Source organism: Condylostylus longicornis, unplaced genomic scaffold, assembly GCF_029603195.1.
Source record: "Condylostylus longicornis isolate FDR11 unplaced genomic scaffold, ASM2960319v2 ptg000080l, whole genome shotgun sequence".
NCBI lineage: Eukaryota > Metazoa > Arthropoda > Insecta > Diptera > Dolichopodidae > Condylostylus > Condylostylus longicornis.
In genome coordinates, this window is record NW_026578048.1 from 3,480,321 (window position 1) to 3,613,313 (window position 132,993).

Below are 132,993 nucleotides of genomic sequence, written 5' to 3' on the forward strand. Positions count from 1 at the left end.
ATAAAGAGTTGTTTATAAGTTCTTAAACGATATGTGGTACATACTAATAATAATAATAAAGAATTTCTAGACTTTCCTAGCAATAAACTTAAAAAAAAAAATATTTAAAGCATTGCTATATGGGCATAACATGAAAAGATTCTTAAACTTGTAGTGTACTTTGTATGTGCACCATTTATGTACACATACAAATAAGAAAACTACCGAGATTTTTATTGATTTTGATGTAGGTCATTTAGTTAAGACGAAAAATATTTTCCTGATTGATTAAATACTCAAGAGATTTCCCAAACCATAGAAGAAGAAATAAAATTTCTTTGTAAACAGACCAGGGTTTAAAACTCAATTTATAACCTCCTGTAGACGCATTAAAAATTCATAAATATTTTGATTTTCTTACAAAAAAAAAGATGTAATTTCTTCAAGAATTTGTGAATCAAATTTTAAAGAATGGCTTTGCAGCTTCACAATGGTTCATTGATTATCAGACGAATTCCTGAAACCAAATTTTTCTTTCTAGTTTTCAGTGAAAAAAAACATACAATTTTCTTTGCATAAAATTAGGCGAAAGTTAAAACTAAAATTTCTTATAAAACCCATAAACTAAAATAATAATTTTAGAATACGTTCTTTAAGTATTTTTTAGGGTTCATACAAAAATATAATTAAAATTATTCCCAAATTGTATGAAACTAATATGAAGCGAATGATACATCCAATTTTTACATTGAATCAAACATTTTTTACTAAGTCTACTATAATTACTTTTACTAATATTAATTCTAATTCACAGATGGCAAATATAAGAATAATTCAAAACATTTTTTTTCTATTCCCTCCTAGATGGCAATTTTTTGAGTACTAATTCCCAATCAGTTATGTGTCAAGAAATTCATTTCCAACAGATAGCGCTGCAATGAGAAAAAAATATTCACAACTATCGATTATACTTGTTTATTCTGCCACACAACCCTTTTGACAATTCAAAAATTACTTCATAAACGTCAAATTTTATTCATCTCGTCCTCGTGAAAATTAAAATTTTCCAAAAAAGTAAACTTCTGTGTCTTATTTAATATATTATTAAATTAAAATAATTTTTTATAGAAAAACATCAATAAAAAATGGTAAGTGAAGATGTTAAATTTCTCATACACTCAAAATTTAATAATTTAATTCGAAATTATTGAAAATATGGCAATAAACGAGAAATCTGTGAATCATTGGTTAAGTTTTAAAATAAAAGTCCATAAATTAATTGGAAATATATTTTGCATTTGATTTTGTAAACTTTAAAATTATTTTAATCAATTTCAACAAATACAAATTAGAATTCGGTTAGCAAAAAAAAATATGATTTATTCTGAAGTCGGCGATCAATTCTAACCTAAAATATTCCAAACAATTATTTTTTTCTCCCCCCAAATGGAATTTTCTCGTTTTGTCTAGTAGCAAATGAGTCAGCTGGATTTCTCTTGCAAAACTATATAATTTTTAGCTGATAGTAAAAATTATTTATTTAAAAAAAATTACTTTACAGCAACCTCAAATAGTATTATTAAAAGAAGGCACTGATGTTTCTCAAGGAACTCCACAATTATTGTCTAATATTACAGCATGTCAAGCTGTAGTTGATGCTGTTCGCACAACTTTAGGTCCTCGTGGTATGGACAAATTAATTGTTGATGGTCATGGTAAAGCCACTATTTCAAATGATGGAGCAACTATTCTAAAATTATTAGATATTGTTCATCCTGCTGCAAAAACATTAGTAGACATTGCAAGATCACAAGATGCAGAAGTAATTTTATAGCAATTATTTCTTTGTTATTTTATATCGGATAATATTTCTTACAATAATTTTAAGGTTGGAGATGGTACAACTTCCGTAGTTTTATTAGCTGGGGAATTTTTGAAGCAAGTTAAACCATTTATTGAAGAAGGAGTTCATCCAAGAATTGTTATTAAAGCAATTCGAAAATCATTAACATTGTGTATACAAGAAATTAATCAACTTAAGAAAACATCAATTAATCAGCTTAATAAACTAGATAAAGATCCAAATCAACGTAATTTATTGGAAAAATGTGCAGCAACAGCTATGAATTCAAAATTGATTCATCAACAAAAAGATTTCTTTTCAAAAATGGTTGTTGAGGCTGTTCTTTCATTAGATGATTTACTACCACTTAATATGATCGGTATCAAAAAAGTAAGTGGTGGTGCATTAGAAGATTCAATTCTTGTATCGGGAGTAGCATTCAAAAAAACATTTTCTTATGCTGGTTTTGAAATGGCACCTAAAAGCTATAAAAATTGTAAAATTGCTTTACTCAATATTGAATTAGAATTAAAAGCTGAAAGAGATAATGCAGAAATTCGCGTTGATAATGTTAAAGAATATCAAAAAGTTGTTGATGCCGAATGGAAAATTTTATATGATAAATTACAAAAAATTCATGAATCTGGAGCAAATGTTGTTTTATCAAAATTACCAATTGGTGATGTTGCTACACAATATTTTGCTGATCGTAATATGTTTTGTGCTGGTCGGGTACCAGAAGAAGATATGAAACGTACAATGAAAGCGTGTGGCGGTGCGGTAATAACAACAGTACATGGTATTAATGAAAGTGTCCTTGGAAATAGTGAAATATTTGAAGAGAAACAAATTGGTGGAGAACGTTTTAATATATTCCAAGGTTGCCCAAATGCTAGAACATGTACAATTGTTTTACGTGGTGGTGCCGAACAATTTTTAGAAGAAACTGAACGTTCTCTTCATGATGCAATTATGATTGTAAGAAGAACTATTAAAAATGATGCAGTTGTTGCTGGTAAGTTATTTAATTTTCTTGATTATTAGGAACAACAAAATAAATTTTGCAAAATTGTTTCATCTTCGTTATTTACATTGGAAAAAAATTATATACATACTTGTAAAGCACTGATTAGAGAACTTGTTTTGTCTGCTAAAAAACAATATTTTTAATATATAATTATTTCTTTGTTTTTACAAATTTCATACATATAATATGAATGTCGCAGAATTGCAATCATAGCAACATTTAAGAAAGCAATGCTCTATATTTTTATTAAAATACCAATTTTTTTGTGTTTTATAAAATTACATCATTTTTATAACAAAATTTAATTGAATACCCACATTTCAAAATGTAGAATTTTTTTGGTGGACATTGTTACAATCCTTAGAAAAAAACTTGTAGGAATATTATATTAATTCAGTCAATAACACTTTCAATCATATAAACACTTTCACAAATATCTTAAATTATGCAAAAATATTTTCATGATATTTCGATATTGAACTAAAAAAATAAATATTAATTTTATAATTAAAGCGTTTGGAAAAGAAATTGCATCATTCATGTTCATTTGAAAAAGTTCAAGGAATTACGTACATAATCTAGTATTCAAATAAGAGTGCAATAAATAATTTTTGGTTAAAAAGTATGTTAAACCATTTCAATTTTTTAAATAGGAGTTTTTAGGACGATAAAATAAGTTTGTGATTTTTTAGAAAGCAGAGACCTTATTATCTTTACAACGTACCTGTATACATAATTAGCGGTAATTCAATGATGATTACTGGTATTGCAATAGTTTGCAATTGCGATTGATGTATATAGAAAGGGATCCCCGATAATATGTACATATTTCCTTAGGTTAGTTAATAGAACGCAATCCTAAAAAGACATGAAGTCACATATTTGGGTCCAGTTTAAAGAAACATTAGGAAAATTGTCCTTTTTCTGCCTTATTCACACTTTTTATTGATTTTATGATTGCATGAAATTCATAAATTATTTGTTTCAAACAAATTTTTTTCGATTTACTTAAAAATATTGAGTAATATAAATTATTTTAGGTTTCTAAATCAAATATTTTTATTGTTATTCAGTATTTGTTATCGATTCTAAAGAGTATTCATTAAATTTTATAATAGAATTAGAAAATTACCAAGCTTTAACGGTAAATTCCGTTCTTTTCTTATGTCTACGAATGTCTACGAACTAAAATTTCTTTTACCATTTTTGAAATCCTAAATCATGGTATTCCCCAAAATTATATTTATTATTTGAGCTTGCTTATTCTATTTTCTATTGAAAAATCTAAACAAAATTTTAAATATACGCACACACACTATTATCAAAAGATGTTATAGGCAGATCATACATATATGTACACACCCACAATTTACTTGTATAAATAGTTTCATTTCTTTAGCTTCAGTGAAGAAACACAAAAAATTTATTAACTCTTACAATCGATTTTCATAGATTTACTATACGCTCATTCCTCACTTAACGGAACCGCGATATACGGGATTTCGGTTTTACGGAATTCAAAAATAAGTCTCTTTTTACGGAAAAAATCTTCGATTTACGGAAAATTTTTAAAATGCAAAAATGATTTTTGTTGTCTAATGTTGTAATAATAATAAAATTCTACTATATTTTTTGCAAATTAACAAGAAACATATGTACCTGTAATAAGTTTAGCTAAAAAATTATGCGGCTGTAACGTAATGTAAGGAAAATGATTCAATTTACGGACAACATTCGCGGAACATAATAATTTACATGATACAATTTTATGAAGAAATTATTTTTTTTTTTTGAATACTCTGCTCGAAATTCCAAATTCAACTTAAATTTTCGAAATTTTGGAATAGTCAAACATAAGAAAGTCTGATGATTTTGAAACTTTATAAATTTAATTATTTACAATAATAATTCTTTATAAGAAGCTAGTCTTGATAGAAGCAGTCAGCGTTTCATTTGTGTTAATTTTGTACTGATAATTGCTACTTAAACACAGCAATTACTGTCGTCATTCACGAAATAGAAATAAGAGCCTTTATAGAAGGAAAATCCCTTTATTAATTTCATTCTGTTACGACAATTTTATTTTTATTTATTTTTTAATAATTAAGTAAATCCAACCATTGCTTTTTTATTTTTATTTCTTGTTAGCGGTCTTTTTTATAAGATCTTCTTAATGCATTTATAATGTGACTATTATTTTCATTTTTTTAATTAATTCCATAATTCATTATTAACTGGAAAATTTATGATGATTCGTTTATAAACTAATCATTTACAAAAAAAAATTTAATTCCATTTTAATAATCTTTGATATTATAAAGATCTACATGAAATAAAATATCGAATAATTTAACATTTTTACCTTTTTTAATAAGTAAATGATTTTTTTTTTTTCATGTTTTTACTTTTTTATATTCTCTCTTTTAAATTATAATAGTAAATTCAACAAAACTTTAGTAATAATAACTAAAATTTGTTTTACTTCCGAGAAATATTATACATTTTTAATAGAAAATAAATATAAATGTACTTAAGTGTGTATATTATATAAGATTCATCATTTCCTCATGCCAATTATCTATTTCCTCATTTTCTATATGTCTTGATTGCATATTATAAATATTTTGATAGAATTTATTATTAAATATTTTAAATAATTATACAAAATATTGTTTTAATATTTGTTAACACAAAATATTATGCAAAAATTAATTTTGTATTGAAAGAAAAAAATCAATTATTTGAAACCAAAAATAAGAAAAAAACAAAAATTACATTTTTAATTGAAATTATTGAGATTAATTTGATTGAATAATTTGAAATATAAATTCTTTGTATTTTGACCACCCCAAAGAATTTTCAGAATTATTATTCTCTAGCTTCCCCCCTCCCCGCTTCCTCCTCCTTTTATTCTATGCTTATATTAACAAAAAGTAAATGAAAATCAAAAAACACACCGTTTTTGTTTGCTATTATTAGACACCTTTTTAACGATTCACATAAAAATTGATAAATATTTCATTAATTCACCTCTTTCACTTCTCTTCTACTCCCTCCTTATTCGACAATTATTCATTTATTTATTATATTAATATAATAAAGGGGGAGCTTTTTTTTGTAGCTTTCCTGTTTGCGTCATAAAAAAGCATTAGAAATAAAACGTTTTTTGTTGTGTTTTTTTGCTTTTTGAATCAATAACAGCATAAATTTCGTCATTCTCAAGCGTTTTCAATGAAAATAAAAGTACAAAAACAAAAATTTCATTATACAATAAGAAAGGGTCGTACTAGTAGTGGTGGTGGGGGACAAAAAAACGTGAATATCATGATTCATTAATTTTTAAGCATTTATTTGCGCACAGCAACAACGATTATTTCGACGGGTTGCGTTTTTTTTTTAAATAAATAAAAATCAGCAACAAAAAATAAAGCCAAATGAAAGAAAACTTTTTTAAACAAAAAAAAAAAAATCACGTTTGCTTTTTAACGCTAGCTTTTGCTTATTTATTTAATTGTTAGCTAACTAGCAATGGAAATAGTTGCTTTGTTTTCTATTAGAAAATTTTATTTAATTTAATTAAATTTTTATTAATTTCACTAATTGTTCTCCTAATATTTACCGACATAAAAACACAACACATTTATAAATAAATCAATTTTTAATGAAAATATTAATTTTATTAATTAAATTAAAATATTTTTCTATAATAAATTTATTTTAATTTGAATGTAAATTTAAAATAATAAAAAAATTTAATAAATTTGAAATTTTTTAAATTAATTTTTAATTGAAAATTTTATTTTTAAATACAAGTATGTTTGTAAATAAATGTTAATTAATCTGTTCCTTTGATATAAACAATTTGAAGTTATTTGATGAGTCTTCAAATTTAGATTAATTGACAAAATTGATCGATTCATTAATTACTTCAATATTTAGATTAATATTTAAAGATTTATTACGTGTGTAAAAAACAATTCTTCTCATTTGTGTGATACTGTTTAAATTTTCACTGACAAAAGTAGTTTATTTCATAGACTTCTGGCCAATATTTTTAATTAATTAAATTTTGATCGGTTTAGAAAACATGTTATCAAATTTTATTTAACAGTTTTTAAATGATCTTATCTGTATATCAAAATTCTATAATATGTTTTCACAAATTCAATTAAATTTGTTAAGGAAAATTCTCATTTTAATTGAAGCTCCATAATTTGGAAACACCTAATTCAGCCAAATTTTTACATAGCCTCGAATACAATGAATATGAAATATTTCATTTTCTTTAAAATTGATTGAGATCTTTGTAGTTAATTTCCACAATTTTATCAAAGATTAAGCGCGATTAAGCGTAAATTAAGAATTTTTTCATTTAGGACCTTATTTTTGCTATTCATTATTGATAATATTAATTAATATTTAAATTAAACATGAATAAAATAAAGTTTTCTTACAACTTGTAATGACAATATTTTATTTCATACATAGAAATTTTAATTAAAATTTAGAATTATGCAATTTATAAAGATTATTGCAAAACGATTTTCATTTTTTCTATTCATCTGACTTAAAAACAACTAAAATTCAAAAATAAGACAAAGTGTTCATGTAAATTTTAGACAAAAATTTAAGCCAGCCAATGTAATTCCAAAACAATTGGTTTTCTAATCATTTTAAATTTTAATAAAATGTAGGTATGTACATATGTTATTTAATTGCACATTATTTAGTATTAAATTGCCTTATTCCTCTAACAATCAGCAAAAAAATTATCAGAATTATTGAAAGAGGAAACAATTTAAAATTAATTTATTTTTTATTTCTGCAGCTGTTACTTCATTTAAAAATTAATTTCAATTGATTTTATTTTTTTAATTCGAAATTTCATTTAATTCTTATTAAAATAAAAGAGCGTTTTAAAATTATTTTTAAATTACATTAAATGGAAATTAATATTCCCTCATATTTCAAATTTCAATTTACTTGTATTTTTTGCGTACACGTAAGTACGCACGTACGTATTGTACAAATTGTGGAATGACTCAGCTTTTTCAACCAAAATTTTCATAATATTAACAAAATACTACCATTAATTTAGTTGATTGGTGAGGTTGACTATTTTTTTTTTTTTTTCTTTATAAAAATTCAAGCATTTTTTTTTTGTTTTTCTATATTTTTCTATTTATTTCTTTATTATACTATTGTTTAGGAATTTCCTTATTCTACGTAATTAATAAAATGTTGATATAAAAAAAAAAACAAAATTAGCTGAATAATTCGAAGGAAGGGGAAGTTTTTATGTCTCTTTTTGTATATATATAAATAAAAAATAAAAAACCACGTGTTCTACTGTAGCACATGTCGTCGATGACAACATAAATTTAATATACATATGTATGTATGTAGGTATGTAGGTTTATTAAAAATGAAGAAAATGAGTTCGACTTTTTGTTCCTTGTATTTTGTTGTTTTAAAAAATATTTAATTATAATTTTTGAATAATTAATTATTTTAAATTATTTTTTTTTTTAATAGTACAGAAAAAATATGAATTGCATTCGGCTTTGCTTTAAAATTATTCAAAAATTGTTAAAATTAATGAATTTTTTTATTCAACTTTGTTTAAACTTTACTTTGTAGGTTTTTAAGAAATTCAATGCTTGTTTGGCTATTTATTATTTTTTTTATATAAATATCCAAGGTTTATTTTCGAATTTATTAATATACCTATTTAATCTTAATTTATTAATTTAAAATTTTCTGTTAAGAATAAAAGATTTTTTTTTCATTTTCTATGTTTTTATTAAGTATATTTTTTTTTAATAATTTAAAAATTCCTGGTAAATGAAATGTTTATTTTATTACTTAAAAATAAATTTTTTTTCTGTTTAATAGGAAAATTATATTCAATGAAAAAAATATTATTAAATTTTAGAAATTTTTTATTGTATAAAAAAAAATTATTTTCAACTTTTTGGCATGTTAAAACTATTAATATAGAAAATTCTATAATTTTCTTGAAAATTTAAAAAAAAAAAAATAGAATTAAAATTTTTATATTTGGAAATTTTTTAAATTAATTTTTAATTTAAAATATTTTTTACTAACACAATTTTCATACCGTAATTCATAGGAGTCTAAACATTTCTCGTCTTTATTAACTATTGTTTATTGTTTATACTAAGTTGCGTTTTAGCATTACGAAATTAAATTCGACATTTGTAAGATCTGAATCAATGCATTTAAATTTAATTGAAGTTGAAATGGTTAAATATGGTAATTCGGCAGTGTAAAAAGTTTGAAATCGTATATATTTTTTCAAAAATTTGAATTAATTACTTCTGAAGCTATTCTGATAAATTTATTTAATTCATAATTTAAAAGCAAAGATTAAATTTGTCAATTAAATTATTTGTATTTTATAGATAGTTTTATTGGTAACATAAATCTACGACTGCAGGGAAAAAGTACTTAAGTAATTTTTAGTAGGTTTTCAGGAAACAATTTTTTCTTTATAGTTTTTATATTATTGATTTTACACCCATAATTTCTTTTAGAGAATGTTGTTTTAAATTGTTTACTACTTTAGTGTATTAATAATAATTGTATAAATGCACCTAAGTCAAATGTAACTGTTATTTTTGAAAATAAAGCTTGAGTGTTGTTTAAAGGAAATCAAAAACATAAGTATGTATGTAAGGAAATCTAAATTTTCATAGAAAAAATCTATTTTCTAAATATTCTCAATAATGCTAATATGGATTAGATAAATTTCTAATTAAAAATATATTGGATAATAAAGTCCTAAAATTGTAATAGATTTTGAGTTTTGAATAGAAGTTAAGTATAACCATTTTGAATTCAAGATAATTGCACCTTATACGTACGAACATAAATATACTTTATTTTTTAGTGCAATTAAAATATATTTATCATAATATTGTTTTATTAATAATTAATAATTAATGTTAATTTTAATATTTTCTATAATCCTTTTACAAACATACGTTACATACGTATTTTGAGCTCGCTTATCATATGGATTTAATTTTTTTTCTAAATCTTTAGTACTCAATTAAACTCAAAAAAATTTTGTTATCAAATGTGATTATTTTTGTTCAATAATAAATTAAAAAATTTGAGGAATAGACGTACCTACCTACATTTAGAGCACATACATACAATGTAAATACGTACATATGTGTGTATGTTCATACATATTTAAATATGTTATCAAAATTAATTTGAAAATCAAATTTTAAAAAATTTTGATTATTTTTAATTTTTTCTTTGTTACTTCTTATATCATTAATGTCTGTGCATATGTACGTACATATGTGCCTAATTTTCTGTCCTAGTTATTCTAATAAAATTATTGCAAAATTTTTAAAAATTATTTTGAAATTTTGAACAAAGAATTTTTTTTTCTTCGTTTTAATATTTTGTTGTTTTTTTGGAATTTCGGAAATTCTTTCCTTAATAATATTTTTAGTTATTTTATTTTATTATTAAAAGAAATCCTTTATTTTTAATAGCACTTAATTATTTATGAATTTTTTTTCTTGCTAAACACGCTCTTTTTACATTATGTTCAAAATTTATTTTCGATTTCTTTTTAGATAGAAAACATAATCAAAGAACAAACATTAGCAACAAAAAAAAAAGTTCATGCTTTATTATCGAAAACAAAAATCAAAAATGTGTAAACAAACCTCTAAAAAAAAATTAGCACGTCTTCTCCATATTAAAATATTTGTTTGTTTTTTCTTTCTACATGAATCTCTTGCCCCTATACAATTATTTATTTATATATACTACTTACATACATTCATAATTTATTTATATTCATACATATATACATGCATTTGTAGAAATCACTATAGAATTGTAGATTTTAAAATATTAAAATGGAATATTTATAAACACAACGTGACTCGGGTCATACGTAAGTTCTACAAAACGCAAAAAAAAAAAATTGTATAAAAAAGCAAAAATAAAATGTAAAGGAAACTTGAAATTCTATTGGATCCATAGATCAGGGGAACAAGAAGAGGAATGAAAATGAAAATTAATTTTAAGCGTTTTTTTATTATTTTTTTGTTTCTTTTTGTTTTATTCCAAACAAAACAAAATATTGTGTAAAAAAGGAAATGAAACAAAAACAAAGAAAAGCAGAACACAATTAAAATTTTTATATAAAATACATAAAAGATATATGTATGGATGTACTTTGTTATGTACATAACTACTCTCATATGTACATACATGTATATGTATGTATGTACACGAAAACAAACTATAAAGTTTTATATTTTATTTTTTGAATTAATCTTTTTTTAATTGTTCGTATTAATTTCAAAATTTCTACATTTTTGCAATAATTACAATTTAAATTATTTTAAGTAGGTGTGTATGTATGTACATATGTACTTACATATGTATGTAATTATTATTTTACCAATTTATAAGCTTCTATTAAATATTAGATTTCATTATATTAAAAACATATTTTTTTTACATAATTTTGCTAATTAAGAAAGTTATAACATTTTTTGGACATTTACAAATTACTCTTAATTATTTACATAATGTATATCCTCTTAAATATTCATGTAATTATAATTAAAATTAAAGTACATACCTACTTAATTGGTGTTTATTTGTCAGCATCTAAACGGTATTGGTTACAGTTTAAAATTTTACATCTTAACTAACCTGCCTTATAAATGTGTCCTCCTTATATATTTTTCCCGAAATATTTTCAAAATTTTGCTATGTACATATGTATGTAATTATTTTAAATAACTTTACATTTTGTCAAAATAATCTTCAAAATTTTTGCCTTTGTTCTACAACGAATTTATTCCACAAAATTGTGCATCAGTTTAAATTTTTTATGAATATTTTGCTTGTCGTTTTTTGTTATAAATGCATGGGTGTATGTACAATGTAGTTACTTGTCGCTATGAAAAAGTAAATTTTATTAATGAAATAAAGTAGAATAAATAAATGACCTTAATCTGCATTATTTTAAATTTTATTTGACAATATTGAATAGAGAAATAAAAATTAACGCCACCCAAAACCAAAAAAAAAAAAACAACAAAAGGACACCAAGATCAAACCAATGCCCATTAAATTAATGCTGAACAATTTTTTATTCGATTTCTTCTTATTCTTTTTTTTTTATAAATTAAATTGCAATGGTTATTCTTTATTTATTTTATCACTTAGTAACTAACATTCAAATTGAATAAAGAGAATTTGCCATAATAGAAAACTAGCTATTAATAAAACAAAACAAAAAAAAATTAAAAAAGAAACACAAAGAAATCCCGAACGACGATAACAACAAAAGCGTAAAAGCAGAGCAACATTGTGAACGTCATTTTTGTTTAATCAAAAAAAAAAAAAGAAAAACAATAATAACACACAATACAATAAAAGCAAAATGTATAAATTAAAAAGCTAGTTTTTGTTTTTGTTTTTACTTATTTGATAATAGAATGATGTTTACGAGTGCATTGAACGGCATGATAAGAGAATAATAATGCCACATAAACTCGCCACATAACATGTCGTGTCTATCTCCACATATATGTATGTATATACATATGTACGTACGTAAGTACATTTGTGTTAGGTACATAAGTATGTACAAATTAAGCAACAAGAGTACTTATATAAACAAATAGACCTCTAAAAGAGAACAATAAAAACAAAAACAAAATATAAAAATAGTGTTTGTTGTTCAGCACAATACTTTTTTATTTTATAACAAAATTTATAAATTGAATTCGTTATATTAATTTTGTTATTCTGAATTTCTTTTTTCGCTTATATTAATTGATAATAAATAAAAACTAATTTCAATTAACTGATAATTACATAAATGAGAATTAGAAATAAAAATACAAAATTATACCCTTATTATGATCGGCGAAGCGAATGGGTAGGCGAGTCGAATTGACTAGGCGAATTGAATGATATTTTAAATTATGATCAGCGAATGCTTTCATTCGCCAGTTCCAAAATGTTCCTACCACAAGACATCAGAAAACCTATCGTAAATAATGATGTTAACACTACACATAAATATATAGCAATTAAGGGGTCATTTTTTTCACGCTTAAATTAATATTAAACAATCAATATTTTTTACAATAATATTTGTAGAATTTTACAGTTAGTTTAGGTTTTTCCATTATTATATCACTATATATGCTATAATATCCAATAAAAAAAAACGCTTACGTATTAAATCGATTTTTGGTTTAAGTCGCCAAGCTTGTCACACTGAATTTTCATTCGACAGATTTTATAGTTTATTCCCTAAAATTTAGACCAATTCGCCGATCATAATACCAAAAATTCATATTCAACAAAAATTTCATTCGCTTCACCGATTATAATAAGAGCTTTAATCTTAAATATTCTTTCATAATTGTTTTGATTTTTAATAAATTATTTATATTGTAAAATATCTGCATACATACATACGAATTACCTTCAACAAATTCGATATAGGAAAATTCGATACACATAGGTCGTTAATATATTTAAAACTTTTTTCACACTTAATCTTCTAGACCTTGCTAAAAGTCGCATTTTTTTTTAAATGACCCTTAAAATTCGACCCTTAAATTTCTTATATAAAAATGACGTATGAACTTATTTTCAACCCCCCATTTTAGAGCAAGCTATAAGTTTTATATCTCCGTTCAGTCCCTTTCCACCAGGGTTTGATTGCTTTTTCTTAAATCATTCAATTGATTCCTCATTTTTATTATACGACTCGACAAAAGTCATATGTAATAAACAGATTCAGTTTAATCCTATTCGTTTGCTCATTTCCCCTTATGCCAAGCTGACTAGAAACCTACATCAAAACTCACTTTGAGTTTATCAAAAGTGATTAAGTAATTTGAAATTGACTTCAGTGTACCTCAAAGTTTACTGGAATTACAATTTTTTTTTCTATTCGGCTTTTTTGTTAATGTACGTTACTCTTTTCTTTTTTTTTTGTCTTTTGTTTGACTTTTATATTGTAATTATTTACAATTGCGAAAAATAAAATTTTTATTTTTGATATGAGTTGATTACATTTTGCTGTTAGTGAATTTTTTTTTTGTGCCTTGTTTTCAACTGCTTATTAATTTGATGTAATTTCAAAAGAAAGATACACGTAATACTAGCATACAGCAGCAATTTATCGACCCCAATTGAGTTTAGTTTTTAAATTTTTTTTTTCTAGCTAACAATATTCTATTCTGTTGATTTGTTTAATTAAACGAATAAATTTAATTATTGTTAAGCTTTAATTACTTCCAAATTATTTTGTTTAATTAAGAATATTGTTGTTATACTTTTTTTTATCTTATACAATGTATGTTTGTATGTATATGTGTACATAGAAGCAAATTGAACAGAACAATTTAATTTTGATTATACTGTAAATCAAAAAAAGTAGGTCGAATCGGATGGCTTAAAAAAAGAAAAAATAGAAGATAAAAACTTTGTACAATATAATGTTGATTATATTAAAAATAATATTATAGTTGATGCAATATAGTTGAAATAATTCTAGAAAGTATTCTTTGTTATTTTAGTTTAAGCTTAATTAAATATTTGCACAAAATAAATAAATTTAGTGAAATCTTTTAATAGCCGAGTTCTGTCTTCACTGTACTAATTTGGAGATAATTTATTTTATAAAATTTTTGTTAATTTTCTTGCTTTAATACATTGATACTCAATAATAAGACAAATTTTTTTAAAGAAATTTTAAAATTTTTTAAATAAAAAATAAACAAATTAAAGTAAAATTAACGATAGTCGCTGCCGATAGATAGTAAAGTAACTTAAGAGAAAAAGTCTTGTTAATTTTTACTATATCTTATCCAAAAATCTTATTTAACAATTCCTTATCATCTAAAGAGACTCAAAATAATGAAAAGGTAACCTGTTTAAATTGTTTTATGTTGTTTTTTTATTAAACACTTTACTTATAGTTGAAACTCTTGAAATGTTGTTTTGTTTTTTTGAAAAATGCTTATCAAAACTAGTTATGATTAGAGTTTAATCGTAACAAAAAAGAAAAATAAAGAAATTGTCAAGTACCTATGTCTAGATACTCTTACTAAATTGATATATTTTTAATAATGATAATTTAAATTATTTTAATGGGATCACTACAATTATTAAAAACAAAAGTAAAGTTCATTAAACTTATGAGTGAGTGTTTCGCCAAAATATCTATTATTTTAAAAATAAAAACTTAAATAAACAATATACATACATACTTCATTATTAGAGTAATAAAAGTTTAGTTGAGCCTCTAATTTAAATAACAAATACACTAGCTTTGTTGAATGTATTATAATACATTCCAATATGGAGCAAATGATACTAAAGAGATATGTATGTATATTTGTATGTAAATTGTTTGTTGTAACAAGTTAAATTTCAGAATTGAAACATACCCTGACATCGCAATTGTAATAATACCGTATCGATACACAATTCAGCAAATGGCATTTATAAACTGAATTTCGCATTAATACAGTATTATTACAATTCCGATCTGAGGGATAACGTAAATTCTATTATGCTACACAATGTAATTATTTACATATATGTACATACATATGTATACAATTAGTAAAATTGTATTTTTGTTATATTTGCTTCTAGATCTATAAATCTATATTAATTGATACTAGCATATTATTTAATTATCTACACACATGTTAACTCTTAGATAAGTTTTATTAATTTTGAAGATATTATTAATTTGTTTCTTTTGCAATAACAAAATACTCTACTATTTTAATGAATACATACTTATTACTGAAATCTAAAAAAATACTTTTCAATTTGTTTATAACACTATAATAATGGGAAATAATCAATACCCTTTTTGTATTATCATTCAAAATAAATAACAATAATATGATTTGCAAATAAAATTATTGTTCAAGAGTTAAACATTGTTAAATTACAAATATACAATATGTACTAGAATATTCTAAAAAAGAAAAACATTTATACACAAAGTATAAAATTCCAAACAAAAGTTATAAATACATAGAATAATATGTATGTATAACAAATTCATAATGCTAATGAAATCAATTGAACTGTAAATTGAAACAAGTTTTAACTGAAAAGACAATAAATTATTATATAATTGTGCTTTGATTCAAAATTATGGCATGTACATACATATATATATGTACATAAAATTGTGATGTGAACTGCTTTTCTATTATGCAAAATATTTCATATAGAAAACTAGAGAACACAACTCATCTAACATAAATTTTCAATATTAATTGTTTTGTTATATCAATTTTGTATTACAGTTTACAGTACATTAAAAAAGCAGTAGATAAACAAACAAGGGATATATTATACACATCCTCTATGAAATATTTAGGATTGTTTATTTCATCTAAGATTTGTAAATTATTGATGCATTTCATTTAAATAGAAATTCCCAAAGAACATGTCTGACTTCAAGCTTCAAAAAGTATAATAATATCAGCTACACCAGCATAGTTCATAGGATTTATTATATGGAATTTTTAGAATAAGTAATTGGAGTTATGTACATATGTACATAAGTATATAAAAAATAAATATAAATTCCCTAGTTTAGTTTTCGCTCTTGTATAACAGAATTTGCATTTGAAACAGTGTTCCTTTTGCAAACTGCTTTCACTTACCCTGGAAGCATTGAATTTGATATACTTACTACTCTAGAAAAAACGCATGTATGTATATAGTTGATTTTTGATTGCAAAAAAGGTTGGAGTCACAGAAAAAAAATTTTTATACGATTAATCCCTTAATATCCTCAATATATTACTTATTTTGAATTGTGCCCACTGTCAAAATATTATTTATTTTAAAAATGTTTATATATCAATTTTTACATCATCAATTTTGAAAATTTCCAAAACAAAAAAAAAGAAAAAAACATTTTTAGTTTAAAATATCAAAAAATTTTGGAAGCAAAACAATATTTTTTTTTTCTTCATAAATTTTTATTTTGTTTATTTGTTTATAAAAACATTAAATATTTTTATTCTTGCCTTCGCACCAAAATTGTATGACGAAACCTAGGATAAAAGAAAACGAAAGCAAAAAAATTAAAATAATATTGGCTTGGAATTATTTACTTTTTTTTTTGTTTAAATATTTTTACGAAAATATTTACAAAATTTAAAAGCTGTCATATAAAATGAATTTACACTGTCCTTAATTGAAGAACACGGTTAATATTACACGTAAAAAATTAAAAAGAATACAAAGCTATGTATAAGTTATAGATACAGTGCTTACGCCGTCCTAATCTGTTAATCTTCAATTAAAATTTCTCCGTCGTTTCAATTCTGTCGTCCATGCCGTCAATTTTCAAAAAAAATTCTTGCAAAATAAAAAATAGAGAAGTGTCTGCTAATAATTTTAAGGTTTAAACATAATTAAGAGTTAATTTTCAAATTTGAAAGCGAAACTGATATTGTTAATTAAAGTTTAATATGTAGTGCATTTACTTTTAGAAAATTTCCATTTAAAATTACAAATGTATCGATAGTATTAACTCTCCTGACATTGTTCAGTAAATTATGAATTATTGAACACATTTAATTTTCAATATAAATGATCAATATTTATTTTGGAATAGCATCTTTTTCCAATCCAATATGAGATCTACGAGTACATAATTATAAATGAGTTAATTTTCAAAACTCAAACGCAATGATAAAACGGTTCTTAATATTACTATGAGCGAATATTGTACTTAAAAATTAAAAGTCCTGAAGAAACTACAATTAATGTTTAAATTTTAATAAATTGTAATTTTATTAATTACAGCTGCTTAATAAAGGCAAATTTTCAACATTATAAATATAATTTCTACACACTCTTTAAAATAGTTTTTGCATCGAAAATCAATTTTTCATAATACACACATACATATGTATGTATATATATAAAATTGCATGCAAAACTCTTCAAAACAAAAATGGAAGATGAACACGCAATAAGAAAGCATCTTGAAGAAATTAAAAAAATTTAAACACATTTTAATTATAAATTGAATACAAACTCTAATAGCAAGCACGTACTGCTTAAACATTTCGTAATCGTTTAAGTGAAATTTTTTTTTATTGCTCACTTTTAGCTTATTTTATTTTTATTTTTTTAATAAATATTATTTTTTCTTCTCATATAACAAATGAATATTCTCAAGTTAACGCGTCATAAACTGCTCATAATAATCATTATTTAACCAAAAAAAAAAATAAAAAAGAAATTTGTATTAAATCGCAATTTAGATAAAAAAAATTATTTGTTTGGTTTATGCCAAATATTAAGGAGAGTAATAAACTAAAATATAAAACGTTACCATTTATAGTCTTTGAAATAGAAGTAAATTTTTGAATATCAAAATACTGTGTGCACCAAACCACTATGGTTATTATTAAAATCAAAAGAATCTTTTGCTTAGAGCCTGATCTTAGAGCTTTTGCTAACTATCATATGTTTGTATAATGTAATTTTCGAGTGAGAAGAATTGTTTCGTTTTCGTATCTCGTTTTTTTTCTAAAATGTATACAAAATTTATTCTGTTTTAGAAAGTCAGTTTAGAAGTTCAGTCGATAATTTGAAAAAAAAGGTCAAAATCTGAAGATCTTATTGGAAAAATGAAATATCTATTAGAAAAACGGAGAATTCTGATTTGATAGTGTATAAAATATGTATAAAGTTAAAATAAGTATAAAACAAGCTCGTCTAGAAGCTTGTTTGAGTTTTTCTGTTAAATTCGAACGAAGTTCGAAAAAAGAAATTTATTTGTTACTAATTATTTTAAAATAAGTATGTATGTATATTAAAGCCTATCTTTTATAATATGTAAATTCATATTTCAACTTAAAATTCCTAAATTCTTAATTCTATAGCTACGTTAACAATATTACAGCTATTTCGAAATCATTAATATTTGCAGTACAATACAATAATAGCTGTGTTCCATCAACATTTTCAAACTAGTCAGGAGCAGCCGAAATTGAAGTTATTGTTGAGCTATAACCAAGTTATTTTAACTACTCATCATTTTATTTTTTTAATTTGCCAAATTGTTTCGAAACATAATTTAATTATTCCAATTTAAAATGCAGACTTACGAGTACATTATTTTTAAATCTATTATGTAAGATTACCGAATACCTAAAATTTTCGAAACAAATTTTTAATTTCAATATGTTTATTTTCTTAAAATCTCAGCAAATTTTTAAAACAGAAAAAAAAGTTCAATAAGAATTAACAAAATAAAAAAATATAATTTTATTTTTTTTCATTCGTCTGATTATTTTTTTTAAATTGATTAATTTCCTCAATATAAAATAATGATTATTGCGCAAAATAATTATTTCGAAATCATTATTACTTAAGTTTTCAAATAAACAAATGATGTGATGTTTATGTAGTTTAAAGAAGTAGCAAAGAGAGGGCAAAAAAAGTGATGCTTCATTAAAAATTTTAAAAATTGAAAATGAAGACGTTTAAAAGCAAAGCGGTCCTAGCCCCAAAATTGTTCATTTCGAGTCAATTGCACAAAATAATTAAGAGTTGAAATTAATTTATATGCTTCTTAAAACCAATAACCTTTTTCTGTACAAAACTTTTTAAATATTTCCAATCCGTAAGTCGTTAGAGTGGCCTCAATTTCATTTTTTATTCTAATTCTAATTTGTAAAAATTTAATTATTTAAATAGAAAAAATTAAAAGACTTACATTTACAATATTTCTGTCAAATACGGGTGGCTTCACATAAAAGACCCACTATTTAAATCTAAAATTTTCTGAAAATTAAAAATGCATCTATGCGTCGTCAGATGTGGTTTTTTGGGTTTGAACCATTTTGCTTTTAAATGTCTAATTCAGTATTTGTGCAGAAATGTTTACAGTATACAATTATTTTATATACATACATATATGCATATATTTGATATTGTAATATGAAGAGGAAAATAACATTCGATGTGATCAAACTAAACATACACGTCTGTATGTAACATAAATTTTGTTTTGTTTATTTCACAGCTGAATTTCAGTTATTGAATTTCGTTTTGTCACTTCTTACTATTGCAAAATACGGTAAAATCAAGACGCATTTATGGTTATGTAACAAAACTTATAATTCAAAATTTATTGCTATAGAACTTTAGCATAACAAAACTTATAATTCAAAATTTATTGCTATAGAACTTTAGCAGAGAACACAAAATTAGTTCTCAAATAAGTTATTTCAAGTAAAATAGTTGCTATGTTCGAAAATGAATATTGACTATATTCACTTATTTTCAAATTTGTGTAGATCATTTCATACATCAAAATAATTAAATTTAATTCAAATAATTGAAAACTAGAACTTGTGTGAACGAATCCAAAGTGGGAGATTACTCCTTAAATCAATTAATAAAAATAAATATTTACTTTTATTAGAACATGTTGACTAATGTTTCTAGGTATTGTAGGGCTATTTTTGTAGCATTAATCAAGTTCGATAACCATTAGACTTCATTGTACACAAGCACGAAATTTAATACTTTCGTAATAATTTTAGCTGTAATCGGAAATTACGCCAACCTTTTTGCTAAAAAATTTAGATTACATTGATTACGCATTAAAACTTTAATAATCCCACTATGCGCAATCTAATTAAATATTAATATTAAATTTAGTAAGTTAAGACTGTAATTAACTAGTTTCAGATAGTAAGTAAAAATATAATAAGAACTTAATTTTATATAAAAACTTATTTATTCACGCAATTATTTTTATTTGAGAATAACGTATGTACATACATATACTTATATACATAGTTAAGCATACAAAAACAAATTTTTTTATAATTTATGGGAATAAATTTTTATGATTTATTTAGTTGAAATTTAATTACCATGTATAACTATTAACCTGGTTTATGATTCATAAAAATAAAAATAAATGCTTTTATTTGTTAGCCATATTTTTTATTTTGTTAATAACCATATAGAAAATAGAAAATAGGAAGCGTTCTAGAAAGCTTTTTTATACAAGTATATAAGTATATTATGTGTATATGTACATATATATAATATTTCTGTCCAATATTATATTTTACATACATTATGTGAAAACATACATGCTTATATTCATACTTAATTTGCAACATTTTTCCATTTATTTATACATACATACATACTTCTGCAAGCTTATTTCTTAAAACTTAAACGAGTTCGCCAATAATTTTTATAATACAATATTGTTAACTGTAATTTTCATTTAAATCTTAATTATTTGAACACTAAAATATTTTGTTTTAAAATTTGAGTTTAGCAACAATCCGTTCATACTAATTTTAGTTTCGTGTTTCAGAGCTCGTTACATATTGAGGCTATTTTATTTTGTGGATAATATTTAGATATTTACTCGTAATATCATTGTCAGTCTATATTTTATTTATTTCCTTTAGTGTCCCTAAAACTGTCTTCATTCCGTTATGATAATTAGGTACATTATACGAAAATTTTCTCATATCCTCTACTAGAATCGATTCCAGCGTAGATACAGAGTGAGTTAGCTTATTTGAAATTGTACTTTTGCTTCCGATTTGTACCAACTTTTCTTGTAATAATTCAACTTTTTTAATATTCGTATTCGAGTTTTCGAAAAAAGAGTTCTACTGAAACCAGCAAATTGCTATAAATTAGTTAATATTAAAACCAAAACTGTTTCCACACGAAGAGCATATAACAATTTAAATTTAATAAAAACGCAATACAACTCAAGCGTTCGAATTTTTATTGTAAATTGCTGTAATAACTTCTATTCCATAACTTCCAATCATATGCAATTTTGTTAGTTTACATTCCAAAACAAATTTTTTGTATGAAAAATGAATTACATAAGTATTCCAAAGGTTGTTTGGGAAAATGTCGATAAAACAATTAAGTAAATATTGAAAATAAAGTAACAAAAATCAATTCTTCTTTGCCAATCTTACTTTTAAATTACTTTTTACACTTTCCATTCTAAACTATTCTAATAAATCGGTACTAACGCAATAAAATCTCTATTAAATTTTAAAACATCAAAAGAGCTACATAAATATTCTAGAATTATTTCCTATTTTGATAAACTTAAATAAGGAAAGAAAACTCATAAGTACAGTAAATCAAATCAAATGATTCACCCTATTTTCATCTTCCTTCTATTTTTGTGAATGTATGTATGTATGTATTTTATTGTGAACGTCATTCCACCTTTGAAGAATTTATGTATGTAAATATGGTTATAATTATATATCTACATATTAATAAATATCTACTGACAGTACCAGAAATATTAAGATGAAAAATAACAATGATGGTAAATCTTTAAGAGCAAAAAAAGTAAAGAAAACTGCGTTACAAATTACAAGCTTTCTATTCAACTTTCAATACAGTAATTTAAAAAATTATGAGATTTTTTTTTTATTAATATTGTTTTACCTACAGTTGCATTTCCTGCTTAATCTAGAAACATCTTTTTCATTATTTTTATTATTATTTGTAATATAAACGGTTAACTTTTGTTATTTTCCAATATTTATAGCATACCTATACAAATTCCAAATTAAAGGCAGCAGCGTCCAACGACGACATTAATTAGAGGAATTGATAACAAAAAAAAAAAAAGGAAATTTGCATTATTAATGAATTTGTTTTGTTATAAACATATACATACCTACATACATTACACAAATTATATACATACATATGTATATTATTTAAGTAACTAAATACAATCATATACCTACATACCGAAACATTTAATATTTTAGTTAAATATCATATATACATGAATGTGTAGTACATTTACTATAATAGATATACATACGTTAGCACTTATAGTTATACATACAATAATATTAATTAAAAATCGTAGTTATTATTTTATTCAAAAACTGAAAATATATACATATATACATACATATATAAGAACATATATATTTATATAAACTGCATTAATTTTTCAACAACCACCGTATCGTAAGTTGGTAGCCTCTGTCTGACGTTGACTTGTGATTATCTAAATAATAAAACAAGTTTTTTAGCTTGTTTTTTTTTTACTTCTCGATTGAATTACTAATGAAATGGTAAATATTAATAAATATGGAGATATGTACGTATATACACTGCGTCATTATACATATATGTATACACAGGTACATGAAAACAAAGAAATAAACATTAATAATATGAATATGATTCCTTAACGTCTATCAAAAAAGTAAAGTATAGACCAAAAACAGAAAATTATAATTTAAGCGATTTTATTTTATAAAAAACATTTTTATAGCGTAACCGAATATTTTTTACAAAAAAATTTATTCTTCTGTATGATTTTTTAAACCGGTTTTTATCTTTCACAAGGACTTTTTTTTTATATAAATTTTCAGATATTTACAAAAGGGAGCACAAAATAATCAAATTTATTATAATGAAAACTAAAGAAAATTTCTTCATACAACAGCAGATTACATGCATTGTAATGATCATCAAGTTCTGTTTACATAAGATACCACATGCAATCTTCTGTTTGAAACATACAATCAGGAGAACACATAAATAGGTATTGCGCCTATTGCACTAATGTAGCTCAGTTAGTATAGCGTCCATCTAGAAAGCGGTAGGGTCATTGATTCGAGTCCAGTTCGAGGAAAATTTTTTTTTTTAATTGTCCTGTCTGAACTTATTCCTTTGTATACGTTGTATGAGGAAATTGACATTAGTTATTCTTATTAGAATTAATAATCAATTATAAACAACTGCACGTTGTGGTAATTTGCAAAATCAAATTTATCTTACCCCTTTAATCTAATATTGTAAACTAAATATTTATTCAATAATAAAAAAATTAATATTTTCCTCATTTTATGTTTTGAATAAGAAAGAAATTATTCAGAAACACAAAATATGTATATTAATCACAATATAATTACTGCATATATAAATTTATTATATGGCCCGCAGAAAAAAATGTTATCGATTACTGTGTGTGGTAGCAGGGTAATAAATCCCACGTAATATCGTATGTTAATCTTGTTTTTTTTTTTCATCGTTTGTAAGAAATTTTATTTTGTCATGATATTTTTTTTTTATCATTCGCATAAATAAATAAATTGTCCATTAAAAAGTTAAGTACAGAGTGAGTTATAGAAAAAATGGTATTATAGTAATTTTAAAAGATACTAATTTTGTTGGGGCTAATTATTATGGGATCTTGATTTTTTGTTTTAATGTTTTTTGGAATATTTTAATGCAAGCGTTATGAAAAGTTTGCATATTATTATTAACTGGTTTAGTTGTGGAAATTTATTAAAAACTTAATTTTTAATTTTCATTATCGGAGCAATAAATCATTATGCTAAAACAGTTCCAGTTCATTTTCAAAACCCTAAAATTTTTTTTTAAACTTATTAAACAATTGAAACAAATCTGAAATATGTCAAAATTCTCTATCTGCTTGGACAACTGAAATTTAATTTTTGTGCTTTTGTACTAATTTTTTTTTACATTTTACTACTCTCAAAAGTCTTCTAATAATTAAGCCATTTTGCGGTACAGTGAGATTGTTTTCTTAAAATTTCCAGCTTTAATTGGAATTTAAAAAACTGTGCTACAATTTTCTTTTAATGGGATTGCCAAATTAAACTTTAAAATAATTTAAGAAATTTTATAAATTCCAATTTTTTAAATTAATTCACCACGCTATAACAATTCACACAGTCCAATATAATTTTTGTGGCAAGTATAAATGTACCATAGCACATTCATATACATATGTGTGTATGTCACTACATATTTTATATTAAAAAATTTTGTCATAAAATAAAACAAAACCAAAAACAAACACAATATAAAAATTAAACAGAAATGCATACAAAATATTTTTATTTTTGTGTTTTTGTCTTTTTAAAATAAAAAAAAACGTGTGCTGTAATATCGAATGATGTCGCTGGTCGCTTCATTTTTATTTTGCTCAAAATTATAATAAAAACATTTATATATGAACATACACATGATTACGAATAAGTGTATAAATTGCATATGTATGCACGTACTTATATATGTACATCTCTAAGTATGTTACGTAGATGTTATTTTGAATTTTTATACATACATACATATGTATAAGCTCATATGCATAATATTTTTTCCTCAAATAGAAATCCGGCTGTATTTTATTAATATTATTGTTTTTGGGTGTAAATATTATATTTTTACTTTAATAAATTTATTTTAAAACAAAATTTCAATTCAACAACAAAAACAAAACGGTAACTTTTCTTATAGCCTAGCCCGTAAGAAATTACAAGAAAAAAAAACCAAATCAAATTATCTGTTAATAATCTTCATTCCGCTCCACCTCTTTTCCACATTTAAAATGACCATATATCTTTTATTGTTAAGTGCTAACTTTGTAGTGGAAGCTTTATAATAAAATTACCATAATTAATTAAAAATAAGTATAAGAAAAAAAAACTTTTGGATGACAATTTTTTTTTTTTTTGATTTTGTTACTTTTTTATTTCTCGAACAGTAATTTTATTATTCATCAACTTTATCTTTTTTTTTTTTATAACTATAGTCAAAATTTTTACCTTGACTGATTTAACTAATTTTAGATAGATTTAAAAACAAGAATATAATCTTGTGTTGTTTTTTTTGCTTTCGGTTTAAATTTCCTAAAAAAATTCAAAAAACATTAGGGAATGGAATATTTAAAAAGACCGTAATAATTTTTCTACTAATAAAAATACATATATAAAATTAATTTGTTTTTCATATTGTTCGTTTTTAGCAATTTTCCAAAAAGAAAAATTTGAAATATGTGCTTATTAGTTTCACTCTGTTCGTCTATCTATGCTTTTGTCCATCTGTCCATGTGTCTGTTTACCAAAATTCTAATCTTTAAGATATAAAGCTGAAATTGTGCGTTAATAGATTTTTATCAGAGACTTATTTTAGTAAAAGAAAATTTTTGCCTATCCTTTGCTATCTGTTTGCTTTTCTGTTACCCCTAAAGTCCTAAAAATGACATTTTTCGACTATATTGCGCAAGGAAACCACAAGCATTTTTCAGATTCTACAAATTCAAAAAAGGAGTGATTGACCTCTTCAACCGTGATATAGAATAGTTTCTTTTTCAAATTTTTGATATCATTTTTCTTTGAGATGGTAAGCTGCAGGAGCTTATTTCGTTAGAAGAAAAAATTTTTTTCAACCTCGATTTCCTATCAAATTTTTTGCTCCCAAAATTTGTAAAATTGAATTTACGAGAAACTTTTCCAAATTACTATAAATACAGAGAAGTGATGGTAAATGCCATGCCATAAAATATATATTTATTTTTCTTAACTCACTTAATTAACCCTTGAATTCGAGCACCATGTTCCTGCTTCTTTCAATTTTTCTCTTCTGTTTGCTTCATCCTAGATATTTGTAATCTTTGAAATATTTTTGAAATAATTTTAATAATGTTGTAGAATTGTAGATCGTTTTTAAAAGTTGTATTTTCACTTGTTAAAGGAAAAAATGCTACTTTACAAACCATTGATTTGACCCAACTTAATTGTTTTTCTATTTTTCATATAAAATTTATGTTTATTTTTAGAATTAAGTGTTTATATTGAAATTCGTTTATAAATTAATAAAATTTTAAAATTAGAGAAAGGGAATAGGAAGAATAGTTTGTTTTTTATTTTCTTGTTTCTTTTATACTTACATATATAAAAATATTTTTTTAATACCTACCCATCATTCATCATAGTAATTAGTATAAATTAAAAATAACGATTTCGATATGTAGAACTAACTCTTTGTTATGTTATCATATAACAGACAACAATTTTTTTATTGTTATACAAAATATTTATTATACAAAAAAACATTACTATACGAAACATAAATTTTGATTAATTGATTATAGAATTTTAGGAAAAATTGATTAGAGTTACTTATGTTTGAATATAAATTTAATTTTTATAATAGTACAATGACATAAAAAGTCATTGACGTTCGTTTAATTTTATTGTATTGTAACTTAAAATTATTCGAAATTTTCAAATACAGCAGCTTTGAAAACGCAAAATTTATCATATCGATGGGACCATGATAATACATGAATCAAGAATATTATGTTTTCTCCAAGCATATGCATTCTAAAAGTTGTCATAATATAAGTATGCATAGATCGATATAATTGTGACCTTTGGACTACCATCTTTTTCGAAATACATACATATGTAGTTTTATTTATAAATTTTGAATTTTTATTTCAATATTTTTTTTAACATGTCATCAAAATATTAAACACGTATCACTGTAATCGTTAATTATTAAATAAATTTATAAAACCACATATGTACATATGAATGTGCATTTAAGAAAATACCTTAAGCATAGTGCTTTTGATGCATCGAAGGTTATGATGTTGCAAAAATTTCAAATTTAGCGACACTTGAAAACTTTATTGAATTTTTACATATAGGCAGACACAATTCGACTTTTTATACCAACGATTGTACATACTCACATACATATGTATGTCAAAATTTTATTTCAAATACATACTTATGAAATGAATCATTATTTCTTAATCAACATAAATAAATTTTTTTAAATTTATTACTTCTTTATACCTAACAAAAGTTAATCTAAATGGATGAAAAACAAAATTGTTTTTTAATCAATTTTTTAATGAAAATATTTCTTAAGAAAATTTATTAAATTTTCATGAGATTAAAAATAAAAACTGTTACAGTATGAAAATTTATCTGAAATAAACCCAAATTATTCAATGTGGGAGTCTTATACATACATATACAAACATACATACATTTATCTAATAGAATTTTATTCTTCTTTTATACTCATTTAATGTTATACAAAAATAAAATTAAATAATAATATATGTGTATTAAAAATGTGTGCATACATTTTATAAACAAAATAATAAAAATAATTTTGTGGATCTCTTAAATCAAATTTATTTAAAAATTAAGTGAAATATTCAATTAATTGTAAATACTTATTTAATATAAAATTATAATTCTTGATGTTGAATTTTATAAAAAAATAGTTTGAAATAATTCAAGATCCATGGTTTTTTTGAATTAGCTTATAATATTCATTAGACATTCCCGTTTCCCATTTTATAATAAAATTAAATAAAATTTTGAAAATTTCTTATCTTTTTTGTCGAAGACGAATTTTGTTTAACATTTCTCGAGAGTTTTTGCAATTAAGTATATAGCCGCACTTATTAATTGAAATGCTTGTCTTATACTCAAATTTTAACTTACAAAAATTTCTCGACAAAAGAGCCATGAAATACTATGCAAAAGTATTTAACTACTAAAAGTAAAAATATTGTTCTCGAAATAAGCTGCATGTATACATATATACATACATATGTATGTATTACAAATTTAAATTTTTAAAAATTTATCAAAAATTTTGATTTAAAAATAACACCATGCGCGGTACAAAACATTTATAAAAAAAAATTACAAAAAAAAAATAAAAATAAAAGTTAAAAAATATTTTACATATTATTTGTTTTGTCGTCTACGAAATTTTCACGTGTCATAAATTTCAAAAGATAATTTTACTTTACAAACATACTCACGTAAATAATACATACATAATGTATACGTATATGTAAATACCATATTCAATGTACATACTTAATATTACTGTCAGTTTCTTTATTTATTTTTAAGAATACGAAAATAAAAAATTAAAAAATTAATTAAATAATGTTTACAATAATTTTGTTTTCAATTTTTTAAAAATAAAAATTTTATAATAAAAAAAAATTTATTTTCTACATATACATATGTACATGTATGTATATATTTATACTTATTTTTATCAAAATTTTAAATTCCAGGTGGTGGTGCTATTGAAATGGAATTATCAAAAATGTTACGTGACTATTCTCGTACAATTGCTGGTAAAGAACAACTTTTAATAGGTGCTATTGCAAAAGCCCTAGAAGTTATACCAAGACAATTGTGTGATAATGCTGGTTTTGATGCTACAAATATTTTGAACAAATTAAGACAAAAACATGCTCAAGGTAAGTCATATACATATATTGTATATATTTAAATATATAAAAAAAATAATCGAGTTTAAGTTGACAAAACTGAAACAAATTCAAAAGAATAACGAAAACAAAATTGAACTTTCTTAAATAAATATTTATTAAAAAATTTTTTTCCCTTCAAACTATTAGAGAGTAGAAAAATTGAAAACGAGGTTAAAAAAGTTATAAGACATTTTAAAATAAATAACAAACAGTTAATAAAAACAATAAAAAATAAAACTAAGTTATACAAGACAATTATTAACGAAAATATTTTTTTTTTATGTTTTCCAAATTATTAAAAAACTACATAGTTTTTTTTTTTTTAATATTTTTTAAAAAAGTTACAAAAAATTTTAAAATTATTTATTATAAATTTGTTTGTCTTCTTATATTTATTGAAGTAGAACAAATATAAATAAATTGAAATAGAAAAATATTTAATGAAATATTTAGTTGTTAGTTTGACTGAGCGAAAAACATGACAATATAATGGAAATTTCAAATTAAATTAAGCGTAGGAGCTAATGATAATGCAAAGGATAAATTTATTGAAAAAAAATATTAGTTGTTATAAAGAATTGCCAATTATTAAGAAAACCTATAAAGTAAAATATTTATTCACTAAACTAAAAATTAAATATGTAAATAATTTGAAATCCGTACCATGAAAATGTTTTTGATAATTTGATTCTTATTTAGTATAGGTACTTACTTTGCAAAGGCCGCCCATTTGTCTATCAAATAGTGTACGAACTATTAAAAAGTATGTTTGAAATATCATTCAGTTTGTTTATAAACTATAGTTTTAAAACTGAAATTTGAAAGAACCGTGACTTCAAAAAAGCGCTTTACAAATATCACATTTAAAAATATGTTCCAGTAACCAGTCTAAAATTTTTTATAAAACATTTTAGAAGGCACCCGAAGTTCAACTCATTTTTTGGAGTTTTAATTTTACCTTATTTTTGTACAATTGTTGACTTTAAAGTGATTTACAGGGGCACAGTTATGTTCTTTAAATTATTTAAACTCAAGTTAAAAATTCAAACGTAAACTACTTTACCAAAGATAACCCATATTTACTATTTTAAAATCACACTGGCAATTCTTAATGTCACCAAATTTAAATCCAAAATTGAAAAATAATATTTGTTTTTTTTTTTGTATTAACGATTGTTGTTTATTTCATTGAAAATATTTATATTTAAAGGCCAAATTTTTTGCTTATATGAAATATTATTAAGCTAATATTTTAATTTCTTTTTAACACTTATTCAGACAAGTGTTTTTAAAATGAATGTGTTAAATCGTAAAGTAATAGTTAGTATTAGAAAATTTTGTATGAAAGTTTTTTATTGTTTTTTTTTTCTCTCAACTCCAAATTTTGAAAATCTGATTCAAAAAAGTAATCAATTATGTATGTAAATATTTTCGAAACACTTCATTTACAAATTTAAATATTTTTTGAGTGAAATTTTCTTGGTAAATTTTGATACATTTTGATGTATGTATATTTGACTTTTCTTATTTTTCATGTTTTTAAGTAAAAATCAAATTAAAACTCACTAAATATGTAAATACAAAATATGTATTAAGAGATTTGGATTGATAATTTAGTGGAATATTTTCTACTATTTTAATGTTCAAAAATTTAAGGTACACGATTGGAAATACATATTAAAATGCACTAAAATATCCAAATGGTTAGAAGAAAAATTTTATTAGTGTTTGACCGACCAAAACCAGGACAATAAAGAAATTGGTGAAATGGAATCAAAAGCTCTGAATTAATATTTTGAACGAATATCGAAATTTCGATATTTCGATAAAAATCGAACGATTTTTGCAATTTAAATAATTGTAAACATAAACCTTTTTTCCCTCTTCACTGTTTGCCTGTTAAATGTATACATAGTACAATTTGGAAATAATATTAAAAATTTTTGAATAGAATTTTTTAAATTTATTTAAAAAAAAACTTGAAACTACCCCATGATTTCACAAAATTTTATCCTTAATAATCATGAATTTATTTAAAAATTTTAAATTTGTAGCTATATTAAAAAAATAATATTAAAAATAAAACGACAATTTCTATATTTAGACTTATAATGAATGCATAATAAAGTGTTTACACTTATGATATAAAAATTTTATAATTATACAGCAAATTTGAATAGCAAAATATAAGTTTATATTTATATTTATTCTTATTTTAAAAACATGTTTCTTTTTTAATTTTATAATCAATTTTAGTTCTTACATATTAACTTATAAATACTTTTTTGTTTATAGTATCACTTAATTTAACATTTAGTAAATTTATCGGTTACCAGAAAAATTACTACTTGTATTTGGTGTAAAAAGTGAAACACCATTCTTAACATTTCTTTCAATAATTTTCAATTCTTCAATATAATTTTTAAATATATCAAATTTATAACTTGATAATGTATAAGCTATATTTTTAGTAAAATCTAATGCCAAACTAAATTTATCTACATCAGATATATTTTGTAAATTTTTAGCACTTATGTTTTTAACAACAGCGGATTTCTGTTTTTTATTAGCAACTGAATTATTTTGAAGTACTGTTGGCGGCTGAATGATACGAGTATTAGGATTATTTTCAACACCTGTTCTATTTGATATACTAACTGGCTCTACATTATACCTATTTTGTATTATATTAGGATCAACAGTATGAGTTCTATTAACTTGAGATTTAAGTTCAGTAATGGTTTTTTGTGGAGCAATAAAGTCTGTTACTACATCATATTGCATGTTTGATTGTGGTGATATTAGTTTATTTTGTAGATTTGTATTTAATCTTCCATTTTGAAAATTGTTTTGTGAAACAATATTACCATGTTGAGATCGGGAATCAATAACTGTTTGGTTTTGTTGAATACCATAATCATAATTTTGTTCATTAAAGTTATTATTCAATTTATTTTGAATGTTTGTAGAATCAACAATAATTCCATTTTGATTAATTGAATGTATTGTTGACGTTGCATTTTCAAGTTTGATTTCGGAAGACTCCGCGGAATGATGTGCTGCTAATCCACCTACGTATTGAGAGTTTGTTGCAGAAATGCTTACATATCGACCACTTTCATCTTGAATCATTACATTTTGAGAATCAGTCTCGTTATATGTTAAATTTTCTCCATTGGATGTAAGATAGGGATTGGTTTTTGTTTCGAAATTATTTTCATAGTATTTTTTAACTCTACTATTTTCATGAAATTCTTCTTCACTAATTGTATGATTGTGATCAAGAAATGTTTTAGTTACTTTCCATATATTATTTTTGCCTTTATAAAGACTTATTTGAGCTAAACAACCTTTAAATTGATGTCGTTGATTTGGTCGTTTACTTTGACATTTAGTATTTCTTTTAACACCATGACAGCATTTATATACAATTTGTTTGTCTGATCTTGTCCTTATTATAAATGGATGATAATTTTCAGTACAAAATGCATTAAAAGTTTTTGTTAACTCTTCATAACTATTAAAAACTGCTCCAACTTTAAAAGTATTACGATCATCTGTTTTATCTACATCCATTTTGACCCATAATAAATCAGTAACAGGATCATTATCAGCATCAAATTGTTTAACTCGACCATACGAACTGTATTCTTCCTCCCCGATCGTATGATTATGATCAAGTGACATTTTTGTAATTCTCCAACTCGAATCTTTTCCTTTATAAACGCTTATTTTTGCATCGCAACCTTTATAATAATAACGCTGATTTGGACGTATACCTTGGGATTTAGAACTTTGTTTGATTCCGTGACAACATCTATAAATGACTTGCTTTTCAGAACGTGATCTAATCACAAAAGGATGATAATATTCTTTACAAAAAGATTTAAATTCCTTTTTTAATTCTTCATAACTTGTAAATGTTTTTCCAATTTCGAAATTGTGTTCACTTTTTCGAAATATTTCCATTGTTATTATTTCTTTTTCGAATTTATTTTAAATGATTTTATATGTATATTTATAGGGTGTTCAAAATTGTAAATTTATTTGGTATTATTATAGAGTAATTTGTTTAATATTTACAGTAAAACAAATATGTATAAAAAATAATCAAAATGAATGCCAAATTTCATTACAACACCTCAGTATAAACTTTGTTAACCAAATGTTAAACGCTTCGCTTTAAATTATTTGTTCTCCTCTCATTCTCAAAGAACAGCACACCAATACCGAACCTTGCGCATGTACATACCGTAAGTATAAATAATCTTCTTTAACATATACATACATCATGTATAAATAAACATTCTTTTTATACATAAAAACAATGTATAAAGCATTCATTCTGGGTAACATATACATAAAAGGTGAATAAACATAAAAAAAAAATACTTTACTTTTATGCATACATTCAAGATGTATAAATACTCGAATACATAAAAATGTATAAATATTCGTATACATACATGAAAACGTACATACATGCATATAAAAGCGTTGAAAAGAAATAATCTTTTGTTTTCGTACCAAAATAGCTATATACATACATACATAAAATATACTACTTATAACAAGGTTGGAACGTACAAGTTAAAAGGTAGCAAAATTACTGTTTAAAAATAGTGAAAAATATTGGTTAGAATTTCGTTTTGGTTTTTAATTAAATTGAGTAAAAACTTAAGCAAATATAAAATATTTTTTAGTCATTTGGGAAATTCATGTGAAATTTATATACATATGTATGTAACTCTTCTGATATTTGTTTTCAATTGTTTACCTCATTTACTTAAATTTTTTAAACTGAAATCTATGTATGCAAGAACATGTACTTCAACCGCAATGCAATTACATACATATGTTTGCTAAATAATATTTTTCTTTAATAAAGTTTCTATTCGATGAAGTATACGAAAATGCCCTCTAAAAATACTCCACAAGAATAACATAATACATAAAACTTGTAATGAAATATAAAAATCTTTGTAATTAATTATTAAAATGATTTACATATATTGGCATAATTATACCTAAATCAGAATTTAATTTTGAAATTATTCAGATATTAAAGTTATATTGCTGTATGAGTAGTTCTAGATTCTGGTTAACGTCAATAATGTTGGTCTTTTTTTTAACAATTTCAACATGCAATTTTAGGTAGTCACCATCCCTAGCATATTACATATACAATATGTAGCCATACATAAATGTATACCTTTGCGCATAAACAATCATATTACACGAATACATAGTAACTATACATACATATGTACATCCATCCGCATACATATATGTATATTATTATAGAACATTTACATACTGTATGTGTAAATGGTCACATTACATCCTAAAGAGAAAAACTGAAATCTGCCACCTCGAATTGTTCATAAAAAAAATATTGTACTTATACAAAATACGTAATATCTATACATACGTATAGATACTATACATACATATGCATAGACGCACATACTTAAATACATACATTCGTACATTCAAATACACATACGAATTAGCATTTTTTTATATACATACATACATATGTATGGATGTATGATTATAAAAAATGCTAATAAAATATTTAAAAAAAAACATGTGAAACGCAAACGTTGCATTAAGGTTAAATTTAAATTAAAGGAAAGAACCTTTATTTTCCTTTTCATAATGTGCTACAAGAAAATACATACATAAAAAAATATGTAAGCATATACATACATATGTATGCATAGGTATGTTTACGAACATTTATTTGCACAATATCATGTGCCTCTACCTACATACATACATGCAGAAGTATATAATTATTTTTAATTCCGTTAAAACTTTTTTGTACAATGTAGATTATGCATGAAGTATACAATTATACTATGTATATGCAAACGTACATACACATGTACATATGTGAATTTCATAAAATTTGTCAGCAGAATCAAATATTGGTAAATTCAAATTACCCAGTCAAACAAAATGTACCTAACAATGTAAGTACTGTACGTTCACACTCATGTACATTATGTACATAAAAGTGCATGTATGTATGTATGAATTATATACATACAATGTAATATACCGAAAGTGGAATTTTTATTTTCGAATGTATAGTGATGATCCTTATTCTATTATGTTACCTAAAATCTTAGATTTAGCTAGAAAGAAACTAAAATTGACATTGAAGTTAAAATATACACTACAACTGAATTCAACACTATATTAATCATTCCGTAATTAGCATTCCTAAGTTAAATATTGTATGTTGTAATACCGTATTACTAAAGCTTCGAATCAAGATACGATAACAAGATAATAGAAGATCGTGATTTTAAGACAGTAAATTTCTTTAATATTTGATTGTTCAGTGGCATAAAATAATCTTTTTAATTAAATACGGCATTTTGAATGTGTGTGCATTCTTAAATATATGTTTTTATATGTATGTATTTGCCTACTAAATCCTGTTCATAAAAATTTTATTCCAGTCATAAAAGGTAGGAGAAGAGTAACAAAAATTATTATTCCGGGTATACATACTCGTATGTACATACATACTTATTTACATGTTTAAGTACCTAGGAACTTAATTGGACGCATGTTGAACTACATTAAGTGTGTATTTATGTAAATAATCGCCATATGCAGCAAAATATTTTAGGATATTATTTAACTACATACATATATGTACATACATATGTTGTATATGAAAATGAACTCAAATAATATGCGTATTCAAAATAACTTTCAGAAGACCCAAAAAAAAAAAAAAAAAAAAATTATGTTATCAGAAAAAACACCTGGATTATTTTGAAGTTTTAAAATACATGCATACACACATCTACATTATACATAAAACTGATACTTTAATACATATGTATGTATTTATATGTGTAAAATTATGCATACTTATGTATATAAGTATGAATACATTTCGAGTAAAGAAGTACTTACATATGTATGTACGTTTAACAATTTATAATTTTGGTTTAATAGCAATTTTGTAAGTATTCAACTATGATAACCGAAATTTACTGTGAATTAATATTAAAATTTGTACAAATCTATTGCGAATAAATATTAGATACGTTTTCATACCAAAAATAATTTTTATATGTATGTGTGTATACACATATGCACATAATTGATTGCTTATTTATGTTATCTATGATCATACTTTTATCGTACATACATACATACATATCCATATATGCATGATAAACATTATTAACGTAATAAAAGTTGTTGCATCAACGAATGAACTAAATTCTTTTACACAAATTGCTTAATAACAAGAATTTCAGCTTACATATCAAAACTAAACATAATGTACATTTGTACATACTTACATACATGGAAATATTGCTTTTATTGCATTTGTTTTTTATTGTAACGATTTTGTTTCTCAATTTGTTCTACAATCCTACATAATTATTCTACAATCCTAACTTTATTTTAGGCTTAACTTTAAGCGCAATACTTTTTTCGGCTGCATCATTAATAATTAAATGTAAAATACAAAATTTGATGAATTTAAAGTTGTTTTAATAATTTACAATATTCAAATAAATAATTTTAATAACTTTTACCAACAATTTTTAATATGAAATGCTTTTTATTATTATACATACATATGCTTGTATGTATCTACTTTAAAGCCCAAAATCAAGCTAAGCTCCGGGGACATAATCTAATCTACAATGTTCATAATTATATAAATATGTAAATATGTAAGCATGTATGTACAAAATGATCATCCATAATTGGGTACATTTGACTAATGTATGTAATGAATGTAAACGTGCTGTGAAAATAATTTTTATACATATTTATTTATTTCATATTCTTTGTTTTTTACAACTACATACATCTTAATTTAATTATGAAAATCAGTTAGAAAAACCATCAAAGCCTCTACTATTCCGTTGATAACAATACTCGTAATTTATTTAACGTTTGTTTTTTTTTTGTTATGTTTTGTTGCTACGTTTTGCACCCCAACAAAAATTGAAAGGGCGATTTATGAATTCGAAAATTCCTCATATTATATAAGTAATCTAATATAATTTGCATTACTCTATGATAACATGATATTTCATATTCTCATTTTGTATATTATACGTAAATTTTTATAACTGATACAGTTACTTTTTCAATTTTACTTTTCCAAATCGGTTTCTGCATCTAAGTTTTCATTTAAAATGTAAACAAGTTAATTATGTATAACATCTTTTGATGAATTTGACATAAATTCAAAATTTTTAACAATCAATATTAAATGTAATGTTAGCCGCAAAACTGTTATACTAAAGTCAATTTATGCATGCATTCAATAATGCCGTTATAAATCCGTTATAAATTCAATAAATTTAGCTATTGTGTCATAGATGCCCGACATATTTCGAATATTATTTTTTAATTTCAGTCTTCTCTTTGGGGTACGAATTTATTTATATAAACACAGTAATCCCTCACATAAAATTGTTTTTGGAAGCGAGAATTTAAAATTTTAAGAAAAATGGTTTAAAACGGACGCTTACACCTAACTTTTGTATAAGAAAATTAAAGTTGACATTAAAAATTTTGGGTTATTTATAAAGAAAAGAACAAAAAAATAACATAGTTAAGGGAAAAGTATTGAAAATTTTAGAGACTTACACCAAATTTTTTCCATATTCAAGTTATTTTATACGAGGGATTACTGTATTGTATAATTTTAAATAGGTACTTAAAAAAATATTTAAGTTTTGAAATTTATTATTTTCAAGTTCAATTTTAATAGCTTGAAGGTTAGAAGATCAAAAATCTAGTTTTTAAGTTCAAATTAAATTTTGTTGTTATATATTCTATTTTTACTTCGTTTTGTTTTTTTTTTCGAATAATAGCTATTTTACATTTAATTGTGGTCATACGAGTATAAAAAAAACTAACAGTCGTAAATGCTTTTATAAAAGATTCTTATACTAAAAAAAATATCACATTTCAAAACAGTTTTATTTTTTTCCGCCAGATTTCGTAAAATTTATTAGCATTAATATTTTCCATATTTAAATTGATGGTTACATCTTAGATCATTTAGAATACATACAATATTGCTTATTTTATAAAAATTGTTAATGGTAAAGTGGTTATTTAAAATACTTTGTTATTTTCAATTGCTTGTTAGGAAATTCTAAGTGCATTAACTAATAAATATATACATACATATGTACATATATTCTTATAACAAAATCAAGGAACGTGGTGACGTAATATCGAAGAGTAGGGAAATTCGCGTACAATTTTTTTTTTTCAAAATTCAGCTTATCAGTTGTTATTCTGAATTATCTGAATTATGTAGCAATGCAATATTACTACAATTCTGAAGTCACGGGTAGTTTTTCCAGTTTTTAATTTTATCAAAACGAAAGGGAACAGAAAGTACTTTTTACTATGTATGCATTTCCATCTTCCGTTCTTTGGCTGATTTCGAAAATATTTTAATGCAATTATGATTTTCTTCATTCAATTCGCGAAAACACAAAAAAATTTTATCAATCTTAAAATAAAAAATTGTAAACAGCTTGAATAACCAAGCTCTTATAACAGATCGTTCTCTAAATACATACTTATTTGTATAATAAATAATCATTGCACCAAATTTTGAGAATCATCGTTAACAAACTAATGACTCAAAGCTTGTTATATTGAAAACTACACAAAAAATAATTTAAAACCAAATTTCATCATATATATTTTATATATGTATGTACACGTAATGCTGCTTAAGATTGTTGAAATAATTACAACCATATTATAATTATAACAATGTTACTATTATAGATTTAACATTGTAACTATACTTACAATCTATTATAATAAAAATTTTAATCGATAATCATTTTATATATAGAAAGAAAAAAAATATCGTAATTCAAATAAATTGTAGTTCAACCTAAATTTCTTACGACATTAAAAATATTCATTTAAATTTATAATACACGTAACATAGAAACTTATATGGTTATACATTGATATTAAAACGATATTACAATTTTCTACGAGTAATAGCAAATTTTCGTAATAAAAATTTTTTATTTCACTACTTATCCACATATTGTAAGTATCTATTAATTTTTTTTTTCATAACAATTGTAATTTAAGACTATTAATTATTTACAAAATATTCAATTGCACTTTTTCTTTTAAAATTTTTTATAACAAATATTTAGTGTATAAAAAAATAATGAGTGTTCCACTAATCAAGTGGGAATTGGAATATTTTTAATATTATTTATAGAGTTTTATATAGAGCTCATTTTAATAGTTTGTAGTAAGTATGTATGGGATCCCTTCAATATGATTATTATTATGCTATTAATCATTAATAAGGTATTATGACATAATTTCGTTTATACTAGAAATTTCTGAATGGTAAAATAAAAATAATGCTGTTACGTTTTTGATTTCAAATTTTATCTGTAGCGCGCTTCAATTTAAAATTGAACTACTAAAACACAATTCCGTACTAATTGTAATACCGTACTTTTGCCAAATTGAAGTCAGGGTAATCAAAACAAGATTTGAACAAATTTCCATGCAATCCAATCCGTATATTGTACACCCTGTAGAAAGCACTTAATAATATCATGTTATACACAATCAATGTTAAAAAAAAATTTATTTTTTTTTTGTGCTTTATTTTTCATTTTCAATCTGTTGCAAAACACCCGCTGAATTTACCTACCCAACTATTTATATCTACTTTATGTACTTAGTTTATATATTGTGTGTAACTAATGGTCATTTAATTATAGCCTATGAGTGCTTTTGTTTTCATTTCAATGTTTTGATGTTCCTTTTGCCTTTGTTTTCTACTTTTCTTTATTTATCTGCATTGTTCAAAAGCAAATTTTCAGTTTCTTTTTTTTTTTTTTGCTGATTTTTTTGTTTTTTGTTTATAATATGTTTTAATATCATTATTTCAGACCTTTCAAATTGTACTTTTAAAAAAAAAATTGTACAATTTTTTTTTTCTATTTTTTATTTTAAACAATTTTGGATCATCAAAAAGGTAAATGAAAATTAGATTTATTTAAAGATCACGACTTGGGGTAATTTAAAAATTATTTTTACCTACTTAAATAATATTCACGTGAAGTTATAAAATTTTATTCAGACAATTAAATTAAAATATTCTCCGTTATTTATAGGTGCCTATAACAAATTAGATTTTTCATAAGTACAATTTAGCCTTATCGAGGATTACATAAATAAAATCGATTTTTCTGTCAATTTCTGCAAATTTATTGAATATCGAAGTTGAACTTGTTAAAAATATACACAGTAGACATGATTTCAGCTCAAATTATTCATATTTCATATACACATATTTAAAAAATTTGTCAGAAACATGTTTGCGATTGCTGTACGACTTCATATATCTTAAAAATTTCTCAAAAAAGCAAGCGCTTAATTGTAATACAAAATAAAATTATCGGAACTTAAAAACTTCGTTCTGAAAATCAGAGTGAAATAGAAAGGGTGTAGACCAAGTCGCAATTCACTTCATATTCGGTAATACATATAACTTTAATTGTTGTATAGAGTAACTTCCGCATTGTTTGCATAATGCTAAAATTTTTGAATGGGTTTAATCTGAATTTAGTTGTGTTCGTCACAGTTAAATTGGATTTCAAAACCAATTGTTATTGTTGCAATGTCAAACTCAAAGCGTTAAATCATGCAAAAATTCGATTTTTCAATTGAATTCTGAAAACTATGATTACCCTTCATTGCATATAAAATATACTGACTTACATATGCATGTATGTATGTATGTATATAGATATATACATAAGTATATCGTGTTTGTTGTTTAATTTAAAGCACAAAGGGAAAATAGTTTCGAAATAAGTAATTGCTTAATTTTTTTTATTTAAAAATAAAGTTAAGAAATAAACTTTGATTCTTATAAAAATAAGTACATATATAGTGTACTACAAATATACTAGTATGTAAACAATAATTATTTTATACTTAAGATATTGTAAAACACTAAATTAAATGTGCACATGCCCTAAAAAATACACACATAACCTAAAATTTTAAACATTTCGTTGAATGTATCCACATTCAACAAAACAAAATTTGTAGTGACATTTCAAAGAGGAAACAATTTTTCATGCTTGGATTGTACAACATTGTCGTTATTTTTTTAATATAAATGGTATGCAGGAAACCCAGTTGAATGAATTAATGTGCTTACAACATACATTTAGACACATGCATACATTGAAATCCAGAAAAAATTTTATTTTGTTGTAAAGTAATTCAGCTTAGAAACAAAAAAAAATACGAAAAGGTTTTTCAAAAAAAAAAAAAATTTTTTTCAACATTTCCCCTCTACTTTATTTCTGTGTTACGAACAAATATACACAGGCATACAATATTATTTTCTAACGGTTTTTTTTCTCTGTATACATATATACAAACACATTTATGAATTTCTTTTATTGTACGAACCGCTTTGCCTGTGTATTCACAATAGTCGTATTAAAATTATAATAAATCCATTTGCGTCAACGAAGTGTACAAAATTTCATATCAGTGTATGAGTGTACAAAGTTTATGTAAAAGGACTAAAATAGGGAATCATTATAAAAATAATAAACAAAGAACAATATTTTAAAGTTAACAAAATATGAATTGTAATTATGGGAAAGGCTAAAAGAGGAATTTCAAATGAAATTATTTACAAAGTAAATATTAAAGAAGTCCTGTGTAATTTGTTATTTTGTAAAGAACAAAAAAATTAAATTAAATTTAACTTGGTGTTTAAACTTATGGAGAACAAAGGTTTGTAAAAAGTACTTTTCCCATATTATTATATAATTATACATATGTACATACATATTAACATAAATATGCATAATTATGTACAAAATGTTAATTTTCTTATTTTATAATAAATTTTTCATTATTGTATGAGAATTTTATTAAAGAAAGCCATTCACTCTTTCAATAAAAAAATTAGTCTATAATACTCTATTGAATGTATTTTTAAAATAATTAAATAATAGAAATTAATTACCTAATATTTTGAATATTATACAAAAAAATAGCATGTCATAGCACACATGCCTCATAGGTATGTATGTAGGTACATATATATTTTTTTTTACAAAAATCCCATTTACAATATACAATTCAATAATTAGAGCCAGTAATGGAAGTTTCTAGTGTAACATAAGGAGAAGGAAAAATTTAGAAGTTAGTAGGCGTTTATCTGAATCCAGGTCTAGCAGCAATAGATTTCAAATCATTTTTATTGATTTCCTAAAATGTGCACATTTAAGTATTTAAAATGTTTACATACAATATACATATGTACATATATAAAATGCATATATTTCGTGCCAAAGCGAGCTTACTATAATTTGACAGCTAACTTTCGAATGAACATTGTTATATTCTATGACAATTCAGTTATATTAATTGCAAGACGACAGACTGTAAGCACAAAATATAAATAAAATCTTATTTTTTTCTTGTCCTTTTCTTGTTCTTTAAATGTACAACTAGAAATTGTAACGGAAAACAACGCCTATTACTTTTTATTTCTTGAAACTAGAGTTATTTTGTCACTTTTTGTTTGATTGCTTACGTGTGGTTAAAATAAAAGACTAGAAATAAAATTTCTTTACTACATTCAATTTTATGTTCTTAACGTTGAAATAGCAGAGTACCCTAATACTTTATTTGTATTTATTGTAACAATAGTTCCCATTGTTTAGGGAATAAAAAAAGGAATGAAAACGTTTAAGGAATTTATATTAATAAGGAATGTTGAGGGAATCCGAAGAGTATATGTACTTAAACCTGATTATTATATTTTTCTTTTAACGTTTAATCCTAACATAACTATAAAATTATAAATAATATTTATTATTCTTAGGATTTTAAAACTTCAAAGAATTTTAAATACTAAGATTTCAAAGAATTTATAAATGCCAAGTCTAGACAGGAAAATTGTATTTAGTACGGTTAATAACTATGCTATGCGTCTAAAAAATAATTTCTACGTTAAACAGTAAGCTGCAAAATGAGAAACAAAATTACATTTTTTTTTAAGTTGGTAAAAACATAAGAAGAGTTTGAAATATTGTTATTTTTTTTAATCCGCGACCTACTTACATTAGAGTACTCGTATGTATTATAAATTCAACTTTATTACAGTTTTTTATTTACTTACTTAAAATTTTAATTTAGTTACTGCCGTTAATAAAGTAATCAAAGAATTCGAGTTTTGCCATACCTTACGCTTACATATACCCAATTCGAATTTGAAAAAGTGTACGAAAATCTAGTTTCAAGGTTTTATCAATATGTATAAGTACACAAAACAATTCGTATGTATATGCGTGTTTTCTATAGCCAAAAATATAAAAACAGTGACACTGTTTGCGAAATAAACAAAAACTATACAATAATATATTTAGCAACATGTTTCTAATCGGTAGGGATTTTCAATTTGTTTACCATTTATTATTGAAAATGTAGCTGTGTACGTGCGTCAGCTTGATATACATATGTTGTATACATACGTTAATTGAGATTTGAGAATATAGGGTGTAATTGAATATCTAAAAAAAAAAAATTCACTGAAATTTGAGTACCAAATTTTCATTTTATAGAAGTGTTTGGGTCCAATTTGCTTTTTTTTTTTTAATGTAAAATATGCTCATACATACTTACTTAAAATTTTATCAAAATCATGCGATATTCTAGAAAAAAAAAACTTAATTTATTATAGGGGTTATAGGGGTAATATACAGTATGTGAATTATTTACTGTACCATAAAAATTTAAATAAAATTATAAAAAATTCATTATTCCGAAGAAACCAGCATTTTCCACCAAATTTGTTAAAACAATCAAAATGTCAATTTGCTGAACAAAATTTGCATTACTGAATATGTATAACGAATTTTTGAAATAAATAATATTTTTGAATAAGAGAATATCCTGCCGCTCTTGTATAATAAATTACTAGAGTATGTAATGCTAATATAACTAGATTTATTCAGCTATGTATGTTTTGTAATTAGTTTAGCTGAAATTTTCCCGTGTTCTAGTAAATGTTATTCTAATATACATACATAAAATTCAAATGATTTAAAAGTTTTATACTGGCATATTACATTGACTTCATCCTATTTACAATCAATTGATATAACAATCTAGTAGGTACTATTAGAAACGAGCTTTAATGAAGTATTATTATTAAAAAATTTAAATGATAACACTATCTTCAAATTGTCTAATGAGTGCTATTGGATTACAAAATTATTATTTTTAGCTACATAAATAATTTTGAGTAGATAAACAGTAAATAAATAGTTTAAGTATTAATTTTGCGAGTAGTTTTTTTTTTAACAAAAAACATAGAAAAAAAACTCAATGTTTTTATGCATTTATTGTAAACAATTTTTATTACTTTTTTTATCAGAGACTTTGACCTATATTATTTTTACTTTTTTTTTGTTTTTTATATTTTTGTCTGTACATAAGTATGTATATTTTAGCGAAATTCTGATAGTAAGCCGTATGAAGTACATACATATTTACTGAAATTAACGAAAACGGGCTTTTGTAAAAAATCAGACTTATTGATTCCTCTTCACATAATAACAAAAGAAACTATTTAACATATAAAAAAAAAAATGAATTAAATTTTTTATTATAGCTTTTGATCTAATTTGTTTTTATAGATAATAAATTTCCATATCTAAGTATGTAGATTTTATAGATTTATTTTATTATCACTTAAACACTATTTGAATTTATTTGATACAAGGATATTTAGATTGCATGATAATTTGTTGTCGGTCGGTCGATCCAAATAATTTCTATAACAATTGAATAATAATAAAATTCTGAAATAATTTTAAAATTATAAAAATATATCTGAAACAGCTACTTAATATATGTACGTATTATTTGTATCTATGCAAGGTGTGTTTCTCGATAAGGTGGCAAATAATTTTATAAAAATGTATGAAATATGCATTTTTCGCATGTTTTTAAGCATATTTAATACGTTTCACTGGCAAAACTATACGAGATAGAGAAAAATTTTATGTAGGTTAACTTTTAAATCTCATTGTAGCGCATCGAAAAAAAAAATAATAATACAAATTTAATTTATTTAACACAATGACTTTGACGAGCTTTTTTTGGAAAACTCTGACACAGATCAAATTTTTTTGTGAAACCAAAAATAAAGAGCAATCATTGCCTGTAAGATAAGCCACCGATAGTTACTCTATGTTGTATGGTTCCGAAGTTATAAGCATTAATTCATTTGCAAGAAAAATCTTGTAGCATTTTTTTCAACAGGTTGTAGCTCGAAAACGAGTATATAACGTAATTAGGTTTGCATTTATGTATGTGTCGGAAATTTACTTAAAATATTTCAATTTATAGGCAAAAATATTTTAGATTTACATAATTCAATTAAGTTCGAATCCGAATTAAAATTATACAAGAAATTTTAAGTACCCGTGACTCCAGAATTAAGTATCCTTAATACTACATTGCTACATAAATCAAGATTTACAAGTGATAAGCTGAATTTCGTATTAATGCCATGTTACTGTAACTTTGAAGTCAAGGGGTATAGTTAAAATGAATTTTCGTAATTATTCTTTAAAATGAATTTTCGTAATTTTAATTATTCTTTATATTTAACTCAAAATTACATACATAATATTAAAATTATTTTGAACAATTTTTATTAGTCTGACTAATATTTTAATTACTAATTAATTATATTTCTTTGTTGTTCAGTCATTTGCAATATAAATTTTTTTTGCAAAAAAAAAGTAAAAAAAATTATTAATAAAATTGAGTAATTGAATTTGACATTCAATGTCAAATTTCGATAAGCTCCATTTAAAGTGCAATTTTTATCGCACAGAAATATTTTATTAATTTATAAATTTTTTATTCTAATAAAACATGTTTTTTTATTAATTTTATCATTTATTTACAAAATACATATTTTAAGTTTATTGAAATTATTGTGGTAGTTTTATAATTTTATCATTTCTTTTGTAATTTCCAAGTTTAATTAATCACAAAACAATTTTATTATATTTCTTAGAAATATTAGTAATGGTTATTAATAAAATTTTATCTTTTTGAATAAATTTCGTGAATTTCTACAAATTTCAATCATATTTGTATTTTTTCATTCCAATTGTACTCTAAGACATTTTCATTCATTCGTGGTTCATGTATTCGTACCGTTAACCTACCTAATATGTATGTGGGGGCCCGTATCAATTCTTAATTTTTTTTTTTAAATTTTGTAGTCTTACGTTTTTACTAGTTAGTCATAATAATTTATTTACAAGTTTGAACAGTTAGAGCTACAATATTGTTAAACAAATATAAGAAAAATATTTTAAAAACTGAATCCTATCCAAATGTTTTGAGAATCGAGTAAATTTCTTTCGGACATTTGAAAAATTTAATAAATTTTAAATTATTGAAATAAATTTTCAAAACAATTACATTTTAATATTAGTACGAATATGAAAAACTTTAATACATATATTTTTTTTTAAATAAAAACGTGTTGTTATTTTTGTCCTTATTTTTCAATGTCAAAAGAGCAGATGTTTTAAAAAATGATTAAAATAGGGGTCACCAGTATAATAAACCGAATTTTTATTTGTTTTTTTTTTTTTATATTTTATTTTTAATTTTTAATACTACATAATGTAATTTCTCGTGTAATAAATATTATACATACAATAAGGATGATGGCATAATGAAGATGTATATTTTTGACATGTGTGCCCAGAATATTTTGCGTAAATCTTAAATTTTCTAGAATAAAATTAAATGTTTATCACAATTTTCAAAAGGCTATAATATCTTCATTTTTATTTTGTTCATAATAGAATATTGTAAATAAATTATTTTTTTTAATTGTAAACAACAATGGTAGTAAACAACAATGTTATACAAAAAATGAATCAAAAAGTGTTACCAAAGCAAAAAGAGAAAAAAATCTTAAAACTACATACATACATATGTATATAATATACACATGCGAAACCACTTGCATAAATATACATATGTATGTAAATATGTATGTATGTACACTGTATCTATGTTATAAATGATATTAACAATTACAAAATTTGTGTGATATAAACTGAGGGAAATGACTGTATTCAAATAAATTTAAACATAATATTTTAAAATATATAGTGTTTCACGGAACCAAAATGCATTCTTGCAAACGTTAGGAATTTCCTCTCATATTCTCTCATAAATTTTACTAATATACATACATACATATGTTTTTATAGTGCTCTTGGGAAAGTTTCTATTTTTGAAATGAAATATAGTCCAAAGTCGAATAAGCTTCCAGTTTCTTAAGTATAAATTTCTGAAATAAAACAAATACCTACATACATACATACATATATAAGAATTTGAATAATTTTAAGTATTTGTAGACTTTCAAATGAATCATCTTCAATTGTCCTCTATTTTGACCTTGTTAACTAGCTGTGAACATTTTAGACTAAATTTGATATAATAACTTAATAAAAAGTAAAATTTGGCGATGTTCTTTCAAAACAAATATATTTATATGTACATATGTATGTATGTACAGATTCCCCAAAATTAAAATTCCCATTAATTAAAGAAAAAAAAAACAATTTATTTGTGTAATTTTGAAAAATTTTGAAGCCTCCACAAACTTAGAAATAAAATTTTGGCGATCTGTTATTCAAGAGTCGCCAAAATTTATTCATGTTTGGGGTGAAAAGTTAAGAAAGCGGCGTTGTGATATTTTATACATACATATGTATCTAAAACTACAAAAAATTTTTGTCTTAATTTTCTTGTACATATTTTTTTTTAATTTTATTTTTAAATTTAATGATAACTAAAAATAGTTTCGAAATTATTTTCGAATTTCGACTAAATTTTATAAAAATTTTTCTATAATTTTTATTTATAAAGTTAGTCATGCTCTCGGTGGTTCCTAAGTTTTTTTTTTTCGTAAACGAATGATTTTCTTCGACGTAAACAAAGTAATAAATAGTTGTTTGCTCTTAACTAAAAAAAAAAAAAAAAAAAAGAATTAAAAAAAGAAAAATCATAAGAAAGAAAAATTCTAAATTATTTTTCCTCTTTTTCATTCTTTTTGTCTAGAAGTCATTCTGTTTTTTTTTTATTATTATTTGCATACTTTAATCTTATACTATTTTTTACTTAAAGTAAAGTAAATATGGATACTTATGAGTCTGTATGAAATTACGTCTATGTCACTCACAATCTTAATACATAAGTATAATAAATATTTAAATATATAAGACTAGTATGTACAATAACCTATCTATAGGTATATACCTACATATGTAAATATGTGGGTATACGCCATTCAAACAGTTTACTTTAATTTTTATTCTGTAATTTTCCATAGTGGTATTTATTCTAATATCATAATTATTATTATCATCACTTTAACTTTATAGCACGAATTTTGTATTTACATATGTATGTATATGTATGTATACAAAATATTCAAATATTTAAGTACGTACCCAATAGCATTAAAATATAAAATAACATATAAAAATATCTATGTATATATGTACGTACTCATGTCCATACATACATCCATACATAAAGAATTCTAATCTAAGTATGCACATATCCATAGGCACAAGTATTCACAAAAATTATTTGGCTTGTCGATTCCTTACTATTGAAAAAAATTAATTTTAAAATTTTATAAAAAAAATTTTTGTTGTATGTACAAACATATGTATGTATGTATGTAAGGACATTATGTAGTATAAATGAAATGCAAAATGGTTTAAAATTAACGAAATGTAGAATATGTATGTATGTACCTATGTACATTTAACATAATTGCATGGTTTAAGACGAGTATAAAAAATATACATATGTATGTACATACATACATATATTCAAACATAACATACAAAATCTTCTTTGTCCTGTTGAAACATTAATTATCAAAAGCATTATAACTTCTCATAAATCTTGGATTTAATCAATTAAACTTCAATATTTGTAATTGCTGTTAAAAGTAACAAAGAATTTAAACATTTAGAATCAAATCGCATATTTTAAAAAGTGTATGTGCATATGTAAATACATATGTCCATATAAAAATGAAAATTTTTTTTGGAAATACATTATCAAAAATTGACAGTTCGACAGAACAACTGCCAATTCTCAATTTTTTTTTTTAATGAATAATTTTGTCATGTCGCTTTCAATTAACATTTCATCCGGCACTTTTAAAAAAACAAATGTACGAGTAATTCTAAAATATATTTTACAATTAAAATAATAATTCTTCTATAACAGTAATAGTAAAATAAACACCGCTATTGTCACGACGAAAAAATTTTTTTGAAAATGTAAAACATTTTGTTCATCTGGCAACACTATAATATTTCTATTTTAAAGCATCCCTTTATCTATAAAAATTGTATATAACATTAGTGAAAAAAAAAATTTATTTTTTTTTATTTAGCTACGGGCATAAAAGTTGTTTTTAACGTTTTATTTCATTTATATTTTTCCTACTTTAATGCGCAATACCATACCACTACAAATGCTTAAAACACAAATTCAGAAAAAAAAATCAAAATCTAATAAGAAAAAAAGAAAAACAAAAACTTGTTTATGTTTATTTTTAATATTTAGTTTCATAATCAAAATTTTTTGGAAACTTTTGAAACTTTCATTGAAATAAAAAATTTGTTGTCCTAGGTTAAGATGTAATAATAATTTTATAATAATTTTTATTACATCCTAAAAAATATTGTTATATAATCAAATTTTTATTCAATTTTTGTTCGATTTTATACAAAAGTATGTGTACCATAGAAATTATTATTAATTAGAGTATTTATTTGAAATCTGTAAGAATTTATGTAAGTCTGCAATTTATAAATTAATAATAATAGCAAATAATAACTCTGCAGAGGTCCCATCTTAAAAACTATTACGGCATTATTGTAAAATTATTTTGCGCAAATCTAAGCAACTAAACTGTTGTGTCGATTCAAATCGATTGGATTAACAAAAAATTGCAATCAGTTTGTAAAAAATTACATGTATTAATATTATGCGATCGTACAGTTTCAAGTGTGCACGCTTATAAGCTAAAGCTATGGAAAACAAATATAACGAAAGAGTTACAACACTAAAAATTGTATGGTTATTTTAGGCTAAGTGGCTTTAGCGCTTATAGTCAATAATAATATTTTAAACATTGTCCAAGTAAGAATTGTATGCACATATAATTGCTTTTGGACAAAATAAATTTCAGGTTTGAGATGGAAAACAGGGATAATATTTCCACCGCATATTATCCCTGTTTTCCATCTCATTAACGCTTCTTGTTTTTCTTAAAAACTGATTCTGGTTAAAATGCCACGTAAGTGTTAATCACTCTATTTGTTTAAGAAACGTTTACATTAGTTTTGTCATAAAATTTTCTTTTTATATTGGCTTTTATATACCCGATTACTCGAATCCATTCAAATTGTAATCAACAAACAACTATACAACTACAGACTTACATTAATACATAATACATATGTATTATATATTTATATTGCCTTTACTGGTTACTTTTTTGTGTTTTGTAGCATTTTGTTAGTAAACGTTGGAATAAATTTTAGCTTTCTTCATCAAAACAAAAAAAAAAAATTATGGCTGACGCGTTATGTTTTTCAGGCACTATAATACAAAATTATATTATGGCTATGTACATACATAATATTATGTACGCATAAAACAATTTAATTTATATACTGAAATGTGTATATGAGTTGACATACAAGTTATCTATCACCTATATATACCATATGAAAAGTTTTTTCTTATAATAAAAACGCACACATATAAAAAATCGTGTTTTAAAATGTACAAATAAGGAATCATAATAATAAGATCTGGTACACGAAATAAAATTATAGTGATGCCATGTATTTGAGATTTAAGTACGTATGTACATATTTGAGAAAAAAACTGATATGAAAAATCTTAAAAAATATACATATTAGTGTTTCAGCGCGATTTAACATATTCAAAATTCAAAATATGTAGATGTATGTACATTTCTAATGCTAATTTTGCTGAATTTTAACATTGTAGAGCTGACATTTACCTATAAAAACTAAGTGTTTGAACTGCTCATACGAGTAGCAAACTAAAGTATTCTAAACTTATTCTACCTCAATATAGAGAAAACTTGGTTTGAGGAAAGAACCGGGTTATATCGACTTTCCTATTGCAGTTAGTTATTGGTTTATATGTACATATTGAATATTAATAGAGATATTTTGTGTTGTAATTTGCAATCAGCAATAGGAAAAGTTATTTCTTTAATAGAAAGCGCTTATAGATTTAAAATGCCGCATTATAAATTTGAAATTTAGACAAATTTTCGAAAAATTACTCGTATTTTTAGCCAAACAGACTTACTCGTATTACGTACTTTATATACTATTTAATTTTTTATCTGGCATTACTTACGCAGAGAAAATTATACGCCAATGTGTTCATATAAAATATTCATTCTATGGGTATGAAGTTTATACGAGTAACAAAATAAATATGTAGCTAAAAATATAATGTTACTTATACTAGAAATTCAACATACATATAAAATACAAGTACCTATATGCATATATTTATAATGATTGTATACTTATTAATATAAAAAACGTAAATCAATATGTAAATAATAAATAAACTTGGTGGTTTTATATAGTATACGTACATACGTATGTAATATGAACATAAAAAAAGCAATACTATTTATGATATGAAGATATGTATGTTTGCTTGTATAAATGTATGTATGTATGTATGGGTATAAATTTTGTACACGTTTGAAATTCAGAAAATCACGTAGGCGAATGTTTTGAATTTTTACTTGTAATACTGGAAATAAAAAAGATTTAGGAAAAAAAAATGTAATATAACTAAGAAAAATATGAGGTTGATGAGAAAAGAAGAAACTAGAAAGTATAAAAATTGAGATTGGATTTTTTATATTATGTGCATAAGTATGTATGTATGTACAATTAAAATGTTGAGCCTAATAAAAAGTGCCTAATATAGCATAATAGTAGACCGACTATTATAATATAAAAATTCAGTAATAAGTATTTATGTTATACATACATACATACATACATCATATATATGTACGTATGTGTGTATGTTTGTTTCTTTAAATTTTAATCACCAACGTTACTTTGTTTCGGGTATTATTTTATCAGTACTCAAACTCAAACTGTAAACATTGTTTAAATTTGCAATTTCTTAAATTTTTATTGCACATACTATTTTACCACTACTTTATAATAGTATGTATACTATATACATACATATGTATATAGTATACGAATGTAAGTATGTATACTATATACATACTTATGTACATTCGAATGATTTAAAAATTTTAAATTTATTTGTTTGCTATTTAATATTAAAATTTATTTTATAAATATTCAATAATTCTTTGTTTTTAATTTTACAGCCTACATAATGTAAAACTATATAGAAAATATTAAAAATATTAAAGTAGTTTAAACGACTTTCTATTATAGCATGTAAACGATTTTGAGAAATCGAGACGATTTTAACCTTAAACCATTATGACATTATGTAGAACCAGCAAGTATTAACTCTACTATGGTCAATTAAGATTTTCGTTAATAGATTAACTTTTGATTCCGCATTAATCTTAGAAAAGAACCCCATACATTTTTGGATTAGAAATGTAGTTGAAATATTAGTTAACCATCTCACGGTTCAATCAATGTTTTGAATAATTATGGGCACATTTTACCGGATGCTTGTGCTTGTTCAGATTTTGCTGAAATAAGTAAAAAGCCCGTTCAAGCACATTTTATGTAAATGAAAGATATCGGATCGGAACAAAATACTTTGTATGTGGGTACAATTAGATTTTGAAGACAGCAAAGCACTTTGCTTCATTATTTTCTAAATAATGAACACACGCAAAAATTTATATGATGATCTGAAAGGGATGAACTTAAATATTTTTTACTTATTATAAATAGATTTTCAGGTTTATTAATTTTAATTTTATTAATTGAACCGTTAATTCAAGCAAATAAAGCTTTGTGTATTCCTCGAATTTTTATTCTGTGTTGTTTTTAAATTAAAACTTAATTATTTATACATATATGTACATACATATATATGTATTTGTGTGTGTATAATATTTGTTTTTTATACCGTTTAGTATTAATGCCCTCATATTAATGTGCATGCTCCCATACTGATTTGCTATATAGAAACTAGTCACGTTTTAAAAAGTTGTTTTTCCTCCTCATTTTCATTCAATCGGAAAAATAGTTCGTTTATTGTTTTTTCTTTCCCATTTTTCTCATTTTGATGAGTTGTTGTATTGAAAAAAAAGAATAATATGTTAATAATTTAAATATACATATATTATATATATATGTGTATATGTATGTATGTATGAACAAAATATGTTTTTATTTTAATGTTTAATAAAAAAATGTCACATTTTCATGCAAAAACAAAAATTAATGTTAAATAAATTGTGTTTTATGCATACTTGTTCGAAATAGTTTGAATGTTTTTTTTTTTTATTAAAAAAAATAATTGGATATTTATAAATAACATAATCGTATAATCACATTTTTATGCACATAAATATAAGTACATACTTAATATTGGGGCTACACTACATGTTAATTACAATACAGCCTAAAAATTATTTAGTATTGCTGTTGGTTGCTCGGTTAACATTACGTACATATGTATGTTAAATATTGAAATGCAATTGTGACAAACTGAAATTAATTAAACTCTTACGAGATCTTAGATAGAAATCGGAAAACATATTAAATTTCAATCAGGAATATCATATGTAGGCCTTCCATTTTTTTATTTGTTCCTTAATCTTAGAAAAAGAAAACATATTGCGTAAATCTTATAAATTCATCCATTTATTTCAATTAAAATTTTTAAAACTTGTTTTTTATTGTCCAATGAATGCATTTTTTCCACAAATTGCAGCAGTGTCCTAGCTGCCGGGATTCGTAGTGCATGTATTTAATAGTTACAAAAGATTTTAAATCAATAATGTACTTTAAAAACAAAAGACTAATCAATATTTTTCAATTTTTAGCATAACATTGTAAGACTTTGAATATTTTTGGAAACGTTTATTGTTTGATTTCGAATTATAACAATGCGGGAATTTAACATATAATGCTAAAATATTCTGGCTCAAAAATAATATTACCATAATTTCAGGCTATTAAGCACAAAATAGCAATTTTAAAAATACTACTATGCTGTAATTCTAATTTATAAATTAGAACTGGTTTAGACGAATTTTTCTTAAATTTTAAAATAGAGAACCAATGAATTACAGAAATCTATATAAAATTTATAAATTGATAATTTTCACAATTTTCATTTATCCTTATCACATAATTGCTTCACATTTTTCCAATTTTTTAATTGAGTACAGACAATTTTAATTCCAATAATTGAACATTAAATAATTAACTTTCCTATTAAATATAGATTTACAGGTGTGTGTTAAAAATATTATATACACTTGTATTTATATACCACTGCAATCATTATGAGTAAGTTCTAAAAATAAACTAAAGGACAACAAAAAAAAAAAAAAAAGAAAAAAAATCAATTTTAGAAACTCCTACAGATTCTTAAATAATCAATGTTTTCCTCAGTTCTCAAACAATGAAATATAAAATTTTTGAAATGGTATGTGTACATTATATTAAAATTATATAAATAAATTAATGTACATTTCTGTACAAAATTTGCAAATTATAAATGGACCTATATACAATATAATCCTATATGGCCAACTACATAATGTAAATTTATGTATACCTTATAGTACAAAAAAAAATATTGAGCAATTTTTTGAATATTTTCAGTTGTCTTTATCTGAAAGTCCAAATAAATCAATTTTTAAGGGTCCGTTTATTTTTACAAACACTTACGTACATATATTATTCAGCGAACACATTTAGACACACATCCCTTTATATAACATATGCATTTATATACTCCTACTCGTTTATTATTAAATTTACGGAATCGGGATATGGAATGGAAAAAAATTACTGAAATAAGTACCCTACTTATACTTACATATATATGTACATACAAAATTTTTCACTCAACTTTTATTTTTAAAATTCTCGTTATATTCAATCAGCAACAGCAAGAAAACAAAAAAAAAAGCAAGTATATCCTTGACTATTTTTTTCCTCTTTGAGCTATAATACGTTACAACAAGAATTCTGTATTTTCAAGAAAAATTCTGTACAACAGAAATATCCTAAAAATAAAAATACCCTTTTTAGGTAGGTACCAACTGTAAACACAAAATATACTTAAATGAACACAATAAGCAATATTATTATATATGTATGTATATGCATATATGTATATATTTATGTGTAAGGATACGAAAACAAAAAAAGCAACAAAATAAACTTATCTTGGAAAAAAAAATCCCTGGGCTTGCAACTATTTTTAAAACGTAATAATTTTAAAACAGTACCAACAGTTATAATTTTTGTTTTACACAAGTGCCTATACCAATATCCTTATGTTTATACATTTATAAATATATATATTTAATGGAAAAGTATATGTGTATATCACATAAATGTGTTAGTATTGGAACTCTTTATTGCGTGGGAGCTATGTTGTTATTATTCTTTTGTTTATTTTTCTTTTTGTATAAATTAGTGTTGCCATCGAAAAATTATTATTAATATTTTTCTATATTTAATTAGATTTCAATACTTTGTCTGATTTGTGAGGAAATTTTTTTTTTCGATGAATATTGAAATTTCGTATATTCTGTAGTATAAGAAGCATTGTGATATCAACTTTTTGTGCAAAATTATTGAAATTTACACTTTAAATAATTTGATTGAAAAATGTTTTAGAACTAAAACTCGATTGCAGTAATAGAACAAAATTTTTTGAATGTAGTAACTTTACTATATTTTCAATTGAATTTTAACACTAAATTATTTTTTTCTCTTTTGTTCCATTAATGCACTGAAAAGCGATAGAAAATTTTTGTTTTTCATTTATTATTTTTCCTGTTTTTAATTCTATATTCTTAATATTTTCTCTGTGTGTATATTTACATGAAAAAACTTTATTTTGTTTTTAGTATTCATGATCCCTGGAAAATCCTTAGAGTATATTTATATCCTGTTTAAATGTATTTTATGATTTTTTCTTTTTGTATTTTAGCTGTTATTGTCTTCTTTATAAAATGTAAAGAGATATAGAGATAGTGGGTTTGATTGAATATACTTTTAGTGTATATATACTTGTATATATATTTGTTCATATTTGTTATACATACATACACACGCACACATATCAATACATACGTTATATTGCTTTTAAATTGCAGTTAATTTTAGATTTTTCCTTTATATTATATACATACATTACATTATGTATTTGGTTTGGTTTTCGGGTATTTCAATGAAAATTTCCATGGAACTCAGGGTAAAAATATAAAATTTTCAAGGAAAATTCGAAAAAAAGTTTGCAATTTTTTAAAATAAATGTACGTAATTTGAAAATTATTTTTTTTTAATTTGAATTTTGAAATATCGAAATATTTGTTTTTTTTTGTTTTTGTATTTTATAGCATTAATTTAATTTTATAGCAATAATGAGCAAAAAAATATTATGTTTTTGCTAATGGAAAATTATCGTACATTCATTATTCATTTTAGATTTATCATTTTTCCCTTATAGTGTTCAATAACAATTTTATACGTTGAAAATACTTAGATAACGACAACGATTTTTGTTTTAGGGTTAATGACATCGACTTCTAACATACTTCATATGAGTTTATAAAATTTATTTAATTATTTGAAATTTTAAAATATATTTTATACGAATTCGTTGCGAAGTTCTAAATAACAATTTTTCATTAAATTTATTGGTTCTGTGCATAGCACTAATAAAATATGTACAATTATGTATGCATGTATATATATTCTTAAATATATACATATGTAGATATAAATTTTGAAAATTATTTAATTTTTAGTTGATGAAATGCGTTACAAAATCTCTCCATATCTAAGGTATCATAAAATATATAAGTGCATTTTATGCATTCTATACGCCCAGGAGATTTTAATGTACAAAAATTTTTGAATTTTATATTTATAATTGGAAATTTAATTTTTTTATGTTCATGTTCTCGATATTTTATTCTAAAAATATTTTATGGAAATTATAATTTATAGGATTTTTAATAGAAAATGGAAATACGTTAATTTTAAATGCATATAACAACCAAATCTGAAATGAAAAAATTATTTTAAAATTAATATTTTTTAGTTGTAGATAATTTTTATTTTCATAGTAAATTGTAAAAGAAAAACAATATTATCGTAAATTTTATGTATAAGATATACATAGTTAAGAATCAATATAGGAAAAATTCATTAAAATATTTCAAAGGAAAATAAAAATTAATTATTTGGAAATAATTAAAATTTTAAATTTCTTAATAGAAAATAAAAGGCACGAAAGTCATGAAAATTTTTTTTTTACTTGCATAATGTCATAAAATTTTCTTAGATATTTCAAATTAAATTTGATTTTTATTATTTTAGTAAATTAGAATTTATATTGAAAAACAAAATTCGAAACACATTTTAGTTCTAGTTTTGTAAAAAATAATTTTTAAAGCTGAATGAAGACCATGTCAAATATATGTAGGTATAAGATTTTGTGCGAATTTAAATGAACCAAAACGACAAAACAGAGTCATACAGTAATCAATAATTATAAAATGATGATAATAAAAACAAAATAAATTTCTTTATTTTAATATGTTTAGCAAGAAATTCGAAACCGTAACATTATAATTATTATAAGCATCTTGTAATGTACCTTTAAGAGTTTAAAATCTTGAGCTCTTCGAATGGTTACGAGAAACGGCCGCATTGAAATGTAATTTTTCGGGCCGGGCCTATTTCACTCCAAAAAATTGATGGTCACACCTGGTGATCCAGATTTAAAACTAATGGTAGATGTACTCACTGGACTCATTCTTTCAATAATCCATCTGATATTTGTATAATATTATCTTGCAAATATATGTAGGAACATTTAATATCATGTTGTGTAATATACATACAATGTAGTAAGTAAATGAAAATTTTTTTATTCCAAAGTCCAAATTAGTACATACATACATATATGTACATATAATATTTAAATTTCTCAATTTATCCAGATTATTAACTTTCCTTATATTCTTCTTAATATTAACCCTTTAAAACCCAATTTTTACTTCGTATGTAAATATACACACATACATATGTATGTAGGTACTTATTTTATAAATGTAATTTAATCTTTTTATTTAAGTTTTATACAAAAATGGGCATTCATATGTACATATGTGTGTAATAATATAAAATAAATACATACATACTTACATGCATAGGCCCCATATATTTTATAATTTTTAGTTTCATATTTCAGAGAGAGAATTCCAAAAAACAAAAAGTTAAATTTTGAAATGAATTTCATTGTAAAAAAAAAAGAAAAAAAAACTGAAGTGTACGTGACAATATTATTCGTGTCATGATTTTCGCAAAACAAAAATACATTTTGTGCTTTTCACTGTTATTTTGTTATTGGTGCTTATAAGCATGTACGTAACAGTATACCTTCATACATACATTTAATACAAGTTAAGTATGTATGTATATTATGACTGTAGTTATGAATGCAAATATTTTTACTGTTGTTTGCGCGCTATTGTTAAAAATCATAATTTGATTGCGTGACAATTTAATATTATTTTGATTAGACTTTAAATTTACATTTTAAATTTATTTATAAATTATACTTACATACATACATACAGACAACTAATATAATATAATATTAAAATATAAAAGTAATGAAACAAAGTGAAAAAAATTTCACCTAATCTCAGTTGTTTGTTTGTTTTTCTTTTTTAATAAATTTTTAATATAAATTATTTTTTTAAATTAAAACTGTGTACGTTTTACAAATTTCATATACATATGTATGTATTCCACTACGTATGGACATATGCATGTTTTTGCATACATCCCATATACATAGTTATAACTTTGTATATTTAAAATTTTAATCAAAATAATATTTTATTAACTAGAAATAAAATATTTTTTGATATGCCCACCTTAAATTACTCTTTGCAATCGTAATTGACATTCAGAAAGAAAAAAAAAATATTTTCGTCCACCGTCTTATGGTAATTGCGTTGCCGCAAACTTTTATAGTAATTTATACAATGGAATTCATGATGCAGCCCTGTATAACTGCTTTTTATTGTAATAATTATTGCTAAAGTTTTACGTTAATGTATCTAATTGAATTCAACTTTCCACAATAAGGTTCCCAAAGTAACAAACTTCCACAAAATTACTTCTCTTAATTTTAATTTATTCTCTAGCTTTAATAATTAAATTTATTCTCTAATTAATTAAATATTGTAATTTAATAAATTGTTTTTTTTTATTTTAATTTTAAAAATTATAAATTAAATTGTTTATACAAAATCACATGTTTTATTTTTTTTTTTTATTGGGAATTAATATTATTTTTTTTATTACTAAAAATACCCCTATTATACTGTACAAAAAGAACAATGCCATGTAATTCTTGAAATTGTTATTGATTTAATCATAGTTTTATACTGCTAACAAAACAAAAGAACTTTTGAGTGACTAATATTTTTTTATTTAAAAATTTTTATAGAAAAGCATTTTGCACCTTCAATACTAGTATATTGTAATTAAATTCACTACAAAAAAAATAGGAAGAACCAAACACTTAAAATATCATAGTTCCACTTATTTGTTTCTTATTTTTGATACAAGCGGAAAAATTTTAAAATTCTTTCCTTTCGAACAATGCCACTTTCAACTCTAATAAAACTATCGATCGTTGCTATAATGTATTCTTATACACCTTCGTATTACACAATTTCAATATTAGTAGTCTGATTTTTTGTATAGTTCTATGTTCCATTTTGTTGCGTCAGAAATAAGTATCTTAGAATATGAAGTTTGCCTAAATTATAAGTTCAATTCATTAGAATACAAAAAAAAATATTTTTCTATTTATTTATGTATAAGAAAATTTTCTTATCGTACAAATTGTACTTTTCGGCCATTTGCAATTTACATATTAAAAATAATTTCGTCTATAAATTATGGATGGAATTATGACTTTGAATAAGAAATAAGATTGATAGTATTACAGGCTATAGTTATCATCAGACCTTTTAAGATAGGGATAACTTTTACCATCATTAAAGGAAGTTCTCCTGAAAGCTGCTTGGGATGGACCAAAATCGGGTTCGTGTAATTACTGATTTCTTAACTGGTCATTGTGCGGTGAAGTATCATTTACACAAATTGAGTAAATCGGACTCCCTTTTGTGTAGGTTCTGCTGGGACGACGAGGAGGCAGCCATACACATTCTGTATGATTGTCCTGCTCTGGCTGTCAAGAGATACAGATGGTTTGGGCGGGTTTTTCTTAATGTGTGGGAAATCACGTCCAGCTCCCTAATTCCCGGGTTTTTGCTTGGAACTGGGATAGTTTGAGTATGGTATGGGAGGAATACAATAACCCATGATTGGCTGCGATGGTTGGGAAAAGAATTCCTCTGCCCATGTTTCTCTCCGGCAATACAGGTTATAGTCAAAATTTCTATACAGGCTATAGTTAATTTCTTTTAAGAAACCTAATATTAGTGTAGACAGTTAATACTGTTCTAGTACGCTAAAACTTGGTAGCTTCAATATTTAATTAAGACTTTAAGGAGATTATGGAAAATTCACTTGAATTTACTTATTAAATTTTTTAAATATCACAGTAATACATGTATTCAATTAATTTAACATTTTATCATCTTACAAATTCTCTTGTATTTGATTTTTTCAATTAAAAGAAATTTAATTTAGAGTAAATAAAGTAAAATTTTAATTTTTAAAAGAAAACAGATAAAAATTTTCAAAAAATTTTGTAATATAAAAATGAAATTACAACATACATATGTAGATAATTGCGTTCAAATGCTATTAATTTTAATTAAAAATTTTTTGTGTTCAAATTTTACATTTAAAGCATATGTGTACATTATTAAATAATTAAAACTCTTAAAAATAAAGAATATTTATAACAAAATCATTAAAAAGATATTCTAAAAGAGTTGATAGCCTGCTCATAAAAAACTCTTTTTCCTCTCTTCTTTGTTTCTTATAATGCTTGTGTTTTTTACACATATTTTCCTATTTTTCTTAGCCCAATTCAAAGAATATTTTTAAATAAAATAACAGAAAAAGAAATAATAAATTTCAAATATTACCACCACCATCTATCTGTACAAACTATTTTTAAAAATATCATTAATATTAACAAAAAAAAATTAAACAATTCAGCTAGTACTGGAGGTTTAGGAAATAAAATTTGAGTTCCCCAAGCAAATAAATCAAGTCAATTAAGTATTGTAATAACCATGATTAAATTGATGAGTCTTCAATTAAAATCAATAAAAGAAAATATAAATAAAAGGGACGCCTCCCTAAAATATTATTATGGATTGGAGTTAAAAAAAAATCGAAAACATGAAAATGTAAGTACAGATAAAAATAAAGAAATACATATGGCCCTACAATATATGTACAGAAATACATACGGTTGTATTCATTGATTCATTTAAAATATATTTGTATGGTATCAATAGTTTAATTAATAGACAGATCAATATACTGACTGATTGACTGGCATCATATGATTTAATTTATTATTTATGCCCTATAAAATGGAACGAAATATTTAGGGCTACCTATACCTGCATATGTACATTGAACAAATATTATATAAATATTATTATAAAAGTCATATTCAATTTGTAATTACAGTAAACTCAGAATTATATTAACATACAAAAACATATAACTCTGTTATATAATGAATAATACGCTCCCTTTCGAATACAAAATAGAAGTTGGCTGGTTGCATGTTTTGCCAGGATGTTTTTTTCATTATTTAAAAATCAAAACGGATTTTTCAATTTTATAATCTAAGACCATGTTGCGAGCATATCTAAAAATATTTATGTGCTATCGTATAAATGACTAGGGAACACCTTTTCAAAGTCTTTGAAATTAAAGTACGAATTGATAATGCTTTGATTTATTTTACTTAAACTGTAAAATTAATTAAAGCATTATAAATTTGGTTTATGCTTTTGTGTCAAATAAAATATAATATTTGCATGCCAAAAATCGAATTTTTTTAAGAACAAATACAAGGTGCCGAAATTAAATAATTAGCTTGAGAATAACTGATCTATAATTTCTTTTCACTCAAAGTATATACATAATGTACAATTTGATTATAAGAACCCCTTCTGACATTTATTACTTTATAAAACTACGAGTATATTGTATTTTTCTTAGACAAATATGGTAGAATATACAATGAGTACGTGATATGTACACATTGTTTATAGCGTGGTGATATGTACAATATTTTGATGCATTCTATACGGTCATCATAAGTTGCAATTGTTGATTTTTAAATAAAATTTAACTTTGAATTTAATAAAAATTTAGATTTGAAAAAAATTTTTTTTGAAAAGAATTTTGGAAAAGAAATGTTTCGAGTATTAGATGTTCGAGAATTAGAAAATTTTTTTGTGATTCCTCAAATATTTTTAAAAAAGTATAGTTTATAAAATATTTATTTTTTGATTTTGATAACAGACAATAATAAATTTGTAACTCCAACTTCATTTTGAATTTATTTAGAATGTTCATATGTACATAAGTTTATAATTCATTGGAAACCCTTAGCCATTGAATTCGGTTCAAAAAATATTTACATATGTATGTATATTAAAATTGGAACAAAATATGCCCTCTATTCATGCTATAAAAACTTTTCTTTAAATTTCGAAACGCTATAACATTAAATTTTAGCAATATTATAAAAGTTTAGATTCGAAAAAAACGAGATTGGGGTCTAAATTATTTAAGTACCATATTTTATTAGATTATTGTACATTATAAACTTTCTCGAATTTTAAAATAAAGTAATTTTCGTTTAATTTAACCTAAAAAGTATTAATTACTTAAGCACATGGCCTTAGTAAGTTTTATCAGACAATACCAAAAAATATGAGATTGTCTAAATTGAGATTTAACTAATACAATCACTTATTAGGTATCTAAAATATAAAAATGTGAAAATTCTATAATCTGATTTAAATTTATTTTATATAAAATTCCTTTAGATTATAAAAATCTAAAAAATTAAAAATATTAAAATAATTTTTATTTTTAATTTCTAAAAAAATTTTATCATACTTCTATGTTTTTATTTTTAATGTTATATATTATTGGCCCTCCGGATCATATCTGTATACATGAAACTAAAAATAAATATCAATGATTTTCTTACATTTTTTATCGTATCGGAGATTTATGAAAAACAAAAAGGAAATTATTTAAAAAAAAAATATCTAAATTTGGAAAATTTCCAAGAAAAATAATAAAAATATTTTTCTTTTCGGTTTCAAAAATTTGATAATGTTATGTTGTTTTGTAGAGAAATTTTTAATGAAATAAATTCTTATTAAACCAATTATTATTTAAAAAGGTATAGCACATTTCCATTGAAGAAGTTAAAATATTTTTTTTTTATAAAGTTGTTCCCATTAATATGAAGTATTTTTATCAATTTTATTAAATATGAATTGCAATAATTAATTATTGCATAATTTACGGATAAAAATAAAAATTAAATATTTGCCTTAATATAATTACCTCAATTTGAGTAATCTAATTGAAAATAAATAATTATATTTTATGACGGCAAAACATTTTTCGAAGCTCACTATCCAAAAAATAATACTGAAAGTATGAAAACATTACCTAATAAAAATTTTTTATTTTTATCAGCCTTTAAAGTTCAATTTAAAATTAGTTAATTTACGAAGTTAAAATTTAAAAAATGCTTGGGATCTTTTTGGCCAAAAAATTCTTTGGATTTTCTTATACTGTAATTTGTGAATAGGGAGACACGTATAATATTCTTGTATACAAATAAGTTAACTGCAAACAAATTTTTGTATAAAATTTCCCATTTTGATGATGGGAGTAAAAGTTTTTTAAACACACTCATGGAGGGACAGACAAAATGAATCTAATAAGCACTTTTTTTTTTTTTTCAATTTTCTTGACACTATCGTATTATGTTTTCTTGTTTTGTGTACATGCATACATACATATGTAGCTAGTAATACTTTTAAAAAATTTTAAAATAAAAAATGAAAGTGTTTTTCTTCCAAAAGTTTTCTAATGAAAATATTCTCAGAATATTAGAAATCGAATGTTAAATTTATAACAAGAAAAACAGAAAAAAACTATAAACAAATAATAAATAAAATTAGTTTTAATGGAAACATAAATTGGAAACAAAAAAAAATTTTTTTTTTTAATTTTTAATGGCATCGCCCTTCTGAAATTTGAACACGAAACAATATAACATAAGATATAAAAATGAAGAAATAAAAGCATCTACGAAAATAATATCAAAATTTTGAAAAAAATTTTTGTATTATTAATTTTTAAACCGCTGAGAATTTGAATTTAATTTCGTATAAATTTTTGAGTATTTCAATCAAAATTAAATTAACGAGAAATAAATTTTTCAAATAGAATTAAAAATGGCTAATAACATATTTAGTTGATATTCTAGTGTTACAAAAATTTTCAATTATTCTTTGTACAATTACGATCACTAGGGAAACTTCTTTTTCAAAAATTATAAAATTTTTGATATATTTGTGTATGTACATATGTATATGTTATTTAATAATTTTATTTGCTCAAAATCGTTATATTATTTATACTCGTAATACAGAACTGTTAGACCATTTCAAAGAACTGAAATAAAATCCCCATGAATAAAATTGTGCTTTTTCTCAAATCTTCTTTATTTCTTAAAAATTTTTCGACAATGAAAAACATTAGACAATATTAGTTTGTTTTAAACGATTTGTCGTTTCACAGTAATTTTTTCGAACTCATATTAAGGTATTATGGTAACACTGAAAAACCATTATTTTAAACGTAAAATTTTTATAATAATCATATGACATTTACCAGTCAGTATTTTTGGTAATTGATTCATTCTATCTGTCGCAATATGCATTTATTTATTACATACATATGTTAGGAAATTATACAAATATTCATATACATATATATGTTTGTATATTATTTGATAAATTATAGCAGCTATTATGTTCAAAAATTTTCTTTGCAGTTAATAATATTTGCGATTTACAAATTAAGATTTGTAAAAATTTTGTCTTGACTATTTTAACTGAAATTATTTTAAGTTTTTCTAATTCAAATTCAATAATTTCTTTCTTTTATTTATTTTGTATTTACATTTTGTATTATTCGGCTTTATGCTATATTTTAAATTTTTTAAATTTTAAGCAAAAAAAAAATCAAAACTTTTACTAATCTATAAAAAGTAGTTTTGCGAATAATCTTAAAATTTTTTGGTTTGCTTTTTCTGCTTAATTTACATAGCAATTAACGGTATGTAAATATATAACAATTTACATAAGTGTAACATAAAAATTAAAAATTGAAATTTTACACTTTATATTTACTTGTTTAAACCACGTATTGCAGTTGAATAAATTGGAACATTTGAAAGGCATATACAAACTCTTTGCTAAAGTTTTTCGATCCTAATATGAAATATTAATGAAAAAACAGCATTTTAGCAGAGCATTACACACACACACATGTATATATAAGCAAAATATTTTCCAATTTAAATTTTTATTCATTTCCATTTCAACCAATCAGCCATCTTTTGAGAAATTAAAAAAAATTTACTTTTAATAATTTGAACAGAGGAATGAAAAAAATCTCACTTTATACATTTTTGTAGACCAAAATAATTTTCTTTTTTTACATGTTAAAATGTTAATTGAAAATTTTTCTGAATTGCTTTTTGTATTTCTGGTTATTTTAAAAGTAGTTGCAATTGCAGTTTTAAATTTTATTTTTAAATTGTAATTTAACCCTTTTTACAAAATTTTTTATTCTTTTTGAAAGGTATTGTAAAATTGGATAAAATTTTCTATGATTACAATACATTTGCACTATATTTTCGATTTTCTTTTTAAAATGTGAAATCAAAAAATTTGCCACATAAAGTATTGGAAAGCCGCCTACTATGTTGTTTCCTACTATGCAATTGTATTTAACATTTGCATAATGGTAACACTAATCTAAATTCATAAAACAATTTAACTATAACATAAAATGACGCTTTATTATGTTATGAATAAATTTCCGTTGCCAAAACTTCACTGGAGAAAAATATGTAACCATTACATTCATGTACTCAATTTAGTTTTGAACGATTTGTTGTAAGAATTATGCTAACTCCAATTTATCGCATAACCAAGAATTTTTAGGTTACCGATATAACTTTTGTAACTGGAAAATAAACGTTTGCTGTTTTTTTTTCGTAAAAATCAATTATACAATCGAAATATCGATTCTTTTCAAACAATGCGATTTTATTTAAATCATTCATTTTTGTAGGCAACTTGGTTGTATGTTTTGCTTTTACAATGCGCAAATGAAATTATTGATTGAAAAACGGGCCCCTTATTTAGTACATGAGCGGCTCTTAGAGCAATGCTCGTGTCCTTATCAGTAAAATGATTCAATGAAATATTTCGATTCGAAGTAATTTAAGATTTTGATTAAAACATCAATTGATTATTTTAATTTTGTAATCGAATTAATGTCAAATAAATAAGAATCGAAAATTTTGCATGATTTTTTATAATTTATACATGTCACAATTTTCGAAATAAAAAAAAATTTAATTATTGCAATTCAATTGCAACAATACTTTTTTTCAAAGCATAAATAATTACAATACGAGTACAATTTAAAAAAAAAAAAAATTTAGGTTAATGATTTTAAACTTATCATTTGCTTATTGTATTAGCAATGCAATAATTTCTAATTTATTAAATAAATTGTGTATGAAAATATGTATAAGAGAATAAAGAATAATAACTCTTTACTTAAATGCTTAATTAATAATAATTATTATGCTTTTGTCTTTATAAAGAAAAATAATTATCATAAGTAAATGAAAATGGTGATAAATCTTTTTTTTTTTTTTGCTAATGATAATTATAAATTATTTGTACGCTTTTGTTTTTTTTCTCTGTACAACTTAAATGACAATCGATTTTAGCTCCCGCTTCTTCTGTCAATGTGTTGTAAATACAAAAATTAAGTGCACAAACAAATTTTGCACCCCTAAGTACAATTGCAAATAAAGTCAAAATAGTCAATTTTAGTTTTGATAATTTTAGAAATAAAAGATTCTCTCTATTTTGATCTAATCAGCGGTGCAAATTTCAGTAGGTATCTCCATAATTACGATTTGCCAAATTTTCAACTTAGGTGCCTTTTACTCATTGAATTAAATTTGATCTAATAAAAAACTGGAAAAAATAGAACCATCCGATTATCATGTGACTTCTTATCAGATTTTAGAAAACAGAATGGCGCGCATTACATTTTTTCAATATTTTTCAGTTATCAGTTGATTTTTATTTCTTTCTTTTTTGAATTTCAGTTTATAAATTGCAAATATTTAAAACATTGTTGGAAAATGTTTTGACATTAAAGATATAAAATGAATTCGATGATTTCAAATTTTATTTTAGATTAAATCGTAGATTTAGACCTTGGCGTTTAGCCTGTAGCAATTATACCTTAAATTTTCTCTTTTCTAAAGCTCAAATGGTTCATAAACGTATTTTTTTTTTTACAAAAACCCAAACTTTAGACTGAATTCACTTAAAACCATAGATTTCAAAATATCGAGATATTTTTCTTTAGGTGCAATACATAGCTGCTTACGTGTTAAATTTAAATTCTCTTTTATGATATTTTTTTTATATTATTTTTTCCATTCTGCTTACAAAGTTTTTGAATTTTTTTTTTCTCTCATTTTAACTATTATTTCTATATATTTTCAAAGTATTTTCTTTCTAGAACTTTACTTATAGAATTTATAGATGAATTTTGAGTACAATAACCTCAAAACAAAATAATAATAAAACATTGAATATTTATTATAGAGATACCCACATTTGAGGCTCCACCAACAACCTTGTCCTCCTACTTTTGTTTTTTAATTCTATCGTGCGCTTGTAAGTAAATAAAAATGGCATGACTTTAAAATATGAGACTTGAATATTAAAAAAAAAAAATATGTATAGAAAAATAGAAGTAAAAAAACTAAAAAAAAGAAAATTGTAATATAGAAGTAAAAAAAAATGTTGTTGTTTTGGGTAGCTCAAAAACATAAGCTAAACAAACAACAACAACAACACTATGCCCAACCAGCTGAATAAATTTTCAATTTTCAATTGATAAAAAAAAACACCAAATGATTTATTTTGTCGTTTTTTTTTTTTTTTTGTTTAATTATTTTTTCAGTTTTTTACTATTTGTTTTTATATTTAAACAATGTGTGGTCTTTGTACAAAATGTTACTAGAACAACTTATGAATAATAGATGCCTATGTACATACAATTATGTATGTACATACATTTGTACACAATATTTACAAACAAAACTAATCAATGAATCGCGAATTTATTTTTTTTTTATTGTTGTATTTTTTATTTATTGCCAATTTTAGTTTTTACAATTTCAACTTAACTCAAAATTTGCGCTTGTTTTACATTTTAAATGGAAAAATTTGGAATAATTTTTGGAAAACGTAGAATAAAATTAATTAATGAACAAAATTGTAAAATTTAATTTTTCTATCTTATAAGGACATTTTTATATAATAACATAGATTATATTCGTATCACGTAACATGTATGTACATACAAGTATATTATACGACACCTATGGGTCACAAATTATCACTGAAATCCAAAATATAGTTTACGATTACAACATATTATGTATGCATGTGCATTACGACTCGAAATGACAAAAAGAAACGAAATGATAGTAATAGAAATCAGAAATAAGAAATGAGGTTTGATTCTTAAGAGACAAAGTTGTTTTAAATATTGTTGTCTCAAATTGAAACAGATTTATTTAATTAGAGTATAAAAGTTTTGATTATTTTCAATTTTACTTGAAATTGCAGTAAAGCTCAAATTAATTTTTGCACATTTTGTCACAAGGAGAGAAAAAATAGACAATCCTCTTTTAAAAAATTTTGATTAATTTTTAATTTCTTATTTCCTTTCGCCTGTTTTGCTGAAATTTTCTCAAAATGCAAAATTTGCAAATGACAGAACTAATTAAAAATTAAGTACATTTTTCCCTTTCTGCTTTAATCTGTTCTTTAAATTTTTGAAAAATAAAGCATAACAGACTTACAGTTTTTCTAAATTTCTTTTAGAGAATTTAATTTGTAGTAAGCATACTTCAAACCAAGTTAACTTCAGAAAATATGTACCGTTTCACCAATTTTATCTATACAATTACTGTCTCTTCAGAAAACCCTCTATCTCAATAGAAGAATGTAAAAAGTAAAACAAAAAGAGAAAAGTATATTCAATTATATTTCACTTTATAACCAAATAATATTATAAATCTTGTCGTCGCATTACATATAAAACTACAAACTGATTACACTCCTACAAATCTAAAAATTTAAAATAATTTTTACCTTTTTATACCATTATACCCAATTTATATGGTTTGAAGAAAAAAAAATGTTTGTAATAGTTTTTCAATACTTATTTTTTTTTTCCTTTTTTTTCAAATTCAAAAACAAATAAGATTATCGTATTTTCAAATCAAATAATAATTTAAAGACTTCTGATATGTTTATTCGATAATAACTATGTTTGCCAGGTCATTCAACCGATTTTTCATTATACACTGCTAAAAATAAAATGTTAAAATAGTTTGTGTAAATACAATTTAAATTTTTTATGACTTATTTAAAAAAAAAATTCCATGTCGTCTTACGTGATACTTATCTTATTGGAATTATATTTAAGCTATTCAAATTAAAGCCATTAAATGAAAATTTCATGGGTAGTTTTATATAATTAGACTAAAAATTCATTAATCCATAAATTGAAAATGGCTCAAAATACTTACTATTAGTTATACGATACAATGTAGTTAAAAATGTATTCAAATTATTTTACTATCTTCGGGAGTTCGGTTCTGGGTGGGGTCAAACTAGTCGCATGGGGCAGAACATATGTAACAAAAAGGAACTACTCGTATATGTCGAGCATCGAGAATTTAGGCCGTCTGTAATCGAACTCTCAACGACGGCTTGGTGATCACTACTGGGGTAGTGTTAGTAAATCGGCATCCTTGGATGCGCAAAACCTGCTGCACCGGTCACGTCAACCAACCAACTAGACCTTCCATTAAATCTTCGCTATTAGACAAATTTATAAAAATGTCAAAAATTTTTACTTCTTGTGTAAATCATGAAATAATTCAGAATAATAGAACAAATTTTTAAGGCATCTTAAAAATTCTATATTTTATTTTATTTACCTAAAAATGTTCTCTACATTTCTAAATTAATTAATTTACTTAAATTCAATTAAATAATGTATTAACAGTAAATTAAAAAGGCAAGGCATTTTTTCTGTTATACTCGTATATTATAACAGAATCTGGATGAATTATAACTTTGATTAAATAATTTTATATCAAATTTTTTGTTTAGTACACAAACTTCCATACACACTTATAGATTATTCAATTATCAATGGTTCATTAATTTCAGTTTAAAATCAATTTATTTATCAATTAAGAATAACAATAAAAAAAATTATAAAATTTTTAAATTAAAATAATCAATAAAAATTGTATTTTATAGAATTATTTTTGAGGCAAATAATATTATTTACTTAGATAAAATCAATTTCGAATTAAATGTATCAATTGAAACCATCGAATTGAAAAATAATTAAATTTAAAAAAAATAAACTACGTATAATATAATATATAAAAAATAAATCAGATAACTTACAGCTTTACTTGTTCGAATTGGATTATATCAAAAAATGCATATATTATCGAATTATTTCTAAAAATATCTTATATTGTTCTATAGTAAATTTAAGTAAGTTCTATAGTCAAGTTCAAAATAAAGTCAATTTAAGCAAACTTTTTCAATGAAATTTACAACATTAGGTTCGATAACATATTTTCATATTATACAGTTGGTTCAAACATGTTTGAAGATTTGCGGTTTGAGAAAAATTTTTTGATTTTCTACGAACAACATGCGAAATTTTTTCGCATTGTAGGTTAAATTGTATCATACTGTATTTTCTCGTTACTTCAATTGTATTAAAACTCTGTTAAACAGTTTTATACATAATCTAACATTTTATTTATTTAAATTTATTAAACAAAAGATTTTTCAATTATTTTCATGATTATCTATCTCGAAATGCTGCGTACACAGTTTTATGATTATAACACATATATACGTGCTGTCTGCTGATGATATATGTACATATGTACGCGATACGAGCTTATCTTAATTTAAAATGAAATACATAAAGAAACGATTCCAGTGATTTTTAAGATAATCGTGGACTATATTTGCATAATTAAAAGCAAAAATGATGCCTAACAGCAAGACGGAATTTTCGATCATTTTTTATTAATTTTATCTTAAAATGTTATTATGTCGCAATTATAATTGCGAAGAAATTGAATGCATACTCAGCAACTGATATTAATAGTAATTGATAACACTTCCAAAACAAGACCACTATTTTTCTTAATTTGCACTAGCTTCCAATATACCCTCCATTATTAATTTTTGTTGTTTTTTAAGAGGAATATTAATTTATCTTAGAATTTCTCGAATTCAACCAAATTTTGCTTTAATATATGTACATTTGATTATGAATCTTTTCTAATCAATTTTATGTTTTGCATACCTACACGCATAGTGAACACATTTCTAATTCGCAATCGAACTCATATTATTATGGATTATGAATATATTATTACTGCTTAATGTATAATGAATATAATATTTTATATTATATGAATTATGCATATATTATGTACAATAATATTAATTATGAGTTTTTTATAAGGGCGCTAGCAAAAAAAAAACGGAGACAGAAATAATGTGTTTATTGCTGTATTGGTGGATGTTTTGCTAGATTTGATTATGCATACGGTTAAACATATGCTAAAGTTATACATATATGTACATGCATTTCAGTACGACATAAATGTGAGCATTACAAATGCTTTTCACGATGAAATCATAAAAAAATCAAAATATGTAATGCAAAATAATTAATTTTAATCGATTTTTATTTTTTGTATTCACATACATACATACATTCAGTATAATATAGTTATCAATACTTAAATGTATATTTTTGTTTTTGCAATAAAACAGAATTAATGCAATTATCATTAAAGCATTTTATATTTGTTCGAGTACATAGTTTTATATAAATAGCTATTATATTTGTGAATGAGCGTTTGTGCAAATATGAATATATGTATTTAGAGCACATTTAATAGCATACAATTTGTTTTGCATACCTAGGCTAAAACTGGTATATAAGTATAATATATGCACTCATGTATTAATACGAATTATATATTTGTACATACATACATATGTAAGTACATACATAAACTTTATTATATTATTATATCTATTAACTCATTATTGAATACTGGTATTTTAATTTATAAAATTTTTAAATCAAAACTTGTTAAATATGAATGTATAGTAAAAAATTTTTATTCAACGAGTCTTAATTAATTTTAAGATTTTATTGGTTCATAAAAACAATATTTGTTTAATTAACTACATTCAAATTTTTGAATTAAGCGAGCTAAAATTCAATAATAAACTCCAACTTTCTAAATGCAATAAAATTAAAACCGTTTAATCATAGTACAGTTTAAAATTACTGCTTTATAAGGAAACATGTTGGGGAATCTGAAACTACATTTTAATCAGTTCTAATACAGTCACCAAAATGAGTCTTCAGTCAACTTTAAAACACTCGCTTTTTTCTTTTTTTTTTTTAATTTTAGCATTTAGTTATACAAAATTTGAAAAAAATTATGGTATAAATTGCTTAATATAACAGATTTGGATGAAAAAATTCTTTATAACAAATTCATTTAAAATTTATAAATTTTTGCTGTAACAGAAGGATGCCCTTTTCCTTTATAAAAAATATTGCATATACCCATAATTACAAATTGTAAAATATGGTAGTATAAGGGGTGACTTCCATATTTTAAAAAAAAAACAGTTATTAAACCACCTTTAAACTTGAATTTTTTTAAGTTTTTTTTACTAGATTGCCAAAATAATGTTTAAATATTTAACAAACAGAAAGATTTTAATAAATTTGACTACATTCAGTGTCAGAACCGCTTAAACAAAATTTATAAAAATTATCGGGAAATTTTTCGCTCTTTGCTTTTTTCTGCGTATTCAAAAAGGTTTTCAAATAGTTTAGAACTTATTGTGTTATCAAAAATTTTTGAATTACAATATGGAACATGGAACATTGCAGCGAAAATGTTGTTCTTACAATATGGAAATCAGGGAAGTTACCCTACTAAAATTCAAACTAATTTTTTAATTTCAAATTTAAAATCTGAGAATTAAATGGAATAAGTAAGTTTATTTAGTTTCCATATTATTCTAAAATTAGATGTACTGATATGGTTTAAAAATTTTTATGAAAAGCTTACTAATTTTTTACACTCAAGTAGTATAAATTTGTAGACAGGACTAATATCGTATATAATATAATCATGATGCACTTAAATTTTCTTCCCATATCGTGTAAAGAAATTTTTGAATGAAGGTTTTATTTTCTAAATCTGCTGATTTTTGATCCATTTGAAATTTTATGCCCGTTTAAGAGGCTCTTGAACAATGGAATTAAATATATTTTTTTTTGTCTATTCTTACTTGACTTAATTTTTTGTTTTGTTACAGAGTCTTTAAAACCCTCATTAAATGTTATTAAAAATTTTAGGCTTTAACAAAAACAAAAATTAAAGAAAATAGTTTAAATAGATGTCATTTTGTTTTCATATTTTTTTTTTGTGTTTTTCTTTTTATTTTCTACTTGAATTTATTATTTTATTTTGTAAGCAAACAATTTTCTGAAAATGCACGACAACGACAATTTTTTTCTTTTCATTATTATTTTCTTATTCTTGTTTTTTTAGACCAAAGTACACTGAACTTTGAATAGAGTTGCATTGAAAAATACAAAAACAAAATGCATAAACATATTTTCTATTTTGTTTTGAATTTTTTCTTAGATAAACTACAATTGTATAGTAGTGTGTTTTTTTTGCATAAATGTGTAGTGTATGAAAAATCTATGGAAATACGAGTGCATAGCGCAACTTTCAAAACATAATAATATTTTCTTTGTTAGTGGGTATGTATGTGTAATATGGTGCTATGCTACTATGTACAGTGTTGTCATTTTGTTTCAAAATCTTTTGTTTCAAATCTGCGATCTGCTTAATTATTAAATCTACTTATTTCAATCAGAAAATTAATAAATTTTTGAAATAATGCATTTTGATTTCGTCTTTATTTTAGAAAATTTAGAGTAGCAAAGCTCTCTATAACGTAATAAAAAACTAATGATCAATTCACATGATGAAGCTACGGGTAATTCGCATGAAATGCTGTTCTTTCAAAATCACACGCTTTATATGTACCACTAAACAAATTATGAAATCTACACATGCTTCGGACAGCCAGTTATGATAATCCAGTTCAGATAATATGTTTATTTACCCATGTATGTATGTATGTAATACTGTAATAACAGCTAATATTGACTAAAATTTCATTGATTTCGACAAACTGTTAAATTTGATTTTCCGAATAATAATATCATAAATGCAAAGCTTGTCATACCTATTTTTAATGAGGTAAATTATTGAGATTATGTTAAATAGTTTAATAAATGTAGCATAATTATTAAATAGTTTAATATTTTCTGCTATATTTACTCGTAAGTATAAGAATCCAAATTATTCCCGAAACAGTTGAAAGTGATTTGTAAATCGAACATAGTTTTTTATAAATATAAGGAAATTTGGCTATACAAAAGTGAAAAGCTTATCTTGTCGAAGCTAATCGAAGATTTGGTATTGGTTTAATTTTCATATAAAATGGTATAAAGCCATCTGCCGGAATATCTGTGCGTAATTACTTTTTTACATTAGGCTATGGTGCATACAATTATTTTCTATTAACAACTTATACTCGTATCAAAATTAAATTTTTTATATTGGCAACACTATACCCATGGATTATATGCAACGCTAAATAAAACCATTTAAGTATGTATGTATGTATATATTTTACTATATAGATGCATTCATGCTTATGTGGCTAATGTTTTGCACATATTGTTTTGGATTTCTTTTATAAATGTATGTATGTGTGCAGTTTTTCTTCTCTATTTTATTTATTTTCATACTTGTACAACTTTAGGTTCTCTTTTATATTTTTAGTAAGTATATGAAAATTTTTTCTATTTTAAATTTTCTTTTTTTTTCAGGTTTTTTTTTTTTTGTTAGAATAAGTGTAGTTTTTCTTTGAACTGCCATCCAATTGCACATATTTTTATCAAAATGTAGATTATGTACATACAAATATAATTGCAATATATGTATATACATATATTGTGTATCCATACATCTATACATAGCTATATATACATATTATGTATGTGTATATTTTAACTATTAATTTATGGAATATTTTGAAAATTAAAGTGGGACAATTTGTTTTTGATTAGGACTGCCAGTTTTCTGACCTGCGATGAATGCAATGAATTTTGCATTTTATTTTATATTTTTTTTTTATTTTTGCATAGATTAAAAAAAAAATTTTTTTTTTCTGTTTATTAAATTTTTTTTTATAGTTTGTTTTGACATAAAATTTACTTGACATTTTTGGCGTTTTTCAATTTATGTACGAATTTTTTTTTTTTCTAAAAAAATTTATAGTTTTCCTATTTTGTTTTAATGGCTCGCAAATATCACGAGAAATTATTCAAATTGTTTTTTTTTTTTTAAAGTATTTTTTTGAATTTTGAGTAAAATGTAAAATATTTTACATTAAAAAGAAATAAGAACAAAATCTGTGAAAATTTTTTAGGTTTTATCCAAATTTGGAAAAGTAAACATTAGTTTTTGGTTATTTGAACAAATTTCAAAATTTTAAAATTTTTTTAAAAATTTTTTTAAAACCTTATATTGCTATTAAATTTCTTGTTTCGCAGGCATAAGTTTACGTAGGTGGAAGAAAAGAATTAGTTTTTTTAAATTGTACTTAATTTAATTTATGTATATCTACAATTATTAAAAAAAAATAAGAAGCATTAGTTTGAAAGGGAAAATTTGTGATTTTGTATAATTCACACTTAAAAAAAACACAAAGAAACCCTGATTTGAAAAAACGTAGTACAATATTGCTGCTCCCATAATTTATCAGTTACAGTTCATAAGCGGAATTATTTACATATATCACATTACTGCAATTTTAAATTCAGAAATGGCTTCATTTGGAAATTTTTATTAAAGAGACAGAGAACAAAACCAATTCATTTAAAATAATTTTCAAAAAATTCAAACATAAATTTTTAATAAAATGTTTGAAAAACAAGTAAATTGCTTGCAATAATAATTTTTATTGCATATTATTCATAGGCGTGGGGAGTGCAATAAAGCGCCGCGTAAACCGTCGAACATTTTCGGTAGAACCCGTTCTGCATATATGCAACAAAATTAATATCCAAATTTTATATACTCATGTATCGACTAATTTTTGATTTTCATTTAGTCGGATCTAAAAAATATCAGTAAAAGCATTTATTTTAACTATACAATGTGTTATAATTTCCTCTTAAAAAATCTTAACATTTTAAAAATAAAACTAAAATAAAATATTACTTTTAATTGATGATTTGGTAACCTTTTCGCTATTACTTTATTTAAAAAAAAACTTGTAAAATATCGAGAAAAACTTGAGCCCCGCGACGTTAGAAAAAACGTGAAATAGAAAATCAATAAGAAAAATTTCCACTTATTCCTTTTTTTTTCAATTACAACTGCTCACTGTATAATTATGTACATATATACACAGATAGGGTCGGTTTAATATATAAAAAATGAAGAAAATAAGAAAACAAGAAATAGCTACTTTAAAAAATAATCAATTATTATGATCAGATATCGAGTTTAAAAAATTATTTTAATTTTTCGAAAATATTTAAAGAATTTGCATTAATAAAGAAAAAATTGTATTTTGCAATAGCTAATTTTAAATTGTCACTCATACAACACAGGGACCACAAAACTACAAAAATCTTTCGACATTTTGAAATTCCAAACCATAAAAATATTAATGAAAAATTAATAAGATAAAATCTTTATTACCTGTAATTACTAAAGAACGTTTTCATAAACAAATTTATTTTAACCTTTTTAAATCCTTAAACCATATCGAAAATTAAATATGTGCAATTAGAAATATTTTCCAAAAGTAAAAGATATTGATAATTTTTAAAAATATTAGAATTCATGCACTATTTACCTTGATTCTTAGGAAAACAAGATATTCAACATAGTCTCTCAAATTTCAACATTATTTAAACATTTCCAAAACTTACAAGTTTCCACCATCAAATGTTTGATCAACTTGTCTACAAACAATTCAACGTGTGTTGAGTAGTTGATGAGCAGTATCAGAATTTCAAGTAAAAATTTATGGCACATTTAGGCAACAATGATTCAGTAGGAACCCTTTAGTACTAGCATTTACCACATTCTTATATAAAAACTAAAATATTTTTACAATATAATCAAATTATAGGGATCTCAAACTTTTCATATATTTAAAATGCTATACAAACATGCAGAAGAAAAACTAGTAATTTTCTATTTATAGTGAATAAAACCGCAAAACTTTATAATCATGTTATTTTTCAAATACATGTCCAATAGAAAATGTACTACTGTTTTTATATTATATTGTACATGAATACTTCATCTTATTCAGTTACAATTACTTGCATTACAAGTATTACAATGTAAGTATGTATCCAGGTATAGATATGTTAGGTAGGGTACCTATCTATTTAATTTTATTAGTTCATAATTTTCTTTTACCAGTTTTGTCTTTGAAATCTTATAAAAAATATTTTTATACTTCGTTTTTGTTGCTACTGCCATATTTTTATTTTATTTTACTTTACTGGTTTTCTCTTTATTTTTTTGACTGATTTATGTGGGGAAAACTAATTATTATTATGCATAAATACATACATATATATATATATATATATATACATATAGATGTGTATGTATGTAAATAGAATTATGTATGTATGTATGTAAATTTTTTTTATTTACAATTTAGATTTTAAAATTGAAAGAAAAAACCACTAAAGAAAAGTCATACTATTTCTCTAAAAACTGTCTTTAAAAATAATTGAAACAATACAAACCCATACATAATCATACATACATACATATATGAACATAATCTCTTGAAAAATCTTTGAGGTTTCTTACTTTTTTTTTGGTTTATTTTTTCCTTCTCGCTTTAACAGAGACGTTGTACTTGTAATTGTACCAAAAATAAAAAAAAAAACCTTTTTGCTACTCTTATTTCGTAGTTTTTCTTTATAAAGCAGTTTCAATGATATTATGTTCACCTTTTCTTTTTATATACATAAAAAATTGAATAAGAAATTTTGCAACAACAAAGACAAAAAAAAATTAAAAAAACCAACTGATTTTTATTTTTAATACCCTATTGTTTTCAGAGAAGGAGGCCTTATATAAAATGCACGAAACTCTCATATTGAATCTGGAATCTGAATTGTGTTGAGATCTTTTACAATTTACAATGAACTATATATTATAAATATAACCATAACAATCATGCCACATTCAATATTATAATACAACGAAAACACATAACACTTAAGTAAAGAAAAAAAAATATGATTCATCACATAAAATTACTCTTATAAAATATCAGTTATAAAATATAAAAACCGTTAAATGAATTCCAAAAGATGGCAAAACAAAAAACAAAGTATAAACTAAAAAAGTAACCCTACTCTCTTTAGGTGGTTTTTTTTTTCTATAACAATTTTATAATAGGGGGTCTATAGTGTGCAAAGTAAATGCAAATGAGCAGATGTGCGTAAAATTGTTTTTGTATACCTACTTATAAAGATAACAAAAAAAAATGTTTCAACTGAATTACCCACTATACGTTATAGTAGAGAAAATAAAAAAAAAATATTTAAAATTAATAGGGGAAACTCAAAAAATTTAAAAATAATAAAAAAAAGTTTTTTGCACTTCAAAAAAAAAAAGTCGCGCAAATTTTTTTATTGTTTTTTTTTTTTTTTTGAACTTTTGTTTATCATCTTATCATATAAATTCTCTCGTAGCACTAAAAGTCAAAGAAATTAAAAAAAGGAAATTACAAAAAATTAATGAGCCACATCATGAATTTCGTTCGTTCGAAATTCGGAAAATTACGAATATCATGCTCTCAATTCCGAATTGCTAAAATTCTGTTCAAAATATTCGTATATACGTAATAATCCTTAAAAAGTAAAATACATTTTTAAATAAATATAAATAATCATTTGACAGTCGAAATAAAATAATTGATTTTGGCACTCCGAAAAATGTTGTTGCCATTGCCGATTCATAATGATTAAATTCGCGTTTGCAGTTCTGACTTCGAGAGATTTAATTATTTAAAACTACTCTGAATTAGAAGTTCTAAAGCAGCACTTCCAACAAAAACTCTATTGTCAAAAAGTTTGATATATGTATATTCTTTACTAATTCAGGTTTAGCCATTAACCAAAAGAAAGGAACAAAATCAAAATGCTTTTTGTAGCAAACTGCTGCTAACTAAAGAAAACCGTGCTGCTATTGAAAATCTTTGTTAGAACTGTAAGCGCGAATTCAATCAATCTCTACGTAGAAAAATTTTGTGATAATTCAATAGTCTGCGTCGTAACTAAGTTCTAATTCGAAGGATTGTATGAGTGGAAAATTCATGATAGAACTGAATATAATTTAAACTTTATGAGAGAAAAATAATATTTTTTTTTATGAGAGAATTTTTGTATTCTTTCACAAATAATGTCCAATTAATATCCGTCTGTAAAATCTGTGAAAAATCAAAAATTATTGCATCATTTTTTAAATGAAACTATCATAAACTCTTTTGAGATGAGCATCATCTCAAAAATTAAAAAAGTACTTGAATGGTTTTGAGAAATCTAACTAAATATTTGCTTTCAAGTTTCATAAAATTATTCACAATTTAAAATATTTACATATAATGTTTACTCGTAGCTCTGTCGTAACAACGATATACTACGTAATATGTTATTCTGAATAGCTTAAAGTTCTTCAATATAAAAAAGCTGATTAACTCAAAAATTTCTTAACAGATTTCGAATTAACTTAAATTTGTTAAAAGGTAAAACGTTAGTTGGACTGCAAATTTCATAAATTTAAACACTATTGCAGGGCAATCACACTAAATTTTTTTTATTTTGTTGACCCTTAAATTTGCAATAGTGTATAAAAATTTACTTAAATTTATTATTACATGGGCGCAACAAAAAAAAAAGGTAATACTGCACAAAAACAGATCGTAAGTTTAATTGATCGTAAATTCGAAAATTAAACGATGACAACATTAGATGACAATATTAAACATCAGAAATCATTGATGCACAAAAACTGATCGTAAGTTTAAATGATCGTAAATTCGAAAATTAAACGATGACAATATTAAACGCGATAAATCGTTGATATCAAATAAAATTGTTAAAAATTATGCTTTAACAAAGTTGGAATACTGTCTTTGAAGAACATATATATGTATGTATTGTGCAATTAATTTTCGAATAATTTAATATTTTCATTTAAAAAATAGTTCGAAAAATACCCAATTTATTTATAAATTTTAAATATAACAAAATAAAATTTCAAGGCTCGTGTCGAAAGAATAGTTATTCACCCACATCACAACAAAGTATTACTAGAATTTTTTCATGTCAGGTAACCAATAATTATATACGAGTACTTGTACTATGTAGGTACAAGTTTTAATTCCATTCCATTGTTTCATATTTTTTCCCCTTATTTTTTAATAATCATTAGCTCTTAATTACCAAATATTAAAAAAAAAAATGTTGTATATTGAAAAATGACAAAATGAAAATAATTAATTTTGTTCAGCGATCAGCTTGCGCACTTCACTAATACTCTAGCAGAGAACAAAAAAAAAACACGACAAAGGTCAAATAATTTTATCTTCAAATGCATTCAATTCGAAAATAAAAAATCCAAAAAACAAAAAAAAAATTCAAAAATTTCGACATAAATAATTTTGAATGAATACGAGTATTAGATAAGAACCTTGATAAAAATTAAATTTAATTCGGAACACCAAATCTTCAAAAAAATTAAAAAAAAAAATTAAAATCATAAAAACAAGACAAAATAAAAAAAAAAATAGCAAAAAGCAAAGATAATAAAAAAAATTAACTATTAATTTTTTTTTTGATTGAAAAACAAATTTTGAGGTTATGATTTTTCAAAAATTATGCTATTGTTACTTACCTACTTCTTGTTTTTATCGGTTATACCTTTGGTTTTCCTCTTTAACTGGTTTCACCTTTTCTTTTTTACCAATTCTATTTTAACTTCTTGCTGCATACACATGAAAACATGAATAAAATATAAGTTAAAATTTAATATAACAATAAAAAAACGAAAATTAAAAAAAAATTAATGCACTTATTGTAATCTCATTTCTGTCGATTTATTTTGACAAATTAAATTTTACTTCAAAAAGAAAAAGCAAAGAATAAGAAAAACAAAATGATTAAATATGAAGAATAATTTAAGGAAAATTTCATTGAAACACTTATTATGTGCGTTAAAACAGTTGTAATTAACCCAGTCTTCCAGATTGTTCTGATAACAACTCCAAAAACTTCATTATTTTTACTTAAATGGCTGCAGTGCCAATCATTCACAAAGTTATAGTGTTTCCATTATGGAGCGAATTTAAAATTTTAATTATAAAAATCATAAATACCAAAATTTGACCAGTCCGTGATATAGCCAAAATAAGCTCACATATAAAATTTCATTAAAATCGATTCAGCCAAAATTGAGATACATGCTTGCACATACAGACAAACAGATCTATATCTCTCTAAAAATAGTTTATTTATGCTTCCCCACTATGGAGAAGTGCGTTTCCATTGAAACTCGACATCTGAAATTTGTGCAATCACATAAGCTCTCTCATTTTATGCAATACGTTCGGTAAAAAATTAAAAATTAAGTAATTTATGGCTGAAAAATATAAAATTAATCAAATGTTTTAAAATTATGTTATCCGAAATATATATACAAAAGTGTTGCCACTCACCCCTAAGAGATTTGCGATCAATATAACATGGAATGTGAATTTAATGACTTTTTATAACATTTTGCTTAAATAATTATTTTAAATACTTTAGCTATTCGTTCTGTATATGCTTATTCCAATAATTATTCTATTAAAAGCAAAGTTTAATATTAAATTTTCATAAATAGTTTTTTATATACATATATACAATAATTTCTGAAATCATTCTTATTATAATCATAAATATATTTTATTATTAGAAAGAGTTCATTGGAATTTTTTATTGAAAATATTGTACTTGTGTATGACTTTGTTGAAATTGACTCTTCGGGTAGACATGCAATTTTTTAGTTTTGTAACAGTTTGATTGCGTATTTGTATTTCATAGATTTATATTCAAGCACGCACACATTCAACTACATGTTCGTATACAATTAAGCAATCAGTTAATTTTTAACTGTCAACAGTTAATCAAACTAAACGTTGCTTAGATGCGTCCGAAACCAGTTTAGAATTAAGTACTAATTATAAAATTAAAAATTGCATGTCTTCCTGAGCCCTTAAAGCCTATAATTACTAGTTCTTAGTTAGAAAATAATTTTAGTAATAAATATTCAACAATTTTTCGGGACCATTCCCATTTAATTAATTTTCATTTCCATAACACTAATTATCAAATTTTTAGTATATATAAATTTATTACTAATTCTGAATGTCAAATACATATAGTAAGTTAACAACGTAAATTAAGTGCTAAAAATATTTTAAAATTAATTTGAAGTAATTAAGATAAAAAAAAAAAATTAAAAATAAAATTATGATTTTTAAAATTGAAAATAATAAAAATTCAACAATAATAAATTTTTTTTTTTGTGTTTTTCTAAAATGAATTTTCTTAATATAAGCAAATGGCCTTATCAATTCATTCATTTAAAAATGTTCAAGCCCCCTTCATTGCCATCATTTTTTTTTTGCATTTTTTTTATTATTTTTCTAAAACAATATTTTTATCTTCAAATATAATATTATTTACGTGTACATTATGATTATTTTACACATATGACAGGGTCTTTCTTGATTCACAAATCATTTTGTTTTTGTAAAAATTCTTAGAAATTCAACAAAATCAAATATTGGGATTCGACGAGGTTAGTGGAAATTTCAATTTGTATTAGATTTTAGATATACGCATGTGTATGTGTTTTGATTGTATTTGGCTTGAGAATATGTTATTGACAATTGAAAAATTTTTGTCAATAATTAAAAAGTTGTGTTCATTTTTTTTTTGGAAAAAATTATCACAAAACAGGACTTGCAATTGAAAAAATTTAAAATCTATATTAAAATTATGTAAGTCATTTTTGAGTTATTTGAAAAATTTTGGAATTTATTCAGATTCTTATTTCTTCCTTATAAGAGCTTATAAGAGGTACTCTCATATTCATATTTTTCTTACTATTAATTACATTCAACGCCATCATAGTCTAAATCAATTTATCATATTAATTACTTTTTCATTGGAAAATGCAATATTATTAGGTTTTATTTTATAGACTATAATTTACTATTGACAGTACTGGACATATCCTGAAACTATATATGTAGTTACACATATCATTGTTATTCGCATTGTTAGATATATGGTAAATTCTTAAACGTCAAATTTTACAAAATCTGAGTTGTCTGAGTTTACGGATACTCTACTACGTTTTTACTCTCAGTCAAAGTTTAAATTCTTAAACGTTTAAAAAAAGTCAATTAAGCGTCAAAATTGTAGATTTTTTTTTTTACATGCAGACAGTCTGACGTAGTAATTCAGTAAATAAATTTCATGTGTTGAGTGACTATCATTACCTTAGAAATAATATAAAAAATATTTTTATTGTTAATTTTTAATATGTAAGTATAAAATTATTTTAAATCTAAAAAAAAATTTTTTTTTGTTTTGACGTTTACGGATGATCAAAATTCAAAGTCAATTACGGGTAAAAAGTTTACTAGATTTCTGTCCGTAAAAGTTTTAGTTTCAGACAGTTTGCAGACTAAAATCAAAATTTTGACGTTAAAGAATTTGCGGATACTTCAAAACATTTGCCAAATCAAAATTTTGATTAGGAAATCCATACTTAACAAGTATATTGAAAACTGTTGAACACATAATTATCTTACATTTGTCATACAATTAATTTGTAGAACACCCTATATTTGAAATAAATATTTATTTCTAAATATACAATACATATGCTATTCATTTTAAAATTATATTTTTCAAAAACATTTAAATTTTGATATATGAAATGCTGCGTATGTACGTAACGCTTCTACATACAGTGCACGTTATGTATACATACTTAGAAAATATAAAACTCTTATCATAATATAAAATTCTGGTTATCAAGTATAAAAGAAAAAAATTGAACCCGGATTGTTTTCAGTATAATTTTTTTTTTTAATGTTGTTTATGCTATGAGGTGGTTTCATATTACTTTAATATTATTTTTTCCCTCTTACATTATTTTAAAATCATGGATATGTATAAGTATATGTATATATACATACATATTATACATATATGTACTTATTTACTTAAAATAATGTATAAAAGGTTGTACTAAGGTAAAATGAAGGTGATAGTGAATTTATTTAGTGTTTTGTTGTTTTGTTTTAAATTTAAAAAAAAAATTTACAAAAAATATTTATTCTAGACTTTTCATAATCAAAACAATAATTCTGATAGACAATCAGACGTACTTGACGTAATTATTGTAGTGATACTTAATAAAATTTATAATTTAAATTCATGTACATACATAATATCTGTGTAAGCATGTAAATATGAACATAAGCTTTTATTGAACACGAAGTAAAATTTTTTAAAGAAATTCTTTATTTTCAAAAATCTTAATTAACCTGTGATTCTTATGTGATAATTTGAAAATGGAAATTATTTATGAACATTCCAAGTTGTGAATGTATACAGTGACCCTCTGAAATATGCACTATACATACTTATACGTTCGCGTTTTAGTGCTGTGAAAAGCAGAACAAACTTTTATCGGTATTTAAACAACTTTTAATGCGTCAAAATATTAGAACATACTCCAAATTAAAATTACAAGTAAATTTTTCAGGTTAATTGATAATCAATGAAAAAAAATATTTTTTTGCATTATGAATTGTATTTCGTTTCGATTAGATCTTTTCACTCAATTGACAAATTTGGCCAGCTAATGTTAAAAAATTTAAAATTTAGAATAGAGAATATTTTTAAAAAGTCAAACTTAAATATTGAAATAAATAACGATTAAAAAATCGCTATTTGATTTTTATAGCCAAATAGTTTAAATACAATACAATAGTCCAAGTTTGTAAATTCAAATTTTCATTGGCAAATATTGTAGCAATATATGTAGATATATAAGTGCTTCACTTAAGGTATTCAGAACTTTTTTTTTTACTCACGCTCATAGGCGTATGTTGCTTATTTTTAGTCACAGATTCTTATGAAATTTTTTTGTGTGAGTATAAGCGACTTTTACTGTATTCCGTTAATTGTGCATCATTTTAATTATTTTAAAGTTTTAGAAAATTAGGCGATGAATTTATATCCGGACATGACTGTATTATATAATAATTTAAAGAAAGAGTAACTTATTCCAATGATATTCTAATTGTGTTTAGTTCAAATTAATAATGATTTTAATATCTAAATCAAATTGTGCATAGTGTATTTTTTGTATATACAACTATATTTGGAATACACAGAGAAAAAAAATTTATTTAAAAATAATCTTGCAAGCATGTGTTCTTTTTTATTACATATTTTGAAAGGATCACATTTAGAATTAAGTAAATAAAATTTTAAAACTTATTTTAGAATTTATAAAAAAAAAATTTGTATTTAATAAATTAAATTTCGTTAACAAATTTAATAGTCAAATAATGTCTTTTGTCAAATAATTTTCTCAATACTTTCTTCATTGGAATATTATTGCTTGTTAAAATTTAATATTTCAAATATTTTATGCATTTTATAAAACAATATTCATATTATAAAGTAATTGAAGCTAGTATTAGATTTCCAGAATCATGTAATCTCTTGTTGGTTGTGCAAAACAAAAAAAAGAAAGAAATTATCTTTGTTCCATTTATGTTTTTTTTTTTTTTTATTTTGTACACAATATTGAAGTCATGCAAGAAATCTTATCATTTACAGCGTATCTCAAAATAAATATTAAAATACTTACTTACATACATGGGCTATGTGTATATGCACATCCATATGTGCATATAAAAACATATTCAAGAAAATCTTAAATGCAATTTATGTTCGGTGCCCAATATATTATGGTGTTGTGTAGGATTGAAAAAGAAAAAAATAGTTCAGATTTTTAAATTACAATCATATGATTTTTTTTTGTTCGCGTACATACATTTATGTTCATATACATACATATATTTTCTTGTTGAAAGGATTTCGGCTGTAACTTAAAGATTTCCGGTTTAATTTTTTTTTTCTTCTTAAATTTTAAATGTATAATTACAACAAGCAACTTTTAAATTCATTTGTATTAGTTTGTATGTTTGTATAATTATAATTTATATGCGATTTCAAAAATACATGTAAAATAATTTTTTGTTGCTTTGTTTCTTCATAAAAATTTATTATCTTTTTTTTTTTTTTTTTTTTTTTTTTTTTGAATAAATTTCGAGACTCGTTTTGTAAAATTGTAATCATTTTCAAATATCAAATATCTTTAAATTTTTTTTTTTGCTTTTTTTTTTCTTAAGATATTTTTATTGTGCTGTCTTTCTAAAAAAGGTTTTATAGATGGATGCATGTTGGTACATACATACGTACATACGTTTATAAATTTGTTTATTATTGTGAGAGAGAAAGAGCTGAAATATATGGTAAGGGTTAATACTTTAAAAGTACCCATTTTCTTTCTTTTCAAGATTTTTTCTTGAGTTTCACTGCAACTTTGTATGTGAATACAAAAAAAAAAAAAAACAGTTTTTTTACAAGAACACCACGTATTTTAAGCAACATTAAATTTATTATGCATGGTTTGGTTTTCGTTTTTTTTTTGTTTCTCTCTTATACTTGTTGTGTATTAGATTGCTACCTACACAAGGTTTTTGTTTTTTAAATTTTTATTTATTTTATTATTATTATTGTTTTTTTTTTATTTAGCCTTAAGAAAGGTGATCATTTCACACGATCAATTTTATTTTAGCTTTTGAGCAATTCTTTGGTAAATTTTGTATGACAGTGAAAATGTTTATACTCTATGTTTGTAGCGCTTGTTTAGACACAATTTTCCAAAATTAATTCAAAAAAATTTTGATTATGATTTCATGCTCAAAATTAGGTGTACTACTATTACAAAATTGGTAATTAATTTTGAAATATACACTTACATTAATAGCAATGCAGTTGTATTAAAATTTTGAACAAAATTGGTCATATTTGTAATATATTTTTGTTCTGCGCCTATAAACATGCAACATCATGTAAAATAAACTTCTCGCTGTGCTATTTTTTTATTGTACACATTTTGTAAACAATTATTTGTGGCTACAGTATTTAAATTGGGGCCAAGACAAGATATAAATATGTATATTTGTGCACTATTTCCAATAGATTAAAACAAGGAACGTTTAAAATTAATGGAATAGGATAACAAATAATGGCATCTGCCAAAAGAAATCACACAAATCTCTTATATTTTTTGGAATTTTTGTCAGTTTTTAAAATTTCATAAACAAGTTCATATTCATATCGAGTTACAATGCAATAAAATCGAGAATTCGAGTGATTTTGTGCAGAGAATGAAGATGTAAAAGTGATCTTATACTACCCATATGAGTTTAAATTCAAAAGTGTAGAAATTTCAGACGTTTTTCAGATGTATGAAATTATTTTTATATACATAGTTAAGTATATACAAATGCATATGTACATATGTAAATTAATGTATGTTTGTAAAAATTTGGATGAAAAAAAAAAAACCAAACAGGTCTTCAGTTAAACCTTTTTTTTTTTTCTGTTTTTCCTTTTAAATCAACTGAGTTTGACAAAAAACGTAGAAGATATAAACATATTGAAGTTGAACAACGGATGCATAGGATACAATTTCATTTTACTTTTTTAATATCTTCGTCATCTTGTTATATCTTCGACATCAATCGTAATAATTTGATTGTTCTTCTCTTTTAACTCAATCACAAAACTATTTACTTGAATAGTCTTCTATTTGAGAATGTGCTATTCAAATAGGGGTTCAAAATTTCTAAAGCATATAGAAAATTTGTTTCGAATGTGAAATTCTAATTTTATATGCCCATACATATTCTAACGAGTATCGAAATATAGTCAATATTTGTGTTGACAGGACAGTTATTAAAAATGTTGCTCATATGACAAAATATTTCGCTCGCTTGTGACACCTTAAACAAAAAAGGAACTATGTATGCACACTGTATGAAAATGAAAAAAAAAATTACTTAAAATCTAAAAGATTGAAAGAGAAAGAATCAATAATAATGTTTTCTGGTTTTAAACTCATTTATTTCCAAATGATTTTTTTTTTTGATTCTTCTCATTCTGTCTTTCATCATGTTATACAAAAGTTTTTTTTTTTTTGTTTACCAATTGTTTTTAATCAGTGAACTATAAAGGTAGAATTTATTATTTACCAATATATAACTATAAAATAAATATACATATATATCTACGTATATATATATATGTGCAAAGAAAGAAAAAACAACTGATGAAATACACAGCAGATGGCTTAATGTCTACATGATAATAATATCTGATTCATGTTTTTTATATGTACATATGTATGTACGTGGATCAATAGTTAAATTTCTGTTTTTTACGTCTCTTTATTATATTATGCATGTAATGAGCATAACAGTTAAATGATTCCAAATCATAGGATACTTTCATATCGTAGAAAATGTATTCCTAAGCAATTTTTATTTAAAAATCGAAATTTATTTTACCAATTAATTATTGGAATATTGGGGAAAATTCTTAGATTTTTTCAATCAGAAAATGGGTAAGCATATACCATTTCCATTTTACTGTGTTTGCTTTTTTAATGATTCTATTCAGTCCGGGCTTAAATTTTGAAATTATTATTTCCAAATTCATTTATTTATCAAAATTATTAAATATTATTTTAAAGCAGAGAATCGCAGACAGAAATTCAAAATTATTTATAATAAAGCAAGGGAAAAAAATCAGGATTACTACAAGAGAATGAATTTTCAAAGAGATAATTTGTCTCTCATTAAACAAAATTAATTTTTTTTTAAATAATTGAATGCATGAGCGTGAGTATTTTTTTCAATACCTTGAGAGAACATGTCAAAACTCAGAAGTCAGAATATCTTAACAATTTTTTAACGAAAAATTCATTTTTAACAATATTCAATTTCTCTATTAAGATTAACAATTCAAGACGTTAAGTGGACAAAGGGGTTAACTAACATTTTGACGAAAATCGAGCTGTTCGGATAGAACCTCATTAAATTTCATATATTTTCAACTGTTATAGCTAGAAACTTAATAGAAGACGAGATTGACAGTGCACATAGGAGATAAGTAACAAAAAAATTAATAGTTTTACAATTTGTTAATGAAAAAATTTGTCACCTTTGTCCACTTACCTCTTCAATTGTCAGATTATTTTTCGCAATTCTTTAAAATGATTATAAACGTTTTATTATTTAAACGTCTAAATTTAATAAAAGAAAAGAAAAAAAAAAACAAAATTTATTCCGTAATGGAATTTTTTGCAAAATTTTTAATAAAAAAGAAAAAAAAACAAAGTAACATCAAGATTTTCATATCATTCGATTTATTTGCAAGGCAAAACGAAAACCAAATAAAAATTAACAAAAAAAAGAAAAATTTAAAACCAGCTACAAAATGTGGTATCGAGTTTTTTTTTCCAATTTTTTCGATATATTTTTAATAAAAATAACGATAGCAGTATAAAAACCAGAATTTTCAATTCAGAGTTAAAACAAAAAAAAAAGTGCTCGTGTGAAAGTAGTGGCTTTTAACACAAAATATGAACGTTGTTTCTTCTTAATGGTTTCTTTTTCTATTATTTTGATTGGGTAAAAAAAAAAAATTGAGGTTTCCAATATATTGAGTATACAAAATAAAAAAAGAGTAAGATAAATTGCTGCTTTTCCTTTACTTCAACTCAACTTTACATCTACAACAAAAAAAGGAAAAATTTGAAGCGGGAGGATGTAATTGGGAGCGTATTTTAATTTTAAATGATCGTCCAAAATACTAATAAAAAATTGAAACAAGAAACGTCAGTGTAAATTTCAGCTGTCCAACCAGTATTTTAATATAAACTACTTTTTTTTTGTTGCTGGTATTTTATCAGTTGTTGCATTCACTGTATTTGTAAAATTCAGGTTCCTATACACTAATTTTAGTTATACTATAAGTAAAAAAAAATTTTATTACCAATCTTGAACCGATTTTTATTAGATGTTGCAATTAAAATAAGAAAAAGAAGAATATAAAAGGCATCTGCACCAAATCTGATTTAATTTTTTTTTTAAATATGGTCATTAAAAATATTGAATGAGTTTCTCTTTGTATTGATTTTTTATTGGTTATGTTAAAAAGTAATGTTTAAAAAGTGCAATTTTTTATTTATTTTTTTTTTTGATTTTTGCAATAAACGGGTATAGGCAAACATTTACACACTTTGTCACTTAATTATAATTTAATTAAATAGCAAATTCTCTACAATGGCATACCTACGCTGATGGTAATAATGTATTAGAAAGCTAGATGGCAATAATTTACATTAGGTATATATTTCTTAAATATTTTGACATCAAATCAAAATTAATAAAATTGAATCAAATCAATGGTTTGTAAAGTGGCTTTTTTTCCTTCAACAACTATAAAAACAATTTATTATACTAAACTATTTCCAATGATTTCATTCCTAGAGGGTGATAGAAAAAAAATTAAAGAGGCATTAACATAATGGTGAATTTAAGGGTTAATTGCGTAAGTTAAAGTAAATATACGTAATTATGCTTTTTGATTTCGTGGATGGCATTTATCGTTACCTCTTCGCTTTCATAGAAATTTGAAAAAACTCGCAGTTTCGCAAATATTAGACGCCGAAAATTCAAATGTCATACAAATTTCGAAAGACGATATCTTATGGAAGATGTAGGTGGCAAAAACATTATTCATCTAACGAAATAAACTATTTGTAGTATCTAAAAACTATTTGTATACCTTGTAAAATTTTAGTTTGTGGTTTCCTTACAATAACTCTGGGTTGGAGATGGCGAACTCCAGGTAGATATTTCCTGGGCAACAATTTTTTGAGCGGGCTACGAATCTAGCGAATGTAAATACTAGAAACCCAGTTTCTGAGGAACTCGGGCTGCTTTTAATGAGGGAGAGCCGTGCAACCAAACCTAATCTAACCTTCATTACAATAAATAGCCAAAAAAATAATATTTTAGAAATTTAAGGGACTATAAATAACTTTTGAACTGAAAATTTATGACTCTTTTTATCAAATCTTCAAGGGTGTAGAAGTTTTGTAAACAGACACATGACAGACGGATGAGCCACTTTTCCAAAAATAGCCAGTAATCTTGCAATTTAATTATTTGTTCTATGGTTATGAATTGCTTCTAGAAAATGGATTTTAAGAGAAAAACTCTTCCTTCTCTTACTCATAAACTTATTATTTCAATGTTATAGGTATACAAACGTATTTTCGTCGTGTTTCATTTAGGCGAATTCAAATCTGTCAAATTATAATACGTCACAGATTAAAAATATATGTACATATGTAATTAAATAAATTTTGAACGATTAGAAAAAAGATATACATATTTCTATGGTATTGACTTTTATATTGACAATTTCTTTATTTTAGTTTTTCTTTTTTTTGTATTGTTGCCAATTGCTATTAAAAAAATATCATACTTAATTAATGAAAAAATTTTAAGCTATTTTTTCCTCTATATCAGTACCCGATAAGATAATTTAAATTTCTAATTTGATAATTATAGAATGAAAATTCCCAAAACTTTTTTATTAATAAATTCACAATTTATTGATTGCTATTGAGTAATAAAATATTGCCAAGTTTTTAATAAAAGTTTAAGGTCTAAAATCCGAAATTAATAAAATAAATTTTATAAATTAGTGTTCCTCACCTTCTGATTTATAAAATTTGAATGCATATATTTTATAGAACCTAGGACATTAGGCAAAATTATTTAAGCGAAAAAAATTTTATCAAGCATAACACTAACTTGATCATATTACCAAAATCTTATGGAATTATAAACTGTTTGTAAACTAATTTAAGTAAAGAAAGCCAATTTTTGGCACTCTTTAAAGCCCTTTGTAATATAATTTTGACTATATTACATAAAATGATAAAAATACCTAAAATTTTGCTTATTTTTTTCGTCCCGCCTTCCCGTAATACTTTGTATATTATCAGTATCGAATAGGATTCGTAACAATTCCTGTTACACTTCAAATTTCATACATATGTACACATATAAATATGTGTGCATACAAATATTACGCAGTTTCTATATTATATAACAAAAATAAATATTTTTTTTTAAATTGTTTATTTAGAAAAGATTTTACGTAATTGAGAAAAGTCGTAAAATTTTGCAAATTTTTGGATTTTTATGAATTTTAAATTATATAATTTGTAAATAAATATTGTATGTATACGAAAATATATTTTTATTGATTATTATTTTAAATTTAAATATTCTAATTTTGGTTAATTTTAAATATGTAGGTATAACATTCAAATAAAAAATAAAAACAAAATGGTTCCAAGTTATATGTACGTGATTTGAAATCACAAATAGTCAGCACACAAAATTTCAAAAATATTATTTTTTTTTTATATTTTTGCCTATAATTTTTAATTTTTATTTTCGTAAATATACTAATCATATACATAATATATAGTAGATATGTGTTTAGTTGGATATTTTCCAAATTCAGAAATTCAAAATTGAATTTTTTTGCCCAAAAAAATCAAATTATATTCGTAATACTTTCTAAAGTTGCGGTAACAGTACATGCTTTTAGTATTTTTAATTATAAATTTAATAATAATATTAAATTGTATTGAAAATCTCCAACAATTGATTATTCACAATTTCATTTATGTCAAAATCTCATTGTGAAACTCAATAATTTGACATTCATTTTTTTTATGACAAATTTGATACTAAATTTTTTTAATTTGTTCGTTTACTTCATTTCAATTTTGTATGAAATTTTAACTCTCATAATAACACTTTAATTTTAAGCAAAATTTACTGGACACTTTATTGGAGTCAAAGTTTCTAGCATTTCAAAAACAAAAATTTTTATTAATCTTCCTCATTTACTGCCTTTTATAGTTACGTACGTGTATGCCAGTGTTTTACATACATAGGTAGATTAGAAGTTTGATAACAATTATAATAATTTAATGTATTTGATTGTGTGTATAGAATTCTTCAATTTATTTAGCTGAGCCACATGATTATGTACATTGAACCCGAATAATGTATACATGCATATAACATATTAAAACTTAAGTACATACATACATATATGTATGTATGTTTATAGTTTTTTTATAGAACAAGAGTTGCTTTACTTTAAAATCTATTTTTATTTTTAACTAAGTAAACAAAGTTTTTTAAAGATGTTTCATTTATGATAAGAGATAAGAAAAACGTCTCATGATAATTAAAACAATTATTGAAATTTCAAAAATAAAAATATTAAATTTTTTTTTTTTTTGTTTACTTTGAATAAATAAAAATTTTCATTTTATAAATTTAGTAGCATTTTTACATTACTTAACTTTTATTCCAATAGTTAATCTAGTTAAACCTCAATTAATATTTAAACAAACATACACACGAGCATTATGTAGTTACTTATAAACACACGTCATATTTTATTAGATTTGTTTTAAATTTGTCCATTCATTGTTTTTGCAAGTTTATTATGATCCGGGACCATTACTACGCACGTTGGCATAAAACTTTGTGCGTGCCTCCACATATGATGTAACAATAAATTATTTTAATCATAGGATCTTTTGTTATTCACGATCCATTTACATGAGCACTATATTAATAGGCCCCTGATGAATTTCTTTACGTGAATTTGATTAATTTTTTACAGTCCGCATGGTGTGTAATTCTATACAATTTGAAACTGATCAAATATGGGCTTGCGTACATACTTACATTTATATGTTAAAGAATGTGCGCAATAGATGATTTTATATTTTCAAATATACATACATATGTACGTACTAGAACTTTGTTGATGGCCACATTTTCTACATAATATAGACCAAATTCATAAAGTAATTTGAATTCATATATGTATGTATTTGTATACGTACATACATATGTACATACATACATAAATTGTACGTAACATAAAATTTAGTTCCAAAATAATTATAATTGCCCATAAGCACATACGGACATATTTGAATTTCTTGTATGTATGTATGTACATACATTATGTAAATAGTCTTGTTACATTTTTAATTACAATACACTGATACATACATACTTATATACATACTTACATACGGTAGGATGTACAATATTCAATTTGTCAATTCAAAATTGAGAATTGAAATTTCAAAAATTCATACATATGTATGTAAGTACTTATGTATACATACATGTATGTATGTACATATATGTAAGTGCATATTTACTTATTTTGACATGAGCTTCAATGAGCTTTTTTTAAGGTTTTAATTTCTTTAAATCAATGTGTCTCTTTCCAAAACATACATACATACCATATTATGCATGTATAAATACCAAAATTCACGAGTTACATAATGACATTTTGTAGATATTTATGTATGTATGTACGTACATACATTTGGAATACTTTTTAATTATTAAAATCTAAATAAAATCAATTCTATCACGCACTTTGTTTCTCCCTTAGCGGTCGTTTATATTATTTGTTTAAAGCAGCGAATTTTGCCAATACATATATGTATGTATCTGTATGTATGTATGGCATGTTCATATGTATGTACAAGTATCCATTAAATATGTAAGTATGGTGCATGTTTATTAATTTCTCATAAAAATATTAAAGTTAAAATTTAAAAATTTTTTTTATACTTATTGTAAATAATAATATGCCTACATAATAAATATATAATCTACTATAATATAGTATAAATACATAGTCAAACATTTCATTCTATTTAAGGTTAAAAGAAAGTCATTTCATCGATGAATATTGTGTATAATATAATATGTATGTATGTATAGATGCGCGTATATAATTTATTACTTATTTTTATTATTATTGTATTTTTTGTTTTTTTCATTTCAAAAATTTAATATTGTATACTCATCATACACGTATGTGTAAATATATGTACATATAATAATAATGCCTATATTTCTGGCTATAAATATGTGTAACATACAATATGTATGTACATATACGTATATGTATTGCTATATGTACATATTGATACAGTTATTATTATGTTTATTATGCCGTGTGAGATTGAGAAAAAAATTGCGCAGTAATTTTTGTTTTGATACTCCCGAAAAATAAAATTTTATTTTTATAAAAACAGAAAATAATAAACTTATGTACTTATGTTTATGTATATGAATAAATGTATAAAGGTTCATACTTATTCCAAATATGGGTGTATGTATGTACATATATAAATGAACATTATTTTTATGATTATAAGTACATACATATGTATGTACATAAGTATATCTAAAATTTATATTATTTTATTATACATACATACATATGTATGTAGGTATAAAAATATTTTAATCAGAGTGTTTATGTTTATATTTTATATTAAATTCAAGAATAAATTATATAATATTATGTATGGAAGTATATATGTATGTATGTATGTATATAGTACCACGCTCGATTCAACTTAACAATATTCTTAATATACGATTGACCGACCATTAAATACAGAAACACTTCCATGTAGTATACATACTTGTGATTTGTTTATACCATATTATAACTAAGAACATACATACTTGTGTATGTTTAAATGTACATACATATGTATGTACATATTTAGCTTTTACTGATACTTAATGCTAGAGTTATATTACGAAAATTTTTTTGAAACGTTACGTAGCAACTTCACTGAAGATATGTTGGTCTTCTTTTTTTTTTTACGAACTAAGGACTTAGTTCGGAGAATTAGTTTTTTTTTTAAGTTGAATTTAGACTAAATTTATGCGCATAACTTTCATGGAAGTGATGTAACATAATATTCAATTTAAGGGTTAATAGCGTGGGTAAATGCGTAAATAATTATATTTTTTGATGATATGGCATTTTTCGTTAGCATAAAGCTAACGTTTATAGAAATTTGGTAGAAATGTTTATAGTTTCGGAAATACAAGATACCGAAAATACACATTTTATAAATTGAGACACTACCGAAATGAAAAAAAATTTTCTTCTAACGAAATAAACTATTCGTTAGTATCTAAAAACTGGTAAAATTTCAGGCCTTTATTTTCGTAAAATAATATAAAAACATTAAAACAATATGAAAATTTTAAGAGAAAATAAAACGGGATATTGATCACGATTAATTTTGTATGCGGCGATAGAAAACATCTCGCCACTAAATTTCTGAGTTTGCAAAATTTAAAAAAGTTTGTGATTTCGTTACAATAAATCGTCGAAAAATGACATTTTTAGGACTCTTAGGAACTATGACTTTTAGAGGATGGGAGATAGGTAAAAATTTTCTTTTAAAAAAATTTTGTTTTTAATGTAAAGTTTCACTTATGTATTTATCTTGAAGGGTGTAGACACGGTTATACTGATACATAAATTAACGCACATAAATATTTTTTCCATTTCTTCCTCCATTTTCTATTAATTCTAGTTTTTGTAATATAAAATTTCCCAAATTCTACATTGAAAATCTGAAGCAATTGCAATACAAATAAATTAAATGTATGTAATAGAAATTTGAAAAGCAAGGAACATTTTTCAAATGTTCCATTTTCCCTTTGTTAAGAAGCAACACGCAAACATACAACGGACGCTATATTGTATCGACGCTAACTACATACATACATATGTACGTTCATTAAATATATGAATGGTGTCATGTGTAAAAATTATAAACATATATGTACATACATACATACTTACATTATACTCATTTATCCATTCTATACAAAGAGTGGTTAATTTTTAACATAAAATCAAGGTCAAGTTGAAAGACGTTTGTAATATTTTTGTTTTTCTATTTTTATAATACGCACTATTCCAAATTAATTACATACTAGCATACGTACATACGTATATACAATATTACATTGTACTGTAGACAGTAAATTATATGATTTTGTATACAAGCTGTCATTTACACAAAATAAAAAAATTCTACTTTGAATGTATTTGTGTTAATTCATTGTTTGACAAAAGAATCCGAGAGTTTCATTATTATGTTTTGATAAGATAAAAAAAAAAAGTTGGAAAAAAAAGAATGGAAAAGAGAAACAATAACAAAGAAGAAAAAAGAGAAAACAAAACAACAGCAAAAACCATTCCTTTCAGCTGTTCCTTGTTTTCTTTCCATTTCAGTCTTTTTTTCTTTTCTTGTTTTGCTTATTTTACGACTCGTGTACGCATTTCTTTTTTTTTTCCTATTCTTTTAACAAGCTTATTTACCATTATAAAATTTCAATCGTTACAATTATACATGCATACATACATATTTTACAACAGTTTAACATTTCTACTATTATAACAATTCGACCAACCATTCTATAGTTACTTTCCTATCCAATTACTCGTACCACTCACCTTTCTACAGAATAGAAGTGATGCCGTTTTAACGTTTTTGTTGCTATATCTAAATACACGAATTTTAAAACTTCAACTACTTACAAGAAATAAAAAAGAGAATGGCAAAAAAAAATCTAGCATCTTTTGACAACTTTTCTTTTTAGTGAGTTAGCGATACATTTTTGACTTTTTTGATTGAATATCAATAAAATTACACATTTTTTATTACTTTGAGTTATTATTGCTTCTCATAATACCATGACTTTATGAAGTGACTCTGCTTGTCATACAAATAGTAAAATGTAATAACAATAAAGACTCATATGCTGAAGACCCATACACGGTGCAACCAACTTGTTGTTCAACTTGGTTAAGTTGAAAAAATCAAAAAGTTTTTTGATTCGTTTAATAAGTTTTTTTTTGATTTAATTTAATACGAATACAGTAAATTTTCATTTATAATCTGGCAACTTTGTTTTTTTTTGTGACGGTAACAAAAAGTGTACATACATACATTAGTATATTACAATAATGTTAGAATTTATTTTTTATTTTTCTCCTTTCTACCATTAATATAACTAATAGAAAATACGTGATTATGATGACAATGGTAAAAATGATGAATAAATTATAAAAATATAGTGTTGCCTTTTTTGAACTCTCACTTTGAAAATATTTTATAAAACCTCTTAAATTGAACAACAAACTGCTAGTAGCTAACTTCTTTTAAATTAAAATATTCTCGGTATTGAATTTATACAAAAATCGACTATTAATTTGCATGTTATTAACAAAAAAAATAAAAATGATCAGTACGCTAGCAGAGGTTTAATAAATTGTCGATCAATCAATAAAATTTGTTCGATTTATCGACACATACCTAAAAAAAAATTTTAACAATAAAAATATGTAAAATATTTTTAATATTACTCACAATACGATATTTGCGATATTCAAACATTTTTCAAAAATTTTTTATTTTAATTAAAATTTACAAAAAATGTTTGTGAATGCCCGTGGATTTTATTCAATAATGGAAAAAATAGTGCAATCAAAAGACAAAGCTCATAAACCATTTTAACAATTATTTTGTTAAATTTTAATGATATGGCAACTCTATCTGGTATTTATGTTTTAATACTAAGAAGAATTAATGGTGTAGTTGCATACAAATTTTTTTTTTGTTTGAAATAACAAAAAAATTTTTACACAATGTAACCAAAAACATAAAAAATATGCCTTAAAGAACAATTTCGAAAGGAGGAGAAGGAAAAAAAAAAGGTTTACTTTTGCTATACCTAAAGTCATGTTGTACATTAACTTACATAGACTTCTTTCTACATATTTATATAGGAAATCATGTACAATTTCCCATTTCAACTACACATATACAGTGAATGTACATATCCAATTGTACATACATATTTATTTACAATTATCAATTTTCTTAATAATAACAATAAAAACTTTTAATCTTTTACGGGCTGAAAATTTTCAACTGACATGCGACTGTATGTACATATGTACGTTATTCTATGTAAATTGAATATGCGATCTACATAAGTACTTTGTTAAATATGAATTTCGTCAGAGTACTAAATGTGCTATATTTAATTTTTATTGTTGGAGGAACTTAAAAATTAAATTGATTCTTGTAACAGAGCTAAATTTAACAATGGAAGTCAAAGTGCTAAAAATTCATTAAAATTTTTTATACAAATTCATTACAATTAGTTTTTGTTCATCTATTCCGTTTTTAAATTAAAAATTCAGGATTGAAAAACAAAAACGAGTGAATATACATATACATACGTGTAGATGTGATACTAAAATACGATAAATGATGAAGGACGTGCATACCATTAAAATGAGTAGAAATAAAAGGGATCAATTCATGTGTAAATTAATAAGAAAAATTTTAAAAGCATTAATCTAAGAAAATGTGCAATTCTTTTAAAGCAAATCAGAGATAATTTCCAGCAAAAAATCATATGAGAGAATGAAAGTAGATATACTCTTTTTCGAGCTACAGTCTGTTATTTTTTTCAAGTACAAGATTTTTCTTGCATATAAATAAATATTTATAACCTCGGAACCTTACAACATATACTAGCCAACGGGCTCCCGCCGTCACTATATTTTGCTGGAAATCATCTGTGAAATTATTTGTTGTCTTATGCGAAACACTCTGTATAAGCTGGAATCCTGAACTAAAACACAATATGTTAAATATAAAAGCTATATAAGTTCTTTTTGTTGGCATTATTCTCAGTTTTTACAAATATTACACAATTTACACAAAAGAATGTAAGAACAAACTAAAGAAAGTGCTATTTCTATTATGATTTTTAATTAATATTGGTTGAATTTAGATTAAATTCAATTTGTATAATTGTACAAGTTAAGCTTTTTTGTTATTTACTTTATCTTTGTTTCATCATTTTGAATTATGCTTCATCAAAAACTTTTTTAAATTTCTACTCATATACCTACCTCGTGTTTCCGCTCTTATATCCACAAGATTATAAATGATAATGGCACTTTGAATACTTGATTTGAAATCAGCTCGAGTTTTTACTATATGTAAGCTTCGACAGACTATAATACATTAAATGTAGAAATAAAAATACGAAATCTATTTATCTGACAATATGTTAGATTTTGTAATTCTAATTTATGACATTATGACAATAATTTTGTAATTTATGACAAAAAATTGTATTCTGTCATTTTGAAGCTGACGAGCGCTCAAGCAGTATTTTTACTTTTAAGATTTCAAGTCAAGTAAATAAAATTTTATTTGTTGACTTGAGTGAAGCTGACTTCAAGTCGACTAATGTTTATTATATAGGCATAAAATAGACTTCAACTACGCTTGATCGGGTAATAATCGATGGTGAGCTGAGAAATTTCTACCAACCGGCTCGCAATCTTATAATATCTGTAAATTCATAAACGAAATAAGTAATAAACAAGAAAATGTTTTTTTTTTTTTTTAAATTGTATTCACCTTGAATTTTCACCTTCAGTCGAACAATGCTTTGTTATCCAACTTTTAATCATAATATTTAGTATTCCATTTTTTTAATAGTTTTAATCCACAAATTAATTGTTAAGAGATCTGACAGATAGTTAATATTGCATGAATAGTTATGAAGTGGAATAGTTAACATTGCATGATTTTTGGTAAAACTTTGGTTACTAGATGGATTTCGAATTTTTTTGTTTTAAATTCCAATTTCATTTCAAACGACTCGCAAATTGTTGGATAAATTAAAAAACGGCTCATGCGGACCGAGCCGACTCCAGTTCACCACTACTCGTAATAATAGATAAAAAATTATTATTGTATTGAATACTCGTACATATAGCAAAATTCGTCAGAATATTCTGAAATTCATTAATATTGAATTTTCGGATTTTAACATTTTAAAATTGTGATTTTTTTATTCCTATATTTTCCACATCTCAAATCTAAAATTGTAGTTGGCACAAATTGTCAATCCAATTGAGAAGAATTAAATTATCAATCCAATTGATCCAAATTCCGTCTTGTTTAACATGAATTGTGGAAAAACTTTTAATTTTAAAATCAGCATGATTTTAAAACTTCCATACTGTTAACACCATCCAAATTTTTAGGAGAATATCAATAGAATAATAAAAAAATCGGGCGCCGCTCGGTTTTATTTTTTCTTTTCTATTTTAATATTTTATATAATCAAAACTTATTTCCAATTTTGAGTCTACCTAGTTACTTATTTCCAATTTAGTTTGAATTGTAAACGACATAAACTAAGATCGATAAAAACAACTGCATATGGTGAAATATCAGATGAATGTTTGTAAGGTAAAATTGGACAACTGTTCTCGAAATAGAGATACCTGTCAAAATACCTGCCCCTAATTAAAGAAACATTGTGTTTTTACCTATGTACATATAAAATATAAAACTTTTTTTTTTTATTACTTAAACAAATTTGAAATTTGGCGTCATATTTTAAGAAATTTATTTAAAGAAAAATTCTAGCCGCCTATCTTAACCTTTTTAAAACAAGGTAAAATTTTTGAGCAGGTATTTGGGTGATTTAAGGTAATTTTTAAAATTCCTTTTTATTTATTATTGCTTACCTGCACGAACTCAATTTTTTTTTTTTTTTTTAACTTTATTAAAAATAATTTAATGTGGCAATTTATAATTTTTGGTTTGCTACCTAAATGTTTAAATGGTTTGCAATTCTAATAAAAAAATTTTTTGCTTCTAAGGGAATATATACATACGTACATACATATGAGTGTAAGTAATATGTTACTAGAACTATTAAGAGAAATTGTTTTGGATTTTCTTTTGTTCTATTGTTACTAAATTTGTAAATTATCCACTTTTATTTTTCATAAAAACAAAATAAAAAAATTATAAGCAATTTTTATTATTTTTACTTTGAAAAAAAAAAGCAGGAAAGGTTCCTGTTCCAACACTATTGAAATTTTAATGTCTAAGAATATTTTATGTAGTTTAGGCTTGGTAATAAAGTTTGAGGAATAAAGAATAATATTATTTTTATTTTCGTTTAAAAAATCCTAGTCAAGGTGAAAAACCCAAACCAAACTAATTTAATTTTTAAGAAATATCTGAAGATAAGAAACGAAGTTTTTTAATGAGGAAAAAAATTTGGAAACATTGGAGTTACCAGAAAGTTCATTTGAGATCCGAAAGCGTTTAACTCCACAGTAAAGTTCGCCAACATTTTCTTTAATATATTTTTATTGATGTCGAATTTGATTTCACCACGAACTATAGCCGGATGGCTTTCTATTAGTACTACTAATTATGTCAAATGTTCTTTTTTAAATTAAAATTTAAATGAACGCTTGGCATTCGTGTTGCGAATTCGAGAACAATGACATTCGTTTCGCGAACCATAATAAGCCTATTAATTAAATAATTTTGGAAAACTCATTATTTCACTTCTTCAGTCACCATTATTTGTCACTTATTTAAATTAGATGCCACCTGAGTTTTTTTTTTTTTTTAAATTAAATATACCACCCTTCTAATAGGATAAAGTCATTAATTGTTACAGTAATTTTTCTCATTTTTTTCTCAACTAAATTTGTCACCTTTCAAAACTGACGTAATGAAAATAATGACCAAATTTTCTATACATTTTTGGATTATGCCACTCAATTTTTTCTTTCTCAACCAATGGATTGAGAAATGTGGTATATACGTATCACTATGAAGCCTGTGAGGCTTTGTGTTCTCATCAAATTTTTAATTATAATGTTCGAGATTGCATTTTCATTGATATATATATACACAAATATATTAGACTGCTTTAACAACCATCTTGAAAATAATTTAAAATAAGCTATTTATGAATATGTGTATAAAGTGTTCCCAGACTTCTAGAAAAAGTAAAATGGCAATAAAAAAACTACAACATACTGAAAACTCAGACAATATTTGCATAATGGAAAAGAAAATTATTAAAATGAAATCAACTTTTTTGCAGACCATTGATTTGACCAGAGTCCTTTTCCATTTTTCTTTCCATTTAATTTGAAATCAAAATTATTTTTTTCTATATAAGTAATTTGTGTTTTTTTTCCTTAATATTATATATAATGACGTCCAAAATGTCCTTGAATACAAAAACAAAAAAAAAAGGAAACAAACCCAAAAACAATCTAGGATATTTTTTTTATTAGTTTTCCAGCAATTTACGTAGTCTTTTATAAAAAATAAAAAAAAAAATAAGAAATTTTCATTCATCTTAAATGCCATAATACATTATCGTTACATTTTTAAATCAAACATACATATATTACAGCTGTAATACACACATCCATACATAACTGTTAATATTTTCGTATTCTTTATTTTTTCCTTTTATTAATTTAGCTAGTGAGCAGAAAAGAAAGGATTATATCACAAATCTATATTTAAAAACAAAACTTTTTTGGAATTTAAAAAAAAAAAGGAAATTTTCTCTTATTGCTAATTAATTGAATTACAAAATTTGATTTTTAATTGATAGCTTAAATAATTAATTTTGATTTGACATTTGAATTTGAAGTAACAGTGATTTTAATGAAGCGGGCTGTAAGAATTTTCTATATTAACCACAGTTTATTATTTTTCAAAAAAAAAATTCGCTTACGTTTAATTTATTACATGCATACATTTGTGAAAATATTCTAATCATTAATGTCATTTATCACGAAACAAGTTGTCAGAGTTTTTCTCTTTAATTTGATTTTTGAATTGTCAATAATTTGATTGAATTGGAATTTTACGTTCCAAAGTGCTTATGGATATGAAATCAGAGCAATGAATGAATTAGGAGCAAGGAATTGATCGATACCATAATTTTTTTCTATTAATTTAAATTTTGGGCTTTAGAAAGGAGGTGGTTTTTGTTTGTGTACTCGACTGCGCTGGAAGTTCTGGTCATTAAAATTTAAATTTCCAAGTCGCGCAAAGTTTGCAAAAATATCATTTAAATTTTTTATGTTTATGCTTAAAAATATTTTTTTGAAAATAAAAATATTTAAATTTAAGAAAAGAACAAAGTTTAAACTAGATGAGTGAAAAATTTTACACTGGTGTTTGCATTTATGACATTTCTTTATTACAGAATTAATTTAAGAATGCTAATTAGAACTATTCTAGAATTGAATTAACGAAAATCGCCCGGACATTTGAAACTTTTTAGGTTTTTGTATTTCTAAATTGAAATTTTCATGAAAATCAATTGCATTATAGACTTTAATATATGAAATTAAATAAAAACTTAATATTTATTTTATTTAATTTAAATTTTCTACTTTTTTTTCTAAAAAAATTATTTACAACTATAGGAATGAGTAAAATTATTAATAAAATATTCTATAATAAGCAAATATTTTGTGTTGATAATCTAACAATTTATTTTTTCTTTTTTAATTCCAGGCGAACGCTGGTATGGTGTTGATATTATGAAAGAGAATATTTCAGATAATTTTAAAGCATGTGTTTGGGAACCAGCTGTTATTAAAATAAATGCATTAACAGCAGCATGTGAAGCTGCATGTATGATTTTATCAGTTGATGAAACAATTAAAAGTCCAAAATCACAAGCTGATGGACCACCAGGTGGTGCAATGGGCAGAGGAATGGGAAGACCACGTTAAAATAAAAGAAATAATACTTAAAAAAAACAACAACAAGAACATTTTTATATAAAATTAAAAATTTATTATTTTTGGAAAAAAAAATTTCTTGTAAAAGTTTGCATTTTCTTTTTTTGTTTGTGTAAGAAAAAATTATTTTGGAATTTTGGAAGTCATTCTAAATTTTGTTTTTTTTTTTTTAAAAAAAAGAAAATTCCAATTTAATTTTTAAAATTTCGTCTACAATAATTCAAACTATTTAATAACAAAAAAGAAATTTTTCTTAACAATATTAAAATTAGAATTATTTTAAATAAGTTTTTCTCTACTTTAGTCTTTTTCACTTTAATTAATAATTGAATTCACATAATCTTACGGAACCGCTTTTCATCAATTAATTGTCATAAAAATTTATAATTATTATTGTAATAAATAAAAATTTCATAAAAATTATAAAAAAATTTTGGTTTTTCTTTAAAGAATTAAAAAAATCTGATGTAGTCAGCACAACAGTAATGATTACCAACAGTTAACAGGCAACAGTAATGACTATTGTCTAGTTTATTGAAAGTGTTACAAGATAATGAAAATGCCTTTTAAATCTTCAATATGAATAAAATAGAAGTTCATTTATATAACTACAGATACAGATGGATAACGTAACCAAAGGAATGAGTCAAGGCAGAAAAATTAAATAATTTTCTTGCTCGAACTGGACTCAAACCAGTTCCCTACAGCTTTCTAGGCGAACACTGTACCAACGGAACTACAGAAGTATGAAGAAATTAGCAATTACCGACAAATTGCTCTCCATATTGTTTATACAGTAATCATCATGATTGTTTTCATACGAACACTACATACAATCGTCATTTTGGAAACACACCATTACAAGAACATTATATTTTCATCATTGCCCATTATTCATTTGTTATAAAATCTTCAATAATTTGAATTTTACTTTAGAATTTTAAATGTGTTACGATTTACGAACATTCATGATTTGTACGTTAGCGACTTATCGAACATTCTATATTTGAAGATTTTGTAGTCTTGATTTATCGAGCATCCAGTATGGTAAGTTCTAAGTTGGAAATGAATTTTTGAAAATCTTCCCAAATCTATAACAACAATAATTTGATTTGTATACGTTCGACAATGAAGGTAACAAATTGAATAATCACTTTCAACAACTATGTAATTTTGCAATATTGTGCGCATATTAAATTTTTTTCTGTAAATAAAAATATAAACCTCTTCTCATTTAAATTTTTATATCCGAATGAACGTATGTTCGAAGGGTATACTAAATTTACGTTACCGTTTGTAACGCTAAGAAATAATGAACTGAGATATAGATTCAAGTGTATGTTATTGATCAGTATCGAATTCTCACCCGATTTAGTTTTGTTTGTCCGTCCGTCTCAACGATAATTCAAAACCTAATTGAGCTAAGTTCACCAAATTTTAAGAAATGATTTATTATAGTAATCCTATTTAAATTGGTTATGATCATGGTACTGGTTCGGGTACCTGCCAAACTAGTTTCAAATTTATTTGGCTATATCTCAGAAACTGTAAAAGTTGTATGGTATTGAAATTTCACACAAACGAATATATTAGTAGGACCAATGTGTTTGGTAAAAGTCGTTGAAATTGCTTGGCTCCTTCTGGTAGCTAAGAAAATATTGAAAACACAGTACTGAAATTTTGCATAAATGAATATGGTAATATGGTAACATAAGCTATGGCAAATATTCATAACTCGCACATAGAATAACAAATTCGTATGGGTATCACAGAGTTGACACGGTCAACTCTATTTTTTATTTCTCGTTATTTTCGAATTTCTGTTTTTTATTTATTAAAATTAATAATCTTTTTTAAAAATAATATTTTAATTTCAGAAATAAAAGAGAATAATGAAACATTAAGTTGTTTTCAGTTTTCTGATTGTTTTAAAACAAAAAAAAAGATTTTGAGTCTTCAATTTATTATTATTAATTTAGTCAACAATGGAAAAATAGTTGCCGCCATTATAGTTTTTACTTTTGTCACGTTCCCAATTTATAAATGAAAAAAGTAAGAAAAATTAAAGAAAAATATTTTTTTATTTAAGGGTCATTCTTAAGTTATGCACAACACATTTACCACAGCACATGTAAACAAGCTGAAGAAAGAAAAGGCAGAAGGGCGGCGAACAAAGAATTCACACTTTTAAAATATTTGTTTAATTATAAAAATTAAAAAAAAAACTATTATAAGTTTCTTAAAGTTTATAAGAGCTACTAAATTAAATATTTATATATGTACATACATATATCAACTATTCTCGCTGTAAATAAGTACGTAGTTGCAAGTGACTTGCTATTTATCAGGTAATTAATAGAAAAAATTAAAAATGCATTTACCTGAGTTTTTTTTACTTTATAAAATTTGTTATTTTGGACTACAATTTGTTGATAGTTTTTTTATAATTTTTGGCAATGATACAAATTTTAAATTACTTACATACTTGAAACGTGTACCAGAAACAAAAAAAAAATATATAAAAATCGAAACTAGTTGGAAATTTCAGCATTGATTCACCTTGAAAATTGTAACAAAAGATTTTATGTAATAAAAACACACATATGTATGTATGTATGTACGTATAGTTTCAATTAATTTTTTTCTTGTTGCTTTCTTTATTAAAAATTATAAATTGATGCTATAATGTTTACCCTGACCGCAAAACTGTTGTAATACAGTTTTTATATACATTTGTAAATGTTAAGGTGTGTCTTACAGCCAAGCATGATCCGAAAATATCTTATAATATTAAACCGTCTCAGAATTTTCCCGTACGAATGAAAACACACTAGTCATCGTTACTAAATTTAGTTTGCAGTTTGCAGTTTACCATAAATTTGATAAATTATTTATCAATATAATGACAAAAGTTGACTTCAATAGCTATCCTGTGGAGCCCTTAAATAAATTATAATCTTTAATTTATCATATACTACCAAAAACCAGAAATAATGAAAAAAAAATCCATAAGTCAAATTACGGGAATTTTTTTAAGATACCAGATTAAAGAAACTGCATGATATTGACAGCAGAATTAAAGTCCTAGAAATAGTCAAAAAGGTTAGCGTAGAAAACCCCCACACACACTCCTTAACATCAACACCAGAAGCAATTACATTTTCGACATCTAGTGAATCTTTCAAATTATTCAAAATTTTAAAATCATTTAATTGAAAATTACAATTATAATTTGCAACCACAATGTTATCAGTTGCAGCTACCTCAAGAGAAAAAAAATCTAAGGGTGGATTCCATCTAACGATTCGTAAAATTGGACAAAATTTCCCGCTTCGGACCTGAAAACAAAGTCGAACTATACACCTCTAAAGCCCATTCAGTATGTAGTAACTAATCTGATAAGATTACAAGATAGAGATATTTAGCCACCAAAACAAAATAAAAATTGATAACATATAAAACAATCCATCGGTCTCAATCCACTGAAAATGCCATTTGCTTTTGTGTTGCTCGAGGCATTTTTGAAAATTTGATATTCAAAAATGAAAAATTTCTTGCGTTTAAGTACTGAGCAAAAATTTGAAATGGCCGTACTGTTTCAAAGTGAAAAATATTCTGAGAAAATTTTTTCATACACCTTATACGTGGCCAATTCGCAATAAAAATAATTCCTTAACATTTTTTAATAGAAAAATTAGAACTGAATTTTCAAATACACGGTAATTCTAGGTGTCTTATCATTATAGTAAATATTAAAAATGCCATTTCCAATAAAGAGAAATTTTAATTTTTATTAGAGAAAAACGATACAAACCTTTCTATTACATACGAGTGTACGATGTGTGTTTTGCAACACCGAATCTTTACCATAGATTTAATTTTAAATTACTCTTTTTTTATAGATTTTTGTTTTTTTTTTGTGGGATTGAAAGGAAAGGGGGAGGGGGCAAATAATTTTAATGTGGGAAATATTGTTATTGAATGTTGGGATTTGAATTTAAATTTGTAAAATATGTAATTCTTAAATAAAATTCAAAATAGAATTTTTAATTTTACTTAAATTAATTTTTTAATTCAATGAGGACATGAGGAGGGCGATCTAATAATAATGGTAGTTAAAAAAAAGGAGAAATTAGTAGGATTTGTTTGTTTTTTTTTAAATTTTTAAATTTTTGGTATATGATGGGTCGGGATTCCAATTTTTTATTATTTTTTTTTTTTAATTTTTCTGCTTTTTTTTCTTTCTTTATTATTATAAATTCTTTTTTTCACAATCATATACAATAGTTTTTTTCTTTGTTTACAGATGGTGTTTATTTATTTATTTATTTTGTTTTGTTTTTGTTCATTACATTAATATTCAAATTAATCAATTAATTTTGTTTTATTAATTTCTTGTTTTTCTTCATTTTTTTTTTCTATAAATGTAAATATAAAGGTACAATTTGAATTTAATTTTAATTTTTAAATTTTTCTTCTTTTCTTTTGTTCTTATTGACCTAATTTTAAAATTTAATTTTTTACCAAATGGTTCGAATTTTATTAAAAAAAAAAATTACACATATAATTTTTTTTTTTTCATTTTAATATTTTATATTTCTTTTTTTTTTGTTTTTTAATAAAATTAATTTATATTTTGATTTTTTTTTTTAAATAATATAAATGTCAAAATATAGAATTTTGCAAAATAATAAGAGATTTTGTACTCAAATTGATAATACAGTTTCTCATCTAAAATATCAATTGTTTTGTTTTTTCTTTTTTGATTTGACAGATTGACATTTAAAATGATAATTTTGTATTTTATATGTTTTTGTTATTTTTTTCTTTCATTTTTAATTCGTATTACGCTTTAATAAAATTAATAAAGGGAAAATTTATTTGTAAATAAAATATAAATATTATTATTTAAAACATTTCTAAACACAATAATTAAGACACATAAAAATTATTATGATTATGTCAATTTTACAGTTATATAAGTTTTGCATAAATCAATTTATAATATAAGTAAATTAGTCAATTTTGACATTTTTCCTATTTGATATTTTGGTTATTTTTATAAGAAGGAATATTGAAAAAAAAAAAATTTTAATTATTTTTATTTGAAATTCTAGAATTGTTGTGGGAAATAAAAAAATTAATAAAATATTTTTATTAAATTATTTTTTTTTTCTTTGATATTTTTGATATTATATTCACATTTATATTTTATTTTTTTTTTTTAATGTTTTTACTTAATAATTATGTACGTGTGTGTCTGTGTGTGTGTGTATACATATACATTCATATTTATTAAATTTTTTAATTTTTAATTTTTCTTTTTATTAAAATCACAATAATTAATTCTTTTTTTTGTTTTTATTTTTTTAATTTTTACATAATTATTAAAATTTAATTTTTTTTAAGTAGTAAATTGTACTTTTGACTGGAAAATAATTTACACGAAAAAATTAAAAAAAAAAAAATTCCAATAATAAATGTTGCATTTTTTTTTTATTAAATGAAAATCAATTGTTTTTTTTTAAAGAATTTTCAACAAAATATATAAATTTTAATGTTTAAGATGGAAATAACAATTAAATAATTTTTTTATTAATTGAGAAATTTTGAAAATTCTATGATCAAATTATTTTTTTTCAATTTTTACCAATTTTTTTATTCGTAAAACAAGAATAAATTTCATAAAATACTCAAATTAAAAAAAAAAAAATTTTGGGAAATGTCAGAATTGATTGTTATATAGATAGCAAAAAAAATAATAAAGATATCAAAATTTCTGTAATAATAATAAATTTAGAAGAAACTGATGTAAGTATAAGATATTCAAGAAAGTATTCTTGAATCGAACGTAGAAATTCAAAATATAATAACAAATTGACGAGATAACCTGTAATTGTAATTGCAAGATCTGGTTAAAGAAAAAATAATCACCTACTACATAGTTTCGAACTGCCAGAATCTACATTCCGAATTCTGATGGTAATTACAGCGCAAGTGTAGGTGTAGGCTTTCATTTTAAAGATACGTTTTGTCAGATGGATTTCATGGAGAAGAATTACTAAAAAAGATATCGTACACATTTTAAAATAAAAGGCATCTTATTATACATTTTATAATAAAACAGATGCAACTTATGTATTCTGTACATCAGTTTGTAACCTGATAATAACACATTAATAATTTTTAGAAAACCAATCAAAGGAATGTTTAATACAACACAAGAATGTAATTATATGAAGTTCAAGAACAATAATTACGATTAAATTCTGTTACGATATTTTGAAGTTTTGATCGTTTTAGAAAATACGGATGTGTGAAGGTATCCAATATCCTGAATTAAAATATGAAATTGTAATTGTGAATAAAATAGGTTAAGGCTAAATTAAAAGCAAAAAATAAAATTTTTAGTTTTTAGTATTTCTGAAAAAATAACAGTGATCGACAATTTTTTAACATTTAGAATAGTTTTTAACATTTAAGGGCCTGATTACGTTAAACAGCCTACTGCGTTTTAATTAATTGTTCATAAATTTGTAAGTTAATGCTCCACTCTTAATATTGTGACGGTATAAGGATAATCACTGAAAAAGTTACATGCCGAATTAGTTATCAACAATTACGAACAGTATTTTTTTTTAAGCTAAAAAACTTTTCAATTTAGCTTATATGATTTGACAACTTCAATTTGCTGACAGCTTTTTGAATTAAGTTATTTTTTTTTTTTCTAGTCGAAAAATATATTAAGTTTAATTATATAAAATAATTAAATTTAATGAAAAAATTATTAAATATTTTTAATATTTTATTGCCTTATATCCAAAATGTATTAATCCTGCCTTATTACACAATTTACCTTGTAAGTAGTTATTAAAATTGAAGTATTATTTTTCAATTTATAGATGTCAAAACTTACACTCCATATTATTGTTACAAGCATTTATTTTTGTATCTTTATGAAATGGCTTTTGAATATTATATATAAAAAAATAAACTTGTTATAAAAACAAAATTTAAATAATTAATTGCTAATATTATTAATTTGAATCAAAATAATTTGTATTTTATTCTGATAAATTTAGTAATTTTGAAAAATCTAATAGAATTTATTTTGAGCTCAAATTAAAAAATATTTATTTTTTCGTTTATTCAAACTAAATTAGTTTTCGTTTTTTCCCAATAATGGCAATAAAACTTTATCGTTTTAAATAATTTTAATTTTCTTTTGGTTGATATAAGAAAAAAAGGAACTTTATTTAATTTTAATTACTAATAAAATAGAAAATAACAAGAAAGTATTTGAAAATTAAAAGGAAATTTTATTTAAAAAAACAAAGTATAAAACCTCTTCCAACTTATAAGTTTCTGAACGAGCTTAAAAATTGTAACTGTCCACCAAATAAAAATTTAAGTTACAATCACATTTTCTTATTGAATTAATGTATGTATTGGGTTGTCCGAAAAAAATTAGCGTTTTCAAATATATGGCTCTGCCTATACTTTTGAATAACTTCTTTCAAAGTCATGATTTTTTCTCTTTTTATTGTTTTGTTACCAATTGTTTATTTGGTATCAATATAAATATGAAATGAAAAATACAGCATTTTTAATTTTTAATTCCCGTAAAGGAAAAAATTTTTAATTCCCGGCTAAGTGGACACCAGGGGTTGAAAGCCGCCCAAAGCGCCAAAAGTCTCTGCTGGCAAGGTGTTGGCCTCCGCAAGTTGGAATAGCCATGGTATATTGTTCATTGATTACCTTGAAGGGTAAAACGATCAACAGCGAATATTACATGGTAATATGCTGTCCCATCCACCATACTCGCGATTATTGACTGTTCTCACATCTCAAAAGGATGCTTCAGGGAAAGAGATTTGGATCGAATGAGGAGGTCGTTGCCGAAGCTGAGGCATATTTTGAAGGAAAAGATAAATCGTTCTACAAAAATGGTATCGAAAAGTTAGAGAAACGCTGAAATGATTTTATCACCCTAAAAGAAGACTATGTTGAGGAATAAAATCAAATTATTGACATATTTAATATTGATAAAATCAGGCTTATTGAGCGATGCGTTATGTATATATATATATATATATATATATTATTTATAAATATTTAGCTCACTTTTTTTTCGGACGCCCCCAATATCAAAAGTTACAATTTTTATATTTTTCTTCATTGAAAACAATCACAATGAATTTTTAGTGAAAATCAAATATAATTGTAATGTAAACAAATTTTTTTATTATACAATGTAATTATTTATTTATAATAAACCTATTTCTGTTAACCCTTTCTTTCTCATGGCATCCTTAAAATTTGATTATTCTTAGATAGAAAAAAAAAATAATAAACATTTTTTATATTTAATATTATAAAGAAATGCGTGAAAGGGTTAATTGTTGAAATTTTTAAAGAAAATCAATTATTTATTTATTTTAAAAGCATTAATAAATCAGAAAACAATAGAATTGTTATATTACTCGTATTTGTATAAGAGATTCTATTAATTTCTCTTTTTGATGAAATTGATATTTTATATAAATTTTATTATTTTTATTTTGGTAATTAAATATAATTTTTTTTTAACTAACAAATTGTTTTTATTTTATAGATGAAAATTAAATATTTATAATTAAAAATTATATTTTTTGATTTAAACATTTTTTTTTGTTTTTTCTTTTCATTTGTTAATTGTAATTAAATTTAAAAATAAAGAGATAAATTAATGGTGTTTTCAAAAAAATTAATGTTTATGTGTTTAATTAAAATTTTAGAAATAATTTTATAATTAATGAGAAATTTAATAAAAATATAAAATAAAAATAAATTTTTAAAATTTATACTTTAATATTTTTTGTGCTTAAAATATATAGTTTTGTTATTTTCTTTAATTATTAACATTATATAGCCTCAATAATTTTGTGTTAAAGTTTAAAAATATTTAAACATTATTAATTTATAAGTTTATGTATTTATTTGATATTTCTCAGCACCATCAAATTATATTTTTTTTGTTTTTCTTATTGATTTTATGAATTATTTTTTAATTTTCGATTAAAACACACGTAATTAAATAAAAAAAAAAATTTATTTTTTTTTTCTTATTTGCACAAAATTTTTTTTACACCATTATTTCATGTCTTTGTTTTTTTTTCTCTTCTTAGTAAAATTATAAAATTGCAAGAATTGTTAAAAAAAAAAGGAAATAAATTTTTTAATAATTTGTAATAAAATAAATTAATATTAGAAAATATGTAAGATGTCAATATCATCGAATAAAGCAATACAATTAAATAATTAATTTGTTTTTTTAATTATTAACTAACTAGAACAAAAAAATCATTTATAATTTGATATTAGCTTTTAAAATATTATTTGTCCATTAATAAACAATTAAAAATTTGTATTGGAAAAATTCGTATATAAAAATTCAATCAAATTTTAGGGATTTTCGATAATTCAGTTCTAAATTTTCGAAAATTCAGTTATAATAAAGAACGTTCGATAAATTAAAACTGCAAAATCTGCAAAAATTGTATGCTCGAAAATTAAACAGTGTTGTGTTTAAAATTGTAAGAGAATATTTTAAGTTTATTTTTTAAAACTAAAATTTGAAGAAAAGCATATAATAGAAAAAATATTGGGATAATGAAGAATTTACTGGAATAATATTAAAAAATTGGCAAAAATAAACTGAATATTTTGCAGTGCAGTTTGAAAAGGCTATTTATATAACATTTAATTTAAAATGATCTGTAAATGTCTAAATTATTGAAAATCCCCTTTATTTCAAATTGAATTATTTTACTAATTCAAATATCCATTTATTTTTTGAATATTATGTTAAAATTATTATCATATTTTTAATTATTATAAAATAAAATTCATATGATAAGAATTATTTGTTATATTGTTATAATGTAATTTTAAAATTCGAACTTACATATGTTATGTAGGTACATATAAGATATGATGATTAACAATAAAAAAAAAAGTACTTAGAAAATTTTTATAAATCAAATAAAAAATTCAGAATGACAGTGTTCTGTATTGATTGTTTAATAAATAATTTTACAAATAATCGAAACGATGTAAAAATGTAACGATTGACAAAATGATTGACATTCGTAATTGGAGAGAAATGACATTTTTATGAAAAATTTTTTTCTAAAATTAAATTTTGTAATGTATTGAATGCATGTATTCTAAATATTGCATAAGATTTGTTTGATTGATTGATTCTGGTTTTTTTTTTTTGTATTTTTGTTATTATTAGTAATTTTTAATAGATTGGTCGAAATTTTTATATAACATTTTAAAAAATTTTTATATTATATATTTTTATAATTTCGATTGATGTTTTGGTTTTTTTAATAGGAATTTTTCTTTTTTATTAGAATATCTTTAATAGCTTCTTTCTCTACAAGAACCGTATAATAGTTTTAAGCAAAATAAAGTATAAAAAAAGAAATCAATTGACTTTAAAATTGCAGAAATATTGTATTAATTATAATTCAGCTTATGAGTTATAATTGCTGAATTGTTTAGCAATACAATATTATTGTAATTTTAAAGTCATGGATTTTGTTATAACTATGTTTCGAAGAGAAAATCGAAAAAAAAAATATTATGAATTAAATTAATTTAGCAAAAGAAAAAAAATTATTTATTTTTAATATTTATTATTAATTTAAAATTTCATTTTATTGTGTATTAGGTTTTGTTTTTTTTCCAATACATTTGCATTTTTATTTTACTATTTTATTATCTTTTAATTTATAAATATTTTTTTTTAGTATAAAATAATTTTTATACAAATTTTTATATTTTATAAAAAAGAAAAAAGTTTTTTTTTTTCATTCTGAATTTCCTTTTTTTCTTTTTCCGATATATTTTTGCATATTTCCTTCTCTTTTTGGTTTTTTTATAATATTCTGATTTAATTCTTGTTTTTTTTAAGACATTTGTATTGTAGTAAGTATAAAATGTTTTTTATAATAAACACAATTCTGTACCATTTCGATTCATAATGGTGATAATATTCGATTTATATTATAAATTTTGTTTTTTTTTTTTTTAATTTATGATTTTTTAATATTTTTTCATTTAATTTTTATTTAATACTTATCAGGCATTTTATATAAGTAGCACAAGTACATATTATGTATGTGCTCTTTTTTACTTTTTTTTTTTAGCCCAAGAAATTTATTTAAGTAATATGCAATTAAAAATATTTTTTATACAATTAATTAAGCGCTAAAAAATTAACAAAAAATTCGAAATAGTAAAAGATAAACTTTAAAATTTCAGTGACACTGGTAACATTATATTATTATAACTGAGTACTCGTATATTAGCTTATTTTTTGTAATTTTAAAGTTAGAAAAGATATGGCTAATAAATAGGTTAAGCAAATTCGAAAAAAAAAAAAATACACATTGTTATACACATTGTTACATATTGCAATTATTTGAGTTAATTATTATACTAAATTATTCATAAATATTTATGCTATTTATATATAAATGCAAATTAATTTTAAATCAGCTTTACTCAGCAAATAATTATTGTATTGAAGAATAAATCAAGTTTAATTTAGATTTGCACTTTGGTTGACACCATTCATTTTTGTTTTTTGTAATATTTATTTTATGTAATATAAATGAATTTTATATATTATTATTATTATTACTACTTATATTATATTTATATCAATGATATTCGACGTACGTATACTTGTGTATATTATAATATTTATAATGTGCTGAATATTATTCATGAATTTTACTCAAAATAACAATGCGTACAGTGGAAAAGGGAAATTTGTAAAAAAGGGAAATATTTTTGAATTTGAAAAATTAGGATTCAAGAAACAAATTTTTTGTATGTTGAATTTGAACACTAACAACACACACTGTATATAACAGAGATCTTTAGAATAATATTTAATTTGTAAATTCAGAGAGCAGATTTCACAGAGTGTAGATACATTAATATATAAAAGACATTATTAGAACATAAAATAATTTCAATAAAACTATTTTAGTGAGAAAATTTTTATAAAGCATCAAATTAACAATAAAAGTTTTACTGTTTATTAAAAAAAGCTTTATATTTTTTCATATTATAATTTATTATATTTATGTATATATATATATAATCTTTATTTTTTGTATACTTTTTTTAAATTGATTTTTAATTTTATTTTTGTTTTCTTTTTTTTTTTTGTATTTTTGGTTTTCCTTTAAAGTAGAAAAATACGATTCTAATATGCTTTTCAAAATTTTGCATAAGCTCTAGTATAGGATCGGATCGGATTTAAAGTCGTCGATACATCGAAATGGCGCGAATTATGTTCGATTTTTCAAGAAAATTTATTGTTTTAATTTATTTGTTTTTTTCATAACCTCATTTTTTCAATTTATTTATTTTGTAAATTGAATAAATTCTTCTTTGTTATTTAATAATTTATTTTTATAATTTCATTTTATTTTTAATTAAATAAAAAAAATTATATCATATTTTTTATTTCATTTCATTTTTTTTTATAATTCTTTTTTATTAAGGATTTGTTTTTTTTTTTTTTAAATTTTCGTTAATTTTTTTTGGCCTTTTCTTTTATTTGTATTTTGCTTATTTTTATTATTTTTGTATTGTATTTTTTTTTTCTTGTTAAGTTTTTTTTTTTTAGTTTAAAATTTAATTGCAAAAATCACAGAAAATTATTTTGAATTCACATAAAAATTGCCAACTTACTTTGTTTTATTTATTTTTATTTTATTTATATATTTATATACGCTTATACGTTATATATATATATATATATATATTATAATATATTTTTTACATATTCACCCACATTCTGTTAGTTGCATCACTTGAGGCAATGTGATATTATTGAAAAGTATTCTGGTTTTCAGCGTAAAATTTCAAATTTCTAAATTGATTTTATTCTGAAAATCTCAAAAAAATTTTGAATAACAACCCAAGTGAACTCAAGTGATGCGACTAACAGAATGTGGGTGATTATTTTAAAATAATAGTTTTGTATTATTTTTTTAATACATTTATTTTAATTTCTTTAAAATTATATAGTGGGCTTATTTTTGTTTTAATTTCTTATTTTTTTTTTTAATTCGTTATTAATTTTCTTTTAATTAATTTGATATATGTATGTATATGGGTGTGTAATTAATTATAATTTTTTGTTGGAGGTTCATGTTTTTCTTTTTATTTTAATAATAAATTGTTAAGACAGTTTTTTAATATTCATTTTTCTTTTTTCACAAGTTACAATATTATTAAAAAAAAATAAAAAATAATAAACTTAAAAATTTTCGAAAAAAATGATTATTTTTATTTTTTGATCATTTTATATTTTTCAATTTTTTATTTTTTCTTTATATATGATCAAAATTGCATTTCTATTAATTTTTTTTCTTTTTTTAAATAATATATTTTTAAATTTTATTATGTAAAAGAAAAATATTTTACAATATAGTTAAATTTGTATTATATATATTTTGCCTATTTTTGCAAAAAGTTTTACATATTTATATTGAGATTTATTTAAAATAATATAAAAAAAAAATTGTCAAAAATGCATTTAAATGAGAATTTTATTTTGAATAAAAAATATTTTGATTTGATTTCATTATACATAATTATGTATATAAAATTTAATTACAAAATACAATTATATTTATAAAAAAAAAATTAATTAATTTAGGTTTGGGAAAAAATTATATTCAAAAAAAAAAATCATTACAAAATTCTTAGAGAAATTTATTTAATTGAATTCTTTTCTGAATTCCAGCAATTAGAAGCCATTTAATAAACAACTCTGAAATTTAATTTCAATTCTCACCCATTTATTAAAAAATATTTAATAATTATTTTATAGCTATTTTTATATTTTACTGTAATCTAAATTTTTATTAACATTACAATTTTCCATATATATCGAATTTATTTAGAGTAATATTATTTATATTATATATGAGAAAATATTTCACATATATACAAAAATCGGATAATTTTTCTCTCATCAATCAATTATTAAAAATCATATAAATTTTGTATATTAAATTTTTTAAATTTTAAATTTTAATTTTTTTAAATATATATACCCTACTTTGGATAATAATATTTTATATACCAAAAATTACTAGTCAATTCAAATACAATATCACTCAAATTTCTGTTTGTCGTATCAATTGATGTATTACATTGTTATTCAAAAATTTTAAAATTTTTTTAAATAAAATCAATTTCGAAACTTCAAATATCTATAATAAAAACTAAAAAATTTTTCAATAACATATTCCATTACTTAAAAAGAGACGATTAAAAATAGAATATGATAAGTGAATGTTACATTTAATAAAATTTTCATTTCTAATAAAATGAGATTTTAGTTTTAATGAGAGAAAAATACTCTCAATATTTATATATATACATATATATGAAATCTTCTTTTCTGTTACAAATGTAATATATGAGAGTTTTTATTGTATTAATATAATAATATTTATTTAATTAATTTTTAATATTATTATTGTTATTATACAAATAAAATAATCTCCAATATTAAAGATGATTATTAAAATTGTATAAAAATAATAATTAATGTAACTTATTACCCATTTTAAATATAGTATTTAAATATTTTATTTAAGATTTTTTTAAATAGTATTTTTTTTATTCTATATAAAAATTTTTATTAATATATTTCGTTGATTATAAAATAAATATTTCAATTTCTGAAATTTTTGTTTTTTCATATTCATTATTTATTTTAATACAATATTATTGTTATACAGAATTTTTAATTGATTGTAATATTTAGTTATGTGTTATATTAAAAATTATAGTGTGTATACATAATATTATTGTTATAATATGCATAAGCGATTAATATTATATTTTATAAATATATTTTATCTTTGAAATTATTTATTTTTATTTCATATATATTTTCTATAATTGTTTTATATTTATATATTTACTATAATTTGTATATTATAAAATAAAAAAAATTTAAATTTATTGTCATATAAATTCAAATAAATTACTATCATCTCTTTTTAAGGCTACATACAATATAAATAATTTAATATTAAAATCTTATTTAAATTTATTACAAGGAACTTATTAACGAATAAAATAATTGGTAATTTTATATATTTTTATATTGTTATATTATTATATTGTTATATTTGTTATATAATAATAATAATCATATTATTTTAATTATTAGTTGATAATTTTTATTTATTGATTTCATAAACGTATTCAAATTCAAAATTTTTCATTTTAATTAATATAATTGTATTTTGTTCATTTAATTTTATTATACAGTAATAAAAAAATTTATTAATTTTTTTTTTTAAATTTAAATCACTGGTATTAAAGTAAATTCACAATAAATTCAAATAATTCACAATAAGTGGGGAATTCTATTTTTTTGATTTAAAAAAAAAATTATCATTTAAATGCAATTTTTCTCTTAAATATTTTGTTATAATTGTTCTTTTCTTTTTTTATTCAATTTAGTATTGATAAATAAATACTAAATTTTAATTTTTATATATTCAAACTATCATCTTCATATTATAATATTTTTTATATTTTCTCTCCTATATTCTATATTAAGTCTTTCATTTTCATCATTTAATTTCATTATCATTCTTAATTTTTATATAAATGTATATATATATATATATATTTATTATATATTATATAATATTATTACATATTTGTTTTTAAATATATATTTTATATATATATATAGTTTTTGTTTTATGTGTTTTTCTACTTTTTTTTTCATTTGTTTTGTATTTTTTTAATTTGACAAATATATTTTTAATTTGTTTTTACTTGTATTTTATTTTATTCATAATTTACTGTTATTTTATAATCAAAAATTGAAAATAGTTAGAAATAATTGAAAAAAAATGATTTTAAATAAAAAATAAACAAAAAATAATTATATACATATATTTAATTATATGTTTATTTTTATATTTAATTTTTTCTTTTGTAATATTACACTTTTCAACCTTTGTTTTTCTTATTTGACGTATAATAATCACAATTTCAAATTAATTTTACTAACTGTTATTTTTTTTTTTCATAAAGAAAAAAACTAGTTTTTCTTGTTCTCAAATATTAATTTTTTTAGATATTTCAATAACCTTTAATTTTCTTCAATTTTATTCAAGCATTTTTTTATTTTATTATAATTTATTTATATTAACTAATTTTCATTTGTTCATTCTTATTTTTGCATTTATCAATTTTTAAAAATGAAATTATATAAAATTAAAAACAAAAAACCCAAACATAAAATAATATTTAATGTTCTTCAAAAAATTGTATGTATTTGATTGTTGTTGTTATCCAAGGAATTTTTGTCACTAATTTTCATTTTCATTTTTCAGGTTTATCTAATTTAAAAAAATATAATTTTCTATTAATCATTTCATATATTTCTTTTGATTTTTAATAATTATACATTATTTTTATTTAATAAATGTTTAATTATTATAAATAATTTAAAACTTTTAATAGATTAAATATTTCATTGTATAACAATATACAATAAAACAGGTTTGACATTTTAATTACAGTTTAGGGTTAAACAGTTGTGCTTAAGAAAGTATTTTCAATATGTATATTTTATTTTTGCTTTATTTTATTATTACTTTATAGGATTGCCATTATACCGGCCGTGATTTAATGTGATAATTTTGACAATGAACGTTTACCATAACGCAATATGTCAAATTGACTTATTTAGCAATACTATGTTTTAATAATGTACTGAATGAGTGAATTTGACGTTAAATTTGCATTTTGGTAAACGCCCAATATTATAATACAGTTATATTTTGTTATTGTCATAAAACGAGTTTATTTATTCATCGTAAATGACATTCGTATTTTTTTAACTATTTATAAAAATTAATAAAATGAATGTAAAAATAATATTATTTTTTTTTTTTATTGAAATTTAATAAAGCATTCCTGACATTCAAAATTACATTTATTAACTGAATAATTTTTTAATAAAATGTCACTATGCATTTTAGATGTTAGAGAATAAAATTTAATAAAATGAGTATTTTAAAGAGAATCAGATACATGCAATTTATATAGTTGGTATTTTTATTTAAAATTAATTATTAATTATGTAAAGGTTAAAAAAAAAAAAACTTTCAATATGACTTTTAATATTGAATACTTTTAAAATTAATTTAATTATTGACTTATTGTATGTATACATATACGAATACTGCCAAATTTAAAAATTCTCGAATACGATTCCATATAATTTCAAAATTAATTACAAAGTTATACGCAATAGCTGAATTGTATATAGCAATACAGTAAATTGCTGTAATTTTGAATTTTAAAGTTTTAGTTACTATCTAAGTTGATTTTTTTTTATAAATAACTAAGTAAAACAGAAATTTTTTTTTATATAAAAAATGCAGATATGTATATTCCAAATTTAGTATTGTTGATCTTCGTTTTTCTTATACATTATGTTCATATTTTAGAAGGTATACAAAACGATTTCTTAAAATTTATAATATTATATTTTACTTCTTTGCAATTACTAACTACATATTATGGTTTGAAATAACCCTGACATCGAAGTTGTAATAATATCGTATCGATAAACAATTCAGCAATTGGCATTTATAAGCTGAATTCAACATTATAATACAGTATTATTGCAATTTCGATGTCAGGGTAATTCATAGTGCGTGTATATAATATAATTATTACGCATTTATATAAAAATTAATACAATACACAAATACACTTGAAATGTAAAAATTATATAAAAACAAAACTATTAAAAAAATTTAAATAAATTATTAATCATATGAAAAATAAGAAAATAAGTTAAAAAACTTTATAAAATATAAACGCACATTGAAAATTTTTCTATTTTTTTCAAATAGAAATTATGTACGTTAATTTTTTTTTCATTTTTACTATATTTAAGGTCGATTTTATTTTCTAGAAAATAGTAAATAATTTTGAAAAAATAGCATTGGTTAACTGATATGTAAACAAGATTTTAAATTAATTAAGTATAAAATTTAACAATTTGAATTTAATATGCATACATATGTACTTACGTGCATACATTCATGAATATCTTCATTCAAATGAAACAAATAATTAATTATGTAAATGTCTAATTGAAAAATCAAATTTTCTATCAAAAGATTTTACGGAATTCAGAATAAAATTACAAAAAATAATGACCTATCATTCGTATTTAAATTATATATTAGAATGCAACCCTATGGCAAATGTGTATTAAATCGCAAAATGTAATTTCTAAGGTTTATGAAAATTTTTATTAGAAAAATTAAATTGTTCCAACAGAATTAAAGTGTACCATTTTCAAGTAGATAAAATATTTGACTAATAAGTAGTTGAACTACTTTAACAATTAGTATAAGATTTTGTTCTTTTCTGTATTTTAAATTTAATTCGATATTTATTCATTCAAAAATCGTAAATTAGTATACATACAATATTTAGCTGAAAATCGACCATAAATAAAATAAAAAATTTTTTCAAAAAATTTTGAATAAAATTATAATATGCTAATTTAACCTTCTTTTATTTCAAAAGGCTGTCAGCAATTATGTTATTATATATACAATATATATATATATGTATATGTATATAATACGTATAATTTTACGCCTCTGAGTATTATGTATATATATATATACAAATCTTTTCTGTCCCTTACTTAATTTATTTCGAATTGAATTCTTTTTCTTTTTTCTTAAAATTTATTTTTAATTTTAATCATCGTTTTACAATACTAATATGAATGTTTGTGTATACGAGTACAAATTATATGGATAATAATAATCATAGTAGTAAACGTGTGCGATGAAAATGTAGAGATGGTAAAATTCCAAAAAAAATTTTACATTTACATACTTATAACGTTTTAACGTGCATATATTTGTTCAAAGTCGATTAAAGTTTAAAAACACTAATTACTTATAGTCAAAGTAATTATTTAAATAGTAAACTTGTATAAATTTCCTTACTGTAATTATTGTTAAATAGTTAACAAATTTTAATATTTTTTTAATAAAAATGTTGCGGTGGGATCATAGTATAGAGAAATACCAAAGAGAAAATAATGAAAAACAAATTTTTTTTAAATGAATACTTTGAATTAATGAGAATTTGGTATTTTGCCAGATTTACGCACAATTTGCAAAAATCATGAATTCCAATACTTTTTTTGACGCTAGCATCATGAATTCCAGTTTTTGTTGCTAACGCAAATGATTATCATTTTTTCGATTTATTTTTTGCATTTATTCATATGCTACTGCATTTGCAAAAATTAATTGTTAAAAGTGATTGATTGCGTTGTAGAAAAGAAAATAAATTTTTCTTTTTATAAATTATAAAATATCAGCTGACACAAGTTATTTTATTTACATATGACTGTCATTTCGAAATGAAAATGATTGACGTGATTGACATGATCATCAGATTAGTGGTGTTCTGTCTAAGTAACTTTATTTTAAAGTTTTTAATTTTTTTTTTCTTTTAATATTCGAATTCTACATTATTAAATTTTTCAAATTTTTCAAAACTGTATCAATATGAAAAGTCGACTCACCAATATTGTTATTTCTGAATTGTGTATTGTCACAATTTTGAAATTAATATTTTAATCGACATACCCTAATATCCCTGAGGTCGGAATTATAATAACATTGTATTAATGCAGAATTCAGCTTATAAATGCCAATCACTGAATTGTTTATCGATACGGTATTATTACAATTCTGATGTCAGGAAATGTGTGTGTTGGAGTGAAGTTAGTAAACATAACTAGATATGTATACATTAGAATAAATAAAATAAATTAATATAATATATATTGATAATTGAAATATATATTAATAATTATTTCTTTTGCGCACAAATTTTTAAACTGACATACATATATACATATACATACGTACTTCAAAGGTATAGAAGATTATGGAAATTTTGAAATCCCATGAAAACTTTATAATCAAATCAATGTAAATTGATTTGAATCTAAGATCCAATTAATGCAATAATTAATTGTATGTTTAATTATATTCAATATTGAAAGTTTAAGAAATTATTGTTATATGAAATTATTGGATATTAATTGGTAAACTTCAATAAAACCATTTAAATACTAAAATATGCAACGTATTCATGTACATTCGGATTAATTTTTCGGTCATTTTTATCATTCTAGTATTCTAGTATTATCATAATTGTAAACTATTTTCATCTTGTAATCCTTTTACATAATATAAAATCAATTTACTTGAAAAGTAAAGTTTTTAGTTTTACATTTCATGACTTCAAAATTACAATATTTAATTAAAGACTATTCTATCCCCAAAAAAAAATTCAATTTCTAATCGATTTACAAATATTTTTAATTTATACAACAAAAATAATTTCAATTTCAAATTTTTATATTCTTTTTATAGTATGAATTTTTTTTTTCTTATAGCATTTTATTTTTTTACTAAATTTAAATATTATTAATTTTTAAATTAAGTATGTGCAGTGCTTTATGTTTTCTTTTAACAGAATATTTGTGTTAATTCACACAACACAAACAAAAACTAAAAAAAAAATTTTAACTTTCATTGAAGAACTACCACAGATTCTAATGAAATTTGCAAATGTAAAGCAAATTCAACATTCGTGCTTATCGCAAAAATCTGACTTTTAAGTGCCACATATGTGATATTTTAATTGAATAATATCTGATCTCTCTTAATGTCAGAAAATTTACTTGTTTTATGTGTCAAAAAAAAAGTCACAAATAAAATGCGTGAACTCTGCAATGAGATTTTAGTATAAAATAAACAAATTTTGTAACATTATCAAAATCAATAATCAAGGTACTTTAAATTAAAAAAACTCATTTTATTTGAAATAATTAATTATTTTTTGTAATTATTGAGTGCTTTTAAAAAATTTTTTACTGAAAAATTTTCATATTACTATAAATATTATTTTTAAATTGTTATAATATTTGAAGATTCAAACCAGTGTTAAAAAATTGGTTATGATAAAAATTGATAATTTAAGAAAAAATATTGACTTGTAATCAGACTATGCAACTGGAACTTTATTATTATATTTTAAGTAAATATTTATTTTATTTCCTTGTAATTTTTAATTTGATAAATAAAACCTATATTGTTGATATTAGCAAATTTGATCTCCTTAATAGCAAAATTTGATTTGAGATATATCGGTTTTACAGTTTATTATTTTTTTTTTATTAATAAACTAAGTATTTTTAGTTTATTAATAAAACTACATATTCACTTTTATAAAACTTTATAAATGATATTATTTTATATAATATGTATATCGAAATAATGTGCGTTAGTTGATATACTATTTAGGTAACACTGGATTATGTAAAATGTTAATTTTACTGTTAATTTACATATACGTATATATTTTAATTATTTATGTATACATAAATATTTTTTTATTAATTTTTAATCATTCTTTCATAATCTTATTATTATTGGTATTTAATTAATATTATGAATTTATTTTAAACAACATGTTATTATTATATATTAGTAAATATAATTTAATTATAATACTTACTAGATGGTAGAAAATAAAAAGGAAAATCACTAAAACGTGATTTTATTTAGATTCTTTATTGATTTTTTTTTTATTTTTCTTAGATCTTTATTCTAATTGGTAGTATTTTTATTATTTCATTTAATGTTTTTATAAATTTAATACATACACTTTTTTTTCATAATTAGTATAGGTAATAGATTTTTTCGAATTTCTTCATCTCAATTATTTTCAGAACAGTAAATATATACAATTTATAATAATTGCGTTTATTTAAAAACAAATTCAAAGTAAAAAAACTATAATACATAATTTATTTTATTATAACAGTAAACACTGTTATATTGAAATAAATTTTATATATTTTGGGGTAATTGACAATTTATTTAATTTTAAATTGTCAAAAAAAAAAAAAAACAATCTGTACTTCATTTTCACTTTAATTTACTCTTAATATCGGAATAAATTTTTTTCTCTTTTTTAGGAAAACAAAGAGTGAGAAGAGATAGGGAAAGAAATTTAAGTTTTATTTAAAATTATTTTATTTATTTTAGTTTTATTTAAAAATTTAGATTTAACCAAACAAATGAAAATTTTCTATCGATTTTATTGACATTTCAATGATTTCATTAATTTCAAATAAAATTCGTATTTGCTTTTTAAAAATTATTCAATAATATCAAAAATTAATTAATGTTAACTAAAATGTTTAAAAATTTTCTTTTTTCATTCATAATTTATATGAATTATTTAATGGTATCACCAATATTTTTTAAAGAAATCTTAAGAGTAACTCTGGCATCAATTATGATGAATTTGGTGAAAGAATACCATTTTTTTTCAGTTTGTAAATTATTCATACGATACCATTTTAGTTATATGGGAGCATAATGGAATTTAAAGAAAAAATATATTGCAAACCTATTTTAGGTCAAGTATTTTCAAAAATTTAATTAGTAATATAAACGAATAATAAATAAATGTTAATATAACTTTAGAAATAAGTAATGAGCTGTAATTTTGGTATTATTAATCCAAAAACTTAATAATTGTTAATTTTTAAGTTTAGAAAAAAAAATTGGCTTAAATAGATTAAGAAAATTATTAATTTAGAATTTCAAATTATTATGAGCTTGTATCTTCACTTTTATTAAAAATTTTACTTACTTTTTCCTTTTCAAATCTTAAATGAAATCATAAAAATTATTTATTTTATTTTTTAAAATTTGAAATGATTGATACTTTCTATATTATTTCCAAAATCAATTGAACTCTTTACTATCTTTTATCATCAAAAATCTTCACTCAAGAAATTAATTTATTGAAAGAGAAAAAAACCAGATATGCAAGTAACTACTTACACAAATTTGTAGTTTCCTGTAACAGACAGGAAAAACAAGGGGCTTATTTTGAATATGACTAAAATGTAATTATGTATATGTGAAAGAAAAAATGATTTTTAAAATGAAAATGAATTTTTAATGTTGATAAATAAAACAAAATAAAAAATTCATCTTATTTTTCAGTTTAAAAAATTAAACTTTAATTAAAAAAAAAATAAAATAAAATATTTTCTTAATCATTAATTCATTCATGTGTGTATTTACTTATTGTTCTTTTAATTTTTTTTCTTATATAAAATCATTAAATCAATTTAATTATTCAAAATACTAACAAAATAATATAATTTTTTTTTTGTTGTAATTAAATTATTCATTTTCTTTTTTAATAATAATAAAAAAAAAACAATAATAAGATTATTAGTTTTATGATTTTTTAAATTAAATAAAAATAAAAAAATTTTAAATAATTTGCTTTCAAAAATTCATTAATAATATAATGAATGTGGTATGAATGGGTATATATAATATAATATGCATATACCTAATGTACAATAATTAAATTTCACATTATATTTTTATGCTATTCTTAATAATTTGTATAAAATTTAAAATTATTTTATTTTTATCGAAACTACCTTAAAAGAATACAAAAATAAAACACAAGAATTGCCACATACGAAATTTAAAAACAATTATTAGGTTATATACTTAAATATATATATATATATATATATATATATATATATAATATTATATAAATAATAAAATATATACATACAAGCAATTAATATTAATATAATAATATTAATTATAATAGCATTTGATTATTTTCATTATTATTATTATTTTATTTTTATTTAAAATATTTTATATTTAATTGATATTGTCGGATTATATATATATATTAATTTTTTTAATTAATTTTAAATTTGTAAATCCATTTTCATTAATTACATAAATCATATTTTAAAAATATAATTATAAAATATAAATTTAAATTCATATTTGCAACTTCGAATTACTCAACCCTGCTACGAATTCCGAATTTAACTACGGCGTAAAGTCCAAATAAAGATCACCAAATGCCATTCGTAATAAATATTTTTTTTTTCAATCAGCAATGGCAACACAATTTTTCGGAATGCTAAAATTAATTATTTGATTTCAATTAGCAATATATTTTTGTGTTTGTATTTTATAAACAAATTTCATACAAAAAAGATATTTTACTCTACTTTATGTATTTTACTCTAAAGGATTATTATGCTGTATTACGAATGTTTTGACCAAATTTTTAATAATTTGGAATTGATAGTATGATATTTTAAATTTTTCGAATTTCATGGCTACGAACGGAATTCATGATAGAACTGAATATGAATATTTTTTTATCTAAAACTATAATGCAATAGTATTATAATAGTATTCCTTTATATATAACTACTACAGCATAAATATTAAATAAAATTTATAGATTCGTAAAAATTATTAAAATAAATTCAGAAGAAAAATCACAAAAAGAAATGCATTGCAAATATTTTCCCTTTTTTTCAATTAAAGTGCAAATATGAAATCAAAAATTTTTCTTCTTTTTCAAATCTAAAAACAAAATATAATATTAGATTTATTGGGATTTGAAAAAAATAAAAAAAAACATAATAGTATTTATAAAAATTTTCTATGTAAATTTTACAATTACATCAATAAAAAAACAATGAAATAAGAAAATGTTCTAAAAAATAGAAAATTATTAAATTGGATTCACAATAATTGTTTTAATACATTTATTTTATTTTTATATTAAATTTTATATTTTTATTACATATTTATTAACTGAAGCACCTTTGGTAACCACTTACAATAGTATTTGTTTTTTTTATATAAGTATTAGATTTTTATTATTTTATTTTTATAAATTACTATTATTTTTAATTTTTTCTTTATTTGTTTCAATTTTCTCATATTTAGTATAAAAGATTTTTTTTATATTTCTTTAATTTTGTACTGCTACTGCATTTTATATTATTTAATAAATTTTTTTAATATACTGCTATATATAAATAAAATTATTAATTTATATAACTATTACCTTTTATAAATTAATATTATTATTAATACTGTTTTATATATATATATTTTATTATTATATAATATTAATACTAATATTAATATTAATTGGTAATCAATCAAGTTATTAATATTAATATTAATTATATTATTATTACTATTACATTTATATATTTTATTCAATATAATTAAACTAATAAAGCTTCCTGTTTGTTTTTTCTTCGTATAATTTATTAAATTATATTAATTAATATAGAATATTTAATATATTATATTTTGATATAATTTATAAAACATATATTATAATAATATAATATAAAATACATAATTTTTTTATTTATATATAATAGAATAATTTAAAGAAATTATTTTATTATATATAAATTAAAAATATAAAATATAATATAAATTTAAATACATTTGTATTTCTAAATTATATGCACATGTACATAAAATAAATCACACTTATATATTTAATATGTTTAATGAAATATTCCAGGCATTTAAGATAAGATTGTTCAAGCTAAGTTTTTCTTAAAATTTAAATACTTCATAAAAATATTGATTGAATTTTATTATAAATAACTAAATATAATCTAATTTTGTCTAAATGTTCTATATTAAAAAAAAATTATATAAATTTTTAGAAACTATACAAAATTACATTTATTTTTTAAAAATTTTCATTTTTATGTAATTTATTAAAATAAAATCCAATTATTTTGATATATATCAAATATATATATTTCATATGAAATATTGCAGTAGCTTTGAAAATAATTTTTATAATTCATTAAAAAAATATTAATATAAGAATACGTTTTAGTATAACAGAATTGGTTTTAAATAATTTTCGGAATCAAAAACAATCTGTTTGAATTTTTAAAAATTTTACGGTAATTCTCTAAAATATTTAGAAAAACAAAAGTCAACGAATGTAAAATCTAAATGATAACAAAACATACAAATTTTTTATAATCTTATAAGGTTTTAACGAAAATTTTTTATTATTTAAAAATATAAACAAGTAGAAAAAAATCATTTAATTTAAATATTGGTTTTTAACAAAAAAAATTAATTTTATGGTCCGGTCCTGCTTATAGAGAAAAATAAAATAGCCTCTCTTCTATATTTCAATAATATCAATTTATAATATGGTGCATTTATTTTAAATTATTCATTGTGTTTTTGAAAATTGAAACAAAATTTCAAAAAATTAAAATTAAAAAATATTACAATAATCAATAATAAAAATAATAAAATTACTATTTAATTTTTTTCTTATATTTATAAAATTTGTTGTTGTTATTCATCACAATTTATTTAAAAATTTTCATTTTAATATATATGTGTATACATATATATATACATATATTTTTAAATCAATTAATAAATAAAATTAATTTTGTTTTTACTATTTTTTTTTAATTTTAGTTTTTTTGTTTGTTATTTGTTTGCTTGTAATTTTTTTTACTGGAGTTCATTATGTTTCTTTGATGTTTTCATATTCACAAAATGTTGTTTGAATTATTTTTTAATATTATATAAGTAAAATGTATAAGAATTTATATAAATTATATGTTACATACATATAAATCCATTGATAGTATTATATATCTTGTTTTTTTTTTTATAAAATATAATACATAATAAATTTTAGTATATTGCAATTATTTATATAAAAAATATTCTATAAATAAATCCGTTTTGAATTTTATATTATTTAATATTTTTTTTTTTGGTGAGGAAGTTTACCAATGAAAAATATAAAATAAGTAAAGAAAAAGAAAGTGTACAAATACAAAAAAAATTAGATAAACAGTTTTTGTTTTATTCAATTATATTTTGTTATAATAAATTTTGTTTGTAAAATTTGCAATTAAAGGAACGAGAAAAAAAATTGAAGATATTTTCAAAAAAAAAAAAAAAAATTTTTTTACATGGTTGTTTATATTTACTTATTAATTATGTCGCTTACATTATATTATCACCTTTATCACTTTTTATCATCGCAATCATCTTAAGCTCAAAATCATTCC

The 132,993-nt window shown here is 22.7% G+C and overlaps 1 protein-coding gene across 1 annotated transcript; it reads left to right on the plus strand.

The window, feature by feature from the left end:
• Nucleotides 1-1,005: 1,005 nt before the first annotated feature.
• Nucleotides 1,006-106,254, plus strand: LOC129612953 (T-complex protein 1 subunit eta). Its single transcript, XM_055526816.1, has 5 exons — nt 1,006-1,127; nt 1,541-1,801; nt 1,868-2,837; nt 28,843-29,031; nt 105,646-106,254. Exons 1-5 carry the CDS (start codon nt 1,125-1,127, stop codon nt 105,864-105,866), a joined length of 1,644 nt encoding a protein of 547 aa, XP_055382791.1. The 5' UTR covers nt 1,006-1,124; the 3' UTR covers nt 105,867-106,254.
• Nucleotides 106,255-132,993: the final 26,739 nt, after the last annotated feature.

What these genes read in the sequence shown, in the direction of transcription:
- LOC129612953 (XM_055526816.1), top strand. An exon ending in CAAGATCACAAGATGCAGAA is followed by an intron (nt 1,802 to 1,867) that starts GTAATTTTATAG and finishes AATAATTTTAAG; the next exon opens with GTTGGAGATGGTACAACTTC. An exon ending in AAGACAAAAACATGCTCAAG is followed by an intron (nt 29,032 to 105,645) that starts GTAAGTCATATA and finishes TTTTAATTCCAG; the next exon opens with GCGAACGCTGGTATGGTGTT.